The following is a 144,179-nucleotide window of genomic DNA, read 5'->3' on the forward strand; positions in this document are numbered from 1 at the left end:
TGAACACACGGAAGACAAACAGAGATGATGTCAAACAATACTTAATTATCTACAGCCAAGCAACTATATAGGCATTCACATCAGTCCCAGGTTGGACTCCAGTACCAGTGGCCGTCCATCTTCTACATGCTTACGCACATGTACACTCTTCACAGACACACTTCAAACACACTCCCAGATCCCTGTACTAATGAGGGGTGCAGCTCTCTGTAAGCACTGATCTATCACAGTACTTTGGGTCAGCTTAAGTGTAGTGCACACCTTACCCATGACTCCTCCAGCAACCTCCACAGTAGCGACCTGGCATAGAGCGATGTCTGGGGCTTGGACCACGAGGGAGAGTGAGAGCAAGAGAGATAAACGTGCTATGCTTCCATGTTTCATACTGTTCTGAGTTGAGCAAATGACCAGTGCTGATGCTGGATAATTTAAATGAGCCAATGGCAAGGTATGAACTTAATGGGTGGCCAGGCGACTGGGTGACTGTCAAGTAACTGGATGATTGTTAGGAGAGGGAAGGGGAAGAGGCAGACAATGAAGAGAGCACCACTGTGGCCATTCCCCTCAACAACAAGTATACTGTTTCGGATCTACCAGGGACAAGAGGTGATGGTTACATCTCTGGCACACACAGGCTGTGCCCTTGGAAGAAGGGAAGGGGTAAGAAGAGGAAGGCTATAGTAATTTGAGGACTCATTGGTTAGGAGCAGATAGGAGGTTTGATGAAAGAGTTTGAGACTCCCAGATGGTATGTTGCCTCCCAGGTGCCAGAGTCAGGGATGTCTCTGATCGAGTTCATAGCAGTCTGGAGGGGAAGGGTGAGCAGCAGATGTTGTGGTCCTCGTGGGGACCAATGACATAGATAGGAGTAGGGATGAGGTCCTGAAAAGCGAATGATAGGGAGTTAGGAAAGAAGTTAAAAATGCAGGACCACAAGGGTGGATATCTCAGGAATGGTCCCTATGCCATATGCCAGAGAGGATAGGAACAGGAAATTGTGGCAGATGAATGCGTGGCTGAAGAGTTGGTGCAGGGCACAGGGGTTCTGATTTCTGGATTATTGGGATCTCTACTGGGGAAGGTCTGACCTGTAAAAAAAAAGGACAGGCTGCACTTGAACTGGGAAAGGGACCAATATCCTGGTTTGTTAAAGCTGTTGGGAGGGTTTCAACTTGTTTTCCAGGGGGTAGGAACCAGAATGTGAGTGCAGAGATTATGGTAGAAGGACAAACCATGAAGCTAGGTGTTCTGAGTTGGTGAAAAAGGACAGGCAGGGACAAAACATAAAGGGAGCCAGTTAGGAAGGATTGGAATTTGTTATTTTCAATGCTAGGAGTATTAGGAATAAAGGGGATAAACCTAGATGGATCATTACGTGGAACTACGATGTTGTGGCCGTACCTGAAACTTGGCTGGAAGATGCGCAGGATTGGCTGATGCAGGTACTGGAGTTTAAGATGGGAGGTAGATAGAAAGGGGAGTGTCTACTAAGTCAGTGTGGATGGAAGTCAGAAATAGGAAAGGAGCTATTACTGTGCTGGGAGTAGTCTGTAGACCCCCAAATAGCCCTTAAGGCAGTGAGGAGCAAATAAGCAAGTTCTTATGGTGTAGGAAATACTGGGTTGGAATTATGGGTAATTTCAACTTCCCTGATATTGGCTGGCACCTCCTGACTGCAAGAGGGACAGATGGGGTTGAATTTGTCAGGCGTGTCCAAGAAGGATTTTTAACACAGTATGTGGACTGGTCATATTGGATCTAGTTCTGGGGAATGAACCTGGTCATGTGGTGGACCTCTTGGTGGGGAAGCATTTTGGTGAGAGTGACCACAATTCCATGAGCTTCAGCAGAACTATGGAAAAGGATAAAAACAGTCAAACTGGGCAAGTGCTTAATTGGGAAAGGGCTAATTATGAAGGGATGAGGCAGGAACTAGCAAGAGTAAATTGGAAACATGTTCAAGGGTGAAAGCACAGAAGTAATGTGGAGGAAGTTTAGGGACCACTTGTGCTGGGTTCAGGATAGGTTAGTCCCACTGGGACAAAGAAAAGATGGTAGAAGGGAACCGTGCTTCACGAAAAAGGTGAGATGACTATCAAATTCAGTACAGAGGTCTGGTCACCTCATTATAGGAAGGATGTGGAAGCTATGGAGAGGGTGCTGAGAAGATTTACCAGGATGTTGCCTGTACTGGAAAACAAGTCTTGTGAGGCAAGGACAGCAAAGCTGGCACTTTTTTCTTTGGAGTCTAGAAGGATAATAGGTATAGATAGGGTGGACAGCCAGTATCTGTTTCCCAAGGCAGGAATAGAAAACACTAGAGGATATATATTCAAAGTTAAGGGAGGGAAGTTTACGGGAGACATTAGGGGTAATTTTAAATAATGAGTTGTGGGTGCCTGGATGCCTTGCCTGGGAAGGTGGAGGCTGAAACATTAGGGGCTTTTAAGAGAATCTTAGACAGGCACATAGATGAAAGAAAAATAGAGGGTTACAGGGTAGGGTGGATTTAATACTTTTATTTTTAAAAAAAGGAATATATGGGTTAACACAACATCAAGGGCCGAAGGGCCTATATTGTGCTGTAGTGTTCTATGTTCCATGATTGGCCAGTGATGCGACTTCCAAATAAGTTTCAGACAGGGAGGGCTCGTTATGCTCCACAATCCAAATGTTCCAGACAGGGAGGACACTTGTTCCTCCATGATCCACTACAACAGGTAGACAGTAAAAAATCCCCATTGCAAAGATGCCAAGAACAAAAGGGCAAATATTTAAGGTGAGTGATAGAAGATTTCAAGGGGATTGAAGAAAGTATCTTTTTCATCCAGAGGGTAATTGGCATCTGTTAATTCATGCCAGGGTCAGTGCCAAGGGGGGCATCAATGGACATTGCCCCCAAATGAGTTGCTGTTCCCCCCCCATACGGTTGCGGCCATCACCGGCAATCAGACCTGCCCCCATCCCCTCTCATGTCACTAGCGATGCATTAGGGGCTGGGTGGAGAATCACTAGTGTGCATGAAGCATCAGTGGTGTCTAGTGATGCTTGATGCAATAAAGGGAGCACCCTCGTTGCCTACATCGGAGGGGAGGATGGTGTTAACGACAGGTAGGTCCCTGCATCCAATAGTACGCCCCCACCCAGTCGGCAGATAGGTCTGGCTAGCTCTTCTGCCTTCCCCCCCCCCCACCACTGTTGAATGAGCCACCCCTAACCCACTAATGCACTCACTCTAACAGACATTCTGGTACCAACCCTGATCCTTGTCTATATGGGTAATGGAGGCAGGCATCTTCACAAAATTGAGGCAATCTCTGGATCACTAAGGCATAGAAGGCTACAGATCAGGTTTAAGTTTTTGTCATAGTATACATAGTACAGTGAGAAGGGTTTTTCTGTGAGAAGACTAATGGGTTATAGATCTTCAACATTCATACTCTATAATAGTATTCTTAACACAGCTGTATTGGATTTCAATGAAAAGGAAGGTTGATCAGCATTAAGCAAGAGCAGGTTGATAGCACTCTTATGGGTTCATTCAGGAACCTGATAGATGGGGAAGAAAATGTCTTTGTTTTTTTTATGCATACATTTTCACTCTTAATCCCATTCTCCGATGGGAGGAGGGAGGAAAGAGTGGCAGGTGTTCTTCAGTATGTTTGCTGCCTTTCCAAGACCTGGGGAAATGTTGATGGAGGGGAGTTTTGCATTTAAAAAAAAATTAAATTTAGACATACAACACAGTAAGAAGCGCATGGGCCTGTGCCTCCCAATTAACCTGCAATGCTTTAAAGGCTGGGTGGAAACCGGAGTAAACCTACGCAGACACGGGGAAAGAGTAAACTCCTGTGGTGTGGATTGTGGAGGGTCATGTGACTTCTCCAGTGAGCCTGAGATTGGAAGTGACCTCACCTGCCAATCAAGGGTTAGATCTGCCCACCTATGAGGCGGATGTGTGATTGGTCCTCTAGATCTGCCCACAGGTGAGGTTGATGCATTATTAGTCTGAGTAGGCCACGTGAACTGGCCCTGCATTAAAAAACCACACGTGGAGTCCGATCATCCTCTTTTGCTGCCACCGCCACCTCGAGACCATCACTGAAGTCCAGGCTGCCGGCCACGGGTGGGCATCGGAGGGCTAACTGCAATGGGCCAGTTCGATAAATGTACCAAAGATGGAGGGTGGATGCCTCCAGGGACCCATCTCTGACCCAGAACTGAGTGATCTCGGTGTAGAGTTTGCACATTCTCTCCTTGACTGCATAGGTTTCTGTTGTGTGTTCAGGATACCTCCCACGTCATGATGCTGGAAACTAGGTTCATTTGAAACGTTTGTTAGTTGTAATTAATTTAACATTTATTGGTGTGTTGTGCTATGGGTATTGCATGTTTAACCCTTGCATTCCCGATCAGGAGTCGAGAATATTTAGCAATGACTTATTTGCTCCCAATGTGGTTATTTATGATTTGTTGTTGTGTACACAAGTCTGTGAGTGTGTTCCCATTTTGTGAATTCCCCTGTGTGTAAAGAGCACTGCTTGTTCATAATGTGTCCAGCCTTGATTCTCTTTGAACCTGCAGTACACAATAATCCCTTACAGACAGCAACAGATTCAAACCCGGGTCGCTGGCACTGTAAAAGCATGTCAATCACTACAATAAACATTAAGTTTTGAAATTGGGATTAGTAGAGACAGGTATTTGACAAAGCCATTGACTCCATGTGATGTGGCTCAATGATTCTACGAGAAATGAATGGAGGGTTTTCCATCCATCACGTATATTGCAATCACAGAATTGCTACCCAGTTTAATCCCACACTTGGTTCAGAGCCTTGAAGATCACTGTTCTTCAAGTTCTGCGTTCAGGGTGTTTGTCTCCATTGCTCTTTCTGTCTGAGTTTAAGATCCTTATCTCACTCTAGATCGAGATTCTTTTCATCACTCCTCCCTCTAATCCTGCTATTATTTATTTTAAGCCCCTTCCTTTGGTTTTTAACTCCTCTACTAAGAAAACTATGCCCTTCCCATTTACTCTTGTTCCTTTCAGTTAATTTTACACAATCTTTTGAGCCTGCTGGACACCTCCTTGAATCACTGAGACAGAGACATGTTTTGTTGTGACAAACAGAGATATCCTGTTAAGTGAGATTAAATTCATCCAGAAATTGAGACATGAGATGCAAACAAGAGGAGAGGGGAGGAGCCCAAGGGAAGGAGATACAGAAATATCAGGTTGACAGACACATGCACATCTTGTTGAGAAAGTGCACACACAAAATACATTCTTTCTCAAAATGAAATAATCTCAACAGATTTTTATCTCAAACTACAATGCTTATCTTGCAGAGTTGTGCAAAGTGAGAATAAGGCAGGATAATTGATGACTGACAATGCTATGATGAAAGAACTGATGAGTGTTCTATAAATGTACCAAAGGTGGAGCGTGGATGCCTCCTGGGACCCAGCTCTGACCCAGAACTGAGTGATCTCGGTGTAGAGTTTGCACATTCTCTCCTTGACTGCATAGGTTTCTGTTGTGTGTTCAGGATACCTCCCACATCCCAAAGTCAGGATTGGAGGTGAGTTGGCCACTCTAAGCATCTCTTAGTGTGGGTCAATGACAAAGGGGATCGGGGGGAGTGGATGGGCACGTGTAAAAGAGAAGTAAATTGCAGGGATGTAGGGAAAAGGGTCGAATGGGACAAGTCATGATGAACATATATACGATTTATATATGCGCCAAAATTCTTACTTGCTACAGCTGAACAGGTACTTGTAAAGAAACCCATAATAGAAATTTAATTTAATTAAATTAAAAAAGAGACGATAAATAAATATGATAGATATAAGTATTCACATTAATGCAAAAATAAAGTGATTTGCAATAGTGAACAGTCCTTTTGTGGGGTCAGAGCAGTCTATGATTAGTGAACCAAAAGGAAGTTCAAGTGTCTGATAACTGTTGGAAGTAAACTGTTTTCAGTTGTGACCATGGTCATAGGGGCATTACTCCTCGGGATGCCTAAATGAACCTGATCACCCAAAGGACCCACAGCATGGAACCAGGCCCTTCAGCCTAACTCATCAATGCCATCCAAAGTCTCTTCCGGAACTGCTCCCACTTGGCCCATGTCCCTTGTGATGGAATATTTGGGGATGTTTTTGGGAGATAAATTGGTAAAATTAGAGTAGGTTACATACATACACTTTAAAACAGATTTTATTTGAAATACTGAAGAATTCATATTCAATGACTTTATAGAAACTATGAAAATGCTATGCACACTTCACAAGTAGGTGCTAATTGAAATAATGTCATGAAATGAATAGGCCATTGTCTTGGGAGAGCCAGGTTTTCTGTGTTGGACTTTTTTTTGCAAGGCTTTTGACCTCTCTGCAAAGTCCTCACTCAGAGGTCATTGAGAGATTTGTTTCCTAAAACAGATGGACTAGAAGATTGACTCCTATTGTTTGCTGGAGAAGGAGGGGGTTTTGCAAGTGAGAGAGAGGACATATGGCTGGCAGTTTGAATCTCAGATGGAGAGAGAGACACACAGCCAAAACAAGCCAAGAGAAGCTGGTTGGAACTGAAACAGATGGCTGGAAATGCTATCTGTCTGATGTTTCTCTTGGAATAAGTGGAACAGAAAGGAACTCAGTGGTAGCCTGAAAGAAGGAGGTTATCAACTAGAGAACCCTGATGGGGCAAGTTTCATCAGCAAGACATTGAGGTGACTATTGGTTGTACCTCAGTTGTGGAAATTCTGGAACAACAAATCTCTCTCTGCAAACCTACAAGAACCTTCTTGAGCGATAAACATTTACCTTTCAAGCACCAAAGCCTGGTGAACTTTATACATGTGAAATTCTGTGCACAGTATAAGAATTGCCTTCAACCAGAGAAGGAAGAATTGAGAAGTGAGATTGAACTGTGAACTAAAGAACCTTTCTTAAATTTACACACACATTACATACACATGTACTTAGAATTAGAAGGGGGTTAAGTTGGGTTAGTTAAGTGAATAGTGATAAGTTAAAGTTTGATTCTGTTTTCATTTTTAAAGACAACTTTTCTTTAAGTAACTACTTGTCAAGGTGAATATTTATTGCTGCTGGGTCTTGGGGTCCTTTGGGCTCATAACACTCTGAGCCTGGAGAACAATGTCAGGCTGCAGTTCATAGATTTCAGCTTGGCATTTAATATGATCAATCCCCAGTGTCTGGTGAAGAAGCTACCCTTGCTGGGACTCAAAACCTTCTCTGTAACTGGATTCAGGACTTCTTAATGGGAAGACTGCAGTCCAGGTTGGTAGCAGAATATTGAGCAGTGTCATACTGAGCACTTGTGCACCACAGGGCAATGTGCTCAGCCCACTCCTGTTCACCCTACTGACCCACGATTGTATCACCAGATCCAGCTCCAACAGCATCATCAAGTTTGAAGTAGTGGTCAGAAACTGGAATAAGTCGCACTACAGAAAAGACAAACAACTCAAGACTCAACATGGACAAGATGAAGGAGATGATTATGGACTTCTGCAGGATTAAGAAGGACAACATTCCATGACATATCAATAATTCTGTAGTGGAGAGCACCAAGTTCCTTGAAATTCACTGAACTCGTGACCTTTCATGATCACACATCTCCTCTTGTCAGGAAGGCACAACAGCGACTCCACTTCCTGAGAAGACTGACGCGGGCAAGGCTACTAGCCACTATCATGTCAACTTTCTACAGGAGCTCTACCGAGAACGCTCTGGACAGCTGCATCACAGTGTGAAATGGTTGCTGAAGAGAAATGGATCGGAGGTCAATCCACAGGACCACAAGAGTGGTAGGGAGGATCACTGGAGCCTTGCTCATCCCCACACCCCCGCCCCATTGACAAGATCTACTGAGATTGTTGTCTGAAGAGGCTGTACACACACAGCATCTTTCAGCTGCTCCCATCAGGGAAGAGATACAGGAGGATGAGAGCCAGCACCTCCAGGCTGGCACCGAGACCTCTTTCCTGATGGCAGCAGTGAAAACAGAGCGTGAGCTGGTGGTGTGGATCCTTGACGATTGCTGCTGTGTTCCCTGCAGATGTTCTCAAAAGTGGGGATGGTTTTGCCTGTGATATCCTGGGCTGTGTCTACTATATTGTGTCGCAGGGGTTTACGCTCAGAGATATTGGCGGACCCATACCAGGCTGTGATGCAGCCGGTCAGCACACTTTCCACCACACATCTGTAGAAATTTGCCAGGGTTTCGGGTGCCAAACCTCCACAAACTCCTAAGGAAATCAGGATGCTGATGTGTTTTTTCATGACACCATTGGTGCATTGGGTTCTTATTTCACCCTTCATGATTTTATATCCTTTTCTGTTCCAGGGAGGAACCCCTCAACCCCAGCACTCAACCCCTCCATTTTCAGCAAAGCCTTTGGAAATCTTTTCTGCAAGTTGATCAGTCTGCTTCTTTGACAAAAGTAAAAATCATTATCAAACCATTTAAAGATTTAAGAAAGAGTTGAAAATATGGACAGGTTATGGTCTGGGCGCAGGTCTGTGGAACTGGATGAAATAGTTCACCACAGCCTGTTGCAATGTTCTATAGAAACAGGATTTTAAAAGGTTTACTCGTGAGTGGTAAATTGCAGGATTGAATGTTCTCGTGAGGACGTCGAGATTGCTGATCTGCGCGATTTTTGAAACACGGGGTAACGATTGGAGAGCACAAAGGGAACTGCAGCCACAAACTGGCCCCGTGCCAAGTCGAGCAGAGGAACCCGCCTCCTCCACCTTGCCTGGGGACTCGGCGAGTTCACGGGACGGGGCTTCTCCCGACCAGCGTTCACGCTGAACACAAAACCCGGGGGGGGGGGGGGGGGGGTGGAATGAAGCCAAGTTCACAGGTTTGCGCTTGGAAGAAACGCGCGCGTTTGTAACCCATCAGTCCGCGTTCGGCGGGGTTTGGGGAGGATTTGGACCCGGAGCACGTCGCGTCTCTCCGGCGATGCGGAGTTGCTCCGAACCGCTGGCTCGTCCGGTCCGCAGGGGCGCATGGATCGTCAGGGCTCTGTCCGATTATTTCGGCTCGGAGGGCGCTCAAGAGGACAACGAGATCGTGGTGTTGGCCACGGGGACCGACCAGTACCTGCAGGAGATTTTCCAACACCTGAGCTATGAGGGAGACGGCCTGGTCTCGGCCGAGGACTTCCGACGGCTGTGCTCCGTGCTGGACCTGGTGCAGGACGAGGAGGACGAGCCGCTGTTGGCCGCTCTGCCCGAGGCGGTCACCTTCCGCCAATTCCACGCTCGCCTCTGCGGTTCTGTGCACCAGCGAGCCGGCTGCAACCCGGGGAGGATGCCGGTGGGGAAGGAGACGGAGCACATCGAGAGGCAAATCCGTCTGAGATGTCCCAGGCGGAGGAGGAGGAAGGAATGCGTCTCCTTCGACCTCTCGATGGAGAGTCAGGCGCACGGGACGTCTTGCCCCTGCCCCCAGGGCGTCGGGAGACCCGGCTCCCTGGAACTGGAGAACGCCAGCCTACGGGAGCTGGTGGAAGATCTCCGGGGAGCTCTGCAGAGCAGCGATGCCCGCTGCCTGGCTCTGCAGGTCGCCCTCCAGAAGGTGGTCACCTGGCCGGGACAAGTGCCCCCGGGACGGGCGAAGCGGAGCGCGGGGCGGAGTGACCCTGGATTCGGGAGCGTGTGGAGGGAGCTGCAGCTGATCCGGGAGTCCAGGGATGGCCAGATCCGGGAAGCCATCCGCTTCAGTCAGCAGCTGGAGGGGGAGCTGATGCAGGCGCACCGTCTGCTGGACCAACGGGGTCGGCTGGTGGACGCCCTCCGAGCCCGCAGCGCCCAGCTCCGGGGGAAGGCGGAGCGAGCCAGCGCACAGCTCCGGGTGGCCGTGGGGCAGGTGAAGGAGCTGGAAGCCGGAGCCAAGCAGATTCCCAGGCTGCAGAACAGAATCCTGGAGCTGGAGCAAGAACTGGAGCGGACCAGGTCAGTGGGAGGGATGCCCCATCACACAGGGCAGAGAATCAGGCCGTTCGGCCCAACCTCGCTATCCTGGTCTATCTCATCTCGTCTTACGGTCGAGAAGCGGACGGGTTTCTTGCTGTGCACATTGTACATGTGCAGCGACGTCCCGACTTGCTGCAGCCAAGCAGGTACTTTGTAAAAGTTTTTAAAAAAGCAACTACTAAAAGCAACTTGACCCACAAAATGCTGGAGAAGCTCAGCGGGTCAGTGTCCTCTATCGAGCAAAGGTAAAGATACAGAGCCGACGTTTCGGGCTTGAGCCCTTCAAGGGATCAGAGACTGCCGGCATGCATGCTAAAAGCAACGACAGCCGCATGCTTAATTGAATGAATTGTGCCGTTCGGCCCATCGAGGCCATCCCAGCTCATCAACAACATCCCTGACCTGTTTCCTTGCAACTTGAAATGTCATTGCAAACCCAGGGGAGAGGTTTTGATGATTATATTGCCAGTGAAATTCTCGGTAAAAGTTTTTAATGTTCTACATAGTTTTGGACTTCGGCCCGCCAGCAGGAAGTTCCAACTTCGCTGCGGGAGTCCTGCTGCGGAGCAGTTTGATTGGCAGTGGTAAGGACCAATCGGAAATTCAGGACGATAGGAACGGTCTTCGGATTGGTTTATTGATTAGAGAGACCGTCCTCTCCTGGAGATTTGTGGTCAGCTTTCGTCAAGGGTATTATTCCTTCTGAAATGGGTAATCTTGGGTCATGGCTAAAATTCCCGGCTAATGTTTTAGTGGTGTTAAATCGAGCAATAAAATACATTTAAGAGGAGTGGCAGAATAGAATAAATTGTGATCACGATATAAAAACCACCTTGAAATTGGAAATGATTGAATAGAACTAGTGAAACAACTTTGATTCTCTCATGCACAGATGCACTAAATCGCAATCAATCTACATTGTGATTCATCTTTGAACAAAGCAGCTGATAAAACGATTTTGCATTTGACATCACCCCATAAACAGTTATCGTATGTATCTTTCAAGTGAGTGAAGTGGTTTCAACTTGGTTGTGTTTTCCAACAGTTTTTTTTGTGGCCATCGGCTGTCGACTAAAATCCTGCTTGTAACCCATAATTAGTGGGCAGAATTGATCTGTGAATGTTGGTATGATAAGGCAGCTGATGGAACAGATGGGTGGCTCACTTGACCAAATCCTGACTAATTAGTTTGAGTGATGTTCGAGGTCTAAAGTAGCCTTCTTTTAAACTGTAGCACCTGGGTAGCCTTCCTGGGACCCTGGTGTGATTACTGGGGCAATGGATCAGGTCAGCCAGTCCTACCACAGACACTCATGGTTGTGGATAATTAAAGAGCCAAGAGGAGGCTGTCGTACTAAAGATCTAGGCTCCAGCAACACCAACCTCTAACGAACCTGCTCCTGCATAGATGCACCACCTGACAGCATGCAAAATTATCCAGGGACATCTGTGCACCAAAATCAGGACAAATGTCATTGGCCTGCAGTTAATCAGCCTACTCTCAATCAGCAAAGTGATGGTATGTGTTGGCAACAGTGCTATTAAGCACTAATACATGCTTCTTGTTCCTAAGAGTCCTCTCTAATAGTTTGCCCACCACTGATAGAAGAATCGCAGGTCTATAATTCCCAGGATTCTTCTTCTTTTTAAACAAGGGGATCACATTTGCTATTCTCCAATCAATAGGTACCTTTCCTGTGGCCTGGGAGGTTATAAAAATCATCGTCATCGTCCCAATAATCTCTTCCCTTGCTTCCTGTAGTAATCTAGGGATATCTTGTCCTGTCCCGGGGACATCAAGCCTAATGTTTTTAAGAAGATCCAGAACTTTCTTTTTCTTAACTCAACATGCTCCAGTACATAAATTTGTTCTATACTGGCCTCCTATTGACCAAGGTACCACCATCTGGTGAACACTGAATCAAAGTATTGATTTAGGACCTCTTCTGCCTCCAGACACATGTTGCCTCCTGTACAGTGGCCTACAAGTAAAAGTGGAGTAACTTCCTTTACTCAGTTAATGGTGGATCTTTGGAATTCTCCAAAGGGCCAAGGTGTCTCCATCTCTGATTTCACTCAAAACTGAGATCACCAGGTACAAGAAGAATTAAGACACACGGGGAAAGGGCAGGAGAAAGGTGTTGAGGGAAATCAGACAGAAATTTCTTGAATAGAGGAACAGGGTCAAAGGGCCAAATGGGAAACTCCTCTCAGTTGCTTTGCAGGATATAATTCTGCCACTGCTTACAACCTATCGTATCTTTGGAGTGGCTGAGATTGGCTCTGAATGTGTTCCATTCAGTACAATGAAAAAGTTGCACAAAACATTGGAGAGTGTCTTTGGGGTGAATGCTAGAGTTGCAGCGTAATAATGAATAAAACAGACCCTTTGGCCCATTGTATCCATGCCAACCATCAAACTGATCCATACTCATCCCATGGATCATAATTATTTCCCGATGGAGAATTGACCACTCAACCAGTTGATTCGTACGAGCTGTGAGAGTACCTGCCTCCAGACAATGAAGTTCCAGACTGCAACCACCCTCAGGGTGAAGCATATCTTCCTCAGCTCACCTCAAAAAGCCTTACTCCTCCCCTTAACCTTGTGTCCTCTGGTCATAGAGATTTTTGCCAGGGGAAGGACCTATCTGCCCCTTGTTGACCTAAGTGATGTAATGAAAAAAAAACAATATTAAGCGAAGACCTCACATTTTCTATCCTCAAGCCAATATTGAGGAGACACAATACTGACAACATCCTTTCTCTTCTAACTCAGATTATCAGGAGGTGAAAGCAAAGCGGCTTTGGCTCTACAGAACCATTCACAGTTCAATCAGAAGCAGTCCACCTGGAATCCCTGCCAGCAGCAAGCATGGAGTTGTGACAAAGCAGAACTGGCCCAGGACACCAGGAGAGAGCAGATGAGGCTTTCTCCCTACAATGGAGGTAATTTCAGCATTGAGTAAGATTACCTACCTAAAAAACTAACCAAAAACAACATTAAGCAAATTTTTTGGTGCACAAAATGATTAAATTAATCACTCAAGCAGAGGCAACACATGTGGACCTTTGAATTGAATTTATGGCAAGTGAAAAGATCTGTCTCCTGGGACTATCAAAATTAGTCTTGACTCTTATTGACTTCTTCCCATGGGCAGTGAAAATGACGAACGACCAAAGGAACTGCTCACACTAGCCATCTGAGACATTCTTTTGTACAAAACAGTATCTATTTATTTATTTTGATAGATAAAATACTTTTCCTGCATATATATGTTTGTCTGTGCGTGTGTGTGTGTGTGCGCATGTTTTGCACACTGTTCCGTTGAGTTGTACTTGTACAATCAGATGAAAATAAGCTTGACTTGAGATCCATGAGAACATTACCAGGAATGGTAGGCTTGAATTATGAGCAGAGGTTGGATAGGTTAGGACTTTTGTCTCTGGAGTGTTTGAACCTAAGGGGGAACCTTCTAGAGGTTTGTAAAAACATGAGGAGCAAAGATAAGGTAAATAGTCAGAGCCTTTTTGGAAGGGCGAAGGAATGAAAAAGTAGAGGGAATAGATTTAAGGTGAAAATTAAAAGGGACCTGGGTGGACATATATGCAATGAGCTGCCCAAGGAAGTGGTGGAGGTGGGTACAATTACAATGTTCAAAAGACATTTAGTCAGGTTCATAGATAGGAAGGGTTATAGGGATGTGGACTGAATGCAGGCAAATGGGACTATTTAGTTGGCATAGACAAGTTGGGCTGAAAGCCCTGTTTCTAAGCTGTAGAACTCTATAACTTACCATGAAATGCTAATAACAGTTCAGTCTCAGCTTTAATGATAAATGGAGGCAGGTACAGTATATCAGGTCTTGCATTTCTGGCAGGACATGGTTCTACTGCTTGTCCAGCTACTCCTGTTTTGGACAATTGTTTACATGCGTGGCCAACATGAGATTTAATGTTCTCATTAGTGATTAGAGTCTTTCCTTCAAACAAAGTCTTCTCAGGGTCATGTAATATTTGGTCACAAATCTATATACAACAAATAATTTTTATTGTCAATGCTGATCATTATTAATGTTGACATTGCCGAAATAACTCCAGTATGGGTCTAAGTCAGATTGGACTCCAGAAAAGTATTCACACGCCCCAGCTCTTCCCACAGATGAAGGACGATTACTGAGGGCAGTGGAGGGTCATGTTGGTTCTGATGAAGAGGGAGGCTCAGAGGACCAGCCACATCAGATGCTGACTGTGAATGGAGAGGGCTGCAACGGTGGAACGTGAGTGAGATTCTCAACCCTAAAACTCCAAGTGCCCTGATTTTCCTTCTCTGTACTCCTTAAATGTGGACAACATAATTTGTGTTCTTGCTTTGACTTTGAATCCCTCCTCAGCTCCTTGATGTATCTTATCCAGTCCTTTGGAGAGTCAGATTGAAGTTCAAGGTTCAGTGAAAATTTCTGGCAGAGGAAAAAATCCTTGTGCTGGTTGACATCATAGAATCTTGTATGCCTGCGGTGATCAGAGGTTGCGATTGAGTTAAGTAAGTTTCTTCAGATAAAGATATTCCTTGAGGCTTGACACACCCAGAACATAATAGACTGTTGGGTGATCCTGCTGTATGTTAACTCCTACCCTAGTAAGGAATTTAATGGTTGATTGTCACATGTACCAATGCTCTGAGCGGCGTGCCTCAAGGATCGGTGCTAGGTCCCATGTTGTTCATAATTTATATTAATGATTTGGATGATGGGGTGGTTAACTGGTAAGTAAATAAGCAGATGATACGAAAATAGGGGAGTTTTCAGGGATTACAGAGGGATTTGGTTTGTCTGGAAAATTGGGCTGAAAGATGGCAGAAGGAATTTAATGTAGAGAAGTGTGAGGTGCTTCATTTCAGAAAAAAAATAATCAGAATCGGACATATGTAGTAAAGGGGAGAACATTGGGGAATGCACAAGAACAAAGAGATCTTGGAGTTATGGTGCAGGGTTCCTTGAAGGTGGATTCCCATGTTGACAAGATGGTTAAGAAGGCATTTGGTATGCTAGCCTTCATAAATCATAGCATAGAGTATAGGAGCTGGGAAGTGTTGGTGAGGCCATGTTTGGAATATTGTGTTCAGTTCTGGTCTCCAAATTATAGGAAGGATATAGATAAGGTGGAGAGGGTGCAGAGAAGATTTACCAGGATGTTGCCTGGCTTAAATTACCTAGAGAATAGAGAAAGATTGAAAAGGTTAGGACTTTATTCATTGAAACGTAGATGGTTGAGAAGGGATTTGATAAAGGTGTTTAAGATTATGAAGGGAAATAGATAGACTAGATGCAAGTAGACTCTTCCCCTTGAGAGCAGGGGAGGTTGAAACAAGAGGACACAAGTTGAGGGTAAGGGTGCAAAATTTTAGGAGAAATATTAGAGGATGGTTCTTCACTCAATGGTGGCTGAATGGAATAATCTTCCAGAGGAAATAGTTGAGGCTGAGTCAATTCTTTTATTTAAGAGGAGGCTGGATATATACATGGATAGGAGGGGGTTGGAGGGTTATGGGCGGAGAATAGGTGGGGGGATCTAGTGGAGTTGTTTGAGCGAATCGGCATGGACTTGAAGGGCTGAAATGACTTGTTTCCATGCCATAAATTGTTATATGGTTATAAAAAGCTCTGTTTTGCATGCTATCTAGGCAATTCAATGCACATAGCAGGTGGTACAAAATGAAAATAAACGAACAAATGAACTACAATAAGTAAGTCAAATAGGGTAGGAAAATGGAGAAAGGATGTTAGAAATATTGCAAATGTGAATGCATCCCCTGGTCTCCTGAAGATATTTTACTCACAAAATGCATCTCCTGTTAAGAGGATATGTTGTACATCACTCAGAACCATTGCTGCAGGATAATGTGTCAGATATGTCATACAGCACCACACCACTCCATTCAGTGACTCTCTTAAATTCTTGTGCATCCCAGAGTCACTGCAGGCACCCAAGCTTCAGAAGCATCCTTACTTTGTTGAAAAACACTGTTAGTCAAGTCAATTCACTGTTTACAATGCTAATTAATTCCTTGGGCATCTTTTCCAATTCTGTCACTCACAACACAATTGCGAGACAGGATCATTAAATCCAAAGAAACTCTCTTGACTCATGAGGTAAGTACCTCGGACTTATAGTCAGCAGATTATCAATATACACAATAAAAATGAGTCTTCTCAGTGTATTTGTCGACCCCAATGAAATGCTGGCAGGAGACCAAGAAGGAATAAAATCCTTCAGTGATTAGGTGAACATTAAAGACCCCACAGCATTTTTCAAAGCGCTGAAATGTTTTCCTTGGTCTCCGCGTAACGTTACTTAATCAAAATCATAGGATCATGCTGTGTGTTGCGCCACCTTGTTATTATAGCGTAACATTTCAATAAGGCTGAGCTTTGAGTCATCGTCATGTCATGAGGATGTCAAAGAAATATAAATAGATTCCCTATTTAAGCCTAATCTTCACTTTGTTTTCAAGTATTTGTGAAATATCATCGTTAAACCCTGACTACCTTCCCAAACGCAAGCTGTGTGGGAACCAGGCAGATTCTGCAGGATTGGCTTCTTTACTCAGGATTAACGATATGTTCATCTCACTTTCAATAGGAGTCCCAGCAGCACGTTGCGGAGGTTGCTCTCTGATAACTGCAGCTGTCGTCACAAAGGGAGCGGTGCCATGGTGTCCAGTGTGAGAGAAAAGGAACTCACAGCACAACTAAAGAACAAGGAGAAGGAAGTGGCAGAGTTCCAGGTTGAGGTAGAACAGGTATGATCATTGTTCAAGGAATCCTGATAGAGAAGAGACCATTGCTGATCAATCAAATGGACTCAAGTTTTCCTTCTCTTTCATCTGCACATGAACAAAGTTATTGTCCACCAAACTTAATTTTGAATTATTACTAACCTCTTCCCAAATACTTATCAAATGAGACAAAACCAGTGATTTACAACTATTGATAGATTTACTCATCCACTTGTAGATAAAATGATCTCTTCTTACCCCTCCAATTCGCATCAATTCATGTTGTCCACCAAACTTAAGAAAGTGGCAGGAGTAAGAAATTCAGCCTCTTGCTTGCTCTGTCATTCAATGTGATCTTAGTTGATCTATACCAGGCCTCATTTCCTCTCAGTGCCAGTTTCCTGTGACCTTCAAATCCAGAATAATTCAAGAATGTATCCACTTCTTGAAATAACATCCCTCCCCCAATATTTATGCTCCTCAACTCTGAGGTAGAAACTTTACAATTCATTGCTCACTGTGAGATGAAGTTCAAGGCACCTCATTTCTCAACGACTGTCCCTATTCTTGTAATTGTGTTCCCTTTCTCACGGTTATCCCACAAGTGGAAACATTTACCTTACCCTGCATCCCAAGGATTTAAAAGGGATCATTTCAAGGACTGCATTGATACTCAGGAAACATTAGAAAATAATTTTTCCTAAAGCCAAGTTGTTTCAATACACCTGACGGAAGAATGTTAGTTGAAAAAGTCGAAGCATTTTCAGTAATTTGGAGTAATTCTTTCTTAAATTTCAGTTTGAGAGTAGATTACACAGTAGGGTGGTCACAAATAAGATTATAAAGAGATATCCATGCCAGCAAAATTGCCTATCTGAGACAGTCCCATTTGCCTCTACTCAGCCCATATTCCTGTAAAACAATTCCATTCTGTGCCCCTATCTAATGTCATAAAGAATTCCATTAAAGTTTCATCTGGTAATGTTTTATCTGGGATGGTGCTGGGCAAGGACATAAAGGCATTTATTCATAATGTTTTGTTCAATAGTAATTTCAACAATTAATGACAGACTCAGAGCAATGGGCATTATCCGAAAAGCAAAGTAAGTGAATAACGAAGACCAGAAAATCACAAGCCCTGAGTGGATTGAAACACGAATGGAGTTTGTTCTGAGGCAATTGGGCTCACGTACTGCAAGATGCAAGATTCCTTCATTGTCATGTAATAAAAACAGTGCAGAAGGTTTGTTGAGAATCGAGCTGCTAGGGATCATTGTTTGGACTGGGGTAGGCTTCTTGTGGCAAGGATTCAGTACTGATTCAGTAGAGATTTGCTGCTCTAACAGCAGACAAGCAAATGGAGCACCACAGGGCTGGAGAATCCACGGATATATAGTTTGCATAATACTAATCTCGCCATCACTGTGCCACTGAAATTCCAGGCATTTACAGTAAATCTCTGTATGGTGGGCTGTGGTGCAGCAAACAAACACAAAACTCGAGGAGATTGTACTAATCAGCTTAAAGGTGACCCATGGTCTGTGTAACCTCTACTTCCATGTGCCTGACTGATTTTGGAAAGGGCCACTCGAGTCTTAACACAGGCTAATGATTGACAGCTGGCAGGTGGGGCCATTCTCCCAGGTTGCCTACCTGCAGATACAGTGGTTGCCCCCTGCAGTAGGCTGGTAGGAGTACAGCTATAGTAGTGGTTGTATCACCTTACTATGATACAATCTGGCATCCAGGTTTTCAATAGGCCAACATCTGATTTACTCATTAGTCCAGAATGTCAGTCAGGATCCAGAGTGCAGTGGTGAGAGTCATGAAGTCACACCAGCCAAAGAGCAATACAGCAGGGAACAGGGCATTGGCTGAGCTGAAGAGTTGACAAGACCTGGGGCAAGATGCCAGGCTGGATATAATTACAAGTAGGATACTTCAGATTCTTGTGTCTTGCAAGCTGAAGGGTTCTAGTCCATTAAACCTGCCATCTTAATTGTCCACACTTCTGCACTGGGCCATTTAGGATTCGGATTCTGCTGACAATCAAGAATCTGTATTGTGATTAGAATATAAATCAGTCAATGTGATTATTGATTTTTTTTTAATGTGATGAAGTCTATGGTCATGACCTCAATTTATCTCTCTGTCATTGTAAGGATTGATTCAGGACTCACCTTTGAGACCACCCTGAACTGCTCTCTTATCCCCCCTCCCACAAGCTGCCTCTCTAATTTTCCACAAGCCTCTTCTTCTCTATCCCCTTAATTTCTCTCTCAATCCCAGTATCCCTATCACTCTCCCTCCTCTCAGATAAAAAATCAAGCATGTGGGTAGCAGATCAACATTCAAGTCCCGCACCATTGAACTGAGGACAAAATTCTGGGCCACAGAACATTACAACACAGAACCAGGCCCTTTGTCCCTTCTAGTCTGTGCCAAAGAAATCATTTGAAGAAATGTCACAGGGTCAGAGGTTGCACTGGTTGGATGGTGGTAATATCTTGGGTCAACCCAAAAAGTTCAGCATTAATGCTTTGATATATTTCTCCCTGGAATCCTGTCCAATATTTAGTTCATCACCTGTCCCATCGATGCAGACCATGGCATAATTTGCACACTGCTTTTTGTAAGACTGATCCAGGCAAATCTTTTCCGTCATAATCACAGTTACACTGTTTTGGCTGTCAGTGCTTTATGATCTGGTGAAAAATGCTACATAAATGCAATTTTTTTTCCCTAGTGCCCATTCTCTGAACCCACCCTCAAAGCTTGTTTGAGCATAATTGCATTTTAGCACTGATTGCCCAGTTTTTTTTTTGGAAGGTATATTCCAAATGATGTCTCTCTCCTCTTTAACCTCAGTCTCATTCTTATGTTTAAATCCTTCATAATCCTGCCTTTTACTGACCCCTCCTCATGTCTCACCTGCTCCGTACGCCCATAAATGGCCATGATTTCATTGTCCAAGGCCTCAAGCTATGGAATTCCATCTATAAATCACTGCACCCCCTTCCCTTATTATACAACCCAAGTCATTTGGCAATCATCCCACTCCCAGCACTAGTCTGACAATTGCTTTAATATTACCTATAAGCTATTACACTATTGTGATGTTTAAGAAAGAATTTGGGCAGACACATGCATAGGATGGTTTTAGAGAGAGATGGGCCAAACACTTGCAGGTGGGATTAATGTGGGTAGGACATTTTTGGTCAACGTGAGCAAGTTGAACCAAAGGGCCTATTTGATATTGTCTTGCTTGAACAGGATTCAACACATCTCGCTGCGGTGCATGGTTTTGCATGCCTGATTTCCTCTCTTTATTTGCTCAATTCATGTCAACAGCATTAGCTAGTAATTTTGTTAAATTCTGAATTAAATCTCAGGCTTTGAAATGTTCGCATTTATATTATCCCCTTGCCATAAAGCGCAGATGTCCTATGCTCTGAGGAGTATTGTATCCGAGAGGCTGCTAGCTGTGGTTTGGAAGTCTGCCTGCCACAAGAACACAAGAGAGGAGGAGTAGGTTGCCTGGGCCTTCAAACCTTGAATCTGATCATGGCAGATCTACCCCATAGCCCTCAATTCCTCCATTTTTCAAAATCTCCAATGATCTCGGCTCCCCAGCCTTCTGGTTCAGAGGGGCATGTGTGCTCAGATTCCTGAAAACACCAAATCCTGCAGTGCTGGAAACTGGAACAGACAAACCAAGCTGCTGGAGAAATCAGTGGGTCAGTCAACATTTCAGGTGAAGGTGAAGGGTCTCAATCCGCAGCGCGTAATTTGTATGGCATTCCTGAACTTAGCTCCTGGAAGACAATATAGCAAAGATAAAGATACGTAACTAAAGTTTGTGCTTGAGCCCTTCATTGAGGTATGAGCAAAATGTAAGCAGACACCCGAACAAAATGGGGGGGGGGGGAGGAGGGGGGGATTGCTGGGAAGGATGAGAGAGGAGCACAGGCCCAAAGGGAGGAGGTAATAGGTGGATAAGGGAGAGAGGGCACATCAGGAAGCAGGGGGAGGAGGGATGGTTCTGTGAATGGAGAGGGAAGGGTGTGGAGAGCTGGAGGAAAGAAGTCAGAGGGATGGCGAAGAAAGGAGAACGGGGAGTGGGCAAGCAGAAACCAGAGAAGTTGGTGTTAATGCCATCCAGACAGAATATTAAGTGTTGCCCCTCAATTTACAGGTGGCATTGGGTTGACAAGTCAAGGCCATGGACAGACATATCAGTGCGGGAATGGGGCACTCTCCAACTGGATGGCATTAACATCAACTTCGGTTTCTGCAAGCCCATTGCCTGAACTCCCTCCCTTCCACATCCCTCTGTCTTTCCTCCAGATCTCCACCCCCATCCCTCTCCATTCATAGATCCATCCCCTCCCCTCCTGTTTGCTGCTGTGCCCTCCCTCCCATATCCACCTATTGCCTCCTGCCTGTGGGACTGTGCTCTTCCCCCTGCCCCTCCTCCCATATTTTGTTCAGACCTTAATGAAGGGCTCAGGCCCGAAACGTTGGCTATGTACCTTTATCTTTTCTATATAAAGTGCACTGCTCAACCTAGCAGATAATACCTTGCAATCAAGTAATGATTCCAAAGAAATCTGAATTAATCTAAAATGCTGTTGACTTTTCCCTGTCTAACTATTTCACAACCCCATCATCAAGTATGTCGCTACTAAAGAAAATGCAACCCATTTGTCTTAAAAATAGGAGGTTAACCAAAGAAGCACTGTGCACAAAGTACTTCAGGAGATCCTTGGTGTATCTCTACACTAATCGCATTGCCTCATTGGGCCCCACATCCGATAGATTACAGCATATATTGTACAGATTTTCTTTGTTTGCTTCTTTCTATAAATTCCAGCAGCAAGTCCCTGCTTCTGCAGTCTCTGTGGGGAACTTCGGGTGGCTCTGGTCCTGGTCTGATCTGCACGCCTTCTTTTGCAGTTGGCCTGTTCCATGACCAAGGAGCTTCAGCTGAAAGGGGAGGAGGTGGAGATGCTGCGGATGGAAGTGCAGATGGTTGAAGCCGATCGTGTGAGACTCTCGCTGGTGGAGGACAAGCTGACTGATGTCCTACAGCTTTTGCAACAGCTGCGATTGTTGGTAATTATCTCTGACCTTCCAAGAATATCTCCTGTTAACTTGATCTAATGCACGTCTGTCAGATTAGATTAACTCCTTTGTGGTGGGGGTGGGGGGGGGGGAGGTTCGTCTGCTGAGGGACATTTCAGCTCATTTGTGCCAGCAGATTGTGTGTCTAACCTTTGTTGTAATATAAGATCATGCTCATCTCTGTCTGACTAGTAATTCTGTTTTGAACCTAATACCAGTTCAATTACTTTGCATTATTATTAATTACACATCCTTAAAAGAGGAGTCTGTAAGATGGGGGAAGAGAATGGATTACGAAGTGTGTGTGCATCTCCCATGATTGTGAATGGAAGTGGACCCAATGAATAAGCTGGCTCATATTTTTCAGCCTACAACACTGACCCAGTCACAATCGAGGATCAGGACTTGAGAGCCATAAGCATACAAACAGGCCCATGACCCTAAATTCTCCATGCTGGTCAAGTTGTCCATCTGAGCTAGTACCACTTGCACATATTTGGGCCATATCCCTCTCGCCCTTTTCTGTCCGTTAACCTGTCCAAGTAGTTAAACATTCATTCAAAGTTCAGATTTATTGTCAGAGTACATGACATCACAAATAACCCATAGATTCTTTCTCCTAATGAGCAGAATTTCTACTTACTATTATTGTAACCTTCTCTAAGGCTTCTTTTTATCAGATCTTTCTTCATATGCACCATTCTCTGTATAAGTAGGGTGCCTCTCTGGTCCCTTTTAAATTTAGACATGACCCCCTCAACTTAAACCTATGCCTTCTAGTTTTGGACTCCCCTAATCTGCGAACTTTTACCTTATCTTACCCCCTTGTGATTTTATATTCTAAGAGTGGTCTCACCAACTCCTGTACTCAATGTTCCGAACAATGAAGGCAACCTTTGCCGAGTACCTTCTTCACCGCCCGGCCTAATTATGTCGACTCTGTTGACATGCTGGATGGATGCAGTTAGGCTTTTGGTTTGAGTTCATTGCATACTCATTCATACAATAGAATGCCAAGTTTGATCAGTATAGGTGTTAGTAGGGGTCTGCTGCTTATAAACCCCTCCAATGGAAGATACTTAACAATTTCAGAGATCATATAAAGCTGGAAGCTTTTGTGTTTGCCTTTCTGTTGCATTCATCTCAAGACCACACCCATTCACCCTCTTCATATGCAAGGTCCCATTTAGGTCTTGCCATAACTTTGTTGTTGCTGGCAACTCAATGAGGAGCAGATAAAAGTGGGTAATACATTTCCTGTTGGCCACACTAGTTTCAAGATTCAAATTATCATCATCTAATAAAGATAGTGAAGTATTACACGGAATTTGTTTTCATCTTCAGTTAAGGCAGACATATTCGCCGCCGGCAGACATATTCGCCGCCGGCAGACATATTCGCCGCCGGCAGACATATTCGCCGCCGGCAGACATATTCGCCGCCGGCAGACATATTCGCCGCCGGCAGACATATTCGCCGCCGGCAGACATATTCGCCGCCGGCAGACATATTCGCCGCCGGCAGACATATTCGCCGCCGGCAGACATATTCGCCGCCGGCAGACATATTCGCCGCCGGCAGACATATTCGCCGCCGGCAGACATATTCGCCGCCGGCAGACATTGCCTGAAGCTCCTCTTACGGTCAGAGAAAGAGAAGCAAAAGAGAGTTTTACAGTCTGTCACCTGAAATTAAATTAATTTTAAAAAATGTAGACATACAGCACCATAACAGGCGCTTTCGGCCTACAAATCCATGCTGCTCAATTACACCCAGTTGACCTGCAACCTTTTTGAATGGTGGGACGGAACCGGAGCATCCGGAGGAAACCCACACAGTCACGGAGAACGTACAAACTTCTTGCAGTCAGTGCGGGATTTGAACCCTGGTCCTGATTGCTGTTCTAACGTTGTACTATAACCACAACGCTTATCGTACTGCCGTAGTATGGTGAAGTACCTTGATTTCTTTCTGCTCCAACCCTAATCTTTCTCATTGATATTTTACATTTCAACTCATGGGTTATCTTTATTTTCCTCACAGAATGTATCCAGACGAGCTTTGGGGAAAATCTTATTGAACACTTTGGATGCCTGTCATGGTGTTGAAGATGGTGAGGAGGTCACAACAGCGAGTCATTTCTCAATAGAGAAATTGCTGATTTATTTTCTGTTGTAGTTAAACATCCTTTACTTTCTGCTTTACAGAAACAATGGGTTCCTTGGACACGCTGAATGTTCTCCACAAAGAGTTGGCGTCATGTGAATTACTGGACAAAAGTTCATCTCAAAGTGAGAGACAACAGGTTGTGAAAAACTCCCTTGTGATAACATGTTAGATCATGGATGAGGATGGACCTTCAACCTTTTAATTCTTGTACAAATGTCCTCGACATTAATAGCCAGGAACTGGTGAAGATGTAAGCAGTCAAAAGGTTAACTATTGGACATCAGGAGCTTGTACCTTACTGGAATGCCATCTATAACCAGAGGTAATGTCCATTCTATGTTACCATGGGCACTGCCCAATGCATTTAGCTCCCTGGGGATGAGTGTGCAAAGCCTTTCCCCATCCTGGACAAAACTAAAGGCCACCTAATGAAGAAGGAAAGGACTTTTGAATTCTTGGGACATCCAAGAGAACTTTGTGGCTAATGGTGACTGTTGGACCTGAAATGTTTAGAAATGAGATAATAATATTCTGCACAGAAAAATGTTAGAGTTACCAATTAACCTTTTTTTAAATTATGGTGATTAAGGAGTGAAGGTAAACTAAGGGATTCAAGGTTCACTGGCTTCTGCCTCTTGTCCACCTAACCAGATTGATTCTGTTTTCATTTACTGCTTTATTCTAAAGGTGAAACCTCTGACAGTTCAATGTTCTTAACCATTGTGAATTAACTGAAGTATCGGTATTGATTACAATATCAAATCTTGGTTTTGACCACATCAATTAGACCATAAGATATAGGAGCAGAAGTAGGCCATTCTTCTCATCGAGTCCATTCCACCTTTCCATCATAAGCTGATCCACTCCCTTGCCCCACTCCCTTGCCTCCTCCCCATAACCTTTGATATCCTGAATATTCAGATGGCTATCAGTCTCTTCCTTAAATTCACCCATGGCAGCAAATTCCAGAGGATCATACCTCTTTAGCTAAAGAAATCCCTTCGCATCTCTGTTTTTAATGGGCGTCCTTCAATCTGAAGTTGTGCCCTTTTGTCCTTGACGCCCCTAAGATGGGAAAAAAAAACATTAATGTTCTCCATTTGGTGCCTTAGGAAATGCATTAAAAGTGAATTGCTATCTATATCTAGTCATACACACAAAATATCTCCCTGCTATATTTCTGGCCTTGTGTTTTACATGACAGATTTAATTTCTGCAGATGAATCTACATTTTCAATATCTGTTTTTCTATATGTCCACGGTACTGATTCACAATCTAATATTGTTAAACAATGCACAAAAAATCTCGATTCCTCAAAAACTCAATTGCACTGGTGGGGAAGCCCAATATTTATTACTGATGCCATTCTGGAATATGATGCATGTTCTTTTGATCAAAGGATTGGTTTACACAACAAAGAATAAAAGATGAAGAAAAATGCGCAAGAATGTGTTACTTTTGATCACTGGTGCCCAATGCTTTCAATGGATATTTGATCCCATGGACAAGGCTGTGAAGTGTAACTGGGCCTAGGAAGAGTGAACCCACACCAAAGTTAATTGAGGGGGAACCGATGGCTTTCTGTCTTGCTTATAGTTTTTTCCTTCATGAATCCTCAGCCCAGTACCTACCTCTCAGCTGTCATTTCGAGTTACAATAAGCAGAAACCACATGGTGGCGAATCGTGGGGTTCACCTCTGGGGCCAAAGGGTGGGGAAGTAACTTGGGCAATGTTGAAAATATTGAATTGGAGCCAGAGGAAGAAAGGGCTGGCAGAACTGGATGGACTGCATGGCCACACCTCTGGGATGATATTGAATGCAAATTAATTGCCTGAATGATGTGACTCTATTTCCTCACATGAAAGGTCCATTCCAGCACAGACTGGTTGGGCCAAATGGCCTCTTCTTGTACTATAGCTTCACTGCATTTATTTTATTCTGGCTTTCACTGTAAAATTGGTGGGAGGATTCAGAGTCTGTTAAGACATGAGGTTCGGTCTTGATAAAGTCCCAACCTGAAACGCAAATGACCGTTTCTGTCCATGGATGCTGTCTGACCCATTGAGTCCCATCAGCTTCTCTTGGCTGAGGCCCTGCAATGTTCCTACTCACCTTTCCACTCTCCTAGTGGCTCAGTGAATTGCACCAAGACAACTTTGAGTGTCACAATCAATGAAACATTTGGAGGTGGATATAAGACTATCCACAGTATCAACCAGAATCCGACTGGGATAGAAATGAGGGATGAATTCTCAGCCTTCCGACCCAGAAGCTTACATTCTGCTACTAAACCAAAGGTTCATTCATGTGCCTCTGCAGTGGTTGAGTTCCAGTCAGGAGGTTAATTATGAATTATTGGTTAATAATTGATAATTATGATTCTCCAGTTATCCCTGTTAGAGCAGAAAGGACCACGGAGATTAGTGTTTCAGAAACATATCGGCTAAAATAGGAGCCACAAACACACAGAGCCCAGTCTACAAGGCAAGCTCACAGCTGGTTTAAAATTGGACATCACACTACGAAGATCAGTGGTTCTCAACCTTTTTTCTTTCCACTCACATACCACCTTAAGTAATCCCCTACTAACCACACTGCACCTATGACATAGGATTTGAGCTGAAATTAAATGGCTCATTTTGAAAGAATAGACTTTTGATGGAGAATACCAGCAGAAATCTGCAGCAGAGGGGATTTGGGAGTCCATGTCCTGAGAAAGCTTACACAGAGTGATGCATTGTTAGTCCCTATTTCAAGGGGAATGGAAGATGAGGGGAAATCTTACTGCAATGTGCAAGTTACAAGTGAGATCAATGTCTACAACTGCATTCAGTTTTCAGCCCCCATTCTAAGGACAGCTATAATGTTATGGGAATGTTCACAAGGATGATCCCAGATATGAACAGATTGTCCTGTGAGGAATACAATAAATAGGGGTTAGAACTCATTGAATAGAGAAAAAAATTAAGGGACCTGCTCACATAAAATTCAAACATATGTGATTCTTTGGGGCTAAATAGGGTCAATTATGTATCATCTCAAAGGAGAATCCAGGACTAAAGACCATGGTCTCAGAATGAGCTTAAGTTCAAGTTTGTCATGTTGCTGAGCTGCCGTGAGAAAGATGGTTTAGCGTGCAATTCAGCAAGTCAGCCCGTATACACAGCAATAAAAACAAGAGAGTACAGATTGACAGAGAAAGATCATTTAGAACAGAGCAAAGGCAACGTGTTTTACAAGCGTGGAGTTATTCAGGCTTCTGTTAATGGCAGGAAAGAAACTGCCCTCGAATCTGGTGGTGCGTGAACTCTCACTCATGAATCTTCTTTCCCACAGAGGTGGTGGGGGAGATGAGAGAGTGGCTGGAGTGGGAAAAACATTTGGCAATTTCTGGAGCAGCAGGAAGTGTCGATGGAGCAGGCGGATTATTTGTGATGGTCTGAGCTCCATTCACAATTCTCTGCAGTTTCTTTGCAGATTTGGGCGGTGCTGTTCGTTCAGAAGGCAACACACTACAGCAGACATCCTATACCATAGGTGCTCTGCGATTAGTAAGGGAATACTTAAGGTGGTATGTGAAGAAAAGGTTGCAAAGCACTGTCCTGGAGAAAGCCAGGCAGCTTGGCAGTTTTGTCCACACAAAGAAGATTAAGCTGAGAAGGCCTTGTTCATTATCCAACGTTCGAAACATTACGTTTCTCTGATGAAAGGACTTGGACCTGAAATGTTTGTTTTGTTTCTCTTCCCATGGCTGTGACCTGACCTGTTGAGGATTTCCAGCATTTTCTGTTTTAAAGTTAGAATTCTCAGTTCTGTAAGGGTCCCAACAACTTTTAAAATGGGGTTCAGATACTTATCACCAAGATTTATAGCCATAAATAGGAGATAATTTTACCCCATGAGCAGGCACAATTTCTACAGTATAGTAACTGATGCAGGAAATTCTTCCAGTCAGTGATTCTGATACCCCTTCCTGGAAGCCTACCTGCTTGGGATTCAGATCTGCCACAGGCTTGGGATTAATCTGATTTGGTTAATCTATTGAATGTGTAAAAAGACACAATATTTTTAAAAAGGGAGACGCTGCTGTAATGGAGCTGTGCGGACCCAGGAGAGCAGTCCATTGAATACCCATAGCCAATAGATGAGATTCTGCGTCTTCTTGAAAGTACCTGGAGAGATCTAGCTGCACTAGGTGTCGATGTTCAAAAGAGGATGAAGGTTTGGCAAAAAGAATTTCAATAAATTTAAAATGCTGCATTTAAGCAAATGTCTGTCAGATAGGATTGCTAAGAACCAAGAACACACCTCTGCAAGCAAACCATGATCATTGCATGGAGGCAGGCAACAATTCTGGTCAGGAACTCAACCTGATGAATGTTGTTTCTTTACTCTATGCCTTCTTATTGCAATTTGTCTGTGGACAGCTTTTACACAGGACTGACAGAGATAAAGTCTGAGAAGCTCTGACAGCTGTGAGCCAACAATAAAGGCAGTACTGATCACATCTGACAGTTGCCAAAGGCGACAAATCCTCGAAAGCTTGCGGGAGAGTATAAGGTTTAATCGGGTTCCTTCCATCAACCTGCTAAAACTTATTAAGCTTTGATGGCCTGCTTTAGCTTTTTACTGGGACATCATGATAATCTGCTCCACACTGGGCCTCGCGACAAGTATTGGTTGCGTGGAGCGGGCCTCAGGTCTTTCTCAGCAGCTTAAATATACACCAGAGTGCTCGCCCTGCTTGAGGTGGTGCTGGAGTGAGGCCGCACACCAGGAGAGCAGCCAGTGTGGAATCTGGATTTTTAAAAAAATCAATGTTGGGGATTTGTTCAAGGGTCGTCCCTGACACTCTCACTCTCCAGGTTGCTTCACAGGGGAGGCTGACCTGTAACCTGAGCAATCCGAAGTGCTCCATAATCTTGGCTACAGGTGAAGTTGCCTGGTTACACTGCTAGTTATGTATTCCATTTATCACAAACAATTAAAGTGGATGGGATTGGCATAGACAAAGTCTTCTCTACATCACACCACTTAATGGAAAACTAACAATATAACAACTTTTAATGTTTCACAAACTAAAATAGTTACTGGGAATAGTTCTGGTCCACTCATACAGATAGAAAGGATGAAATGGGCTCCCATTTATCTAGAATACATGAAAATAAGCCAATGCTCTTCCCTTGTTGACAAGGGGCATGTTATACATTCCAAGTGCTTTTGTGAAATGGGAGTGACCAAATTGTTTCTGCAAAATGGTGTAACAGATGAGCAAAAATATATGTTATGAGTCACATTCTAACAATATGGAGTTTCTGTTTCTGTGTTGACTTGCCTGGATAGCACGCAAAACAAAGATTTTTACTCTATCTCAGTGCACATAACAATAAAACACTTCAAATCACTCAATTGTCAAGCTTAGTGCGATTAGCATAGCGGTTAACACAACATTATTTCAGCCCTAGTGACCCAGGTTTTGAATCCCGCGCTGTCCGTAAGGAGTTTGTACGTTCTCAATGTATCTGCGTTGGGTGCTCTGGTTTCCTCCCACCATTCAAAACGTTGGGGATTGTAGGTTAATTTGTGTGTTATTGGGTGACATGGGCTTTAATGGCTAGAATCGGCTTCTACCATGCTGTAAATAACATTTTAAAAAATGTAAAAATTTCTCTGATGAAGGGTCTTCAACCTGAAGTATTAGCTCTGTTTCTCATCCCACAGACGAGTCCCAACCTGCTGAGTATTTCCATTGTCTCCAGTATGTTCGGTTGTTGTTTTGGAGTTTTTGTTCCTTCAACAGAGATTTGAGCTCAGATTAAGTTGGTCATTTTGAAAGAGTGACTTTCGATGGAGAATATCAGCAGAAATTGGCAGCAGAAGGAATTTTGGAGACCATCTGCTGAGGAAGTTGCACAGAGTGCAGCAGGTAAAAGGGAAAGGTGATCTATTTCAAGGGGAATGGTCTATTAGGGAAGTCTTACTGAAATGTGCAAGTTACAATTGAGATCAATGCATAGAACTGCATTCAGTTTTCAGCCCCCGTTCTATAGACAGTTAATAATGCCATGGAATGTTCACAAGGATGCTCCCAGATATGAACAGATCGTCCTGTGAGGAATACATAAATAGTTTAGAACTCATTGAAATTAAGAAAAAATAAGGGGCCATCTTATGAAATCTATACAAGATTCAAACATGTATGATTCTTTGGGGTGAAATGGGGTAAATTATGTGTTGCCTCATAGGAGAATCCAGACAAAAGACCATGGCCTCAGAATAAAGTTGAAGTTCAGGTTTGATATCATGTGTACTGAGCTGCAGTGTGAAAGTCGGTTTAGCATGCAAGTCAGCCCATATACAGTACAGTAGTAAAAACCGAGCGTGCAGATTGACAGAGAAAGATCAGTTAGAACACTGCAAAGGCCACATATTTTAAAAGTGTGGAGTCATTCAGGCTTCTGTTAATGGCCAGAAAGAAACCGTCCTTGAATCTGCTGGTGCGTGAACTCGCACTCATGGGCCAGAATGGGTAGACCATTTGGCGTTTTTCTGAAGCAGCAGGAAGTGTAGACTGGGTCGATGAAGCAGACGGGTCTTTTGTGATGGTCTGAACTGCATTCACAATTCTCTGCAGTTCCTTGCGGACTTGGGCAGTTCCCGTGCGAATATACATCCTGAAAGAGAATTTCCATTTAAAATTGAAATGAGAATTTCTCTTCATGAGGGGAGAGAGTTTTTAGAACTCCTTTGCCACAGAGGGCTGTGTACAGAATCGTTCTGTTAATTTAAAATTGAATTATTTTTCTAAGCGGTCAGGGAATGAAGGGGTCTGGGGAAAGTGGACGAGGAGTATTGAACAACCATTGCAGAACAGGATGGAGCAGATGAATGACCTGTCCCAACAAGAACATTTTGGAGATTAATTATACAGCTATCATGAAGGAGTGTTGTTGCCTTCTGAATGGACCACACACCCAAATCTGCAAACTCCACCACTTGGATGATATTTTCAGAAGCTTCAATTAACCAGCTGTAGCATCTTCACCAAGTCACACAGAATCCTGACTCGGAAAAATATCATTACTGGGTTTAAATCCTGGTGCATATTTAAACAGTAACTGTATTTAATTGCATTTTCTGTCTTTTTTTAAACAAAAAGTCAATTGTTTACTATTACAGATTTTTTCCCGCAACTTCTTGTTTCGCTGCAGCAAGCAAGAATTTTGGTGCATGTGTACATCGTACAATGTGTACGACAATAAACGTTACCATTAACTTCCCATCAACAGAACCAATGGAGCACCTGTAACAGAATTCAGGGAGGCAGCTCACAACCTGTTTCCAAGGCTCGACAAAGAAATGGGTGAGGTAGCAAAAGCCCAAAAATGTTGGAGGAACTCAACAAGTTTTGCAGTGTCCATAGGAGGTAAAGATATTAGAATCAGAATTCATTGTCACAGAATTTGTTGGTTTCTGGCAGCGTCACAGTGTAAATATTGCTCTAAAATTACATTTCAAAGTAAATAAATTATCGCAAAAATAGGAGAAAGTGAGGTAGCGTCTGTGGTTCATTGTTCATTCAGAAATCTGGTGGCAAAGGGGAAGGAGCTGTCCTTGCATGACAGGGTGTGTGTCTTCAGGCTCCTGTACTTCCTTCCCGATAGTAGCAGTGTGAAGTGAGCATGGTGAGGGTCCTTGAGGATAGAGGCTGCTTTCTTAAGCCGCCACCTCTTGCAGATATCTTCAATGAAGTGGACACTGATGCCCATGGTGGGGCAGGCTGAGTTCACAACTTTCTTATAGTTTTTTCTTGTCCTGTGTATTGGTACCTCCATACAAGACAGTGATGCAACCTGTAAGGTAAAACATCATGAGATGGGAATGTGTAAGGAGTTACCCTGTGCAGGGCTGTAACAAGAAGGGGAGGTGTCCTTGTACTCCTGTTAGGTAAAACATCATGAGATGGGAATGTATAGGGCTGTAACAAGATGTGAATGCATCCTTGTACTTACAAGATAAGAGAGACATTGATGGATTGAGAGGCAGGAAGCTAGCAGGGAAAGGATAGCAACAGTTTTAGTCATTGGACAAGTAATGATATGATGATGTTCTAAGCACGTATCCAAGGGTATAAAAAATCACCATTTTGCTGATAACGGCAGAATGCATTCTCCGACTAACATTGTTAGTTGCAAGTGTTACAATCCGGTAATAAAGAACAAAGAACCCTGATTTCGACTCAGTCTGGTGTTTGTCTCACTCATTCATGGACAAAGCAGACCTAACAGTTCACAACTTTCTTATAGTTTTTTCTTGTCCTGTGTATTGGTACCTCCATACAAGACAGTGATGCAACCAGTCTGAATGCCCTCGATGGTACATCTGTAGAAGTTTGCACGAGTCTTCGGTACTGTACAAAAACTCCTCATTAAGTATCGCTGCTGGTGAGCTTTTAAATTTAAACTTAGATATAAAGGCCACTTCAACCCACGAGTCTGTGCCACCCAATTTTTACACCCAATTAACCTTCACCCCCAGTACATTTTGAACGGTGGGAGGAAATGGGAGCCCTCAGGGAAAACCCAAGCAGATACTGGGAGAGCATACAAACTCCTTACAGACAGTGTGGGATTTGAACCCAAGTCCCGATCGACAGCACTGTAAAAGCGTTGAGCTAACTGCCAACCTTCTTCGTGATTCTTTGTGATCCTTAGAGATATTGACACCCAGGAATTTGAAGTTCTTAACCCTTTTCACTGCTGACTCCTCGATGAGGACGGGTTCATATTTCAACCAACGTTTCAGGCCTGAGCCCTTCTTCATGGTGAAGAATGGGTAAACTGCTGTCCATCCCAGAAATGTTCTTATCCCATAAAATAATAATAAAAACAAAAATCTTGCTTTTCACTGACACACAAACAGCAATCAATTTGTTTTTTGAATATTGTAAGGTAAAACATCATGAGATGGGAATGTGTAAGGAGTTACCCTGTACAGGGCTGTAACAAGATGTGAATGCATCCTTGTACTTACAAGATAAGAGAGACATTGATGGATTGAGAGGCAGGAAGCTAGCAGGGAAAGGATAGCAACAGTTTTAGTCATTGGACAAGTAATGATATGATGATGTTCTAAGCACGTATCCAAGGGTATAAAAAATCACCATTTTGCTGATAACGGCAGAATGCATTCTCCAACTAACATGGTTAGTTGCAAGTGTTACAATCCGGTAATAAAGAACAAAGAACCCTGATTTCGACTCAGTCTGGTGTTTGTCTCACTCATTCATGAACAAAGCAGACCTAACAATACATAGGATGCCAGCAGCAAGATGGACTAATGCAAAGGTGGTTAATTCATTTAAGAAATACTGCCCTGAGGTTCTGTATAGGACCTTTCCATCAACAATTATTTGCTTGTTTTTCCCTTTGGAAATCTGATCATATCATGTCGAATATGTCACCTTCAGATCTCCTTGGTTTTAATTGGATTTCCCCGTTCAGGTGGTTACTTATAACCAATAATCCCAACTAAATGATTAGGTTAGAAGAAGGATAAGTCAAAAGAGCGAAGAGGAAAGGTCTTGACAGCAGTGTTTTGTGTGTGCATTGATGTGTTGGAACATCGGCTGCTGCAGCAAGATCCTTTTGGAGCTTTAACACAAAAATTGGAAGGAATCCCAACCACTCACTGTGGAAGAACTTCATTTTTGTCTTCATCTGAACAGCTCCGACCTTCTATTGCACTGGAAGTGACCGCAGCTTCAGAAATGGGGAGTGGAGCGAGCGCAGAGGACAAGGAGCTTACCAAGAAGTCAAAAGAACTGGAAAGGAAACTCCAAGAAGATGCAGAGAAAGAAGCCAGAACTGTGAAATTATTGCTTCTTGGTAAGTTCAAATTCAAGTTTATGTGTCAAATGTACCAAGATAAGGTTTAAAAAATTTAGTGATACAAAGTGGTTTTTTTTTTATGGGTAGTTTAGCTAGGCAGGGAGTATGGTTAGTTTGACTCTGTTACATCACCAGCGATCAGTACCAGGGTTCAAATTCCACACTGACTGTAAGGAGATTGTATATTCTCTCCGTGTCTGCATGGATTTCCCCGGGAACTCTGGTTTCTTCCCAGCATTCAAAATGTACCAGGGTTGTCGGTTAATTGGGTGTAATTGGCTCATGGTGAATGACTAAATTTTAAAATTTAGACATCTCTTACTTAATGAAGTGTAGAGATGCAGAGTGCAGAGATGGCACAGAGCAAATGATTTTATAGTCGTGAGGTACGTTCAGGCATCTGATAACAGTAGGAGGGAAGATGTACATGATCTCACACTCATGAACCTTCTCAATGGGAAGGGGGAAAATCACTCAGCTGAGATATAAACTGAAATGTTTTATTTAAAAGGTGCTTTCAACTTACTTACATTTTACATGGATTATACAAGGCTAAGTTAGTTTACTGATTTTAATTTTAGTGAAGTTGAGATTGGAATCTAAAGGAAGAGTTGCTAAATCAAGTCTTTGGAGAATGGGAGAGAAAATTACCTCAGCCAAGAATTTGTTGTTTGTTTGGTTAATCTATTGAATGTGTAAAAAGACACAATATTTTTTAAAATGGAGACGCTGCTGTAATGGAGCTGTGCGGACCCAGGAGAGCAGAGAGCAGAAACACAGCACTGCTCTGCAGGGACCTACTGCCCGGTGCTAATGCTGACAGCTCTGTACAAGCTGCTAAAGATATTTTTTTTAAATCCTGAAACCCCGGAGGTCTGTGCCCATGATGGCAGTGTCTGTCCTCAGCTGTGTACCATGAGGGGTTGCAGAATCTGAGGGACCTATGGACTGGTGCAGGGTACCAGAAACAGGGAGAACACCCCTCATTGTGAGGGAGAAACTTAGGAGATGATCCTGCAGGACAGTGACCGCGGCAGCGGACCAGCAAGGTCACAGGAGCTGAAAGACCCATTTAGGCTGCAGGCAGTTGGCGACTTGCAGTTGAAGGGCTCAAAGTGCTGATGACTGGTTCGTGGGAACTATGTGTTGGAATCAGGATTCGAGAGAAAGAAGGGCTGCTGAGGGGTCTCAGGCACTGAAGGCTTCCAGATGTTTGGATCTGGAGCTCGGGTTGCTGGTGGTTTGAACTGGAATCTGTGCAGTTGCAGAGGCTGCGGGAGCGCTGAAGGCCAATCTATGGACACTCAGTGTCTCTGAAGGGCCTCTCTTTTGGTTCTATTGTTAAAGGCAGTGGGCAATGCCTTAGGGCAAACAAAAATTGGACGTTATTATGTATATTACATTTTTAATGAATTATTATGTGATGATGAAAAGGACTGACCTTTGATATTGAATGAACTAATCAGTGGAAATGGGTAAAATTAAAACCCGATAGTGTTCTGAAAAAAAGACCTTACATTTATACAAGGAAAAAAACACACAAATGCTGGAGAAACTCAGCTGATGATCTATTGTCCTTTCAGAGTTTCTGTTTTACTGCATAATAAGGCAGCAGATTTATTACTGACAGCCTTGTGCCCCAAGTTCAGTAACCTCCAGTGGTTCTTTAACGCAGGAGATTGTCAAACGTCGAAATCTGCCCTCTGACCACATCCTCTTGAGTGTTGACCACTATTCTCAGAAGCTAACTGAGGCAGCAGAACAAATCGTACCTTTGACATTGAAAACTAACAGAACGAAGAAATCATTTACGTAAGGGAGACGGGCACCCCTTTCAAGGCCAACGTTTACTTCTAATTTCTACTTGTCCTCAACAAGGCAATCTGAGAATGCATATGCGAACCATTGTAGTTCATGGTGTGAAGGGGCTCCCAACATTGCTGGTGCAGAGAGAATTCTAGGGTTTGGACTGTGATGTAGAAGGAATGGTGATTAAAAATAATAATAAATAATAAGATCTCAGCGGGTCAGGCAGCATCCATTGTGGAAAATGGATAGTGGACATTTTGGGTCGGTGCCCTGCTTCTGGACCATCCATAGATGATGCCTGAACTGCTGAGTTCCTCCAGCATTTTGTTTGTTTCTAGATTCCAACATCTGCTGTCTCCACTAAGCAGTCATATATTTGCAAGGCAGGAGGTTGTGTGACTTGAAGTGCCTGCAGGAGGTGGTGTTCCCTTATTTTTATTGGTTTTATTTTTCTATACTATGGAGCCCAAGGCTCTCAGAGGCTGGGCAAGGAACTGCAGTATTATATGTATCACTTAATTTCAAGGGTGGTCAGATTTTTCTGCAGATTTTTGAATCTCATTCTTTCCCTCAAGCTAAATGTTTAACAAACCAGACTCATTGCACCCTCCACCAGGATTACCTTTTTAACCTTGCGGGAAGACTTTTGGGAATCACAACCAGTGGTGATAATGGGGTTGCTACTGAGCTTTCGACGACTGAGACATGGTGAATTGATTGAATCGTTTATTGTTACGTGTTCTGAGATATAGTGGAAAAACCTTGTGTCGTGTGCTCTCCAGGCAAGTCATCCCCTACCCAATACAGCTGGTAATGCCAACAAAACTGAAGCGCATGGTTTAAATTCACATCAAGAAAAGTGCAGAGTGTAGTGTAAATGAGAAAAGGAGAGATAAACAGTGCAAGGCACCACTGTATACTAATAGGTGGTTCATTCAAGAGGCTGATAACAGAAAGAATTGTTCTTAACAGTGCACAAACAGAATTCTGAATAAACTCAGCAGGTCATGGAGCCTCCATAGGAAGTCAAAGGCAGCTGACATTTTTGGTCTGAGCCCTTCGTTTGGAGTGTTGAAAACCAGGCAGATGCCTGAATAATATGGTGGGGGGGGGGAGAGGGGGATGGGGGAGGAGTACAAGCTAACATACATTAGGTGGATACAGGTGGAAGGGTAGAGGAGAAAGAGCTGAGAAGTGATAGGGAAAAAGGATGTTTGGATTTGGGTTCTTGATGGGAATTGCTGGCCTTCAATTTGTCCTGTAAATCCAATTTAAAAACTCATTTAACCAGCAAGGGGAACTTGCATGAGTCAATTAAGCATGCTGATTCTATTTGCATGCCGTCCCTTTCAGGTATGAATGACGGCGCACCATCTGGTTGACTGGTGCTGCTTGGGGCAAGAAATCTGCTGTACTCATTTGGTCTGCTTCTTGTGACTCCAAGCCCATAAGGCAGTTCACTCTTAATTGTTCTCTGAAATGGTCCAACAAGCCAGTTGGACCAAAATGGCCACTGTAATAATCAGCGTATGAGCATTGACAGGAATATTGGCCACAACAAGGATCTTGTTGAGAACCAATAAAATCCCCCTTTCTTGGAGGACTGGAAAGGGTGCAGACAAGATTTGGGACTGGGGAGATTGAGTTACAATGAGAGGGGAGATGTATTAAAAATGTAAAGGCAATGCGCTAACCACTAAACCAACTGTGCCGCCCACAATATTCTGGGTCTTCTCTCTCTGGAGTGCAGGAGGCTGAGGGTAGAACTTACAGATGTATCTAAAATAATTAGGGTTCACTTGCATCCCAGTAAATCGGCCATTCAGTGTCCCGGGATAGGAACGGGGATTTGGCCTTTCACATTAGACCACTCCTAACCGGGACACTGAATGCTGTCACACTTGCAAGGGTCTATCCCCGGCGTTTGGTCTGTTCTACCTTTAATTGGAAGTGCCCGCAATGTTGATGCCTGTTTCACACTTGCCTGGATCTCAACGCCGGCATCTTCAGGTGCCGGGGATTGTACTAGGGGTCGAGGCCAACAATCCCCGGTGTGAGATGATGTCATCTGGAGCCAGCGTTGAGCAGATTTTCCTTTCACACTTGCCACTTTAAAGGCCGATTGGGGTTTGATTCCTGGGATTGCTGGCAAGTGTGAAAGGGGCTTAAGATAAATTGTTTCTTGTTTTTCTTGAAGGTAGAGGAATCTAAAATTAGAGGGCATACCTTTAAGGTGGAAGGGGAAAGATTTAAAAGGAACCCAAGGGGTCTTTTTCCACACAATGAGCAGAGAGTATATGGGACAAATTGGAATACATTTTAAAGCTGAAAGTGGTACAAAGCAAAGGAAATCATTAATAATGCAATCGGGCAATACACACAAGTGCTGGGAAAGAAATGGGTGACAAATGTTTCAGGCCCAGGCCCTTTGTCAAGATATGAGAACTTCTTCAGGGTAAATAGGCATCACTCGAAGAGACAACGTGGTGGAGCGCTCAGGCCCGAAACGTTGCTTACCCTTCAATTCCTATCGATGCCTGCTGACTCACTCCAGCACTTTTGTGTATTGCATGGCAATCACTGCTGACTTACCTGTTTTTAACTTAATTACTGCAACCATGTTCATTCAACAGGCACAATGAAAGGAAAACATATCTATAAGATTGCTTTACAATGAAAAAGAGAAATGGCCTTCAAAAAAAATTGGAAATATTTATGAATTGATTTGCCATCCTTCATTGGTCATTGGTCTCTTGTTTTTTAAAAAAAATATAGTGATAAGTCTATAAGCCAAAGGAAAGTTGTGACATTTCAGTTATTGGTAAAGCATGGTGATATATAATTCAGTAAATTGACTTGGGGCAAACAAAAAAGGAACAGATGGAGAACAGCACAACAGAAAATTCTCAAGCATGTTATGGACAGAGGCTTTCTTACAACATTTAAGAGACAAATGTTGTGGGAAGGAGAAAGGAAATGGGAGCCTGGGGAAATACAGGACATCTGTGTGGGAGCAGGTGAATAGCCAGGTGTTCTATCTCCTGTTTTCACAGTGGGACACTTAGGTAGGGGCAGCTGCCTGCAAGCTCTGATTCACTTTGCTATTTACATGGCTTTTAATGAGTTTGTACTCCTATTCTTTATCCAACAGGGATGATGTATTACATCAGACCACACACAAATCCCCCCAATCCTCCTCCTTTTCAATGATTGCTTCAGTAAACTACCTGTCAAGCATCTCCAACACATACATCAGCATTTGCTTTATGAAGTCTGCAGTTTCCAGAGAAAGATTAAATTTAAGCAACTTTGCTTCTAACTTCAGGGAGTTCTACCATAAGGATGGGCACTGGACATTCAGCAGACAATAATTCCATGGAGTTTCTAAGCTTTGACTGCAAAGGAGATTTTAAATTTTTTTTTTGATTTTCCAAGATTTTTATGTCCAAATAAACAATACATTTTCCCCAATCAATAGTGTACATCATGCAGAGTTTGTTTTATCCCCTAACCCTCTCCCCACCCTCCCATACACTAATACAAAAAAAAATAAAAGATTATATAAATTAAACAAATACAAAGATCCAAATATCATTAAAGTCAAAAACCTTTTAGGGAACTTGAGAAGAACCCAAAGAAACCAAAATTAAAAGGAGAAGGAACAAAATGCAAGAGCCTGTTGCCTGCGCCATGGTATTCACTTTATTTAAAAGGGTGAGAATTACATCTGTGTACCAATGCAGATAGGGCTGCCACACCCTAACAAATGTGCCATATTTCCTCCTCAAATTGTCCGTGATTTTCTCCAGGGGAATACAACTCTGAATTCCCATATTCCATCGTGTAATATTTAGTAGGGAGTTGGAATTCCACATGACCGTTATACATTTCCTGGCTACCAACAAGGTGGCCTTTACAAAGAGAATTTGGTATCTGGACAGTTTAAAACTGTTCATAATGTTTCCCAGAAGGTATAATTCCAGATCCTGTGGAAAATCCACCTTTGTAATTTTTTTTTTCAGATTGACCCCAGGTTTTCCCAGAAGGATCTCACCTTTGTACGCAGCCAGTTTAAATGGATAAAGGTTCCAATCTCCACATCACACCTAAAGCACATTTCCAAAATTTCTGAATTAGATTTATGTAATTTTTGTGGCATGAGGTACGGTTGATGAAGGAAATTGTATTGAACCAAACTGTACCACCAGGTATTGATAATTGCTACCATGCTGTCCAGACACAGATCTGACAAGCACCGCTCGTGGATTGTTGTGGCCAAGTCCAACTCCCACCTTTCTCTCAACCTGTGTAAGCCTGGCTTTGTACCCTCACTATGGAGTAGGAGATACATCATAGAGATAAACTTGAATGCATTCCCCTTTCGAATTAGAATCTCCATGTCACTACACATGGGCAGGGCCATAGATGGTCCCAAATTATCCCTTAAAAAAGATCTAAGCTGAATATAGCAGAAGAAAATTTTATTAGGAAAATCATTTTTATTCCTCATCTGTTCAAATGACATGAGCTGCCCTTTCTCATAACAATCCTGGAAAGGAAAAATATTAAAGATTGTGGGAGAAAATAAAGGGAGTGGACTGTACTCTTTGGAGTATAGAATGAAGAGGGGGGATCTTCACAGAGGCATTTCGAATACTGAAAGGCCTGGACAGAGTAGATGTGGCAAGGATGTTTCTCATGGTAGGGGAGTCTAGGACAAGAGGTCGTAACTTCAGGATAAAAGGGCAGCAATTTAAACCAGAGATGCATAGAAGTTTCTTTAGTCAGAGGATCGTGAGTCTGTGGAACTTACTGCCACACGCGGCAGTGGATGTGAGGTTGATGGGTATATTTAAGGCAGAAATTGACAGATTTTTGAGTAGTCAAAGAATCAAGGGTTACGGGGAGAAAGCCGGGGAGTGGGCCTGAGTGGGATGATGAATCAGCTCATGATTAGAATGGTGGAGCAAATGGACCGACTTCTCCTCCCATATCTTGTGATATTGCATTGTTTTTTTTAACCAATCATTTTCCTTCTATGCTCTGATTCTTTTCTTGATAAAATATATTTTTATTGTGTTAACATATAAATCTTACATTCAAAGTCGTGATAAAACTACCTGTAATAACAGGTCATATATATATCTATATATAGATAGATAGATAGAAAAAAACTACATGACTTGATCTAAACAAAGGATCAGTTTTGTGTAATTTAATATGATCTATCACAATCATATTTAACCCATATTTAACATTAATCTTAATTTGTAAAAACCCTAAAACTAAGTCTAATTTGTTAGATGTCTCTGATTGTTAACCCCTCCACCTCTGTGGCCAGGTTCTCTCCATCTGTACTGTCCACATCTGCCATGAGTTTAATTAAATACCTCCATCTATTTCTACATCACCTCCTCTCTCCCAACAATTTCAACAACAGCTTTTTCAATTTATTCAAATTACAGAATTCCCTCACCCCTGGAATCATCTCAATATATTTCTTTTGCACCCTTTCTGAAGTCTTCACATCTTTCCTAAAGTGTGGGGTCCAGAACTGGACGTCATCAAACTTGTAAAGACTTATCCTTGCTTTAGTGCTCCGTGACTTGATTTATAAACTGTACGATCGGCTTCTTCTTAAGAATAAATTAATCTTGCAATGGTTAAAAGGTTTCTGTCTCATTGCTTTGAGGTAGGAACAACAGATGGTGCCAACTAGAAGGCCATGCACATTTTCAGAGGTCATTTGAGTGGTCTAGAGCCAGAAGGAAGCCTCTCTGCCATAGAAACCAGCAGGGTCACCCACCATGGACGTATGTAAATAAGACCATGTGGCCTCAGAAGACTGCAGGTGCACAACTCCTGGACTCCTTTGGCTGATCTCAGCTGAAGCAGATTGTGCAGGATGAGACATCTGAGGGAATTTAGGAATTAGCAGTGGGAGGCGTAATGGGCGAGACCATGGCAACATTTCAACTTTTCAGATTAGTTCCTTATCCATGAAAGGGATTACTGCTAGGAATGAAGATCTTAACCTGCCAGCTCTGAGCTGGAGTAAACATTTAATCAGCAAATACCATAGATAAGTCAAATAGGAGGGGTTTGTGTGGGCAGTTTGTTGTCAGCTTTTCTTTAAATCAGCTTCTTTTATAAGTACGTCCTGACTGAGACCACCCAGATAATCCCTGCTCAACTTGCCAAAAGTAGAACAAGTGTATCCTGCGGCCAGACCCCCTGGGATGGCACTGCCCCTCCCTCAATGGTCCCAACACTCACTTCGTACTGTTTCCCACGAGAAATTACTTCATTATTTTAATGACAAACTCCACACCTCAGCCAAGGTACTGGGATCGGACTAGTTGCAATAGACAATTGAATCCGAAAAGTTGCTGCTGCAGTTTAGAATTGAGAACAAAATATGTAGATTACTCATTTATCAGAAATTAATTTTAAAAACAACCACAACAAACATGACATAGACTTGCTGGTATCACCAAGTCATGGTCCTGTTCAAATATTGATCATAAAGTCAAGGATATTACAGCAACCATTGAATTGATAAAGCCTGCACTGGGTCATCAGATTCTGGTAACACGATTACAGCATTTGCAAACCAAGCCCAATGCAATCTGCACAAATTAAAATTCCTTACAGTACGTTAAGGAGTTTGGAATGACAGTGGGTGTCAGGAATGTCTGGCTTGACTTGTACTGTTGGAAAATTCCCCTGTTAAAATATTAACGTCATTTGAAAGCCATGAACTTTATATTAAAACACAGCTGGGAGGAAAAATAATAAGGGTGTTCAGAGAATTTTTATATCAGAGTGAATCTCTCATTCTAATCTCTCTCCATTCCTGAATTTATACCTTCATGGGACGTCGATGTTGCTTGACTATGCCAGCATTTATTGCCCATCCCTAATTGCCCCGATAATAAGTGGCAGTTAAGAGTGAGTGTTTCCAGTTACACCTGCCAATGCTGGTAGGAAGGGTAGATGGCAAAGTTTTTAAAAAAAATTGCAATAACAGAGATCTGAACACCCTGGAAACGAGAGTTTCATCATTGAACCAGATGGGTTTTCAATGTCATTCCCATTCTTTGGTTCTTATCCTTACTGGAACTAGCACTTGTTTTTCTTTAAATTCCAGATTTATTTAATCATTTGAATTTAAATTCCCCAGATACTGCAAAATGATTTGAACCCATGTGTTTGACTCAATCATTCAAGCACTCATTACTTGCCTAGCAACTTAACCATCACACAATGTCTATAATTGAAAAGTTATTTGCCAGTGTAAAGTTCCTTAGGATCTGGTGGAAAGTACTGAAAGCATGCCAGTCTTTCTTATACATTGAATATTTGAAAGGAGACCATTCAGCCCAACTTGACGGCATGCTGGCCTTGCAATTTTTGAGAACTACTGTGGATCTGGGGTGGGATGTCAGGCTCAAGAGGGAACAATTGATCTCAGACTGAAAGCCCAAAGCTTCTGTTGGTATTTATGCCAAATGAACACTGCAGACAGTGGCCCAAGATTTATTCACCGCGACAGCAATCATTTGAGAAATTGTTTCCCCTTTATAACACACATTTAAGAGATATTTAGACAGGTACACAAATTGGAAAGGCTTAGAGGGTTAAATGCAAGCAAATGGGACTAGCTTGGTTGGCATGGACACCTCGTGCATAAGGATCTGTTTCCATGTGGTAGAGCTCTATGAGCTTGTGACGTCAGGGCTCTTGGTCATGGTTCGAGGTGAAGCAAGGCCCATCTTTGCACAAGAAGTAAGAAGCATTTATTTTCTCATGAAACCATAGGGGCTTCAATCTAATAAACAGAGAGATGGAACAAGTGTAAAGGCAGTGTTCATCAAAGAACAAGAATGGAGACCAGACTGCTGGCAACCTTCAATAAACACCGGACTGCAAATTTTTTCAAAAGGTTTGCATCCTGAAAAATAAAATTGGGGATTATGATAGACAACTTCAAGTTGAACACAAAGATCATTTCAGATTTGCTGTATCATGTAAGAAGTTGGAAAAAAATTAAATTAACTTTTATTGAATTTAGCCTGTTTAATCACATAATGTTGCTGGCACACTGCGTTAGTTCAAGTAACCTAAAAATATTTTGCCACTGATTTTTGTTTGTACTCAGCATCTGATGCCTTTCGTGCCAGTGACCAACAATAGTCAACCAGTATTGATGGATTGCAGTTTGCCCTGATACCACTTTGATCGCAATGTTCCAGGGTAATCTTTCACTGCATTCGTCACTGACTGAACCAAGATTAGCAGGGATGAAGTCCAAGTGTGAATACAGAAAATGAATTTTCAATGACTCGTTGCACTTCATAGTTTTGTCTGCTTGAAGTAGACTTAAAATGTGACAGGAAATCACAAAAATAGGTTATATCTATAAAGTGGTTCATGATAGGAAAATTTAAAGACAATTTTTGTGATCAGCCCAAAGTCCATAAAATACACCCAAAGGTGCTGAGGAGGCAAATCTTTATTGTCCATTGTAATTAGTGGGTTTCTTTCTCTTTCATTTTATACTTGAATGATCAAGGTGACAGAAGACAACGATTTTATAGAGTGGTTCATCTCAACCAACAGCCCATCAGCAACTGGCTGATGTGGAGAGGTGCATATACTGCAGAGAAGAGCATTTGCAGAGTCATTTTAACCACAGAATTTAACAAGTTTTCACAACTCAAACCCTCACAATAGTTGGTATTTGGTCTAATGTAGTGTAGAAATCTTATCTTAGGAAAGCCATACCATTCTAGCACTTGATCTCTTACGGAAACAAGAGTTTCAGGGAAGAGGCAGGAAAGTGGACAGGAGACCAACATTAACTCTTATGTGATTTTACTGAATGTTTGAGGGGTCATTTGGCCTTGCATCTCCTACTGCTATTTTCCTTGACCATTGCTTCTCAATCTTTCAGGTGCTGGTGAATCAGGAAAAAGCACAATCGTCAAACAAATGAAGTAAGTTCAACCTCTCTCATTTTAAAAGAATTTAAATTTTTACTCATTTCACTGACAGAAGCCCACTGTTAATAAAACAGAATTTCAGTGTTAAAACTAGAAACATACAAAGACAGTTTTTTGCTGATGGCCTCAGTCAAGAGCAATTTACACAGCTCACACATTGGAATGTAACAGCATCTATGGATCAAACTGTGAGTGCACATTTCTTCCCACTTGTACAATTTTCAGCTTACAAATTCACGCTTCCAGACAGTTCTGCAGTTCCATCCTTGCTGAGATTTAACTGTTAAAATACAGAGAAAGTGGAACTTTTCTCATCTGAAGGATCATTCCTGTTAATATAAACCTTTTCTGTTTATTCAAACTTTCTGCTTGCTCACACACACACACACACACACACACACACACACACACACACACACACACACACACACACACACACACACACACACACACACACACACACACACACACACACACCCCTCCCTTTCATAGATTCCCTTTACCCCACATATCCCTATAACCAGCCACTTTCACGACAGCGCCCTGATTCTCCACACAAGTTTGGTATTGTAGGTACTTCAGTACGCCTTCAGGATGCAGCACCCAAAGGAAACCCTATAGAGTTACAGAGAACATGCAAACTCCACACAGACAGCAGCTGAATTTGTCCCAGGTTGCTGGGACTATGCAGCAGTTGCATTACCTGCCCTAATCCTAAGATGTTCCAATCTTGAAAAGGAGACAGCCTGCTTTCTTCTAAATATTGGTTGATGTTGTTAAATTCTAGTCCATGTTGATTTTCTTATTTTCTTTATTTCAAGCCACTTGACGTGCCGATGCATTCTAACAGCCCCTTAGACTCAACTGTACCAGGCTTTAAGGGTAGTGAATGAAACACTTTAAGCTGGAAATTAAAATGGATCTGTTTTTGAACGTGGTTTATAATTTTAATATAGTAATTTTAATATAGTAATTTTAATATAGCGATAATTTAACGTGTCACCAACAATGGTCGCCGTTCGGCTGTGTTCATTCACTTTCATTATTGCTTGTTTTAGTATTGCTCTTCTAGACTCTGATCAGGAAGGCTGTGGCTGCTCTGTAATATTTTAATTGTGTGGTATAAAAGTGCACCCTTGCAAACAATATGAGCAGAAAAAAGAAATGCGGTGAAGGTGACGAATGTAATTAAAACAAAAGGAAAGATATGAATTGAATAGTGACCTTCAGAAACCAGAGTATCGCTGGAGCATCCAAATTACTTAAATCTTCCAATAATATTCTACGAATGGGTCCCACAACTTTTCAAATTGAAACTTCCTATCGATTTAATTTTCTCCAAGCTTAAATAGATTCATCTTTCCATTTCATTAAAACTGCTCATCTGGCTATCAACGTGCTAAAAGGTAAAACTTGCTCTTGAGCAGCAGACACAAGTATACGCGGTTCACGAGCAAAACCAAACAAGGCAATTAAAGGACATGGTTCAAGTTTGATCTTAACATTGTTTTTACCTTGATTAGAGACAGGGGCCAGAATAGATTCTATTTTAATTTCTTTTTTTTTCCCTTTTCATTCCTTTTGCTTAGATTAACTGACTATATTTGGGTTTAATTCCTCGTCCTCGATCATACTATCACATTAGATAGATTCTTCTTTTCTTTGGCTTGGCTTCGCGGACGAAGATTTATGGAGGGGGTAAAAAGTCCACGTCAGCTGCAGGCTCGTTTGTGGCTGACCAGTCCGATGCGGGACAGGCAGACACGATTGCAGCGGTTGCAAGGGAAAATTGGTTGGTTGGGGTTGGGTGTTGGGTTTTTCCTCCTTTGCCTTTTGTCAGTGAGGTGGGCTCTGCGGTCTTCTTCAAAGGAGGCTGCTGCCCGCCAAACTGTGAGGCGCCAAGATGCACGGTTTGAGGCGTTATCAGCCCACTGGCGGTGGTCAATGTGGCAGGCACCAAGAGATTTCTTTAGGCAGTCCTTGTACCTTTTCTTTGGTGCACCTCTGTCACGGTGGCCAGTGGAGAGCTCGCCATATAATACGATCTTGGGAAGGCGATGGTCCTCCATTCTGGAGACGTGACCCATCCAGCGCAGCTGGATCTTCAGCAGCGTGGACTCGATGCTGTCGACCTCTGCCATCTCGAGTACCTCGACGTTAGGGGTGTGAGCGCTCCAATGGATGTTGAGGATGGAGCGGAGACAACGCTGGTGGAAGCGTTCTAGGAGCCGTAGGTGGTGCCGGTAGAGGACCCATGATTCGGAGCCGAACAGGAGTGTGGGTATGACAACGGCTCTGTATACGCTTATCTTTGTGAGGTTTTTCAGTTGGTTGTTTTTCCAGACTCTTTTGTGTAGTCTTCCAAAGGCGCTATTTGCCTTGGCGAGTCTGTTGTCTATCTCATTGTCGATCCTTGCATCTGATGAAATGGTGCAGCCGAGATAGGTAAACTGGTTGACCGTTTTGAGTTTTGTGTGCCCGATGGAGATGTGGGGGGGCTGGTAGTCATGGTGGGGAGCTGGCTGATGGAGGACCTCAGTTTTCTTCAGGCTGACTTCCAGGCCAAACATTTTGGCAGTTTCCGCAAAGCAGGACGTCAAGCGCTGAAGAGCTGGCTCTGAATGGGCAACTAAAGCGGCATCATCTGCAAAGAGTAGTTCACGGACAAGTTTCTCTTGTGTCTTGGTGTGAGCTTGCAGGCGCCTCAGATTGAAGAGACTGCCATCCGTGCGGTACCGGATGTAAACAGCGTCTTCATTGTCCTCACCCCAAGTCCAAAGCCCGCTGCGCAGCTCAGACGGCAAAGTCCTCCTCAGCGACAAGATCTCCATCCTCAACCGATGGTCAGAACACTTCCAATCTCTTTTCAGTACCAACCGCTCAGTCCAAGATTCCGCCCTGCTCCAGCTCCCTCAACAGCCCCTAAGGCTAGAGCTGGATGAGGTTCCCACCCTGGATGAGACATATAAGGCAATCGAACAACTGAAAAGTGGCAAAGCAGCAGGTATGGATGGAATCCCCCCAGAAGTCTGGAAGGCTGGCGGCAAAACTCTGCATGCCAAACTGCATGAGTTTTTCAAGCTTTGTTGGGACCAAGGTAAACTGCCTCAGGATCTTCGTGATGCCACCATCATCACCCTGTACAAAAACAAAGGCGAGAAATCAGACTGCTCAAACTACAGGGGAATCACGTTGCTCTCCATTGCAGGCAAAATCTTCGCTAGGATTCTACTAAATAGAATAATACCTAGTGTCGCTGAGAATATTCTCCCAGAATCACAGTGCGGCTTTCGCGCAAACAGAGGAACCACTGACATGGTCTTTGCCCTCAGACAGCTCCAAGAAAAGTGTAGAGAACAAAACAAAGGACTCTACATCACCTTTGTTGACCTCACCAAAGCCTTCGACACCGTGAGCAGGAAAGGGCTTTGGCAAATACTAGAGCGTATCGGATGTCCCCCAAAGTTCCTCAACATGATTATCCAACTGCACGAAAGCCAACAAGGTCGGGTCAGATACAGCAATGAGCTCTCTGAACCCTTCTCCATTAACAATGGCGTGAAGCAAGGCTGTGTTCTCGCACCAACCCTCTTTTCAATCTTCTTCAGCATGATGCTGAACCAAGCCATGAAAGACCCCAACAATGAAGACGCTGTTAGATAGATACTACTTTGTGTAATGACCAAGGTTTCTTACATTGTAACTCATTCAGTTTCTATCCAGAATTATTTAAAAAAAATAATCTTTAATCAATAATTATGTATGGATTTGAATTACATTTATATTAATTTGAAATAGGTATATGATATTTTTTGTTATATTGGTAGACTTTGTATGTAGGATTAATGTCTAAAACACAATAAAATATTTTATAAAGAAAGAGATGTAATAAATGTAAATGGCTCACATTGGAAAAGAAACCAAATTATTAAGCTGCACGAAGATGGTGCATCATTTGCTAAAATAGCACAAGACAAAGGTATGTTTGAACTCTAATCAAGAATAAAGATAAAATTGAATGGCAATAGCATCTTATGTGACTAAAATGATTTGTTAGATGTAGAAGTTCTGCAATGGAAAATCTGGAATGCCTTTTAATGAGCGGAATTGAAGATTGAAAAGAATTCCATTAAGTCAAATGACAATTCAAGCTAAAGCAACAAGCCTCTATTGGACATTAAAAGAAAATGGAAGTGAAAGGGAAACTTTGTTGTGATTGGTTTCACAACTTCAAAAAACACATGGGGCTCCATACTGTTCGAATTACCAGCGAATCTGCAAGTGCTGACAGAGGTGCAGCTTTCTGACTGAACCAATAGAAGTGGTTGGCCAAGGAGGCTACAAAGATGAGCAAGTAAAGAGATGCCAATAAAGCTCTTTGTCATTTTTCAGTTTTATATTATCCCTTTGAAATATTTTTTGCATGTTTGCGTAAGAGTTCTAGGTAAAATAATAAATAATTATAGCATTGGAACGTATTACATTAAAGTACATTGTAATAATGCTTTGAATAGTGTGGTTTTCCATAACACTGAACTTCTTTGGAATGTATTAACTGTGTAATACAAGGTACATTGTTTCATGAACATGAGAGTCGCAGATTGTTAGTGTGAGCAGTTCCTTTGGCCCTCTCAAAGAAAAGACAGCTGCTTTGTTTTGACAGCACCTTCTAAGATGGGCCTTGCAAGACGAGAGCAATGACTACACAAAGATGGTGCCTTCCTCTCAGCAGCCCAGGTCACAGACCATTTTGATGTGTGTTTATTGTTTGAATGGCAGAGTAGTTCAATGTTCTTAGAGAAAGCAGTTTGCAATTAAACTCTGTCAAGAGTCCGGGAAGTTCCACTGGAGGATCCCCGCACCAAAGGAGATTCTCACCAATGGGTAAAGGCACCATAATCGCAGATGATCTACAAAGCGGCAATTTCACCGCTGAAAAATACCTGCAGGTTGAGCCCCCGATGATTCAGTGTGCTGGTGCACAGAAATAATTCAAGCAGAAATTTAGGCGAAGAATATAAAACCTGAAGTGAATAATTAACAACCAAGTAATGTACTCAATGCATTGGTTTTTCTTGTAGAATCATCCATCAAGATGGCTATTCAAAGGAAGAATGTTTAGCATTCATATCGATCATCAATGGTAACATTCTTCAGTCCATTCTTGCGATCATTCGAGCCATGTCCATCATTGGGATTGATTATGGAAACTCAGCAAATGTGGTGAGCAAACATGCTGGTTTAAAAATATTGACAGTGAGACCTTCAAAAAGAGTCTGATTTTTTAAATTATGCTTTGATACCAACAGTGGAATGGATTTCATGACATACTGCAATTAGAAAAAGCACACTCCATTATTGTTACAACATGTTGAAGGGCAATCACAACATCATCATTATATTCTCAGGAAAAAATGACTTTTCTATGTCTCTGTAAGACAGAGAGTGAAGCTGTGTGTGTGTGTTTTCATGTGTGTGCTTAGGAGAGTGAACATGTGCAAGGTGTGTGAGTGGGAGTGTGTGTGTGTATGTAGGTGGGTGTATGGGGGGGGTTGTGCGTGTAGCTAAGGAGGGGACAAGGCTTTCATGAAGCTACTTTTCCTGGATGCACAGTTGCTCCACCTCACTCCCATGGTTCAGCCAAACTCAGCACCCAGGGGGAAGTATTGTAGGCTGTCTCATTCTTTGGGAGGGATTGCAGGTCAGTGGAAATATGATGTAAGTGTAGGGGAAGTTGCTGCAGGATTGCAGAGCTGTGAAATTCAAGCTGAGCATAATCAGTAGGACGACACTGAGGTTCAAGCATCATTTGCCGTTGTCCAGGCAGTGAAGACAACAAACAGCCACTAAGGTTCCTGAAGTAGGTCTTTAATCCTGATCCTTCTGTCCCTGCTTTCCCTCAGACATGCTGATGCTTTTCCCAGTTCTGACAAAGGATGTTCAAACTGAAAGGCCAGCTCTATTCCTCTCTCCACAGATGCTGCCTGACCAATTGAGTTACTTCCAGTATCTTCTGTTTTCATTTCAGATTTTCAGCATTTTGATATTCACTTCTATCAACTTATGGATTATGGTATAAAATTAAGTATAAATTATCTCCACACACATTCCAGGTTGAATTTCTTTTATAAATAGTCTTTGTTGTTTTAGAACAAGTTGGCAACAGGTGTCAGTCAGGTACATACAAGTTCATCCTCAGATTTTATAAATAAGCCAATATAGCAAGATATGTGTATTGTATTAAAAGGACAACGCTGGAGAAACTCAGCAGGTCAAACAGAGTACTTTATGTAGCAAAGATAAAGATACATAACCAATGCTTCAGATTTGAGCCCTTCATCAAGGTATGAGCAAAATGTAGGCAGGCGCTTGAACCAAATGGTGGAGGGGAGGAACAGGAGGTAATAGGTTGATAAGGGAAGGAGGGCACAACATAAAACAAGGGTGAGGGGAGATGGCTCTGTGAATGGAGAGGGAAGTGGGTGGTGAGCTGTAGGGAAGGGAGGGAGAACGAGGAGTGGAGAAGTTGATGCTAATGCCATCCAGTTGGAGAGTGTCCAGATGGCATATCACGTGTTGCTCTGGCATTGTGTTTTACTTCAATCACTGTGTCTGCAGACGCTTGTATTTTACTCTTTGCAGATTGGACTTTGCTTTATGAAATTTACTTATATTTTCAATGGAACCAATGTCAATACAACTCTACTATTTCTCGTGTCCAACGCTTGCAGCTGCGAGTGAATTTCTACCCGACCACCTTTTAATGATTTCAACCTCTTTATTGTCATCACACAACCCAAATGCACCTCATCTTGGAAGGGTTGTGACAATTTACACCCCTAATTTTGTTCTCATTTGTGTTTCCAGGATGCTGGGAGGCAGCTGTTTAATCTTGCAGATTCCGTCGAGGAGGGAACCATGCCCAAGGAGTTGGTGGATGTCATAAAGAAACTGTGGGCTGACACTGGTGTTCAGGCCTGTTTCGAGAGGGCAGCAGAATATCAGCTGAATGATTCAGCCTCCTAGTATGTTGAACCCTGTCGTTTCCAAAAGGCCCAGCCACATTGTCAGATGAAAATGATTATATTAGATTTGGGGGAATAATCTATTTGTTTAAATTGTTTACTGACTCCAGCGCAACCTAGATACTAACCATATCTAGACTCTTTCAATCAATGAATATAAATAAAAATCACTCTTTTCATGAATGACAATCTTCTCCCCCATAATTTTAATATTTTATACCTTACATGCCCACCCCCACTATTTCTTTTAAGACAACGTCTTAGAATTGCGGAGTTGTACAGCCCCAAAACTGGCCCTTTGGCCCATGATGCCCATGCCACCTACCTTCACACATCACTTCCTTAGACTTCTTAAAGGTAGTAGAGGACCTACCTCCACCATGCACTCTCCATGCACTCTCTGCGGGAAACAATTCCACCCCAATCCCCTTTCAACCTCCCTATGTCTCACCTTAAAATTATAACCAAACAAAACTATAAAACTTGACATCTCCACTGTTGGAAAAAGATTTTGACTATCTTCTTTGTCTGTCCCATTCATAATTTTTTATGATTTGACCGGGTCACCTCTCAGCTTCCTCCACTCCATGAGAACATTCCCCCAGCCTGTCTGGTCTCTCTCTACAAATTAATTTTTAATTCAAATTAAAAAAAAGTTTAGATGTAATGGGTCCAATTACACCTAAAAAATCTACCATCTCCGTACGTTTTGAAGGGTGGGAGAGAAACTGGAGTGCCCAGAGGAATCCCACGCAGACACAGGGAGAATGTACACAAACTCCTCATAGTCAACTTACCTGCTCCATCCCAGGCAACGTTATGAATCTCCTCCGCATCCTCTCCGGTCGGTGCAATCACATCCAATCAGAAGCGTTTTACATGCATGTTGGGGATCCATACTCGTGAATAGTGGATGGAGTATTTTCCCTCATGACCATTACTCCCTAACCCAGCGAGTTCCTCCAGCTTCTCTTTGCTTGCTCAAGATTTAGGTATCTGCAGTTTTTTGTGTCTTCCTTTTTCTGTTACTGAAGCTCCCTCCCTCCAAACATTCACACCCACATCAATACATGATCAGCATATTACCAATACCAGAGTTGGGGCAGATGGAGGCTCTATTGGTAGGAAGCAACAAGACATGTCAGGCTAAAAATGTTGGGTGTTATCTGGGCAATTCTTTTCAGTCTGAGCTTTCCATTTAATGTCAGGAAGAATTTATTTGATAATTCTAATAAGTTTCATTGTTGAGTAGAATGGTCAGGGTGTGAATATCAACACCTCTGGTCATGCTGGTAATTAGTGTAATTTGATCCACATCAGTACAGCACATTTAAACAAGTGAACCAAAATATATAGCAACATAAGTGAAGGTAGGAATGATAATGCTTAGTTGGGAAAGGAGCTGATAGCTGATATAAGTGTGGAAATTATGTGATTTTCTTTTTTATACCATAATATAGCTCAAGATGTTAAAATATTGAACGAGTAACTGGATCAATAGAACTACCTTACTTCAGACAGGTACTTGTGCAAGTAAATCATCAAAATCTGTAGACACTATGGTTGAAGTAAGAACACAAAATGCTGGAGAAACTCAGCTGGTTAAACAGAGTCCTTTATGTGGCAACGTTAAAAATATTGAACCGACGTTTCAGGCAGGCCTCCAATCAAAAGAGTTGGTGGGGGAAGGAGGGTGTGGAAAAGGCAGGAGATGATCAGTGGAGCAAGGAAGGAAGGGGCAGCAGCAATGAGTGGGAGGGGGGATGGCTGGGTGGGTGAGGGGGAAGGGAGGGAGAACTGGAAAGACAGGAAATGGGGAGGGGGAAGGAAAGGCGAGAAGGCTTTTCCTCCACCACTATCAACTCAGCCCTCAACCGCATCTCCTCCATTTCCCACTCATCTGCCCTGGCCCCCTCTGACCCCCAGACACAACAAACACAGAATCCCCCTCGTCCTCACCTACCACCCACCAGCCTCCCCATCCAACACATTATCCACCAGAATTTCTGGCACTTAGAACAGGATCCCACCAACAGACACATTTTTCCCTTCTCCTCCCCTCTCGGCCTTCTGCAGGGACCACTCACTCTGCGAGTATCTCATGCATTCATCCCTCCCCACGCTTCTCACCCCCAGCTCCTTCCTGTGTGACCACAGGAGGTGCAACACTTGCACCCACACCACAGTCTGGGGCCCCAAACAGGACTTATTTACTGCATCCAGTGCTCCCTTTGTGGCCTTCTCTATGTCGAAGAGACTGGTCGCAGATTGGGAGATTGCCTCACTGAGCACCTCCTCTCCATCTGCAACAACAGTGACCTCCCAGTAGCCAACTATTTCAATTCTGAGTCACACTCCCACACCCACATGTCTGTCCATGACCTTAAGTACTATCCCACCCTGACCACCCAAAAATTGGAGGAACAACACCTTATTTTCTGTCTGGGCATTTTCTAGTCAGTTGGCATTAATGTTGACATTTCTGCTTTCTACCAAACCTGCTTGTCTTTCCTTTCCCTCTCCCCTTTTCCTGTCTTTCCAGTTCTCCCTCCCTTCCCCTCACCCACCCAGTCATCTCCCTCCCCCTCACTGTTACTGTCCCCTCCCTCCACCTATCATCTCCTGCCTTTGCCACCCCCTACCCCCCCCCTTACACCCCCCCAACTCTTTTGTTCGGATGCCTACCAGCATTTTCTCATACTTTGAAGAAGGCATCAAGCCAAAAACATTGGTTCTGTATATTTACCTTTATCGCATAAAGGAAACTGTTTGACCTACTGAGTTTCTCCAGAATTTTGTGTTTTTACAGGTACTTGTGGAAAATGTGTCCCCAAACAATGTGGCACAATTTAGACTGTGGAGAAGAACAATGTTCATTCAGTGACATTCAAGCTTTGTCATACTAGAATTCTTGGCCTTTTAGTGATTGGAAAAGCTCTGAAGCCAAAATAAACCCAAACTTTTCTTTTGTTAAAGGCCTGCTATCTATTTTCTAATGTTCCTTATTCTTTTCTCACCCCTCAAATATATTCAATTTATTCTATAACAAATTGAAAATATCCTGTTCAACTGTTTCATCTCTACTTGAATTCACAACTGTCTGAATTTTTCTGTTTAATATTCCATTTTCTATTTAAAAATTTCTCACTTGGACCGTGTGTCCTTCTTTGTTAATTTTTTACAGGCTGCTTTTAATTTGGCCAAATGTGTCATAATTTTACATTTCTTCCTTGGATTATGAATTTTCAAAACCCTATACACAAGACACAACAAGTTGTCTATGGCTATTGCTGCACTGAGATTTCATTTAAACCATTTGTTTACCTTTCATTTTTCAACAAATCTTTATTTCATTGATTCAAATGCCAGAAACTTTAGAATGACACTTGCTGGGAAATAGCCATCAATTTCCTGTGGAGTTTCATTTTTCACCTAATGTCGGTGATTTTATGTTTGCAATAAATTAATAGAATCCATTCTGTAGCAATAAAAACATTCAGCTTTGAACTTTTAATCATCCCCAAAAAAATCTCAAAGTACCTCACAGTTAATTTTACATTACAAATGCAATCATTGCTTTTGCCAAATAACTGGTGAAAGGTTCCGCACCGAGCGAAAGGACCAGATAATCGGTCTCTTTACTTTTAGAGATTGAAATATGAATCTTGGCTAGGATTGATTGCCTCAGCATCTTGTTTACGTTATGCTGGCAGAACAGATGGGTGCCTAGTTTAATTCATCACACAAAATAACATAAGAACATCAGAAATAGGAACAGGAGTATCTGGCCCATTGAGCCTGCTCGGCCATTCAACAAGATCTTGGCTGATCTAGCCATGGACTCATCTCCATTTATCTTCCTTTCTCAATAACCCTTCATTCCCCTAATATGCAAGAATCAACCCATCTATGTCTTAAAATATTTAATGAGGCAGCTTCTATGGTTTCGTTGGGCAGAAAATTGCATAAGTTCACTGCTCTCCGGGAAAAGCAGTACCCCTTCGTTTCTGTCCTAAATCTACTCTCTTAAATCTTGAGGACTTCTCCCTTATTTTTCATCTCACCTACATGGAAACAATATTTCACCTTCTATATTAGCTATTATTTTCATATTATTTCATAATTTTATGTTTCTACATGATCCCCTCTCATTCTTCTAAATTCTAGTGAGTATAGTCTCAGGTGACCCCTCATCTTTGGAATCAACCTGGTTTACCTTCTCTGCACTGCCTCCAAGGCCAGTATGTCCATCCTCAATTAAGGAGACCAGAACTGCATGCATTACTCCAGGTGCAGCCTCACCAGGCTCCTGCACAACCTCTCTGCTTTTAAATTCAATCCCTTGAACATTCCTCTTGATTATCTGTGGCACCTGGGCAAAGCTACCTTTCCTTTGTGATTCATTCACAAAAGTCTCTACCCAACAGCATGTTCCAATCTTTCACCATTTACGTAATCACCTGATCCATTACTATTTTCTTCCAAAATGGATGACCTCAGCATTGTACCCCATCTGCCAGACACTTGCGAACTCCTTTAACCAAAAGGCAGCAATCCTTGCAATGCAGCACCGCAGATGAGCTTTTGCTGGCTACTCTTCCGTGAGATGCCAACCAGACACTATTGATTCAGGGGTAAAGAGTGATGCTAAGTGCATCTCCAAAACAGAAACAAGCCAACATGATTGAAGTTTCTGTTGCCTTTGCCCTGTTTGCAACACAGTAATGAGTTGGACAAAAAGGCCCATAGATCCTTAACACTGACTCCTCCTCCCCTATTTAAACATGAAGCCTATCCAAACACAGTGTCAGCCTTCGACTTTGCATGAGTATTAATGGAATATTTAGCATTCACAGGTATTAATACAAAATATGATTTTATTTTCATCAGCTATTTGAATAATCTGGACAGAATCACTGCTCCTGGCTTTATTCCAAATGAACAAGATGTCTTGAGGTCTCGAGTAAAGACCACGGGTATTATTGAAGAACAGTTCTCTTGCCAGGACCTACTCTTCAGGTGAGGGCTTGTGATTTAGTCCACAGCTCCTGCAATGAATGTCCTTGTTGCTGACCTACCAACAGTAGCAGAATTCACAATGTATCGCACAAATATATAAAGATTCTGGCCACCATACTGCTTCATATGTGGACAGGGATGTTTTGTGGTGAGATTAATCTAGCAACACTCTAATTCATGTTACGTCACCTAAAATGTGAAAATTGAAAAGGCCTACACATTTTATAAACCATTTGTTTGATGGTTGTAGAGCGTGTCGAAAGAACCAAAGACTTGTTGATCCACACCAAGGCTTTTATTAACTAAAAGACTGGAGTATATCGTAAGTAGGTCGACCAGTCCAGAATGACCTGGTCTGGCTAGGAGCAACCCTTTAAGACCTGCCAGTAGGTGGTGCTACGCTCTCAGTCAATCACAGTCATCTTACACGACCATCTGTACCATATACACATTGGTGATAGAATCTGTACTATCATAATGGTATTGATCTTGAAAGCTAGAATCATTAATTTCATTCTTTTCAAAGTGAAGATATATTTGCATCAGGGCATATAATTTCCAGGAAACTGTCCCACATGGCATGATTTTTTTCTGTGAATGAAAACAAGGCCTTTAGCTGACTAAGTTGACATCAACCATTGAGCAATCAATTGCACTAATTCTATATCAATCCCATCAAATCCCCTCAGACTCTATCACCCACCTACAAACTAGGAGCAATTTACAGAGGACAAATAACCTGGCAATCTGAATGCCTAGGCATTTGTGTTGTGGCACGCAGAGGAAATCTAGGCAGTCGCAGGTATGTTTCACACATTCTGCACCAGAATTCAGGGCTAAACCCATGTCAATCGAGCTTTTAGACAGCAGCTCAACTAGTTGAATCACTGTGTCGTTCATAATTACAGTAAATAAACAGCTGTTTCTTTTAAGCAGGAAGATTTAGACATACAGCATGGTAACAGGCCCTTTCAGCCCATGAGTCCATTCCGCTCAATTATACCCAAGGATGCTGAAACGACCAGCTGAGTTCCTCCAGCATTTCGGTGTGTTTTTACTTTAAGCTACAAACCTACTTTTTGAATGGTGGGAGGAAACTGGAGCCCCCGGGGAAAACTCCTTACAGACAGCACTGTATTCAAACCCCAGTCCCGATCACTGACGCTGTAACAGCGTTGTGCTAGCCACTACGCCAAACGTGCTGTCCTCCAGATAGTTTACAGATGGCCAAAAGAAAATGAACGAAAGGAACTTGGTGGGTTGAGCAGCATCAGTGGGGAGAAAAAGAATGGTCTACATTTCAGGTTATCACTTTTCATCAAAGTGGTCCAAGTTGGGCAGCATTCCTCTTTCCTTGTTTTGTGAAACACAGAAGTAGATAACGTTGCTAATTTCTGCTCCTATCTCAGAATGTTTGACGTTGGAGGGCAGAGGTCGGAGAGAAAGAAGTGGATCCACTGTTTTGAGGGAGTTACCTGCATTATTTTCTGTGGGGCTCTCAGTGCTTATGACATGGTGTTGGTCGAAGATGATGAAATGGTATGTGACACTGAACCTACTCTGTCAAAACAAATAATCATGTAATTTTTAAAAAAACATCTCTTGAAGGACATAACTGAACACATCCTGCGAGAGGAACCCAGCAGGTCAAGCAGCATCAGTTGGCTGAAAGCAAATGTCATCATTTCAGGCCAAAATCCTGTGTATCAGCTCGAAAGGTCAACCATTCTTTTTCTCCCCCTGCGGCTGCTCTGCACCAAGTTCCTCCAGCAAAGTGTGCTTAGCCTCAGATTCCAGCATTTAGGGTCTCCTGTGTCTCTTTGAAGGTCATAATTGATCTAAATCCTCACAAGTTGAGCAAAGGTTAGACCTGATGCTGACACAACATGGCCAATGGATTTCTTCCATCCTGGAAAATATTAACAAATCTAATCCTTCAAACAAATGGTAAAGGTCTTTACAAGAAACCTAATTCTACTTTGGAGACATAGAAAACAGGCAGAGGCCATTTTGCCCATTGGGCTAATGTTAGCCGAGAAAGAGCTATCCAACTTGCATTTGATCCCTTCCAACACTGGGTCCATAGCCATGAAAGCCACAGCTCTTCAAGTTTTGTTTGAATGTGTGTAGGATTTCTGCCTCTGCCCATCATTCCCCATTTCTCTTCTACATCTTCGACTTGCTGCTGTAATTCGGTGCCTGCTGCTCCTTTTGAGCCTTTTGCTAAGGGAAGAAGTCCTTCCTGTTTACTGTATTTAGATCCCACATGATTTTATACACCTCAGTAATGTCTGCCCTCTGCCTCGTTCATGCCATAGAAAATATACTGGTCTATCCAATCTTTCCCTCAAGCTAAATGTGCTTGAAGATCTTCTTTGCACTCATTTTTTTATACATTTAGAAGTGTATAATCTAAGATAAAGATTCAGAGTATTTACCACAGGGTGCTAATGCAGCAGGATGTCAATCTATGTGCATGTTTTATCTTGGCTCATTAACACACTTCAGTTTGTGACTGAAGCATGCAGGATTTAATTCAGTGTGACGTCTGTACGTGATTATGTCGGGTACATTCAGTGCGATAGCTGAATTGTTGTGTTTGGGTCACATTTGGAAGAACATTGCTTGCGTGACTGGAATGTACAAGGGTTCATTCAGCGGTGTCCCCTATGGTGTGCAGAATGCCAAGGACAGATCATCTCCTGTGTTCACTTGGATTGCACAAAGGCAATTTAACACAAGTAAACTCAAATTGATGAGGCGACCACTTAATAGCAAATCTTGTGCGTGTTGTAATGTGTTGTCAGTCTTCTACCGTCTACAGTACTCTGACTTTGTAATATTATTAGATTGCACAAAACACTGATCACATAGTATCTCACAAATTAATATTCAATTGAAAGCTTCACTACCACAGCACACATAATTCTAATTAACTACACATGGAAGGCTGTGCCTCAATGTGACCTGCAGAGCATGGAATGAGCATCTCCAACCATTTTGGGGTGTTTCATGACCTTTATTAGAAAAGCCTGCTCAAACAAACATTCGGAGTTTTCACTCTCCCGTTAATCTGCTGTTGTGGAATCTCATCAGCCTGTTAATCAGAGTTTGCGAGTCATACTGCCTCAGAACAAGCCTTCCAATGCTCTTGTCCTCACTGGTCATTAAGTAGCTGCCAAATCCTACTTTCCAGCACTTCTATAGTTCTGGTCACCTCATTACAGGAAGGATGTGGAAGCTATGAAGAGGGTGCAGAGGAGATTCACCAGGATGTGGCCAGGATTGGAAAATAAGTCAATGAGGCAAGGTTAGCAGACCTAGGGCTTTTCTCCTCAGGGCAAAAAAGGATGAGAGGTGACCTAATAGAGGACTACAAGATTGAGAGGCATAGATAAGGTAGACAGCCCACAAGGGCAGAAGTAGCAAACACCAGATGACATCTGGAGTAATTTTTAACACAGAGAGTTGTGATGCCTGGAATGCCTTGCCAGGGGTGGTAGTGGAGGCTGGAACATTAGGGGTAATTAAGAGGCTCTTAGACAGGCACATGGATGGAAGAAAAATAGAGGGTTGGGACGGTTTCATTTTGGGGGGGGGGGGGGTAGGTATATATAGGTCGGCACAACATCATGGGCTGAAAGGCCTGCACAGTACAGTTATATTCTATGTTCTATATCATGGTGTTTCATGTGTTCATCTAAATATTTCAGCTTTATTCCTCAGCTATATCCTGCAGTTGTTTGGTGTCTGAAATTGAAAAAATACAGATTTGCCTTTACCTGCTTTGTCCCTCTATCCTCTTCTCCCAGCACTGAAGCTCAGTTCAGTCTTAGTTGTATCAGGTTCTTGAGCATTGCCACACAGCAGCAGCTCATCTTTTCATGGCACGTAGGCATCCTAGCCTTGACAAAGGGCTGAGGCTCAAACTATTGGTTATGTATCTTTACCTCCTATGGACGCTGCCAGACCTGTTGAGTTCTTCCAGCATTTCTGTGCTTTTACTACAATCACAGCATCTGCAGACTTTTGTGTTTCAACCCAAGTTCCTTCATAGGAACATTATCAAGCAAAACGGATAAGCCCATTACTGCACAGAACAGTACAGCTTTATTCCATATCGTTCTAGTCACCACATTATCAGGATCTATACCTGTGAGGCTGCAGTTCGAATTTTTCTGCATCTCTACATTGTATAAGACAATAAACTCTCATCACATTTCTCTGGAGGGGATGCAGAGGAGATTCATAAAAATGTGGCTGGGACTGGACAACTGTAGCAATGGGAAATGATTTGGAACAAGAAAGAACGAATGAGAATTGATTGCCAAGTACAATGTACAGATGCAATGAAAATCTTACTTGCAGCAGTTCCCAGTTATATCGACAATGGTGAAAATATAATTAACACACAAGACACCATGAAGAGAATAAAAAGGTAAACAATATAAAAGGAAAAGAAAAGAAATAAATGACTACATATTCACTGTTGGCCAACAATGCTAAAACAGAGTTGTGTCAGTATTGGGGAGAGATCATTAGTAGTGTTGCTTCTTCAAGAAACTAGAGGTGCTGAACAGACTTTTGAGCCTTCCGCCTGAAGGTAGCAGTGAGAGGACGTGTGGCTGTGGTATTGGGGGTCGTTATGCTGTTGGCTTATTTCTTGAGAAGGCCTGAGGCTGAGTTAACCAAGAAGCATAAAATTATGAATCGGCAGGATATGAAATATTAACTGTTTCATTATCCAGAGATAGCTGGGCTTATTCATGAACTGTTTCTAGCATTTTCTGTTTTTCTTTCAAGATCCGCTTCCCATAGCTGAAGGGTCATAATACAAAGGGCTTAGGTGTCAAGTGATTGGTAGAGCTGAAGAGGATGTTTGTCATCTGGAATTCACTGCCTAACACAATCCCTCACAATAGTAGGAGAGTGTTTGGATGCTTTTCATGAAGAGCCTTCAGCTGCCAGGTTGATTATTCATCTAAATCTCTCTCACCCTGCCTCGTTATTTTAAATGTTGCTGACGACATCCGTTCGGTTGCCTTTATCCCTTTTTGAGGCGAGCAACTAATTTTGCCTGGTAACTCTCTAAGAAGTCTCGAAAAGACAGGTTGTTGCTATGCGGCAATACTCAGAGACCTGATCCTTTTCCAGCTCACAGTCAGTTACCAAAAACAAACCATAGGTTGTCTCTAGTCATCTCCAGTTGGAGGTTTCAGAGTCATTTCAAGTGGAGCAGAATTAACACGTCAATCAGAATTTAATTCAACAGATTGACAGCAGAGAACAGAACTTCAGGGAAGGTCGAGCGATCAAAAGGGAGTTGCAAATACAACACCCCCTCCTCCCACCAACATCTTGCTGTGACACAGTTCTCACTTCTCCAGTCCTTGCAGGTCTAAATAATACTAAATAAGCCTTCTGCTTTGTAATCTCCTTCACGCTTGCAAATTTTCTTAACTCTTAATAAACCATGTTTTAATTTGCATGCAGAACTTATTTTCTAATTTATTTCTGAATAAAAATACCATTAGTTTTATAAATAGCAGCACATCAGGAAATTATAAATCACGGGTCAAGCCTCAGCCACCATTGTGTCCATTTTGTGCATTTCACTTTATGAAGATGAAAAAAAAGATGGAAGTGCTCCCTGAGCCTGCTGTAACAGCTGCGCTGCTACTGATGTGCACCCAGGAGAGCAGTGAGTGGAGACACAGAGTTCCTCCGCAGGGGTCCTACCACTGTATGTTGTCACCTACAGCTCCATACAGGCTTTAAACAGCCTATTAGAGGAGCCTGCATTTTTTTTAAACGTCGTGTAATCATGTAGGTATGTGCCCAAGATGGAGACAACAGTGCTGGGCAGGGTACCACAATGGGTTGCAGACTCCAGAGAATCAGCATCAGAAATAAGCACTGCACCCCTCCCCCCACCCTGTAGAAAAGAAGAAGTCCGGTAGATGACCCTATAGAGAAGATGACCAAGGCAGCAGACCAGCAAGAAGCTCAGCGGCTGAAACACACACAAAGGTTGTGGGCTGCTGGCAATTTGCGATTGAAGGATCTTCAATCTGCGGGCTATTGGAGACTAGCTCATGGGAATCAGATATCAGGAGGGCACTAAAGGCAAGATGGGCTCTTGAAGAGCCTTGGAGTGCTGAAGGCTTCCCGATCATATCAGAGGCATGGATGTGGCATTCAGGTTGCCAATGGTTTGAACTGGAGACTATGTGGCTGCAGAGACTGTGGGAGCGCTGGAGGTGAATCCATGGACACTCTTTTGCTCCTTTTGTTAGGGGAGCCAGGCAATGCTCATGGTGACTCTTTGTTTGCCTTACAGCAGACAAAAATGTAAGTATATATTATTTTTGTGTTATTATATGACAATTAAAGGAACCTTGAATATTCAAGATGCAAGGTCATGAGAGTGTGGAGTAATTAATTGGAATGTCATGAAGGATGAGAGATGTTGACTGTGGAGTGTCTGGTGAATCTCCGAATGTTCTCCTCAGACACAGGTTAAGAAAAAGTTAATAAAGGAATTTAGGATAATGAAGGTTTTGATAGAGTAAATTGAGAAGCTGTGACCCGGTTCGCCTGCAGATCGGTGCAGCTCGCTACAAGGGCGCAATTTATTGAGGTTTTACATTTAACAGGTTAAAGGATGATGGGATTCAATGAGAGATGAAAGAGGAACAGTTTACGTTTTGGAATTTGAACTTTCTTCCCACAACTCCTTTCTCATCACTCTTCATCTCACACAATCAGCTATTCTTTGTTTCTTCAGTTTATATTTTTAACTTCCTGTACAGTGAATGTACACATTCCTATGAAAGCCTGGCCACCTGGGTTAGGTGTATTTGGAGAAAACATTTGGGGTGGAGTTGCCTGTGTTATATCAACCAGGGGGCTCAGTACTTTATTTAGGTCACTTTTATTTCCTTTTTATTACCTCTGTTGTGACCAATATTGAGTCATCCAAAAGAAGACCAATAACATCTCAATGTGTGATATATTTACAGCAAGAGGGGATGGGATGAGTGTGGAAATTACAAACCCTCTGCCTCAGGTTGATTATGTGTTGGCTACAACTGAGTCATGCTTTAATTTTGGTCCCAAGTTGGCCTCCATTTTCACCTAAGGAAGATACTTCTCAACTCTCTAATGAGCAGTGGAAAGGCAGGAAAAACTGGTATCAGGATGATGGATGAAAGGTGGCACAGTTGGCATAGCAGTTGGCACAACGCCTATCCAGCACCAGCAATCAGGATGGGACCAAGGTTTGAATCCCGCACTCTCTGTAAGGAGTTAATATGTTCTCACTATGTTTGTGTGGGATTTCTCTGAGGGCTCTGGTTTCCTCCTACCATTCAAAACATACCGGGGGTGCAAATTGGACTGCATAGACTTGTGGGCCAAAATGGTCTGTTACCGTGTTGTATGTCTAAATTTAAAATTATACTGTTTCAGCATCTGATTATTCTCCTTCCACCAGAACCGAATGCATGAGAGTCTCCATCTTTTCAATAGCATTTGCAACCACCGATACTTTGCAGCCACCTCCATCGTGCTCTTTTTGAACAAGAAGGATCTGTTCGAAGAAAAAATCAAAAAAGTTCATTTGAGCATCTGCTTCCCTGACTATGATGGTACTTTAAATTTTTTCATTCCATATTTCTAGGCAGGAAATTTGATATGGAATTGTAGAGTAATTTGAAATGAGTAACATTTATTAATCAGTCCCAGTCCAGTTCATGGTTGAACACAGTGGTTCTCAATTTTTTCCTTTCCATTTACATGCCACCTTAAGTATTCCCTTACTAACTACAGAACACTCATGGCATTCCTGTGCCATAGGTGTTCTGTGGTAAGGGATTACTGAAGGTGGTATGTGAGTGAAAAAACAAGTTTGAAAACTACTGGTTTAACAGAATGAAACAGGAAAGTCTGTCGACTGTGTGATTGTAGTTAATAGACAGAAATGCTGGAGAAACTCAGTTGGTGCCGCAGTGACCATAGGAGGTAAAGGTATAGAACTGACGTTTCAGGCCTGAAGCCTGTGAAAAGGTATGAGCAAAAAGCAGGCAGGCACCTGAATAAAAAAGTGGGGGTGGGAAGAGGGGGCAGGGAGAGGAGCATAGGCCAACAGCCAAGAGGCCATAATTGGACATAGGTAGGAGGACAGGAGAGGAAAGGTGAGAATTGATGGGGAGCTAGAGAAAAGGAGATAGAGTGAAAGGAAAAGAGACAGGAGGTGGGGAACTGGAGGAAATAGGAAAAGGGAAAGAGAGGGGTGGGGGAGGGAGGCCTATCGTAAACCAGAGAAGTCAATGTTAATTCCATCTGGTGCCTAGACAGAATATTGGGTGTTGTTCCTCCAATTTGTTGGTGGTCTCCATCTAGCAGTGCATGAGACCATGGATATTGGCAATGGAATTGAAATGGATTGGCACTGGGAGATCCCGGCTATTACAGCTGTCAGGGTGAAGATACCTTGAGACAGATCTTACTCATCATTAGCTGGCAATTTTGTCAGGAAGCTTTGCTGGATTGGAATGCTCAGGTTGGTTTGTTCCTTACTTCTGTACCTCTGCGTTGAAACACAAAGTCACAAGTGAGTGCAGTTATCACCACTGAATCCAGTGGAAAACATCTTGAAGAGGGGTAAGGTTCACCCTTTGCTTTACATCAGCTGGTGTTAGTTTCATGGATTAAAAACAATCGCCGCTACGTATTTACTTTATGATTTCAAAGAATTGTTGATCATTTAAGAAATTTCCATGTAGTCATTTTATTTTTCTTTAATATAATGATCTAAATCTATTTGAATATGTTTTTAAATTTCTCTCTAATGTCAAAAGACATCAGGGCAATTCTGCAAGTGAAGCCTCGTATCTGCCACCTGAGGCACAGATCTCGGTCGGTTTGTGTATTGCAGACTTTAAGGTCTATCTAAGGGCAAGTGGAGCCATGGGAGAAACACAGTGGTGTTGGGATGGAGGAAGACAGGCAGTGGGTCAGATTCATTGCTTTCACCTTCAAGTTCTCTCCATCATTTCTGAGTTAAAATTAAATGCTCTTCTTTGTGGTCAGGCTAAATGATCATTGCTCTGACTCAATAACAGCCTGTCCTTGACTGTCATCTTACAGTCACTGTTGTTCATTGCATGCTGAATAACCTCCTTTATTGTCCTCCAACTCTAGGTCCCAATACATATGACGATGCAGCCAATTACATCAAGAGCCAATTCCTAGACCTGAACATGCGAAAAGACGTCAAAGAAATTTATGCACACATGACATGTGCCACTGACACACAAAATGTCAAGTTTGTGTTTGATGCTGTGAAAGACATCATCATTAAAGAAAATCTTAAAGACTGTGGACTTTTCTGAACATTTCAGCTTTAACCCATTGTCACGTATGTTGATACCATTGCCATTTATACATTATTATGTTCAATTGCTTTCCTATTTAGTTTTCAGCTTAAAAGTAGATTGTTCACACACAGTATTTTGTACGTGATCCTAGATGCTGACGAAGTTGAGTTACGTGTCCTGCCTCTTTTACTCACGGAATGTCGACTTGCCGTGTAAAAAGACACTGACCCTGAAAAATGCCGCCTTTGTTCATTTCAGTGTAAACGAACAAGGCTAGCTTAATGGCGGGACTTATGGAAATATGGCAGAACTTCCGTGAAAAAAAAATGTGATCATCAAGATCCCCTTTGTGCAAATGCACATCTGAAACACAATTCATTTAGCTGTGATCTATCCACAGTTGCATTGCATCAGTCTGGCCCATACTTAAAGGGGCTGGATAATTTTAGGACAGAATAAGTTTTGAGACATTTTACTGCCACGAGGTCCAGAGTATCATCAAACAGAACATTTCCAAGCTCTGAGGATCCAGATGAAAATGTTCATCTTGAAAGAGGGTGGAGTTGGCTGTTTGGAGATCTATTTCAGATCAACGATCATAGATTCTGCCCATTTCATTCATCTGCGAGAAAAGACCCCATAGTGCCACAAAACCATTTGTTCTTAATATTACTTCAGTGTCTTAATGTCTAATCTGATATCTCATTTATTATAAACACTGAGTGAAGAACATTTTAAAACCATTCTTAAATTCACCATTCAATTATTTACACCTACTTTTTGGGCTTAACTATAATTGAAAGTAATATTCTAAAGGTAAAGGTTCCCTTATTATCATGTAATACTACATTTACAGAACTTCACATATGTTACATTCTAACTTTTGTCTCCACTTAGTGTCTCCACTTTGTCCAGTTCCCCTCACAGAAACCCACAGCACCTAGTGTTCCCAGGTCTCCCCTCCTATTACTGACCAGTCCTAAGCCTGTTTAGCTTCTGAGATCAGACCATCTTGGAACACCAGGTCCCGCAGAGCCTGAATTTAGTTACACTCATTTAACTATTTGATGTGTCATCATCAACTTTTCTCTTGCAACGTGAATGGCTTACATCTCAGATATTTAATAGTGTAGATCATTCCAGTTAATAAATGTTTAAATAATTTGCTTTCTTGGTATTCAGAATTAGATGGTGTGCTCAAACTGCAGTCCAATTTGAGCATTGTGCAAACATGTTTGAATCGACAAAACTTATCAGCTGGAAGAACTCAGTGGATCAATGAGCATCAGGGAGAGAGAAAGAATTGTCAATGTTGTGGCTCGACCTGCTGAGTTCCTCCACATTGGTTTTTGCTCCCCAGTCTCTCGTGTGTCATATGTTTGAATCAACCTTGTTATCAACAGGAATTGGGCAGAGGAGCCAAAAATAACAGTTGCATTTACTTTATGATGATGGCTGCTTTCTTGAGATAGATAGTAAAGAATCTACATCACCTTGATTACAACCTCTTCTCACTGCTATCTTCAATGAGAAGGTACAGGAGTCTCAAGGCCATGTCTAAGATTTTTTCTCTCTCTGCTATCAGGCTCTTGAACCTCCCTGTACCACCCTAACTGTAGCACTGGAGATCTGATGGCACTATTGAAACAGCACTCTTTTGGCTCTACTGCATCTGTGAACATTTATTTATCCTTTTAAATTTTGACATACAGCACAATAACAGGCCCTTTCAGCCCACGAGCCCGTGCCGCCCAATTACACCCAACTGACCTACAACCCCCTGTACGTTTTGAACGGTGGGAGAAAACTCACACGGACATGGGGAGTGTTCAAACTCCTTCTAGACAGTGCTAGATTCAAACCCTGGTCACTGGCACTGTAACAGCATGGCGCTAACCGTGCCACTCTTAAAAAATTTTTTCTCTTACTAATGTATACTTATTGTTTCATGGTGTGTTTTACATACTGTTATGGCTGCAACCAGCAAGAATCTGACCGTTGCACTTATTTATATGACAATGCACTGATTATCATTGTTTACCTCCAGCCATAATTGTTTTCCATTTTGTGATTTGAAGACAACAGAAAGTTTTAAAAAAATAATGGTTCCATGTCATGACGCTGTAGTAATGTCCTGCAAATATTGTTGTTTTATAATATAAAGTGAGATTTTAATGGTGTACAAACCATAATTAATGTCCAGAAAAAATCTTCGGCATTACCCAATTAATTTTAGAGTTGGAACAAGAGGGCATGAGTTAAAGGTAAGAGGGCAAAACTTTAGGAGAAATATTAGAAGATGCTTCTTCACTCAGAGAGTGGTGGCAGAACGGAATGTTCTTCCGAATGAGATAATTGCGGCAGGGTCCCTTCTGTCATTTAAGAAAAGGTTGGATGTGTACATGGAGGTGAGGGGATATTGGTGGAGAGCGAGAGGATTGAGCGAGTGGAGTTGTTCAAGTGAACCGATGCGGACTCGAAAGTCCGACATGGCCTGTTTCTGCTCTGTAAATGGTAAATTCTTCACAAAATTTAAAATATTTGTTTTCCAAAATTATTTAATCTTTGAGGCAAAAAACATTATTATTTGTTTAATTTATAAAATTTAACGTGAAATTGGGCTTTTGCTTTCTGTGAGAATTCTTTACCAGCTCCCAGACATCATTTATCCTAGAATTCCACATTGCAGCAAAATCCCAGTCTTTGGAACAAATGTTGATTTGGGTTCTCATCTGCTTTCCCTCTACAGATGCCTGCTGGACCTCCAGAACATTCATTGTATTTTCAGTTTTAATGTGGATATCCAGCATCTACAGTATTTTATTTTGGTGTTCCATACACACGTACCTTCAACTCAAAAACTCCAAATTTTCACATTTCCTGATGCCATCGTTAATATTGTTTTCATCTGAACAATTCAATTCAATAAGCCAACATTTTGAGGATCCCTGTTCACAACATATCAATGGCAGGAAAGTGTTTACTGGCAATTCCTTTTATAAAATAAAATATGTCTGATTTATTGCAGCAACTTTAAAAATAAATTTTGAGTTCTATAGGCTCATTCTAATTGCTTGCTAATTTTTGTATTTCATCCATTTTGTTTTGCTGCATTGGTGTTACAAAGTCATCATTATAAATGTTAAAAATAATGACTATAACATTTTAGTTTTGTGGATCAACTTGTTCGGCATCTCGTCCGACTCACCCCTATTCATCATGTTAAGTGTAAAAGTAAATCATTTAAATGCAAATACTTTGTTACTCACAATGAATAGCATTTAATGTATCACAGAAGACTATGAAATTATTAATTGAAATAGCGGTATGCTTTCTTTCTGAAGTAGAATTTCTTTCTTTCTTTTATTTAATAAATCTTTTTTTAATTATATGGTTCCCTAAAGTGTAATAGAATGAGAATGACCATATATGAGGTGATAATACTGGCTGAGGTTTGGGAATAAATTGACATAATGTCAGTCTAAATCATAATGGGGTGATTTAGATCCATGTGTATAAAATGAGGGAGTCCAGCATCAAGTTCAATGCCAGGATGTGCATGGAAGCAGTCAGTGGATCTGTTGCCTCAACTCCATTTCAATCCTGATCTCTAATGCTGGGCATGGAGTTTGTACATTTTAAGTCTCTGAATGGGTTTCCCCTGTGGGTACTCTACTTTCCTCCTACCTTATAATAAACGGTGAAGATTGACAGGTTAAGTAACTTGAGGTGAGGGGGTAGTCTGGACCTAATGGGAAAAGTTTTTAAAAAATGGGTTCAGTATAAAGTGCTTGAAAGTTTAGTGGGCCAAAGAGCCCATTTCTGTGCTAGACATCTCTGCAGCAACGTGGCAGAACTGATAGTTACCAAAATTGAAAAGAAAGCTATTAACAAAAATATTTTATGTGGGAAACACTAATGGGATCCTTACACCATACAAAAGTAAATTGCACTGTCTATTTAGTTACCCACTTAAGCCAAGCCAATCAAAATTTAGGCATGATAGAGTTAAGTCTAGAAAAAAACTAAATGAAATGTGAAAACAAGATGTTCTTACACAAGGAACAAGGGCATACTTCATCCAAGGTTACTTACATTTTCTTATATTGATTTTCTTTGTAATACAAAAGCCAGCTATTAAAATCATTAATCAGGTTTTATTATTTAATCAAGCACACTATACATCAGGAAATTAGAATTAAATGTAAACAAAATTATGAAGAAATTTGCAGATGATAATCTTGTATATGCCTGCAGGAATGCATCCAGAGCAGAAAGATGACAAATGTAATTCAATTCTAAGAAAATGTATCTGTGGGTGGCAAAGGAATACAATGGAAATGATGCAATGCAGTAAAGTGAACTAAAACAGGCTGCAGAACATGTGCCCATACAGAGGTAGAATAAGGTGGCTGGGAATACATAAAGCACAAATACAATTTTGGTGCGAGTCAGGACTGGAAAATTTACCTTCAAGAAAATGGAGATCAAAAAAAATTATGGGAATTTAAAATGGGGTGAAGAAATTATTTCCCCAAGTATTGGGGTCATTAATTAGGGTGCAACAAAGGATTAGAAAAAGGGGGGGAAAAAAACATGGTTTTGAAAAAAGATCTTGATTCAGCTGGAAATGGAAATCATCTCCACAGGTATTTTGGACGGCCTTGTCAATAGTTTGGATGGATTGCTGAGCTCCAAATATCTGAGAATTTGATGTATTTAAGCATCTTACTTTTGCTTTAAGTGGTGGTAAATGTTGACATGCAGCACAGCGACAGGCCCTTTTGGCCCAAGAGTCCGTGCCACCTAATTACACTACTCAGTTTTTTGAAAGGTGGGAGGAAATTGGAGGTCCCGGAGGAAACCCACACAGACATGGGGAGAACATACAACCTCTACAGATGTGTTAACATTCAAGTAGCATCACAAACAATAAAATTGAGTAGATTAAAATTCTCTTTGGGGGAAAAACTCAATATGTAGCTATCAGGTTGCATCTTTTACTGTTGATAAGTGTGTTATTATTCAGCCATTAGCTATTCTTGCTTTGTGGCTCAGAGTTCACGTCTGTGTGTCATTATTCAGCCATCAGCTATTCTTGCTTTGTGTGCTCAGAGTTGATGTTATTTTGTGTCTGTGTTGGTTCATTGGCTCCAGAAAGGAGATATAAAGGCCTTTTTTTCCATTTATTTCCATACTGAGAGTCCAAGTGACAACCTCTCGCTCCAAATAGCTTATATTTTTATTTTTAAAATAGCCACTATGTTAACAAATAGAGTTTGTGCAAACAAGATTCATCGTCTAATTCACAAGAATCATTTTCAGCTGAAGCTTCCATTAATGAACCTGTTGAATATTGCTTTATTCAAAAGAAAAAAAAAATCAGTGCAGTTTGGCACAACTTTACAAGTTGCTGAGACATCACCTCAAAAGGGCAGTCAGAATATTTTTGAATTATTCTTAGAATCATTGGAAAATATCAGCTCATTGTTAAAGAACATTATCAAAGAACCACAAACTACCCATGATTGTTGTTGAGGTATTATCAAGATCAAATGGACACATGAAAGAATTTGTAGCAAACAATCCCTTCCCCTCAATTCTCAAAGGACAAACACAAAGCTGAAGAACATTTCTGCAATCAGACATCATGAACTGGCTACTCATTTTCCCATTCTCCTTGCAAGCTCACTCATGGAGAATTGTGAAAGCTTTGGGGGGTGGGGGTGGGGGGGAGTTGATATTTAACATACATTAAGGAGTCAAGATTGCAAAATTTATATTTAAGCTCTTGTTTAGCCTGCATTCCACACAGAAAAGTGTCTTGCTGAAAGAACTGCAAAGAATCCTATAATAACCAGATAAAGGAAGATATGAAAATGACTGCCACTTGAATTAACTCAATAAGGATGAATAGAATTTTTGATTGGCATGGCATTTTACAACAAAGACTTGCACACTGTCAGTGTACCCACCCATTGTGATGAAGGATCAAGTGTAATTTGTCACTTTTTTTGTTCTATTGCTATTGGAGATTTGATGTAAAAATCTTTTAGATGTATTAAAAATTACACTGGAGTATAGTTTGAAATGAAATGTTAAGAGTGATTTGAAGAGAAAGCAAGCACTTGATCATCAATATTTGGGGAGCAGGAAGAATACAGATAAGAACCTGCTTCTGCTGCTACACCAGAATGGAGAAGTTGGTCCTTTTATGCTCTTGAATCTTCAGTGCTGGGCCTGAAAGCCAGCACATCCACTTGCTCACTTAACACTATTAGAGCTCAGTTAAAATGATCATCAGAATTTTCCATTATTTCACAATCAAGAACTAGCAACCACCCTCATTTTTCCAAGTTACTGTTGCAAACAGCTGAATGGAGCCCAGGAACTAGCAAGGCATGAATGGGATGAAATTAAATAGGATACTACCTAGTAGCGATATAGCAGAACCTTCTACAGAAATAGAACACTTGTGTTATAGTATTTCTTACGCACAAGAGGCCAGATGCAGCAACCTTTACAACACTTTGGTTCGAGTGATTGCATTTTGATAGGGATTCAACTCTTCTACTGTGGAATCAGAATTTATGGTCATGAAATTCAGTGTTTTACCGCAGCATCGTAAGTGTAAACATTCATATAACTATCTCATGACATTGATATAAATAAAAAAATATAGTGCACAAAAAGTAAGGCAGTGTCTGGTTCATTGATTATTCAGGAATCTGCATCATCAAGCTGTCCTCGTCTTCTGGCTCCTGTATCTCCCCCCCCCCCCCCCGATGGTAGCAGAGTGAAGAAGGCATGGCCTGGGTTGTGGAGGGTCTTGGAGGATAGAGGTCGACTCATGTAGATGTCCTTGATGGAGTGAATTCTAGTGTCCATGATGTCACAGGACATGTTAATAACCTCTGGAGTTTATTCTTGTTCTGAGAGTTGGTACCTCCATACCAAACTGTGATGCAATCATCTAGAATGCTCTCCACAGTATACCTGTAGAAGTTTACAAGAATCTTCGGTGACATACCAAATCTCCTCGGTAATCTCACTAAGTATAGCCGATGGCGAGCTTTCTTTGTGATTGGATCAACATGAAGGCTCCAAGGCAGATCCTCTGAGATGTTGACACCCAGGAATTTGAAGTTCCTGACCCTCTCCACAACTGAGCCCTCTGAGGACTGGGTATGTTCCCCTGACTTCCTTCTGTACTTGCCAAAAAAACTGAAACCAACTCATAATTAGTCAAGTACAAATCTCCAGTTTTCAATAAATTCTTAATTTTTTCACTGTACATTTTGTGAAATTGTATCTGAGAATTCTGGCTGAGTGTATTTCTCCATCACCTACATCTGAAAAAACACCTGAAGCAGCCACATGGAGACCTTTAAATGACTCAGCTTCTGGGAACTACATCTCTTATTCCAGACCTGTCAAGCCCACTATTGAACTTGGCTTCATTGCTCCCAATTTTTAGCAACTCATCCAGATGCAATGATAATGTGAAACCAAAGACTTCACAATTATTAAGGCCTTGGTTCTTCAATCCCCATCACCACCACCTGGTCATGACATGAACATTGATGTGGGTAAATATTCTCCACAGATTACATCTCAGAAATACAAATAAAAATCTATAGTTACATCATACTTAGTTATGAACCAACTTTTACCCAGCATGTTCTGTGCACAAATTAGCCACTTTTTTCCTTTCAAACCAATTTAAAATTCATCCCAATGCTCCATAAACCATATATCACAGGCAAGATACACAAATCCTGGAAATCATTTACAGCAAGTTACTGTATGCCAGTTAGTCATCTACTTTGTACATATTCCTTTCAGATTTTAATCACACCTCCAATCTTGGTCTCCTTGTAATTGGAATCTGTGAAGATCAAGGAATCAGAAAGGAGCCCAGGAACCAGACTCTAATGGCGCAGTAATCAACAGATGTTGGAAATCTGGAACAAGAACTGGCAGTACAGAAACCCTCTGCATATCAGGAAGGATCTCTTGGGAAATATTGTTATGCCACTTGCAATCTCTGTAGACTACTAGGGTAGGAGTGACAGCTCATGAGAAATGATGCTCAGAAATTCACGGCACTTAGAGCATAATGTACCACTGGAAATCCATCTCAATAATAATAGACTTTCCAATACGATCTCAAGATATCGGGCAAGACTCACCTGATTGTATCAATTACTCTCCTGTTTGACTTAGCTTTGGCTGTTTTTGATGTGACAGTGGACCGTGGAGAGTGATGGCTAATTCTCGGAGTATGGATTACTGTTATACTTTTGTCAGTTGCTGTCATTGTCATCTGCATCCCTGAACACAGCAAAGGTCCTCCTTGTTGTAGTGGCAAGGTGGTGGGAAGCATTTTCAGGAAGTCTTTCACATTGGGCTCAGCTCAGTAACAATCGGCCAGGCTTCATGTCTCCCTGAAAGGCACCTTTTTAATTGGAGAAAGGTCATTTCACCATATACAGGTGACCCCTGTTTTAGGGAGGGGGTGGATGTGGGCTGTTGCAAGAGAAGGGTGTTCTACAAATTTCCACAACCTGAAGCACATCATGTAAACACAAGCCAGGAAACAAGAGATGAGAAAAACATTGTACAGCATTTACTTTTTCCTCCTCCATACATATTCCATGATGAATTTTATTTTGCATATCATTTTTTTGGCAGTGATTTTGAAGTTCTGCAAGGGTGAATTTCCATTACCCAAATGGCTACAACAAGGAAGTTACCTGTATTTGAAACCATTTGTGGGATCAAAATTCTAACTTTAAGAACAGCAGAATGGGGAGATCTATAAGCAATACTTTTGAAATACTCCCATGAAACTGTCCTAAAAACTTTACTTTCTATCTCAAATGTAGGAATGATGAGATATTAAATGGAAAATATTTTCACTCAGATCAAAGAGGAAAAAAAAAGTAGAAAATGGAGTGACTGATTATGCAAAACAAAATTAATGCACAGCTTCTTGTGAATAAAATTATGATCACCAATGATAGGTCTCAGTACAAGACCCAATTTTTGTCAACAATTTCTTATAAATTTACAGCGCAATTAGCACCAAACTATTACAGCGCCAGCGTCCCAGGTTTGAACCCACTGCTGTCGATAAGGAGTTTGTACATTCTTCCCTTGTCTGCGTTGGTCTCCCCAGATCACTCCCCAATAATTGCAAATTGCAACTAAATAAATTAATAATCAAAGAAACATGAATCTTCAAAACATGAATCGAATGTCTGATTCCAAACTATCTCAATAAAATTACCATTAAAGCTACTTGTTATATTTCAGTGCACAAGTTTTGAAGACTAATCTTTGGAAAATAGAATGCTCAAGCATGACTCACAGTGGAATGTAATTACAAGCTGTGAAATACATGTTGAACAAGAGCAAGATTGAAGAAACCAGGTACAAATAACAAACTGGATTTCTGTAGTGCCAAGGGCAAATAACCTGTCAATTAGAAAAAGGAACTTCCATACGATTCTCCAAAAAAATTTATTTCCTGCTATTTATGATTTTATTAGTTGTGGTGTACATGGCAGTGGTGCATTATAAAAATAATCGTAATTGTTACATCATGCCACTTAACAGATCATAACTAAAATCTTTCTTTTTGATACTGGCTGTTTCTATTATAATCCTGGAATGAACAGGAGGAAATTAGGCTTTTAAAATCAAATTCCAGACCACAATCCCTGCATTTGCAAAAATCTCAACAAAAAGCAGGAAGATACAGCAGCATAAATGGGCATTTCATCAAATTGGACAATTCATTCAAAACGCTTGGCTTGATTTTAAAATGGCTGGATATTAACCCTGATGCATTTTATTATTTGGCAATTTTGAACAATGAATCGCACTCAAATTCTCAGCAGCATTGCTCATTTCTAAACAAATACTGAATTGCACCACCATTTTTGTTAATCATACCATTTTACAAATGGACAAATATATTTACACTAACAATGGCAGACAAAAAGTGCATTCTGGAAAAATGGGGTCACTTTCTGGGCAGATACACCAGTTCTACCAAGACACACAAACTTGAATTACACACATGTATAAAGGACCTTTCGAACCAGAATATAACTATGGCAAAACAGATTTAAACAATTCACGATGATAAAATGTTTAAATACATATCTGGCAACAAATCAAAATGCCACCCAGAGAAAGCTTTCCAATAGTCATAGATTTCAATAACACTTGGTTAAAACAGCTTAATTTTAAAGGAATGTGCAAAAGACAGAAAGTACAATGAACCCCACTTTTTTTTTGAACACCAGGTATGAATCAGAACAGATTTCAGCCAAAAATGCTATTTTAAAAACAGTCCTTAACACAATTAATATCAAATTAATATCTTGCATGCAGTTTTGACTCATGACAGCAGTAATATCGCTTCAAGTTCCTTTCCTGTTTGGCAGACAGCATTACCAGAGAATAAGATAGCCATCTTGCAGACTTCTTTATAGTAACGAAAACCTTACAAAAATAATAATTTTGTTCAATTCAAATCAAAATAGAATAGAGAAAAGCTTTCTATTCAATAGGGCATTATTTAAAAAAAAATTAAGTTTGTGTTTATATATTTAGTAATTTCCAGCTCCCTTTTCAACTACTTTCAATGCAAACATATTAAAGAGTATAAATAAACAAATTTGCCTGTCAGTAGCAAGTCTGCTGTTGGCTCTCACCTAGGTATGCTGTCAAATGGCTGTTTCAGTACAATCCACATTCCTTTAAATTATTTTTGATGATGACATCTGTCACCGCATCAAAGACAAACTGCACATTTTTCGTGTCTGTGGCACAGGTGAAGTGGGTATAGATCTCCTTGGTTTCTTTCCGTCTGTTCAGATCTTCAAAGTGGCACTGAATAAATGCTGCAGCTTCTTTATAAGTGTTGGATCCTGATTAAAGGTAAAGAGGATGGTTTATTTTACATCAGGTTGGTAAACCGCCAAGCTAGCAAATGGAAAATTCTCATTTTTGATGGAGAAATGTGACTAACAGGGTTTAGTTTTGTTAACAATTTGCAGAACAACAGGATCATAATATGTAAAAGGAGAGAGAAATTGCTAGGAGGTCTGGTCTTGCATGTTAAATAAAATCGTACAGGTGTTACTGCCTTAACATGCTTTTTGTTGCATGTAGTCAGGTCAGTAACTTCCTGTCATCTGCCACTGTACAACAGTTAGGTCAGTGGTTCTCAACTCTCCCCCCCCCCCCCCCCCCCACTACCAAACCACCTTGAGTAATCCCTTACTAAGCACAGAGTACTTACGGCATCCCATGCCATAGGTCTCTGTGGTTTGTAAGATATTACTTAAAGTAGTATGCAAGTGGAAAAAAGGTTGAGAACCACAGGTTTAGGTAGACGAATACATAAAACTCAGAAGTACACTGTCAAGAGATACGAATAAAAGCATACACAGCTCTAATTTTGATTATTTTTTTCTAAATCAGACAGGCTTTGACTACCTGAATATCCCGGATAACATATTGTTAAAGGACTTCTCTTAATTTTCTCTTCAAATAGATCCTTTTTGTTGAGGAACAGAATAATAGATGTGTCTGTAAACCATTTGTTGTTGCAGATGCTATCAAAAAGCTTCATACTCTCGTGCATTCGGTTCTGTGGGGTGAAAGTAATAGAGCTTGTGCATTAACAACAAGATCATTTTAACCATTTTCTTAGTTAAACTCACTAAACAAAATAATTGAATAACTATTGGATAATGCTAGTTCCTAAAAATATCATACTAAAACCAGATCTAGTACACGTTTTCTTAAAAGTTTTTTAAATTTTGCTGCAGTGGGAATGTTTCTTTTCTTCAGACACAAACACTGGTTCTGTGACATGAAGGAGTTGTACAGATGGGATCCATTTGTAGAAAGTAAACAGAGGAATAAAGGTTTTGCACTGGTACAGAGGACGCAATATCTGATCTAAGGATAAATAAAACTGGGGAAAAAAACTAAGAAAATGAGATACCAAGGATGGAAAGAAAATAGTTATCGAGCATAGTCTAAAATTATCATTAATTCAACACAGAGGAAATTCTGTGAAAGAGTAAAACTGCGTAGAAATTGTGACAGATTATGTTATTTTATATTGTTTATATAGGTACACGATCCTTTATCCGGACATCTAAAATCCGGCAAGTGGGGTCCAGCAGTTGCGGGAGGTGGCTGAGGGAGACTGCCAGGCGGCGGAGGTGGTTGGGGGGAGGTGGCAGAGGGACTGGCGGTCGGGAGAGGTGGCCGCATAATTCGGGTGGATTTCCGAATTCCATAAAAATCCGAAATTCGGAACACACTGTTCCCCAAGGGTTCCGGATAAAGGATCGTGGTGTACCTGTAGATATATTTTAAAGGAGATAAATTGTGGCAGGTTTTTAAAATCAGAGAGCTCTGCTCAAGCCAGATAGTCCAGGCTCTGGGTGCCTTTGGGAAAAAAAAATTGAAGAATCCCTACAAGGACTTCACAAGTAGGTGTTAATTGGACATTCTGTGGAGTAATGGATTATTGTTTTGGAAAGCAACAGATAAACAAACTCGGAAGATTGGGTCATGTGGTTTTGAGAGAGAGAGAGAGAGAGAGAGAGAGAGAGAGAGAGAGAGAGAGAGAGAATGAATTCAGTTTTACAGTTCAGCAGAGACTGGAACGTCAAGCATGTGGAAAAACCCCATTTTGAAGATGGGTTATGAGTTCTTAGTTCAACCTGCTCAAAGTCCTTGTGGTCCATACAAGAGGAGATGGCTGGCTGTATAATGTTTCATTTGAAATAAGAAAACAGAAAAGGAGCTCTGTGGTGACCTGAAAGAAAGAGGTTATCATCTGGAAAACCCTGATGGTGCAAGATACTGAAGTGGCTGATCAGAAGGAATCAGTTGTGGGTGTCCAATGAGCAACAAATCTCTCTCTGAAAACCGACAAGCCCCTTCCTAAGTGGTAACCATTTACCTTTAAAGCATCAAAGCCTGGTGAAATTCATGAATGTTAAATTCTGTGCACAGTTTAAGAATTGCCTGCAATCAGTGAACTTGGAGTGAGAAGTGAGATTGGACTGTGAATTAAAGAACTTTTCTGAACTTACACAAATTACATACACATGCGGTTAGAATTAGAAGGGGGCTAAATTAGGTTAGTTAATACCAAGTTAAAATTTGATCTGGTTTTCAGGTTTAAAGATAATTAAAAGCAACTTTTGTTTAAGTAACCATTTGTCTTTGGTGAATTTCTATTGCTGCTCGGTTTTGGGGTTCTCTGGGCTCATAAAAATTAAAGAATACATAATAAAGCATTGAAGGAAGCAGACATGGTAAGAATCAGTGAAACACTGGTACAGAAAAATCAATAATGGTGAAAATATAGTAGGCCACACTGTATACGAGTGAGAGAGAGACAAGGACAGAATACTATAAAATGAATCACTCAATAGTGAAGGGAGAAAAGAATATGCAAAATATGAAGAGTGAAAAAAGGTAGGGAATTCAATGACTCTGTCCTAACATTAAATGACCTAAAGGAGGTAGGTAGAGATTAAGTAAACTGTTACAATATGCACTGGGCTCCTTGCTAGGTAATTCTGCAAAAAGACCAGAGATATATCATTGGATCACGTAGTGGAAAGTTAATTAAAGCAGGTAAGTGGAAAAGCGTATGGAGAATTACCTTGAGCCAACAAGCTTCTACATGTCAGCAGGAAAGGGTTCAAGTGTGATTAAAAAAAACTAAACCGATTAAGCAAAATTCATTTCAAAATCTGCGATTCGAATTTGACAAGATGAAATGGCTAACTACAGCACAAAAAAAAAATCACAAAATTAAATATTTAAAATGGTGTTCAAGAAAACAAATATTCCAAGCACGTAGGCAATTCTGTGGATGAATAAAGACATGGGAATAATTGAGGGCAAGAAACAATACACTAATGTAGAAAGAAGACAAGTCAAAGGAATTAGGAGAAAAGTTAAATGCAATCAAGTAGCAAAGGAGGAACTATGAAACTGAATGATCAAGAAGCGAAAAACGAAATGGCAAAATCTTTAGATTCATAAATTGAAAAGCTCAGCAGAATTCGAGGGACAGGCTGGACAATAGCAGAGGTGACAAAGGCAAGATGGTGAGATATTCAATCATTTTTTGCTTCAGGGAGACAAAACAGAAAAATATCACATTGGAAAAAGTATTAAAAAAATTTAAATGAGCATCAACACCTTTACCACAAAGTAGGGCTTCTGATGGATTGTATCATTGCATTTTGAAAGAAATAAAAACTTGTTGAGGCTTTCCCAACCATATTTAATGATCCTTTAGAAAAAAAATTGCTGGAAGAATGGCAAATAGCTAACCATACCTACTTAAAAATGGGGACAGAATATGTTCAGTGGGACACAAAATAATGGAATCCCTACTAAAGCAGGGAAGAACATTCAGAAATGAAAAGTATGACATTCCGCAAGGGTTTCAAAAGGGAACATGCATAACCCATACCTATTTTTGGAATCACTACTATTTATAAATTGGCAGATTTAGATTTTTCAACAGAAATTTACTGTAGATACCAAACTGGAGGAATATTTAAAATACAGAAGCAGTAAAAACAGAAATATTGGAGGGACTCAGCAGGTCTCACAGCATCCATAGGAGACAAAGGTAGACAGAAGCAGTCTATAATACATCACAAGAGGACATTAATAAAGCTGCCAGATAGGACAAGGTTAAACCCTGGTAAATGCAAGATTTTGGTTGGAGGAGTAAACAGGTCTCATTACTTAAAGCAATGAGTAGATATTAAATTTAGACATACAGCTCAGTAACAGGCCCTTTTGGCCCACGAGCCCATGCCACCCAATTAACCTACAACCTGGTAAGTTTTGAATGGTGGGAGAAAATGGAGCACCCAGAGGAAACCCACAGAGACATAGGGAGAACATACAAACTCAGACATGGTCGGATTCAAGTCCAGGTCACTGGCACGGTAATATCGTTGTTCTAAGCACTACATTAACCATTGCATCTGTTCCCAAGGGGAGGTCTTCCAGTCCAGATCATCCGATGTCCTCCTTCAAAATATGTGGCTTCCCCTCAACCACCATCAACTTAACTCTTACCTGCATCTCTTCTATTTCCCACACATCTACCCTGGACCCCTCCGCCCCTAAACGTTAAAAAAAAAACCTGAATTTCCCTTGTCCTCATCTACCACCCCGCACAATTTCCGTCACCTACAACATGATACCGCTACCAGATGAATCTTCCGCTCTCCTCCCTTTCTGCTTTCTGTAGGGTCCACTGACTCCCTTGTCCATTCATCCCTTTCCACTACTTTCCCCCTTGGCACCTTCCCTTGTGACCATATGAAGTGCTAGACTTTTGCCCACACCTCGTCCTTCATCATCATTTGGGGCCCCAAACAACTGAAGCAACACTTCACTTGTGAATCTGCAGAAGTCATCTACCATATTTAGTGCTCCCGTTGTGGCCTTTTCTACATTGGACTCAGACTAGGAGATCGCTTCGCTGAGCATTCTACGCCTCGGTTTGCAGCAATAACAGACATCTCCCAGAAGCCGACTATTTCAATTTTGTGCTCTACTCCTGCTCCAACATTGCATTTTTACTTCAGTCATTTAGTTTACAGAGTAAAGCCTGCAGACAAACTGTACCATCCAACTATGAAAAAAATTATTGAATTATTAATTGTCAAATAAGTGATTGTAAATTGAATTATGAATAGAGATACCAAGTGCAGAAGGTATAGACAAAATTTGTGAGAATATCAGAAATTAGAGGATTTGGTAACTGGTCTCATCAAGAAAAGGCCATGGTCTTTTTATAATGATAAAGTGTACGGTCAGAATGATAGCACTTGTGAGAAAGGTCAAATTTTAATGTAGGCCTTGAATGGCATCCCCACTTTTCAGAACCATTCTTTCAAGTGTGAGGCGATGAATTTTGGAAGGGTAAACCAAGGTAGGCCATACACAGTAAATGGTAGGGCACTGAGGAGTGCGGAGGAGCAGAGATCTGGGAATTCAAGATACATTGTTCCCTAAAGGTGGCGTCACAGGTCGACAAGGTTGCAAGATAGATTTTGGCATCTTAGCCTTTATAAATCAAAGTATTGAGCATAGGAATTTGGATGTTATGTTGAAGTTGTTTAAGACATTGGTGAGGCTGAATTCAGAATATTGTGTGCAGTTCTGGTCACCTAACTACAGGAAGGATATCAATAAGATTGAAAGAGTGCAGAGATTTACTAGGATGTTGCCGGGTCTTCAGGAGTCGAGTTACAGGGAAAGATTAAACAGGTTAGGACAGTAGTATTAGAGTGAATATTAATTTAGAAGTATTAAAGTAAGTTAAAACACAAAATGGAAGCCTGATGCTTGAAAGATTGAGGGTCCACCGTGTGTGTTACAGAGTGGTACGACCTTCAGGAGGCACCAACAGGCAGTGCAGATAAGGGATAAAGGATGTGTGATTTTGCTGAATGTGGAGTAAATGCAACTCAAGAGTTCTGAAACAATATATTATTCAATCTTGATATGGGGGGGGGGGGGTGGAAAACAAGGGGCATTACTTACCTTATAGGTAGAATAATAATATAATCTTTTGGTCCATATTGCTTACTGGAGTGTATAAAAGTTGATACATCCCTTTGTTCGACCCAAGGAGACTGCTTTCGAGGCTGAAAGCAGGAAGGGTTCTTCCAGGTTAACTTGGCGTCTAATAAAGAGTTAACTGAACTAGTTCTGTGCGCTATGCTTGATTGCACCAGGAGCAACAGAAACCCACTACAACAAGGTCTTTATTCCTCGGAGCAAAGAAGAATGATTTTACAAGACTATGAGAAGTATAGACAGAGTGGATGCGAGTAGGTTTTTTTCCCACTTAAGATTGGGAGAGATAAATACGAGAGGTCATCATTTTAAGTTGAAAGGGGAAAGGTTTAGGGGGGAACATTAGGGGAAAGTTCTTTACTCAGAGTGGTGGGGTGGAGTAAGTTGCCACCTGGTGTGGCGAATGCAGGCTTGATCTTGAGTTTTAATAAATTAGATAGATGCATGGATGGGAGAGGTCTGGAGGGTTATGGAAGGGAACTAGCAAAATAATGGTCAGCACAGACTAGAAGGGCCGAATAACCTGTTTTCTGCGCTGTGGTCCAGAAATAAACCCCCAATGCTTGGCTCACTCTCTTTATGCACTTAATGTCTTGGAATGCAACCTTTCATGATTGCTATATTTGCCAAGATCCTTCGTCACTATCCCAAGGGTCTTGCTCTTTCAAAATAATTTCCATGAATTCCAAATGGAATTCAAAAGAAATACAATTACCCACAGACTGGTGACAATATGGAACTTGCTATACCACAGAAGCCAATAGATCCTGTATCTGCAAGAGGTAATGGACAAGCATGAATGATGTGAGAATCGAGAATTACATGATAGATTTTGTTGAGAAATGATGGGAGGAGGATCAAAGCATAAACAGTGGTTTGGATTAGATCAAACATTTACAAGGTGGACAACAGGCGACACATGATCTCCTAAATAAAGGAAATTCAACTCATTAGCCCATGAATAAATTAATTACATTTCTCCTTCCTCCCACCCACCCAGTGTTTGACATTTTCTTCTATTAAATATGGACACAACTTCAAAGTCCAGTCATAATGAATTCCACAGTTGATCAAAGATCTGAAATCTCAAAAATGCATCCCTTATGCAGATTTATACAAAACTAATATGGGAGTTCCATACAATAAAATATTTGAATTCAAATTAAAAATGCATACATTTTCAATGCAATATATACAGGGGTGGCCAACCTTTAAATTTAGATATACAGCATGTTAACAGGTCATTTCGGCCATGAGTCCATGCCGGGGTTGAAGGTTAATTGGGTGGCACGGATTTGTGGGCTTAAATGGCCTGTTATGTGCTGTATGTCTAAATTAAAAATTTTTAAATAAAAAGGTTGGCTACCCCTGCAATATAATACAATCTATGGGACCAGTTGACCCTTCTAGACTGCACCAAAACATCATTCCTCTAGTCCAGAGGTGGCCAACCTTTTAATTTTAGATTTTTAATTTAGACATACAGCATGAAAACAGGCCATTTCAGGTCACGTGTATGTACCAGGAGTGTAGGTTAAGTGGGCGCCATGGACATAGGCCGAAATGGCCTGTTACTGTGCTGTATGTCTAAATTAAAAATGTAAAATTAAAAGGTTGGCTACCTCTGCTCTAGTCCCACCCATTCCAGACCACTCTATCCAACTTATTATCAAAACTTAAGAGGGAGCTTGCATTTACCAGGTCAGATTGCACCTCGTACCAAACTCCCACCACTGAGTGAAGAAGTTCCCTCTAAACCTTTCACCCTAAAGCCATATCCTCTTGTATTTATCTCTTCAAATCTAAGTGGAATGAGCCTACTCACATTTACTCCGCTTATTCCCCTCATAATTTTGTAAATCTCTATTATATCTCCCCTCCTTCTTTTACACTCTAAGGAATAAAGTCCCAACCCGTTTAATCTTTCCCTGTAACTCAACTCCTGAAGACCCATCAACATCCTAGTAAATCTTCTCTGCACTCTTTCAATCTTACTGATATCCTTCCTGTAGTTTGGCGACCAGAACTGCAAATATATATATATTTTTTTTACAACATTTTCGCATAATTTTAAAAAATATTTTAAAATACACAACTTTCAGTAAAAACACAGACCACAATAATAGTACAACCTATTCCACTCATATTTTGTGTTCTTTCCGTAACAACTGAAATTTACCAATTCCATTCACCATCTTGTATTGCCTTCTGTTGCATCCCTTAACGTCCAATATATTATTTTGACCATTGAAATACATTAAATGTTATTAACCTTCCTCCTGTCAAGTCAGGATTCAATTTCTTCTCCATTTTAATGAAATAATTAATCTTTAAAATATTCCTTACTTCTGACAAATTGTTATTGGTTGGATCTTGTTATGCTTGTAAGAGTTAAAGCCTTTCACTCAGCACATGATATAATGTAAAATGATAAGATTTAAAATTTCCCAATTCCTCTTAGAATCCAGACCAGAATTTTATCCTCTCCCTATTCTTCCTCTACCCCACCCCCTTCCATCCACTACCCAAGTCCATGTCCCATTTGCCTGTATATCATGCTTCTCTGTTTCCAGAAAGTCATCTTTCCTCTTGATACAAGAGGTCATTTATTGGTTAGGAACTCAGCTGGCCAAGGTCTTTTGGAATACCAATCATTAAAAAAAAAATCAGATTTCTTTTATCAGAAGAATGGTTTTAATTGTACTATATATTCTTATTTCTCAATAGTTATTTCAGTCATTTAAAAATTAAATGACAGTAATCTTGTAAACTAAACTGAAATTCCATAACACTCAATCTGAGCATCTACACAAATGCAACAGTTTGAAAAATCCTGTAAAGACACAACCTTGGCCTACTTTGCTGGTAAATACAGATAGATACAAATTAGAAAATTACGCACCATTTCCTCATCTTCAGCAAGCACAAGATCGTAATCACTCAAAGCCACACAGAATATTATTGCAGTAACACCTTCAAAGCAGTGAATCCACTTTTTCCGTTCTGATCGTTGCCCTCCTACGTCAAACATCCTTAGACATTGAAAACATTAAAGTTTTCATTAAATGCAACAACTAATTAAAACTGCTAAACATTTAATAGCCTCCAAAAAATCTTAAGAGTCAGCGCATTGGTTGAATCTGTACATTTTAGGCAACAGCTTTTGCTGCATGCTTGTAACATCAACATGCAAGCTTTTACAGATCATTACCAATCTGTGCAATGTAGACAAGGCTAAATATGCTAGAAAACATTGATCTTTCAACAAACAATATTTATATAAAATAAAGGATTACAAGTATTTATTCCTACACTCAATGCATACTTCGCATATAAATTTTTATTGCTAGCCTAATCTTAGATGCTAGAAATAACAAAATGCTGTTGGTACTTGGAGAGAGGAAGCACTATGAAGAGAGGAAACAGTTAATGTTTCAAGTCAATGGCCTTTTTCACCGAAACCCAATTCCACTTTCCAAAAATACTGCCTGCTGAGTTATTTCCAGGTTTTTCTGATTTTTGTGCAAGGTTGAATGCTTTAAACAAATGGCAATGCATTTAAGGTTATTTGGAAAAGAAGCAAACTTGGTTATTTGCTTCAGGTTTGGAATGCACTGCCAAACGTAGAAGGAAGCAAATTTAATTGTAACTCTTAACGTGGAACTAGAATCGGATCCTGAAAGGGAACTGAAGTTGTAAGACCAGCTGGAATGCTTTGAATGACACAATGGACTGCATGCTCTCCTTCCATGCAGTAGCCAACCTTTGGACCCAGAGGGGTGGGGGGTGCATAGCAAGCAATAAAGTGCAGGACTTTTTAAAGAAAGGTCAGAGGAATAGGATAAGCAACTTTGTTCTCAAACAGATGGAAAGGACCCTAACATTTGTTTATGTTGTAATACAGGCTAAATATCTTTTGACAAAGTATTCCAATCATTTTACTGGTCAAAAGGATCTTTTAAAATTGCTTCAATTATGCATTTGTGCAAATTACATTTTCAGAAAGGAAATGTCATCAAGTTGCTATTTGTTTCCACTTTTTAATTTTGATGGTATTTTTTTGTTCACTCTACAAATTCCTAGTCTCATAAGGCTTTAATTTTCAGGTCTACAAAGGTGTCTCGATTTAAATACAAATTATTTTTCCCCCCCAGAAGGTATTTTGTCTACAATTTTTCACGATCTGATGTAGACCCATTTACCACTGTATCATTAACTACAAAAGACAAACTAAATGGGCAATGGTCCTCTGTCAATTTTGGAGTGGGTTGTTGTTTATCTACTTCATGAGTCAAAAATGGTTGTATATAATGCACACTGAACCTGGGAATGGCCTATTCTCAAGGACCAAATCCAAAAGATAGCTTTTGTTCTTGTGTGCTCTCCTGTGAGTGTCTTTACTTAACTGCTTTAACACACCCTGAATGTTCCGGAGAGAGAGCGAGAGAGCCCTAGAGACCTATAAATCAATAAATATTTTGAAAAATGTATATATATATGGGGGACAAGGTGTTCTGAATTTCGGAAAGCCCACCCAAATTGTGCTGCCGTATCCACCCTCACCCCCTTCTAGTTGCCCGGCCATCTCCCCCAACCACACTCCCTCACCCACCTCCCCCAACCGCCGGATGTCTCCCCTGACCAGCGGTCCCTCGGCCCCCTGGCAGTCTCCCCTGGCTGCCGGCCCCCACTTGCTGGATTTTAGACATCCGGATAAATGATCGTGTACCTGTATCTCTCTCTCTATATATATATATATATATATATATGTGTGTACATCGAGAGGGAGGTACATCGAGATATATATATATATCTATATATATCATATATATCTATATTTATCTCTCTCTCTCTCTATACACACATACATATACACACACACACATACACCAATTTATATTGATATGCAGAAATAACAAGATTAACAGCCTAGTAGGACTGAAAGAACATTTTTTGTTGATAAAAAGATAACAATCATAGATTAAAGAACAATATTACTCACTTAAAATACAGATCCTTGAAGGTAAAGTGTGTCTCCACTATACCTGTAGTTTTTACTCTGGTCCTTAGAACATCTTGTTGAGTCGGGATGTAATTTGGTAAGGCTATTCGATCCAAATCATTCAAGTAACTGAAAAAAAAAGTAATGAAGAAAATATAAAACAAATTTTCACTCTTGCTTCTACACTTCTAAACAAATGTGGCTCTCCAATTTGATCAGCTTCAATTTAAGAATAAATACTGATGAAATCTTTTGGGAATTGAAACAGGATACAACAATCCAAATTAATCCACAAAGCTGTCCATATTTTACACAGAGGCATTTGCAGACTCGAGGAAATTCACCTAAATCAATTGAAAAAGGAAATAGTTTAGAGACCTAGCAGGGCTACTGGAATTCAAAATGCAAAAAAATATTTAGGGCTGATTGTATCAATTCAACAGATTCAAAAGATTCAAGGTCCTTTTAGTCAAACTTTGCCAGATCATGAATGTCAATAAAGATCCATTTTTACACAGGAACTACTGTGTAAAAAAAGCTGGCGATTTAATTGTTCACCTTACTTGAACTGCCACAGATAAGAAGCCATAGTTATACAACTTAAATGATCACATTATTTTGCAATCAATTGTTTTTCCTCAATATTGGGAAGATTTTAAAAAGACCATGTTTGAGCCAAGGACATACAAATATGTTTCAGAACAGCAGCAGTCCCAAATAACACTTCTTGCCGCCCTACCTCTTTTGAAACTGGCAACAGCAAAATATTAAATGTTATTCCACTGAGATTAATTTACCTGTGAGATAAAAATAGATGTATTTATCTTGTAGTCAGAGCTGGTCATGAATGAAATGCTTCAAGATAAATTTAATCTTCAGAACAACCGATATTCCCAGCTATAGAGTGAAAACGGCCTTCAGTGATCAATATTACAGTGAAATAAGTACCACCTCATTAATATATCCAAAGCAAACTGTTAATTAGGTAACATGACAATTTAGGCTCTGATTAACCAAATATAATTAAACACGGCAATTTGGAAGTATGATATCATGGTCTTCTTTCAACAGTGCAATGGGAATGGGACAGGAGGGTAAAAACAAGTGGTTCCAGACACCCTCACCTGCAGAGACCATGATCATCATCTAATCCAAGGAGAATTCATATTCTGAATAAAACCGAGCAAGTACGTTTTCTACTTTCCACCCGACGGGAGTTAGCTATTAGGCACAATACATTTTTTGGCATTGAATCAAGAATTTTGATAATTCTCCAGCTTCAGTGAGAAACATTTCAAGATTTCTTGAAGATAATCTGGATAAAGTGAATGTGATGAATACCCGAAGGTGACACAATAGGAATCTGTTTGCATCTTTAATACGTTCACTACGATGTATAGTTGTAGAGAATATACTTACTATGACGCAGAATCATTCAACTGATATTCCCTCGATCTACCAAAACAAGCCTGAACACCGCTATCTTCCCATAATCGCTTCATAACTCCTGCAAGCTCTGTTGACATGATCCCTTCCTCTGTGGTCCCTGCTAGGAGAAACAATTGGCGAGCATCATCCTACACAAAAAACAAAAATGCTTTTAAGGTGACAAGAAATGAGTCAAGCACTCATGGAACTGTTTAAGATTTGAAAAAGGCCTTTGTAATCAAAAATGGTTAGTGACAAAATAACAATAATGAAATGATCTTTTCTGGCCAGCTGCATCACCGTGTGGTACGGCTGCTGCAGAGCACTGGACGGGGGGGACCACAAGAGCAGCAAAGAAGATCACTGGGGTCTCTATCCCCACTCGTCGATGTGATCTACCGGGATTGTTGGTTGAAGAGGGCTTACAAAATCATTGAGGACCCCTACCACCCCACAAATAGCATCTTCCAGCTTCTCCCATCAGGAAAGAGATACGGAAGTATTAAAGCCAGAACCAGTAGGCTGAAAAACAGCTTGACTGAAGAACTGCTTTATACAATCCCTCAGAGAATCTATTAGTTTAACAATATTTATGTACTACATTTAATCACTTGTAAATATGTGAGCTACGTCTATGTGTTTGTACATTTTACATCAAGGATTGGAGAACACTGTATACTTTACAATTGTAATTTTCAGTGGCATGATTAAAAGATCCAAATCCCTTCGAGCCACAGTATTTGAATCTATTAGTCATCCTCTGCATTTGCTCACATAGCTGTAACCTTGTCCATTCAACTTTTCTTCAGTTGCACCATACAATTTTTAAAATTTAGACATATAGCACGGTAACAGGCTATTTTGGCCCACGAACCAGTGCTGCCCAATTACACTCAATTAACCTACAACCCCCAGGTACGTTTCAAACATCAGGAGGAAACTCACGTGGACACGGGGAGAACATACAAACTCCTTACGGACAGCACGGGATTCGAACCAGACTCCCGAACGCTAGTGCAGTAACAGCATTGTTCCAATGGCTACACTGACCATGCAATATTAGGTAACAAATCGTTGGCTCAAAAAGTTAAAAGGAGAAAATTGAATGATCTTTTCGATATCAGCAAAAAAATTATTTATTTGTTCCTAAAATTATAGATGGTACTAGACAACAGAGTATTTGAAAGCATAGCCAACTTTTTTTTTTATACTGATGTAGGCTAAAGTTCCTTTGTAATGTTCCAATAATAATTCAATTTTTTTCCTCCCCAAGGTACAGATTCACTCCTGGGAAAGATTTCAAAAGATGCTGTTCACTAGCATCATACCCAAGATCCCATTATTTATGCAGCAAGTGTCAGGAATTGACTCGACCCTGGAAATATTATGACAACTTGAATCTGCCTTCACTTGCTACCCATACCTGTCCACCCAACTGGAGTCATTGAAGTTGAGAAAATGATTTTCCCCAAGAATGTAATCAAAAATTACAACCATTGAGTTAAAAATCAAATGGACAAACTTACAGCTCTGGATGGGTCCCCAAAATCAACCTTCAACCGTCCCATGGCCCTGATGATTGCAATGATCGACTGAATTGTGTTACTGTAAACTACTGCTTTATATTGTTTACACTCCTCTTCAGAGTATCCATCTTCATGAATGATTCTGCAACAGAGAAATTGATGTGACAAGGGTAACTCATGTTCCATTACATCACTGACTAATTTAGGACAGAAACAAACTCCATACTAATGTCATATTGAAACCACATCAGAAAGGAAAAAATCTTATTTGAAGAAGTTCAAAATATTTAACTATCAGTTTTCTCAATCTCAGAATTAATTAGTCATGGTGACAAAATACAATGTTAAGGTTTGCTTCTTGTTGGATATTGTAGCCATGTGCTACTCGAAAGAAGTCACACGCACGTAGTCTAGTCGGGTTAAGCTCAGACCCGACTTTTACACTTGCACCATTCCCGCCGTGGCCCCCCTTGGCCTGACGTCACAATATGCATAACAACACCCTTCTCCCCCACCCACTCCCTGTCTGTTGGCTGCACAGCAAGGCTATCGCCATTTTGGGGTCGCTGGCCTTTAAGCTGCTCTTGCTGTTCACCCTCCGGTTCACTTGTCAGGGCCAGTGCTGCTGCGAGGGCTGCTGGCCTTTGATCGCACTTGCTTCCTGGAGTGCTGGCTCAATTGCCGCAGCGGCAGGATGCCACATGACCCTCCCTTCCCAGAACAGGCGGTATCATTCTTGCTATTGTCCTTGGAGGCAAAGTCTCTGCAGCCTTCGGTGGCCTGCCTCTTCGGCATGGTGCTGGTGTCTCGACCAGGCTCACCGTGTCCAGGTGTGGAGGCTTCAGCCTGTCTGTGGTGAAGTCCTCCGTCTTATCTCCGACCCAGCTCAAACGTGGCCCCATTGTTGCCAATGACCCAGAACAGACCTTCTTATGGCCTTTGAAGTGGTGGGCGACGTGGACCCCCTGCGAATGAAAACATACTCACAGTCCTGCTGGTCTTTGGGTACATTGGTCCTTGCGTGTCCATGTCTGGAAGGTGAAATCGGGGCCAGGTTGATGACTCTTTCCCTTAGCCTGCTGAAGAATGCTGCAGAGTCATCCTGCTGTCTACCTGGGAATGGTACAAATTCACCTGGGACCTCCAGTGGAGTTCTGTAGACAAGTACAGCCAAAGAGGTGTTGAGGTATCCTCGGGGACCGTGTGGATGCCAAACAGCGTGCATGGTAGTTCATCTACCCAGTTGAGTCCTTGGAATCTGGTCATGAGCACGGTTTTGAGGTGCCTGTGGAAGCACTCCACCAATCCATGGGACTGTGAGTTGAAAGCTGTTGTGTGATGCAGCTGGGCACACCACAGGCTGGCAGGGTCTGATCATAGACTGGAGGTGAATTGGGCCCCTCTGTCCGATGGGATGTTGGACAGTAACCCGAAAAGAGAGGAGGACCCTGGCGCACGAGATTGTGGCCGTGTCTGCTAGTGGAACTGCTTCTGGCCACCTGGTGAAGCAGTCGACAATCGTGAACAGATAGTGGAAACCCTAGGATACCGGCAAGGAACCTACTATGTCCACATGGATGTGGTCGAACATTTGTTCTGCGGGCTCGAAGTGCTGAGGTGGGGTCTTGGTGTGCTGCTGTACCTTGGTTGTTTGGCACTGCATGCACGCCTTAGTCCACCCACTGACCTGTTTCCAAAATCCATGCCACATACATTTGCTGGCCACCAGCCGGACCGTGGTCCTGAGGAATGGGTGAGGCAGTCTGTAGATGGAGTCGAAAACCCGTCATCTCCAAGCCACCGGATGATGGGTTTGACCTGACCAGTGGCCACTTTGCACAGGAGGGTGGTGTTTGCCTGTGCTGACTGGGACATCATGGGGCTGCAGTCCTGTATTGGAGCACCTCCTCATCTTTCTGCTGCACCTCCGCCAGTGCCATGAAGTCCACTCCCCTTGATAGCGCGTGGATACTTCGACTGGACAGTGCATTGACCACCACATTGTCCTTGCCTGAGACATGCCTTATAGCTGTGGTGTACTCCGAGATGAAAGACAGATGTTGTTGGCAGGCTGACCAGGGGTCTGAGATCCTAGCCAAGATGAAAGTCAGGGGCTTGTGATCTGTGAAAGCCATGAAAGACCCGCCCTCTAGGAAGTACCTAAAGTGGCGGTTGGCTAAGTACAGCACCAGTTGCTCTCCATCAAAAGCACTGTACTTCAGTTCTGGAGGCCACAGATGTTTGCTGAAGAAAGCCAGTGGCTGCCAACTTCCTTAGATCTTGTGCTCCAGAACTCTGCTGATCGCTGTTCCTGAGGCATCCACCATCATGGCCGTTGGAGCGTCTGATCTGGGATGTGCCAGGAGAGTGGTGTCCACCAGGGCTTCCTTGCCTTCAGAAGACTTCCGTTGACTCCTCGTCCCAGGTGATGGCCATTGCCTTGCCTGCCATCTGGGCAAACAAGGGCCGCATGATCCAGGCAGGTGTGATAGAAATTGGTCATCCCCATGAACTCCTGTAGTCCCTTGGTCGTCCTGGGTCTGGGGAACTTCCAGATGGCCTCCACTTTACTGGGTAGCAGTGTGGCTCCTTTCCTAGTTATCTTGTGGCCCAGGAAGTTGATGGCTCCAATCCAAACTAGCATTTGGCTGGATTGATTGCCAGGCTGAACTTGCTCAGTTGGGCGTAGAGGTTGTAGATGTGTGCCATGTGCTCCTGTTGGTTCCTGTTCGCTACCAGGACGTCATCCAGGAATGCGAAGGTGCCGTCCAGGTCTCTGCCCTCTGTGTCCATGAGTCACTGGAAGATCTGCGCAGTGTTCTTTAGGACGAACGGCATTCAGAGGAATTTGAAGAGGCCGAACGGGGTGATGATGGCAGCCTGGGAGTTATCATCAGGGTGTACTGGGATCTGATGATATCCCCACACGAGGTTCACCTTGGAGAAGATCCTTTTCCCGTGTAGGTTAGCCACAAAATCCTGGATGTGCAGCATGGGGTACCAATCCGGTGCTATGGCCTCGTTGTGCCGGTGGTAGTTGCTGCATGGTCTCCAGCCCCAAGTTGCTTTGGGTACCACGTGCAGGGTAGAAGCCCAACTACTGTATGATGCCAAGCTCCTCCAGCTTCCTGAATTCCTCCTTCGCCAGCTGGAGCTTTTCCGGAGGAAAGAGTCTTGTCCTTGCATGGAGCAGTGGGCCCTGGGTCAGGATGTGGTGCTGTACTCAATGTCAGGACATCACCGTCGTGAATTGGAGCAAGAGCACTGCAGGGAACTCAGCCAGGACCCTGGTATACTCGTTGTCTGATCTTTGTAGAGTCCAGGTGGAATGCTGGGAGCCTGGTGACTTGGTGGGGGGGGGAAAGAGAAAAGGTTTGAAAAGTCTTGGCGTGAACTAATCTCCTTCCCTGGAGGTCCACTACCAGGCTGTGAGCACTCAGGAAGCCCGCCCCGAGGAACAGTTTATCCACTGTGGCCAGCGTGAACACCCACTAGAAGAGACTGCCTCCAAACTGCAATTGGATCTTGCGGGTAACGTAGGTCCAAATCGTGCTGTTGTTGGCAGCCCTCAGCATGGGGCCCACTGTCTGTTTCTGATGTCCTGTCCTGATGGGGGCAGGATGCTGACCTCTGCTCCTGTGCCCACGAGGAAACATCATCCAGACTGGCAGTCCCAAACGTACTGGAGGCTGTCTTGGTGGCCACCCGTCAAGGCCATTAATGACAGCTTTACCCAGCGTTTCCCGAAACGTTCATGGAGGCCTGCACCCTATCTCTGGTGGTAGAAGCACCACTGGTCATCTGGATCATCTCCTATGCTGCTATTCTCTCAGTGCCTCTGCACGGGTCTGGCTGCAGGTTTAGTGACGAGCCCCACGGACGCAGAGCATTCTTTCTTCTGCTTCCACAGAAAGTCCACTTATGCTGTGACATTTGGGGGGTGGGTCGCTGAAATCCACGTCAGCCAGGAGCAGTTGGATGTCCTTGGGCAGTTGCTGCAGAAATGCCCGCTCAAACATGATGCAGGGCTCATGTTTACCCAGGAGGGCCAGCATCTTGTTCATGAGGGCTGAAGGGAGCCTGTCCCCTAGCTCTTCCAGATGGATCAGACATGCCCCTCTCTCATGGCGTCAGAGTCCGAAGGTCTTGATCAGCAAATCCTTGAAGGCGGTGTACGCGTCTTCCGATGGGGGACTCCCTGATGAAATTGGCCACCCGGCATGCTGTGTCCTGGTCCAGGGGACTCACCACGAGATGGTACCAGATGAATTCTGCTGAGATGAGCCAGATCTGGAACTGTGCCTCAGCCTGGTCAAAGAACACGCGCGGTCGATTAGTCCAGAAGGTTGGCAGCTTGAGAGCGACTGCGTTGACTGCTGCCTGTTCGCTCATTGCTGGGTTTATATGCTGTCTAAACTGTTGGGGTCACCAATTGTAGGCGTGTGCACTACTTGAAGGAAGTCACACACACAGCGCAGTCAGGTTAAGCTCTGACTTTTATTAAGGCTCAAGCTCTACTTTTATTCTTGCACGGTTCCCGCTGTGGCCACCCCCTTGACTGACGTCACAACATGCATGACAAAAGCAGGTTTCCTCCACGCAGGTACTTTCCTGCATAACAATGCCCTTCTTCACTATGTGCTGTCCCTGTCTGTTGGCTACGCAGCAAGGCCAGCACCATTTTGGGGCATCTCGTCTTTAAGCTGCCCTTGCCGTTCACCTGCTGGTTCATTTGATGGGGCTAGTGCAGCTGCGCAGGCTGGTGGCATTTGGTTGTGCTCACTGCCTGAAGCGCTGGCTTGATCGCCGCAGCTGCAGGCCACCACATTATGATGACATGAATAATTTGCAAAGGAAATTTTCTGCCTAGTCTAGTGGTTGTAATCATGTTTGCATGGCCACTAGCAAGGCCTTGATTATAATTCCTGTTTGATTAGACTTGGCTGCCAGCAGGAGCTGACACAGTGCAAGACATAGTATGCAAGACATAGTATGCAAGATTTGTAATGGAGGCTTGCAGCTTCATGGTGCTGTTCACATCAACTTTAAAGTAAAGAACCTTTTCCTTCATCCATGTGTTGTCTAAGAACTCACTCATACAAATACAAGATGAAACAATGGTGACTCAACATTTTGGAACTCCCACCCAATATACGAAGTACATATAGTTCTAATGCATATAGCATTGATAAAACTCTCAATTCTGCATCCCATTCCCATACTTGCATGGCCTCGTATCCTATCCCACCAAGACCATCCATAAATTTGAGGAACAACACCTGATTTCCCATCTGAGTACCTTCCAGCCAGATGGCATTAACATCGACCTCCAGTTTCTGCTAACCTACTCTCCTTTCTCCCCTTCCCCATCTCTCTACCCTATTACAGGCTCCTGTTTTAGTAAAATTGGATTATCACTGTGTAAGACAGGAGGAACTGAATGGTCAGTTAACATTCAACATCAGCACCCACAAGTCACAGCCCAGTGACAATTCGATACATTGGAAGAACTGAGGGAAGGTTGCCACAGTCTGTTCCAGATTCGATACATTTGTAAAGACATTGAGATTGTGCCAAGGGAGAACCACGCTGACGGCTAAAGAGAAAACAGCCTCTTGAAGCAGTTCTTGTGGCCAGCCTTTCTGTGGAATTCAGAGCAAAGCATGCCGTTAATGATTGGCACTTTTCAGTGGACTGACCTATGCCAGGAAGGTCTTTTCAAAAGCAAAATACTTCATTTTGAGGGTGACTTGTTAGGCACGGTTCGTAACAACCCCGTTTCCTCTCATTTCGCCTAGCCATCCTTCCTCCCCCATTACCTCCTGCCTTTGGAACCATGCTCCACCCCCCCCCAATCCCTCCCACCCTCATTTTATTTGGACACCTATCGAAATTTTTCCATACCTTGATGAAGGGCTCAAGCCCGAAATCTCAGTTATGCATCTTTATTTTCACCATGTTTGACCAGCTGAGTTTGTTCAGCATTGTGTTTTTACTTCAACCACGATATCTGCAGACTTTCATGTTTTACCTCCCAATGGGTCTCCCATTTGATCTTGGTAAATAGTGACAACATTTGAGAGCCAATCAAAACTTCAAACAAGTGCATGCATTAATGCACTGCATGCAAGAGAACCTCTCACTCTTTAAAGCAAATGTAATAATTCTTACCAAAATTGCTATTATAAATCCCAAGAAATGTAAATTAAGAATACAAGATTCACAAATCTATTCCTCACTTGAAAATATATCACTCATCAAAACAAGGGAATATAATCAAATACAAAGCATCTTGAAATGGCATGAGATTAGCAAAAAGTGCTCACAAATCCACATTTATCCCAAAGCTGTATTAAAGTGACAATTTATATTTAATCAAAGACGTCATTTTTAAACTTGTCAAGTGTCAACATTTGCATCCAGGACCAAAGGTTCATCTAAAACGATTTCAGACTCACTTCATTTGTTTCACAATGGTACTTTTTCCAGATTCTCCAGCACCTACAAAGAAAAAGAGTAACCACCGTCACACTTGACATTTCACAACTTTTGATTGCAATCTTTGTGTACTGCAATCAAGCTCGACCATTCAATATTGTCAATGCTACACACAAAAATGTTTAAAAAGATACATCTAACCAAACTGCAAAAACTTTGTGGTCAAGAATCAATAATTTTGTTTATTAATTTCTGGGGACCAGATTTTAAGTATGCAAGAACATTACTAGAGATAATGTTTGGAAATAATACTTAAATTTCATGCTATCCCATCGAGATTCTCATCAAGATACATTTCTCACATGCTGTGTAATGTACTTTGGGCAGCTTCCTGATAATAGACATTTAAAGGAGTCGTTGTCTAATTGAGTGGTGCAAGCCTTCCTGTTATTTCAAGTTGTACCATTTACAGCCTATTTCAGTTATTACTAACCACAATGGCAACTGTGCTAGAATAGTAAGTCTAGGTTATGAATGCAGCACAGAAACTCCAAGAGATCTCAGTCTTACTGCAGTTGACAGTGTGACATTAGTTCTGTTAAGTAATCAAAGACTTTAATGTGCCAGTTGGTCTGACATAACCATTTCCAAGATTTTCAAACCAATGGGAGGTGGAGAACTGGAGCAGCAAGAAGAAAACTGGTTTTCCATTTTGCAAGAAAGTGCTGGTATGAAATATGCTGGCCCCTATCGGAAGTAAAATTAACAAATACTTGCAACTTTTCTAATAAACAAGGTCATCCTAAAACATGCAAGTCTATAAATGCATCGGTAAATCATTCTGATTACAGACAGTGCAGCAAACCAGATGTCTTTTCCTGGATTTAAAAAAGGTCCAGCTCCTACACTGGGGCCCCACAGAACCTTGGATAGGAATTTCAGTCAAAGATTTATTCGCTACAAGTTGTATATTCTTGCTAGTCATCTGATTTCATAATTTATCAAAAATTAACCCAAAATGTTCATTTTGTTTCTCTCCACTGATGGCTGAATATATTTTCAGCATCTGCTTTTCATTTGACAGTAAAATTTGCAGTGAAATCAAAATTAATGGGGGATCATTTAACAAATTTTGTAAAGATAATTTATTGAACAATATTTCAAGTTCTATCATAATAAGAACATTATTTGTAACCTGCTGCAAAAACTTCTTAAGTTTCAACTGTGCCCTTTATAAATACAGAGGAACCTGAACTATATTCTTGATCTTACATTACATGTGCAGCCATACCAAATGTAGCAATCACGTTAATATTTTGAAACCTGTTCATAATTGAAGTGCAAATTATAATTGGGCTATAAACCAAAATGTGACATATACAGAGCAAACATGATCAAACACACTGAAGTTCAACTTGCTGACCTTCTGATCCAGTTTGAAACAAATGAAATTCAAAAAAATTGAGAAATAAAGATTTTAATTACGTACCTATGGTAGAACGGTGGTAACTATAACTAACAAAAACTGACAAATGAAAATGAGGAGGGTGCAGTTTGTTACCAATACTTATTTCAGAAAGACAGCCATGTCAGTGGAAATTTTAAAGACCTCTTTTGTATAGATGTAACAAAAACAAATTCTTCGTAGAAAAATAGGTGATTTTGCATTCTGCAACCTTATTATTAAAGCTTATACAACAACCCACAGGAAGCAATTATGGAACATGCGTACAACTAAGAAACAGTATTTTAAATTTGTGAATAAATAATGAGTTATCCCTCCTTAATAGGATAGATTTTTCCCTAGATTTAAACAATTTAAGTACAGGAAAGGAGGTTGTTCAAATTAGTGCATACTCATTATTGTGCGGCCTCAAGATCACCTCTCAGCCACAGGAAACAAGTTGCAAAGCCCTGCATTCTTATTTTGCAAAGCCCTGCATTGCTTTTTTTGTGCTTCCAGTGACACCAAATCTTTACTGTACAGGTAGTCCTCAACTTACAACCTATGCTAGTTACGTCCACCTGCACACACGACCAATTTTTAAAAAATACTCTACATATGCTGAGATTCTTCACTAAAGGTTCATTTGTTGACATGCAAATCAGATACAACAAATCTAAGTTATGACCAATCCTTAGGTCCCAATTAAGGTCATAAATGGGTGACTACCTATTCTGAATACTTAGACAAATCAGAAACCTATTTCTTGGGTAACAACAGCACATTGTGCTTTAATGATTTCTGATCCACTTTACCCTTTCCAAACTACAACCAAAGATTATCCACTGACATCACTCCATGCTACATTTTTTGCTTTCCAGCAGTTTCAGAGTTTATACACGTTAATTAAGGAATGGCAATATACAGCCAAATCAATGTGGTATGCAAATAGGATTTAAGAGGTCACGAGATCAGCTATTCTCAAACCTTTTTTGGCTATGGTCGAGTGAAGCAATCAAGTTTAGTTGGTTTCTTCTTTACTTTGACTTTAGTAAGGCTTTTGACAAGGTTCCCCATAAGAGGTTAGTAAGGAAGGTGGTAGCATTAGGTATTAATGATGAAGCAGTGAAATGGATTCAGCAATGGTTGAATGGGAAATGCCAGAGAGTAGAGGTGGAAAACAGTTTGTCGAATTGGAGGCCGATGATGAGTGGAGTGCCTCAGGGATCAGTACTGGAGGGGAATACAAAATTGGCAACGGCCCCATTAACAATGAATTTATACACTGCAGCTATATACAACATGCTAGTGGTGGAAGTAACGAATCCTTATGATGGTGAATGGGGTGTCAAAATGAAATGAACTGATTTGTCCTGCATGGTGGCATTAAGCTTCTTGGATGCTGTTGGAGCTGTATTTTCCAAGCAATGGAATACATTCCATTGTTGTCTTGGCACGTCTTGCAACTAATGAAAAGAGGTGAAGCACAAAAGTCTGCAGACAATGTGATTGTAGTAAAAACAGAAATGCTGGAGGAACTGACATTTTGGGCCTAACCCCTTCTTCATGGTATGGCTCAGGCTCAAAACATTGATCATAAATCTTTACCTTCTATGGATGCTGCAAAACTTGCTGATTTCCTCAGCAGTTCTAAGATTTTAATGAAAAAGGGCTTCAGGTGGCAGGTCAGGTCAGTTCCAACACCATATACTACCTTTGACCCATTTATGTAATTGGTCCATAACAATACATTCTGAAGATGGGCATGCCCAGTGACTAGTGATAATACACGTTTGTTAACACTCAATGACTGGCATACAAACTCACGAAAAGATCAATGATGATCGGCAGGCCTAGCAAATTGCCCTGAGGATATCTTGCAGCAATGTCATGGGAGTTTGAACAATACTTGAACAATGCAACAACTACATGCTTTGTGCAAGACTCTAACCACTTCCTGGAAGACAGAGGAGTAAATCTATCTTGCATGTCCAATAAAACAACAGTGCGAAGTTCCCCACAGGAGGTTAGTGACAAAGTTCCCCACAGGAGGTTAGGAAAAAAGGTGGAGGCATTAGGTATAAATGAGGAGGTAGTGAAATGGATTCAGCAATGGTTGGATGGGAGGTGCCAGAGAGTAGTGGTAGAAAATTGTTTGTCCAATTGGAGGCCGGTGACTAGTGGAGTTCCTCAGGGATCAGTCCTGGGTCCACTATTGTTTGTTAAATATATATTAATGATCTGGAAGTAGGGGTGGAGAATGGATAAGCAAGTTTGCGGATGATACAAAGATTGGTGGTGTTGTGGACAGTGAGGAAGATTACCGTAGATTAAAAGGTGATTTAGGAAGGCTGGAGGTGTGGGCTGAGAAATGGCTGATGGAATTTAATCCAGATAAGTGTGAGGTGTTACATTTTGGAAAGGCCAATCTAAATAGGTCATATGCATTAAATGGTCGGCTATTGAGATGTGCAGAGCAACAAAGGGATTTAGGAGTTGTGGTAAATAGTACCCTCAAGGCTGATACTCAGGTCGATGGTGTGGTGAAAAAGGCATTTGGAATGTTGGCCTTCATAAATCAGAGTATTGAAGAGTAGGGAGGTTATGATGAAATTGTACAAGGCATTGGTGAGGCCAAATTTGGAGTACTGTGTACAGTTTTGGTCACCAAATTATAGGAAAGATACAAACAAAATAGAGAGAGTACAGAGAAGGTTCACGAGAATGTTGACAGGATTTCAGGGTCTGAGTTACAGGGAAAGGTTGCGCAGACTGGGGCTTTTTTCTCTGGAGCATAGAAGATTGAGAGGGGACTTGATCGAGGTGTTTAAGATTTTAAAAGGGACAGACAGAGTCAACGTGGATAGGTTTTTTCAATTAAGAGTGGGGGAGATTCAAACTAGAGGGCATGGTTTAAGATTGAAGGGGGAAAATTATAAGGGGAACATGAGGGGAAATTTCTTTACGCAAAGAGTGGTAGGGATGTGGAATGAGCTTCCGGCAGACGTGGTTGAGGCGGGATCATTGGTTACATTTAAGGAAAGACTGGATCGTTACATGGAGAGGAGAGGACTGGAGGGGTGTGGACCGGGTGCTGGTCAGTGGGACTAGGAGGGTGGGGATTTGTTACGGCATGGACTAGTAGGGCCGAACTGGCCTGTTCTGTGCTGTAAGTGGTTATATGAAAAAAATCAGGACTAGTTAAATTGCTCAGAGCTTAGCCTATAAGGCCTGGTAAAAGTTTAACAGAATTTCTCTGCTTTTCACTCTCTCCACTTGCTTGGTTTACTCTTTTGCTTGGCTTTATTAATTAGCATTAAATATTCCAGTTTACTTTTTATAAAACATTCAGAGTTGCTTCTTTTTAACTAGCTTGAAGCAAAATTTATTGCCTCAGAATTTAAAATCACGTAGACTATAATTTGAACTGCAAATGCACACAGCTACAATCGTGGAACAAGGGAGCAAAAAAAAAAATCAAGCTTTCTACTAAACATGGTCCCAGAATTACATAGGTCTGAAAAGGCTCAAAAGAGCCTTGTATTGAAATAGAGCCATTACATAGCAACAAAAAAAAAGTCAGGTAGATGTTAAAAAGCTGGGTAAAAGACATTGGCTCCAACAAGAATCTTGAAAGAGTGATTTTTGGAAGGAGTCTCAGGCTTCTGACACATGAAAGCACAGCTGCATCCAGCCACAATAAGAATACTGTAGAATTGATATTTCAGGGAGTATGAAGAGATTATAAACAGGAAGAGCTGAAGTTCTGATGATATTTAAAAGGATGAGCACATTGAAAAATCAATGTATTTCTCAAATGGAGATTCAGATCAACCCACAAGCAAAGGAAGTGATAAGTGAATGGGGCTTTGTATAATTTGAAGCGCAAGTAGCAGAGATTTACCTTCAGGGAAAATGAAGGAAAGGAAATGAATTAGGAACACAATTAGCCAGGCAGCTTCTAAGAGATGGAATTAGGCAGTCTTAATGATGGCTTTCAAATAATCCTTCGGTAACATATTAAAGAACGTTCTGGTTCAGCTTAGCTGATATCAAAAAGAGCAATGAAGTGTGTAGCCAGGAAGTAGAGTTTGGAGCAGAAACAATTTCAGTAGAACACTTTCAAGCACTAACAATTTGGAATAACAAAACTGGAAAGGGTTTGGTGCAAGAAAAAAAGTGCTAGGGAATCTCAGCAGGTCACAGAGTGTCTATAGTAAGGAAAGGGATATAACCAATGTTTCAGGCCTGCACCCTTAGCAGGTTTGAGAGAAGCAATGGCAAGGAATGAGCAAGTATTGCTAGAGTACACATAGAAACTGAGGTTCTTCGAGTGCTTCTAATAAGCAGTTGTAAATGGGAAATGGAAGCAAGTAAATAGAAAAAGGAATAAAAGCAAAAATGCCAGGATTGCCAGAAAGCATTTTCAAAAACGTATGGGAATTGTAGTAGGCTAATTGGGTGGCACGGACTCAGGAGTTGGAAGGCCCTGTTGCCATGCTGTATGTTTAAATTTCAGAATCAAGCTAATTTGATATTCTAATAAAACAGCCTTTTAAGTACATTTCAAGTGCTTTGTGTAAAATTGAAATTAGACAAAATTATTCCACAAAGTTCAAGCTATGTCAGCATCCATTTGCAGGACAAAAGGTGGTCTCTCAAGAAAGCAGCCTCTATCAAGGGCCCTCACCACCCAGACCATGTCCTTTTCTCACAGCTACCATCAGGAAGTAGGTACAGGAGCCTGAAGACGCAGACCCAATGTTATAAAACAGCTGGCTTCCCAATAAATTTCTGAAAGGAAAATGAATCTGTTGACATTACCTCACCTTTTTTTCTGCACTAATTATTCTGAAATATTGTATATATGGAACTGCAATTTATAGCAATTTTCCACCTGTTTGCACCATACTGCTGCAACAAAAAAAATATCAAATTTCATGGCAATAAACCTGAATCTTTTTTTAAATTCATATTTTAAAAATTATAAACACTAACATTAATGCAAATACCACTGAGAACTACTAATTCAAATGGTTTAATAATCTTTTCTGTCAGCAAAAATTTTTTCTGTCAAAATTTGTCTGAAGGGACTACAAGACCATAATGCATGAAATGTGAACATGTGACAGAAAATAATATTGCAGGTGATAAGACTGTTATTGTTAAGAACTTCAGCACAGCTGCAAAGAAAGGCAATGATAGATTTGAAATTCAAAATGTTTCCCTTGTGGCGGCGCACTCTCTCATGGCGAACCAGCCCCACGTGGTGGGGCAGCCAAGGGAAGATGACGCCATCAGGAGTTTTTCCTGACTCAAGCCTCCTGCGCAGCATGCACCTTAGTGACTGAGCCAGCGCTGCCCTTAAAGGCCGCGCGCTAAATTCAAATAAAACAGTCGTTAATGACCCTCAGCGTGGTGGCTGTGCTTTCTTCAGCTACACCCTTTTATTAAATAAATCTAAGTTTCCTCTTGATGATGTGAAGATATCACAACACTTTCTGAGAAAGTCAGAGTACTAAGAGCTGGAGGGAATGTTCACATACCCCCATTGCAAGCAGAAAGGCAAGCTTAACAATTAGCCTGAGAAGTCCAGTGCAAGAGAAATGTTCATTAAATCCACAGTGGATGGATAATCTGTTGAATTAATACACATCTGTTCACCATCTGCACAACAGGAACAGAAATTTCAACTCACAACATCTAAATCATGAACTAGCACTGTATAAATGGGAACACCCAGCATTCCAATCTTCACACTGCAAAATGCTCCAATCACCAGATATTGGAAAAGCTGACAAACTTATCTGATTTCCACCTTCTGCAAAAGCCAAATATGCTAGAAGTATTCAGGTCCGACAACCCATAAAGGACAAAGTTCACATTCCATGTTAATGACCTACCATTGGTCAACTCTGCTTCTCTCTCCACAGATACTGTCTGATCCTGCTGATTATTAAGAGCATTTTCTGTTTACATTTCAATCAAATTGCTGGATAACAAAAGAAACAATTTTATTAAAAAATCCTACACACATTTTTTCCCTCAACTCTGTCCAAACTGAATTGCATTGATGCTTCAAGATCAAAATAAGATCTCAGCAGAATAGCCCAACTTGGAAGGGAAACTTATCAGTGGGAGAGGAAGTTAACACAGATGAGTCAGTTATTCAGCCGACTAGTTGTGGGAAAATTAAGACTTGCAATGTCCCAAACTTACTTCTAGATTTCCCTTCCTCATGTGTGACTGATTAAATAGACGATACTTATGGCCAACATCCCAGAAATAACTTTTTTGGTGTGGGGTGCACCAAGATAAAAGACAAAAATGCACATGTACGTTTACATTAGGATGTTCATTTTCTCTCTCACGTGATTATTGTTCTCAGTTCTGTTCAAAAATAGGAAGTACAATCTCAAAATGATGCAAGGAGTAAATGGGAGCCTCAAATGTAATCCAAAACAGTTATAAACGCAAGAAAGAAAGCATGTTGAAATTGATGCTTCATAAAGAAACCATCTTTCTTCTTTGATATGTGATGTATATTCAAAGGTATAAACATCATTTATCAACTGTTTTCATTGCAAAATGAAGCCACATGAACAATTTCTCTCAGCAGCACGAATAAGAGAATTTAATCTTTTGGCAAGGATATTTCAACAGGCAGATCATATGAATTGAGCATTTCAAATGTACTTGTTTAGCCAGCATTCATTGTAGCCTATAGTTTTCTATTTCATGGGTTTTTTAAAAATGTCACAACTTTGAACCATTTTCTTTTGGATGACACATCTTGCCATCTTAACAAGGAGCTTGACAAAGGGGTCAGGCCTGAAACATTCATTATACATCTCTGCTCTCCTATGGATGCTGCAGATCCTGTTGAATTTCTCCAGGTGTTGGTCATATTATTCATTTTCCCTGGCCATTTTAAAATAGTGGGACAAGATCTGAAAGGCCAGAATAACACTCACTGAAATGTCATTAATTTGCAAACAATTTACATTGATTAACCATTCAAAAGAACAATAGGCTGTAAACATACACTTTTAATTCAAAAATATTTAAGACTAATAGTCATTAAGACTATGTGGAAGCAAAGGGATATATAGTTAATAAATAAATGCGACGATTACGATATTATTGCATAGACTACACTGTCACTTCGTGCTTCACTCATTTGATCTATGCATGGCAGCAGCCAACACCATAAAGGACCCCATCACCCTGGTCACCTTTTCTCACTGCTACCTTCAGGAAGAAGATACAGAAGCCAGCACCAATTCTCGAACAAATTCTTTCCAAAGACCATCAGGCTTTTGAACCGCCCCTCATTACACTAATCATGGATGCATAGAAATCACAAAACTACTGTCTGCATTATTGTAGATTTGCTTTTATTTTCATGCACTAGGATAACTGAACATTTATCGACCATCTTTTGTATTTATTGTCTCTTTTTAATTTATTTATGTATTCTATTGTTGTCTTTTGTTTGTTAAGCACCTGCTCAGCTGGCGCAAGAATTTCAGTGCACATTGGTATCATACAATGCATCTGACAATAAACTAGTTGTCGAGCTCCAATTCTTTCCTGTAATCCCAACACACACACACTATTCCATTCTACAGCAAAATTTAGATGGGATATTTTTTTTAAATTTTCAGCCGATGAGTTAAAATATAAAATTCAAAAAGTCATAATAATTCAATAAATACCCAGAAGTAAATCCAATTAATGGTTCAGGTAAAACCCCATCTATTCTCTACTTTCTCCAACCAAAAAATGCTCAACCAATGCACATATCCAGTATTTTCAATAAACTTTCAAGTCAACCTAGCATTAAGAGTTGAATTTCATTAAAAAACATTTGATCTATTTAGTCAACTTTGAGAATATTTTATCTGCATTTATTTAATCAGTTGTTAACAATGTCATCAGATTTAGTTTTTAAAAAAGCGCAAACTATTAAATTATGAAAAGCACACATCAAAAATCAGGAAGGCAAACCCTATGAAATAAAGCCATCTCAACACTTTACTCTCAGTTTAACAAGGATACAAAAAGCTACGTTAGAAGTAACTTTAAACACTACGGCAACAGATTGGAGTACTGAGAGTTGCACAAATCCAAATACTGACAGAAGCTACTGTACAACATTTGTTGCCCTGGGACATTTTTTTTCATTCACTTTGATGCTGGCCCTGGAACCCATCTTAATCCTCTCCCAACAAATATTCATTATTGACTGTTGATTATGATATCATTACATCTACCTCCAGGCCATTTATGCTGAGAGACTTTTGGTTTTCAGATACTGAAATATAAACCAGGAGTTATAATCTCCTGAATCTCAGCAGCCAAACTGATTTCCATTTCCTCATTCCCAATTCCCATCCCTCACCTCCTGAAGGATCACACGTTGGTGATGCATTCCTTGGCAAAATAGTGTTGAACTTTGAGGACTACATTTTTGGAAAAACTTACAAATAGGAATTTGGTCAGAACCTGACCAAACAAAATAATCCAACCATCACAATATAAACCAAAATGTTGTTTTAGAGAGGTTTATAAATTTTCTTAGGAGTTAAATGCCTCTTTTTAAATAATGTACCCAGTGTTTTTTTTTAAAAAATAATGGCTCAAATATGCAAATAAAAAAACAAGCCGACTTGTCTGCTTCAATATTTTTAATAACTAATTATTCAAACTCCCAAGACACAGTTTGCTCTGCAGGATCTTCCTCGTAAATGCCTCAAGCTGCAAGTTTCTACACTGCAACTTATGACCTGATCCAGTTTAAAAATTTCATTCATAGTTTTATACTGAATTGTTATGCTTTGCCACTTCAAAGCATACATTTCATCCTCCAGTCTCAAATGAAGTCCAATTGCAAATTCCATCTCATCGGTCCAAACCCCTGCATTCATCGTTGGTTTATCTCTTCCAATATTCATTACTGGTCAATGTCCTCTACACATTAAACCAACATCAGTGTATAAACAAATCAATTCTTCTCAGAAACATCCAATGTCAAAATATTTCATTCCAACTTTAACATCCTCCCTTTCACGCATTTTTTTTTGTCCCACATTTTATTCATGCAAAGTCACAAACTAAATTTTCTAAAATGTTAGCTATGGCTTACTGGGTTGTTCTGTTAACTATCAGAAAGTGATAACTTCATTACAAATCCAGGCCGACACCTCAGCATATCCACAGTGGCTGTACTAAAGAGAGGTGACAAAGATACAAAGGGATCCAGGGAAACAAGTTTTTTTCCAGCCTTTTAACAAACCATTAACAAAATCAAGGAATCCAACCTCTGGATACACCCATCCGCTTCCCTCACCATAGAGAGAGCCAGCCATTCATTTCCCTGCAATCTTATGTTGTTTTACTTTTGAGTGTTGTTCAATTGGCCTTTAAAGTATCACAGACATTCTTGCCAGTAATCCCAAATGCTGGGGCTTTTAAACTGATGATCTCCATCACATTTCTACTCTGACTTCTTTGCTCCTCAAATTTCCAACACCAATCTTTGGCTTCAGGAAGTTGAAATCATTTAAAAATGGCCGCCCCCCCCCCAGCGTGGGAGGGGGGGGGGCAGCCGCCCCCAGCGTGGGAGGGGGGGGGCAGCCGCCCCCAGCGTGGGAGGGGGGGGGCAGCCGCCCCCAGCGTGGGAGGGGGGGGGGGCAGCCGCCCCCAGCGTGGGTGGGGGGGGGCAGCCGCCCCCAGCGTGGGTGGGGGGGGGGCAGCCGCCCCCAGCGTGGGTGGGGGGGGGGCAGCCGCCCCCAGCGTGGGTGGGGGGGGGGCAGCCGCCCCCAGCGTGGGTGGGGGGGGGGGGCAGCCGCCGGGCTCCTTCTGTGCAGTCAGGCCCTGAAATTAACCCCCTCGTCCCAGGAGTCCGAAGACACAGCGCCTCCTGGAGTCCAGGCTGACACACGACAGGGGAGAAAACAGGCGCAACCCCATGGCGTCTGCAGCACTGCTGCTTCCCCCCCCCCACCCCTCCCCCCCTCACAGCCCCCCCCCCCCTCATGCCTCGGCCTCTCCAGCCCCTGCTCCTCACCGAGCAGCAGCAGCTTGACCTCCCGGGACGACTTTTCACCGTCTTCGCGCAGGTTGCGGTCGATCATCCTGCTCCTCGCCATCGCCGCCTTGTCCTCGGCACTCATGGTGCAGCCCATCGCGGCGGCCGGGGTGGGGGGGGGGGGGGGGGGGGGGAACCAGGACCAGGACCAGGACCCGGGCTTCGTTGGGCTCCGCCGGTGGCTGCTTCGTTCCTTCGCCCAACTCCGCTTCACCGGCTGAACGCGTGGGTTTTCCTCACGGGGAGTCGGGAGAAAGGAGTGGAGGGGGGGGGACGGGATGGGGGGTGGGGGGGTCCTCACCCTGCACGAAGCTCCCTGTCCGTCCGAGGGCCACCGGCGCCCGAACCGTTAGCGGTTCAAACCCCACCGCTCTCCACCAGCCCTGACAGTTAGCGTTTGAAAGCGGAAACCCTGCCCTTTTCTGACCTCACATCCTGTCCATTTCCGGCCATCGCGCGTTGCCTCACGGGAATTGTAGTCTCTCTTCGGAGCGCGGATGGGAAACACCTCGGCCATAGTGTAGATCTTTCAGTGGCCGCCCATTCCCATTCCCATGCCCCATCATCTCATCCCTATTCCCAATCATTCCCCATTCCCAATCCCTATTCCCATTCCCATGCCCCATCACATCCCCATTTCCCATCATCCCATTCCCATTGCCAATCTTCATTCCCCATCACATCCCCAATTCCTATTCCCATGCTGCATCATCTCATCCCCATTCCCTATTTCCAATCCTCATTCCCCATTCCCAATCCTTATTCCCATTCCCATGCCCCATCATCTCCCATCCTCATTGTCTATTCCCAATCATTCCCCATTCCCAATCCCTATTCCCATTCCCATGCCCCATCACATCCCCATTTCCCATCATCCCATTCCCATTGCCAATCTTCATTCCCCATCACATCCCCAATTCCTATTCCCATGCTGCATCATCTCATCCCCATTCCCTATTTCCAATCCTCATTCCCCATTCCCAATCCTTATTCCCATTCCCATGCCCCATCATCTCCCATCCTCATTGTCTATTCCCAATCATTCCCCATTCCCAATCCCTATTCCCATTCCCATGCCCCATCACATCCCCATTTCCCATCATCCCATTCCAATTGCCAATCTTCATTCCCCATCACATTCCCAATTCCTGTTCCCATGCCACATCATCTCATCCCCATTCCCTATTCCCAATCCTCATTCCCCATCCCATTCCCAATCCTTATTCCCATTCCCATGCCCCATCATCTCCCATCCTCATTGTCTATTCCCAATCATTCCCCATTCCCAATCCTCATTCTTCATTCCCAATCCCTATTCCCATTCCCATGCCCCATCACCTCATCCCCATTCCCAATATTCATTCCCTATTCCCATTTCCCATCACATCCCCATTCCCCATCATCCCATTCCCCATCCCATTCCCTATTCCCATTCCCATGTCCCATCCCCATTCCGAATCCTAATTCCCACCCCCCATCATCCCATCCCCATTCCCCATCATCCCATTCCCCATCCCATTCCCTATTCCCATTCCCATGTCCCATCCCCATTCCGAATCCTAATTCCCACCCCCCATCATCCCATCCCCATTCCCAATCCTCATTCCCCATCCCATTTCCATTTCCCATCCCAAATCCCCATTTCCCATCCCATTCCTTTGCTGGCATGTCAGCTCCAGGGGGCATTCGTGGGCATTGCCACCCCAAAAAGAGGTATTATGACCCCCCCCCCATCTGCAGCACTAGCGTCACTTGTGATGTGTCACTAGCATTTAGTGTCACCAGTCACCAGCAATAGAAGCAGCGCATTTGTCTGTTACGTCGGAGGGAGGTGGAAGGGAGATGGTGGTGGCAGTGCACAGAGGAGGTTCACGGTAGCAGGTAGGCACCCCCCACCCCTACCCTGGTTTCATGCACTGCCAGATGAGATCTCCAGAAGATGGCATTAACATTGATTTCTCGGACTTTTGTTTAAAAATCCCCTCCCCCTTCACATCTCCCCCCTCCACCCCTGCTACCTGCACCCAGCAATGTCTTTCTCTCTCCCCCTCTTTTCCCTGTCTCCTTTCACATAGATATAATCAATTCTCACCTCTCCCCTTATCCAATTACCAGTAATAACTTTTGTTGGTCTGGATTACTCACCCTGCTAGCTCTTCCTGTTTTCTGAAATTTCCTGCTTTTTGATCATTCTGGCTTTTCTTGAAGAAGGGCTCTGGCCTGAAATCTCAGCAATATATCTTTGACTTCTATGGATGCTGAAAGACTGGCTGAATTCCTCTAGTATTTCAGTGTGGTTTTACTCTTCTTTGGCTTGGCTTCGCAGACGAAGATTTATGGAGGGGTATGTCCACGTCTGCTGCAGGCTCGTTGGTGACTGACAAGTCCGATGCGGGACAGGCAGGCACGGTTGCAGCGGTTGCAAGGGAAAATTGGTGGGTTGGGGTTGGGTGTTGGGTTTTTCCTCCTTTGTCTTTTGTCAGTGAGGTGGGCTCTGCGGTCTTCAAAGGAGGTTGCTGCCCGCCGAACTGTGAGGCGCCAAGATGCACGGTTGGAGGCGATATCACCCCACTGGCGGTGGTCAATGTGGCAGGCACCAAGAGATTTCTTTAAGCAGTCCTTGTACCTCTTCTTTGGTGCACCTCTCTCTCGGTGGCCAGTGGAGAGCTCACCATAGAACATGATCTTGGGAAGCCGATGGCCCTCCATTCTGGAGACGTGACCCACCCAGCGCAGTTGGGTCTTCACAACAATCACAGCATCTGCAGACTTTTGTGTTTCATGTATTCACCCCTGCTATCTAATATTGTTTACCCTCCAAATCATATTCCTTCTACCTTCCTACCCTCACTTTTTCCCTATCACTTCCTTCGTTTTCCTTTCAACCACTCTCCACTCCCTCTCCCCTCCTCTCACCTGCATTCCCTTTTCTCTTGCCACTGTCAATACAAAGAAAACTATTTCTTATTTAAAGACAGGACACAGCCCAAGACATCAGGGTCAAAACCCTTCCACCATCAAGAATATCTACAGGGAATGTTGCTCTTGGAGAACAGCAGCAATCACCAATGATCCATATCACTCAGCACACACTCTGTACTTGCTGCTGCCATCAGGAAAGAGGTCTAGGTCCCACAGACCACACTTAGAGCATTGTGTTCCTTTCTGTTCACCTCATTATTGGAAGGATGTGGAAGCTACGGACAGGGTGGAGAGGAGATTTACCAGGATGTTGCCTGGATTGGAAAATAAGTCTTATGAGGCAAGGTTAACAGATCTGGAGCTTTTCTCTTTGGAGCAAAGAAGGAAGAGAGGGGAATTAATGGAGATCTACAAGATTTAGAGAGACATAGATAAGGTGGACAGCCAGCACTTTTTTTTCCCCCAGAACAGGAATACCTTGCCAGGGCTGGTGGTGGAGGCTGAAACATTAGAGGCATTTAAGAGACATTTAGACAGACACATGGATGAAAGAAAAATAGAGGATTATGAGATAGGAAGGCTTTAGTTTTTTTTAGGAATTATATAGGTCAGCACAACATCGAGGATGGAATGGCCTGTACTGTGCTGTAATGTTCTATAAGACTTGCAGCACCACTTTCAGGGACCAGCTGCCACCCCTCCATCATCAGATTCCTCAACAATAAATTCAATTAGGGACTTATTTAAGGACTCTTACTTTTGCACTTTATTGAATTTTTTTCACCTCTCTGTATTACACAGTTTGTTGACTGACCACCTTAAAAATTCACTCCTTCCATCACTGCTGTCGTGTGAAACTCATACCAAAATTCAGGTAGGACATCTTATTTCCATTTATTTCAGAATTCCTGAATCTATAGTATTTTAATTTTATTTATGTCACCTAGAATGCAAGTGATCTTTTTATTTTTAAAAATTCTTTGATGGGATCTAGGTATCGCTTATAAGTCCATCATTATTTTCTCTCTCTACTTGCTCATGAGAGGTGGTTGTGAGTCAATACCTTGAGCCACTGCAGTGCACTGGTAAAGGTGTTTCCACAGTCCTGTTGCTCAGGGTATTCCAAAAATGGTTAATACATTGTAAGAATATCTCCAGTGTCAGAGCCAATGGGTGGGAAAGATGGTTTACATTCGGTTCAGAAGACCATGGGTCTGGAAGGGTCAGTAATCATATGAAAGCTGGACCTTCATTTCCTATTCACTCTTAGGATACTTCAAAATATCTACAGCCAGTGAGAAGTGGTTATTATTGTAATGTCAGATTGTTTGTAGGATAAAGACCTGAGGATTCAAACTGGACAACTTTAGCTGTTAACCTCCATGAGATCTTTCCTGATTGCAGCCTGTAGTAAGTTGCATTGGCAGCTGGAACATTTGAGTGGACACATTGGGTGGGTCAAGATCCCCCTGCCTGCTGTGGGCCAGAATTGCCCAGAGATCTATAATGTATTAAAAAAAACACTTGACCCAATCTGTAGAGTCCCCAGGCCTGGAGATAGAACTTATGGAAAATTAGAGGCAGGAGGTCAGTACATAAATATTACATTGGAGTATGGGTCATGGGGGAAAAGCTATGAATTCATCAGACTTGGCATTAGGGTTCAGAATGCAACAGCAGAGAGGGGAAAGTGGAGGAAGTAGTTTGCCATTGAGGTTTTTTTGACAAGCAGGAATAAAATCCCTTCAACAAAGTGCCAAGCTCGTCATGTGCACTTCATAAGCCTGTAGCCTTGAGATTAGAGGTGAATGCATGCCCTTTGCAATTCTTTTCTCGATCCAGAAAGAATAAACTCATTGTTTTCGTTTCTGTCCGAATTTTTCCCTAATCTCTTCTCAAAGCATTTAGTTGCAGCATGGTTTTTATTGTTGCAAGTTAACCCTTCTGGACTGAAGAATTGAAGGTCACTTGGTACGGGTTGTAGAATTAAACCAAATCCTAACCACAGCCATTTTTTATAGCATTGGGACTGGACACAATAGCAAGCAGCACTAGAGGCTTTCATGGTCTATTCCACACCCCCCTCCCCCACCACCCTGTCCAAATGACTGTGATTAATTATTTTTCTCTCCTGACTACCAGCTCAGATGAAATCAGTAAGTGTAGCCTCAGCCAGGAGAGGAACTTGGGTCCACTCTGGTCGACGTGACTAAGTTTCACTTGGGTGCAAATTAAAACCATTCTGTAAAATGGATTATTTTTCTGCATTTTATTTGGTAGCACTTCAACAAAATTTCAGGAAGTTCAGTAAACTATAACCCATTGCTGCTCATGCTCTGTTTTGTTGATGTATATAACAGGTAATGTATTGCATTATGAGGGAACAATTATACAAGGAATGACAAACTTTTCTGCAGTGTTTTCATTATCCTGGACCGGCCCAAAACTCTCTACAGCTCATGGAATAAATATCCCCTCCGTTTGTAATACAGAAAGCAAGACAGCCTATTTCTTTTTTATGTAAACACTAGACTGGATTGCTGATCTATATTGAGTAAAATAATTGTGATTTACACCATTCCTTTCAGAATGTGCAGTATGTTCTTTAAAAATCCTCATGCCTATATGCGCCTTTTGACTACAGTGTGTGTCATTCTATTATCTTATCTTAGTCACGTGTTGTATCAACACTTTCCACTGTTTACTTTTAAGTGTGCTTTTATCATGGAAAATGTGTATGTAATCTACTGTACGATTGGACTGCTACCTCTCCAGAATTCTTTCAAATGCCTTTCTGCCATGGATTTATAGTTTTTATGAGCATTTAAATTTCAAAGGTTCCAAATGAGGCTTTAACCTGTATTAAAATATATTATTTTACAAAATTATAATTGAATTTAACTATTGAATTATTTTTTTTGTGCCTTCTAATTCTTTTGTTAAATGTTTTTACTTGAGTGGGGATGTCATTTGTTTACAGTAGCTTTTGTTCTTCGACCAGTTTGTAATTATTTGCATGTGCCCCCCCAAACTATTCCTCAGTTAATTAATAATTTTTAGGGATTTCTTAGAAATAGAGATTCCCTAAGAATCTCTATTTTCAGTTAATAAATAGTGAGAGGTAAAGAAGGACATTGGTCTTGCTGAGTTGAGAAAGAAGAGGTATTTAGGAGAAGTAGGAAATTGAAAGAAACCCTGGCAAAATTTTACAGAGGTGTGGTAGAAAGTGTGCTGACCAGCTGCATCATGGTCTGGTATGGAAACACCAATATTCCTGAGCTTTAAAGCCTTGCAAAAGGAAGTGGACACAGACCAGGATATCACAGGCAAAACCCTCCCCACTATTGAGCACATCTACAGGAGAGCAGCACCAATCATCAAAGACCCACACCAGCCAGCACACGCTCTGTTCTCGCTACTGCCGTCACAAAAGAGGTATTGGTGCCACAAGACTCACACCACCAGGTTCAGGAACTGCTGCTCCCCCTCCACCATCAAACTCCTCATGGACAAACTCAATCAGGGACTCATTTAAGGACTTAGTTGTGCACTTCTTTGATTTTCTTATTGTTCTCTCTGTATTGCACAGTTTGTTTACATTTCTTTGTTTGTTTACATACTTTACTCTTAGTACAGTTTATATTTTTCACTACCATTTAGTGGTGATTCTGCCATGCCTGCAGGAAAAAGGAATCTCAGGGTTGTATGTGATGCCATCTATGTACTCTGACAATAAATCTGAAACCAGATGGTAATTACAGGCTGCTAAATGCATTGGTGGTCTAATTATGTATGTTAACATTTAAAGCGTGCAATAGATTTTTTAAAAGAACTGAATTTTAAAATGTGGATTGAATTCTATCCACAATTTGCTGCTGTCATTGGGCACCTGACTACATTAATTCATACCTTGATGAAGGGCTCAAGCCCAAAACATTGGTTATGTATCTTAATCTTTGCCATATAAAGGACACTGTTTGACTGGCTGAGTTTCTCCAACATTGTGTTTTTACTTCAACCACAGTGTCTGCAGACTTTCATGTTTTACTTTTGCTGCTGTCTGACCTTGCTTGCCTTGACTTCCAGTGTGTAATCAAAGATCAACTCACATATACAAATATTATTTGAAGGGATGCAGAGTATTGCCCAAATATTGTTGTGCAGGTTATCAGTTCAAATCAGTTGTTACTGGAACAACAGCTGGAGAATGCACAAAGCACCAGCTAAATATCCTTATACAGTACTTCTGGAAAATACTATAAACAGAACCATCATTTCTGTCAATGGAAAGAGGCCATTTGGCCCCTTGTCCATACTAGCTGCTGCTCGAGCGATACAATAAGTTAAATTTTCAACAGTTGGAGGTCAAATGATTAGAATAACTTGTTAAAAAATAGCCTTATTATCTATGTGGGTTCAGATGCCAATTCAGCAACTTGAATCCTTATTGCAGTCTGCATCTGTTCTATCTTTCGACTGAGAGAGGCTAATCTTGCTTCTCTGATTGAAATGATAGATCCCAAGGAATTCTCCTGATGATAAGACCAACATCTATCCTTCCAAACACCAGAAACAGATAACCAAGACTATTGATGTGTATCAGCCTTGCCCTGATGGAATTGATCACCTAATTTTAAGTGAATACTATTGTAAAATATGCAATTGGAAGCTAACTGAGAAAGATGCAAATCCGGGCATATTCTTTCCTACAAAAAAAGCAGAAAATGGTGGTGACAATCAACAGGTCACGCAGCATCGGTAGAATGAGAAACAGATTTAGTGTTTCAAGTTGATGACTTTTCTGAAGTTATCACCTCCAACATTGACCCTAATTTTTGTTGCACAGGTGTTGTTTGACCAGCTATTTATAATATGTTCTGTTTTTGATTTCAGTTTTCTAGCATCTGAAGATTTTAAAAAAATTTTAAATTATATTTTCTTTCTTAATTGTAAGGTGAAGCCATTTTATTCAGTGCTATTTCTAAATGTGATCAAGTTGGAAAGGACTGGAAATTCATTCTACTTCCAACAGTATTTTATTTCTGCGGACACCGTGGTTGAAGTGAAAACAATGCTGGAGAAACTCAGCAGGTCAAACAGTGTCTGCAATAGCAAAGATAAAGATACAGAACCGACGTTTCGGGCTTGAGCCCTTCATCAGGGGCTACTCCTATCATTTTATTCCTATCTCTTTTTAAAAAAATTTTCCTCAGATATACATTGTGAACTCTCAGCAATTATTCAGTTTTGTAACAGGCAAGATTGCTTGTCTGAATTCTCACACTGTTTTCCCACAGTTCTTGTGTGTTCATCAAGGTACAATCTCTGCTTCTTCAATGAAATCTTGTGTGTCTGTTTTCTCTGGCCGATTCCGGTCCAGCTTCAGAGTCAACTTTGGTTCAGGCACAACTCCAAAAATATGAACATATAATCCTGTCTGGCTGTTCTGAGCAGCATTGCAGGGTCCCTGAAGACCAAAACATGCCTTTAAGATGAAATATTGAACCCTACTAAAACAAAAATTCAATGCATTACATTGAAGGAGAGGTGTGGAGATGAGTCTCTAGAAGTTGTCAGGTCAATATAACTGAGGGATACTGCATTTGTAAAGCACTGCATCTGCAGTATTTCCAATTTTTCGGCAATACTTAAAACAAAAAAAGGCTAGAACTACCCGGCAGCCCAGGCTGAACCTGAGAAAAGAGGAAAGAGTTGCCAATTCATGTTGAAAATCCTTCCTCTGAATGGTCTCATAAGTATAATAAATGTAGTCGAGTTGCAGATGTTTTCAAAAGAAAGCAATTTGTTTCATAATCGAAGGAAAGCAGATGCATTGACTAATGGTGCTGTTTAACTAATTTTAATAAATGATTCATGGTTGCAGATTAGATTATATCTTCTGATAAGAGTGTATATTTTTCCACCATCCCTCTTTGGCTTGGCTTCGCGGATGAAGATTTATGGAGGGGTAAATGTCCACGTCAGCTGCAGGCTCGCTGGTGACTGACAAGTCCGATGCGGGACAGGCGGGCACGGTTGCAGCGGTTGCAAGGGCAAATTGGTTGGTTGGGATTGGGTGTTGGGTTTTTCCTCCTTTGTCTTTTGTCAGTGAGGTGGGCTCTGCGGTCTTCTTCAAAGGAGGTTGCTGCCCGCCGAACTGTGAGGCGCCAAGATGCACGGTTGGAGGCGAGATCAGCCCACTGGCGGTGGTCAATGGGGCAGGCACCAAGAGATTCCACCATCCAAGGACTGTGAAAATCTCACATCAATTTATTCAGCTGATAATAATAGTCTGTCAATGCTGGGGTTACACTTGATATCGTTAAACATTCTTGTTTGTGAGAAATATATGGGGCGAAATGCAAGTATTAGTTAACATTTCTGACAAATCAGTTACTTAAATATAACCCTGTTTATTGTTTATTCACAATTTGCAAAACAAAAACAGTAAAAAAAGGAATGCATAGAAAACCAAAGATTTCTTCACATGTTCTGCCCAACCTACATCATCAATACACATTAACAGATTATCTCATTCAAGTTGAATGCACTTGGTTGTATGTAAAATTGTATTTCTCTAACTCGAAAATCATTGATTGAAGAAACATTAATATATAGCCTGGCGGCACAATTAGCACAGTGGATGATGCGACTCTGTTAAAGCACCAGCGACTGGGGTTTGTATCCTGTGCTATCTGAAAGGAGTTTGTATGTTCTCCCCGTGTCTGCATGGGATTCCTCTGGCTGCTCCACCCTTCCCACCCTTCAAAAATGAACTGGGGGCTGTAGGTCAATTGGGTGTAATTGGACGGCACAGGCTCATGGGCCAAAATGGCCTGTTACAGTGCTGTGTGTCTAAATTTTTAAAAATTATAGTTAATTCTGTCCTTGAAATAGAACATAGAGCAATATTGCGCAGTACAAGTCTTTTGTCCCATCATCATGTGCCAACCTTTCCAACCTCTTATGTGCCTATTCAAGAGCCTTTTAAATGTTGCTATTGTAATAGCTCCAACCACTACCCCTGGCAATGCATTCCAGGCACCCACCACCCTCTGCGTAAAAAATGCCTCACCCCTGTCATCTCCCCTAAACTTTCCTTCACTCACATGAAACAGATGTCCTCTGGTATTGGTCATTGTCACCTCAGGAAAAGGGTGCTGGCTGTCCACCTCTCATGCCCCTGTGCCTCTCGTAATCTTATACACTCTTGTAAGTTGCCTCTCATCCTCTGTCATTTTAAAGGGAAAAGTCCTAGCTTGGTCAACCTTTCAATGGTTCGAACAAACAATTGGTCTCTTGCAGTCGAGCACAAGTTGCTTCAACATCAGTTTTCCAATTAAACCATCCTGCAACTGTATTTTATTTCATTTCATGTTAACGCAATTGCCAATATAACATTGATTTTCATGTTCAACTGGAAATTATAATTTTATTTGCAAAATCATCAACATAATTCATCCATTATTAAATTTGTATTCATGCAATATTTTCTTGAGAAATGTCATATATGTGACAGCTTGATAATTTATTTTATCCGAGATATGTAAACTAAATGTAGAGGTCAATCTTGGTTACACTACATTACTGGATATTGTTCATATAAAGGTGCAGTTGCAATATATTCAACTTCTTTTAGAAATAAATATTGATATCTAATTAGTAAATTAATGTAGCATTTTTCCTTGTTCAAGCATATGTACATGCACATACACACATGTCGCAGGGTATTGAAGGCAAAGGTCTTGGTCAATGCATGCAAGAACACTGTCCTGCAGTGTTTTCATTTTCTTGAGTGTCAAATCTCCCTTCAGCTCTCTTGCAGAGAACATGATAATTGAGAAATGTGCTTGATAAAGCATGTGAAATGTTTCCAGCGGTAGTGGGAAATCCTGCAATTTTACTGTGATGAAATGAAGGTCCATTGTTTTATATCTTATTCTGATTCATTATCTGTGGAATTTCGCATCTCTCTCAAATTTACTTTGCTTTCTTGAAGATTTCAAAACCAACTTTGCAAAGAATCAGAGGTTGCCTTGTGATTTCTTCTCTTTACCTTACCCTATTAAGGTGGTTCATATTATGGGTGCTGTGTAACCTACTGGGGATGATGAAGAGAAAAAGGGGTTCAGAAATGTAAGAACGCAAAAATAGAAACAAGTGTCGCCCATTTAATTAAATCACTGCTTCCACCTTTACTTCAGTGCCAATTTCCTGCATATACCATAATTTCTTTACTATTTAACTCTGTCAATCTCTGTCTTGAATGTACTCAGCATCCAATCTACCGTGGTCCTTTAGGGTAGAAAATTCCAATGAATCGTCACACTTTTGGGTGAAAAAATTTCTTCTCATCTCAGTCTTGAATGGCTAACCTCTTATTTTGAATTCTTCAAATGACATGGGTGTAATCACGATAAGTATGGCTGCTAAATTTAATCCTGACATGTCAATAGGAATTCCTGATCTGGATGCCCCACCAGAAGAAATGTCAACTCACCTCCCCCCTCTTAAGAATTTTGTATGTTTCCATAAGATTACATCTCATTCTTCTGAATTTAGGAGACTATGAGGCCAACTCAATGCCTCTTCATATGACTTGGAAAAATGAGGGTATCAGTTAAAGCTAGCTGGAAATTTATGGTGGTAATCAAGAAGCCTGCAGATGCCAGAAAGCTGAAGCAACATGTAAGAGCTTTGGTCTGAAATATCAACTCTCTCTTGCTTCCTATGCATACTGCCTGACCGGCTTAGTTCCTCCATCACCTTGTGTTTTGCTCTCAAAATATAAAACCAAAAAGTAAAAGTTTTTAACACTTACTTATAAAAGAGATCAAAGTAAACACTGGTCCTACAAAAAGAAAATGTGGGCAATTAATAATGGAAAATAAGGAGGTAGATGATGAATTAAACATGTATTTTTTTATCTGTCTACACTGTAGACACTATACAGTGTCCTCCCAGAATCACAGTGCACCTTTCGCGCAAACAGAGGAACTACTGACATGGTCTTTGCCCTCAGACAGCTCCAAGAAAAGTGCAGAGAACAAAAGGGCTTTGGCAAATACTAGAGCGCCTCGAATGTCCCCCAAAGTTCCTCAACATGGTTATCCAACTGCACGAAAACCAACAAGGTCGGGTCAGATACAGCAATGAGCTCCCTGAACCCTCCTCCATTAATAATGGCGTGACGCAAGGCTGCGTTCTCGCACCAACCCTCTTTTCAATCTTCTTCAGCATGATGCTGAAACAAGCCATGAAAGACCTCAACAATGAAGACGCTGTTTACATCCGGTACCGCACGGATGGCAGTCTCTTCAATCTGAGGCGCCTGCAAGCTCACACCAAGACACAAGAGCAACTTGTCCGTGAACTACTCTTTGCAGACGATGCCGCTTTAGTTGCCCATTCAGAGCCAGCTCTTCAGCATTTGATGTCCTGTTTTGCGGAAACTGCCAAAATGTTTGGCCTGGAAGTCAGCATGAAGAAAACTGAGGTCCTCCATCAGCCAGCTCCCCACCATGACTACCAGTCCCCCCACATCTCCATCGTGCACACAAAGCTCAAAACAGTCAACCAGTTTACCTATCTTGGCTGCATCATTTCATCGGATGCAAGGATCGACAACGAGATAGACAACAGACTCGCCAAGGCAAATAGCGCCTTTGGAAGACTACACAAAAGAGTCTGGAAAAACAACCAACTGAAAACCCTCACAAAGATTAACATATACAGAGCCGTTGTCATACCCACACTCCTGTTCGGTTCCGAATCATGGGTCCTCTACCGGCATCACCTACGGCTCCTAGAAAGCTTCCACCAGCGTTGTCTCCGCTCCATCCTCAACTTTCATTGGAGCGACTTCATCTCCAACATCGAAGTTCTCGAGATGGCAGAGGCTGACAGCATTGAATCCACGCTGCTGAAGATCCAACTGCGCTGGGTAGGTCACGTCTCCAAAATGGAGGACCATCGCCTTCCCAAGATCGTGTTATATGGCGAGCTCTCCACTGGCCACCGACACAGAGGTGCACCAAAGAAGAGGTAAAGGACTGCCTAAAGAAATCTCTTGTTGGCTGCCACATTGACCACCGCCAGTGGGCTGATGTCGCCTCAAACCGTGCATCTTGGCGCCTCACAGTTCAGCGGGCAGAAACCTCCTTTGAAGAAGACCTCAGAGCCCACCTCACTGACAAAAGACAAAGGAGGAAAAACCCAACACCCAACCCCAACCAACCAATTTTCCCTTGCAACCGCTGCAACCGTGTCTGCCTGTCCCGCATCGGACTTGTCAGCCACAAACGAGCCTGCAGCTGACGTGGACATTACCCCTCCTTAAATCTTCGTCCGCGAAGCCAAGCCAAAGATAGAAAGAAAGAAGATACTGTAGAGCAGGGATGGCTAAACCTTTTTTGGTTGTGGGCCAGATGCAAAAAAAAGTCACAGACCAAACAATATTAAGCCTGGCAGTTTTCAACCACCATCGGCTTCTTTAATAGGCTGTTTAAAGCCTGTACAGGGCTGGCGGCAGTCAATCTGGGCAGTTGATCCCATGGGGGAATGCTGAGACTTCTATCGGGCCCCTTAAAAATGGGCAACAGACTGCAGTAGGGCCGATGGCCATAGTTTGGCCACCTTTGCCATAAAGCTTGCAAGAAACATCCCATTGTAGCTGTTATTCAGGAATTTAAAATGGAGGAAGGAACTCGGTCAAGCCACTTGACAAATGCTGCTGAGCACATTGTAGGAACTGTGGTTCATTCCAGACCCTTAAAAGGTGTGACTAGAGCAACATTGATGTATTCATTTTAATTTTACAAAAAAAATCCCGAAATTCTCAGAAGGTTCCACTAAATTGCAAAAGAACAAGAGGAACTCCTTTATTCAAAAGAAGAGACATAAATGGCGGCATGGTTAGTGTAACGGTTAGCGACCAGGATCGGAATTCTAATCCGACGCTGTCTGTAAGGAATTTGTACATTCTCCCCATGTCTGCGTGGATTTTTCCTGATGGATCCCAGTTTCCTCCCACAGTTCAAAACCTATTGGGAGTTTAGATCAATTTGGTGGCATGGGCTCAAGGGCTGAAAAGATCTTTTACCCTGCTGTATTTCTATATTTAAATTTAGAAGGAGGAAACTACAGGGTAATTACTTCACATCTGTCATCAGGAAACTGTTAGAAGCTGTCGTTAGAGGCATTATAGCAGTATACAAGGTAAAGTCAACATTGTTTTGTCAAAAGGGGATCATGTTTAACCAATTTATTGGAGCTCTTCGAAGAAGTAACATATGCTGAGGATAAAGTACGTTGGATAAGCTATACTTAGCTTTCCAGAAGGCATTTGATAAGACAATGTGTCAAAGTTTATTTCAGAAAATAAAAGCTCATGTTGGAGAAGATAACGTTTTGACGTGGTTAGAAGAGTGGCGAGCTAACAGGAAACAGAGGTCTTTTTTCTGTTTGGGAATGTGATGAATGATGTGCTATAGGGACAGTGCTGAGGTCTCAACATTGTGCAAATGACTTGGAGGTGAGCACCAAGAGTATGGCTTCTAAATTTAACTCAGACGTAGAGATAGGGATGAAATTAAACAATGAAGTGGATGGAAGGAAGCTATGAAGAGATGGAGATGTTAAGTGAATGGGATAATGTAAAATTGGCTATTTTGGCGGGGAAAAATAGAGCATATTTATCTTCTTGATAACAGTGCTGACATGTTCTGGAAAATTGTATCCAGTATTGGTTTCATTGGATTGGAAGTAGTGTGGACTAAGTTTACTGAACTTCCTTCCCATGTAATCCAGTCTGATCTGTATCAACCTGATCCCAAAATTACAGCATCGCCAGATGTATAGCTGCAAGAAGATCAATGTTAAAGCTTTCAAAAGAATCCATAAAGGAATCTATTTTACAATGCTTCCAGCTTTAAGTTACAGGAGTTAACAGGTTGAAGCGAGCAGATACCATAGCTTCAGGGCTGTCCTTCAGGGCTTGGCATCTATGAATAGCTTTTTATAACAAGAAAGTCCTGGACTAGTTTATGAGAATGACCAGGACATTGAAAAACTAATTGACCCCAAATGTAAACTGTATTTGAACCACTACCATAGCTCAAAGGAAAATAAACTGGTGCATGTAGAACTGAATCCACTCCAGAACCAAGGTAACCTAAACCTCAATGGGTGGTTAAGTTATAATATGCAGCTAATGCTTGTATGCACTTGGAGAAGTTTACGAGAGAATGGGCATTAATCTCAAAATCTATGAATCAAGAGATCTCTGCCAGCCTGTCTGCTCTGTGCAACTCTGCATTGAAGAGTAAGGGTTCATGGCAGGACCCTAGAAATTTGGACCACCTTCCATATCACAGTGATGAGCTGTTTCTTTTCCTTTCATGAATGGTGGAGCTTTCAATCTTGGAACATCTTCTGTTTGCAGTTAATTAGCAACACTTGCAAATCTGTAGGGGTCATTTACTGCATCTGGTTTTCCCTATGCAGATTCCTCGATGTAGGGGAGACTCGATGAAGACTTCCAGATTGTTTCATTGAGCACCTTCACACTGTTGCAAGGGATCCCTGGTGTCCAAAAAAAAATTAATTCCATGCACCATTGCCACATTGACATGTCTGTTCATGGTCTCAGATACTGTCAGATTAAGACCACCCTTAAATTAGAGGAACAACACCTTATATTCTGTCTTAGCAGTCTCCAACTAGACGATATCAATATTTGCTTCTCCAATTTCCAATAAACCCCTGCCCCAGACTTTTTTTTCCGACTCCTCTGTCTCCTTTCCTCCAGCTCCCCCAGCCCTTCCCTTCTTTCTCCTATCAGAGAACTATGCTTCCTGGCCCTTTGCCCTCTCCCCTATCACTTTTCAGCTTCTACCTGTATCAATCTATTACCTGTTAGCCTGTGCTCCTCCTGCTTCCTCCCTCCTCTCCTCTCCCCCTCCCCTTGCCTTTGTATTCAAGTGTCCTCATTTTTCCATATTTCCAACGCCCAAAATATTGGTTATCTTTTACTTCCTATGGTTGGTGCATGATCTCTTCAGCACTTTTCTGTATGGCAGAGGGTGAACAGACATAAGGTTCAGGCTTTAGCTTTAGAAGAGTGAATGCAGATAAATAGAAAAGAAAGATTTCATTTATGTTTTGTGTCACGTTGATGCAAGGTCCTGTGGCTAAAATCTAACACAAATCCCAAATCTCAGTTTACATCAAAATGTCAGCTTTCAAGATAGCATAGATTCCTTTCTACAAATAAATGGGAAGATGAAAATAATTAATTTTTTTTCACCTAAATTTCAATCAGAAGACCTCATTGCAATCTCCTTAACTGTTTTCTGTGCACGGAACCAGAGTCATGGATCCACCTCAAGCCTTTTTCAAGACATTTTCTGAAATTGATGATTTGAATACTAACAATATGTCATCGTCATGGGTACCCTTAATCTTCAAGGATGATGGCCTTCATTCCATTGATCCACAGAGCAAAGACGCTTGTGCGTTATAACACAGTGGTTCTCAACCTTTTTCTATTCACTCACATACCACTTTTAGTAAGGGGTTGCTTAAGGTGGGATGTGAGTGGGAAGGTAAGCTTGAGAATCATTGCTCTAGACCCATTGTTACTGAAATATTTGGCTTGAGAAAAATTGTCATTGGCCCATTTCCTTTGGAGTTCTGAAACCGTGCACATAACAAGTCAATTAGGTACGATTAAAACAGTGCTTTTCAAACTTTTTCTTTCCACCAACATACCATCTTAAGCAATCCCTTACTAATCACAGCATTGATGGCATTAGGATTACTTGAAGTAGTATGTTAGTAGAAAGAAAAAGGTTGAGAACCACTGGTTTAACGTGTACTTGATGCTGCACTCCAAGAAGCTCATGAAATTTCACAAGTTAATCAACTAGTTCCAATGGCATGAAAACCACGACATTTGGAGCTGATGGATTTATTGCAGCCTTCGTCCACCTTCACAACCATTGAGTTCAGAGTAACTTCATCTGGCTAGAAACATAGAAAATAGGTGTAGGAGTAGGCCATTTGGCCCTTCAAGCCAACACTGCCATTCATTATGATAATGGCTGATCAGTACCCGGTTCCTGCCTTCTCCCATACCCCCTAGTCCCCTTAGCCACAAGGGCCAAATCTAACCTACACTTAAATATTGACAGGGAACCGGCCTCAACTACTTCCTGTGACAAAGAATTCCACACATTTACCACTCTCTGAGAGAAGAAATCTTTCCTCACCTCAGTCCTAAAAAAATTCCCCCTTATCCTTAAACTATGGTCCCTGATTTTGGTTTTTCCCAGCATTTGAAACAACTCTCCTGCATCTAGTCTGTCTAAATCCTTAAGAAGTTTATGTTTCTATAAGACCCCCCCTTCAATCTTCTAAATTCCAGAGAATACATGTCTAGTCTATCCAACCTTTCTTCATATGTGAGTCCCTCCATCCCAAGTATCAGCCTAGTGAACCTTCTCTGCACCCCCCCCCCCCCGCCCCAAGCAAGGATATCCTTCCTCAGATAAGGCGACCAAAACTGCACACAGTACTCCAGGTGTGGTCTCACCGAGGCCCTGTACAGCTGCAGCAGGATCTCCCTACTCCTAGGCTCAAATCCTCTTGCTTTGAATGCCAACCTACCATTCGCCCTCCTCACCGCCTGTTGCACCTGCACGCCCACTTTCAACGATTGATGCACAGCAACACCCAAGTTTCTCTGCATCTCTCCTTTTCCTAAACAGATACCATTTAGACAATAGTCTTTCCTGTTCTTACCTCCAAAGTGGCCCACTCGCATAACTTGTCCAAATCATCCTGCACTCTTCTAGCATCCTCCACACAGCTAACCCTGCCACCCAACTTCGTATTGTCTGCAAATGTCGAGATATTGCTATCTATTCCCACATCTAAGTCATTGATGTATATCGTAAACAACTGTGGCCCCAGCACTGAGCTCTGCAATACCCCACTAGTCCACTGGCTGCCATTCTGAAAGAACCCATTTATTCCTACTCTTTGCTTCCTGTCCCTCAACCAATTCTCTATCCACCTTAATACCATACCACCTATACTGTGCTCTTTAAGTTTATATGCTAGTCTTCTGTGCAGAACCTTATCAAATGCCTTACTAAAGTCCAGATATACCACATCCACTGGTTCTCCCCTATCCACTCTACTGGTTACATCCACAAGAAACTATTAGATTCGTCAGACGTGATTTCCCCTTCACAAAACCTTGCTGACTCTGTGCGATGATACCACTACTTTCCAAATGTACTGCAATTGCATCTTTAATAACCGATTCTAGCACCTTCCCTACTACCAATGTCAAGCTAACTGGTCGGTAGTTTCCCGATTTCTCTCTCCCTCCCTTTTTCCAATCCTCAGGAACTAATCCAGTATCCAAAGAGGTTGAAGCATTATCTCCAACGCATTCACTATTTCCTGGACTACTTCCTTCAGCTTCTCGGATGCAGACTATCTGGCCCCAGGGATTCATCTGCCTCTAATCCCTGCAATTTAACTAATACAACTTCTCGACTTACAATTATTTCCTTTAGTCCCTCCGTCACAATAGATCCCCGATCCTCAATAATTTCCTGTAGATTAGTTATGTCTTCCTTGGTGAAGACAGAACTAAAATAGTCATTCAAACAGTCTGCCATATCCTTGTTCCCCATGATCAACTCACCTGTTTCTGTCTGCAACAGACCCACATTTGTCTTAACTAACCTCTTTCTCTTAACGTATCTATAAAAGCTTTTACAGTCATTTTTTATGTTCCCTGCCAGCTTCCTCTCATAATCCCTTTTACCTTTCCTAATGAATCCTTTTGTCCTCCTCTGCAGAACTCTGAATTTCTACCAATCATCAAGTATATTATTCTTTTTGGCTAATTTTTAAGATCCTTCTTTGGATTTGACACTCTCTCAGATCTCCCTTGTTAGCCATGGATGCGCTACCTTCCTCGATTTATTCTTCATACAAACTGGGATGTACGTTTTCTGCACTTGCTCCAAGCTATCCTTAAATATTGCCATTGTATTTGTATAAGTGAAATAGTGAATGCGTTGGTGATAATGCTTCAACCTCTTTGGATACTGGATTAGATCCTGAGGATTGGAGGGTGGCCAACGTAACTCCACTCTTTAAAAAGGGAGGGAGAGAGAAATCGGGAAACTACTGACCAGTTAGCTTGACATTGGTAGTAGGGAAGGTGCTAGAATCGATTATTAAAGATGCAATTGCAGTACATTTGGAAAGTAGTGGTATCATCGCACAGAGTCAGCAAGGTTTTGTGAAGGGGAAATCACGTCTGACGAATCTAATAGTTTCTTGTGGATGTAACCAGTAGAGTGGATAGGGGAGAACCAGTGGATGTGGTACATCTGGACTTTAGTAAGGCATTTGATAAGGTTCCGCACAGAAGACTAGCATATAAACTTAAAGAGCACATTGTTAGTCCTTTAAGTACCATTTGCCAATCTATCTTAGCCAATTCACATCTCATACCATCAAACTCTTCAAGTTCAAAACCTTTGTATCCATATCAACTCTGTCACATTCCATCCTAATGAAGAATTCCACATATTGTGGTCATTCTTGCCCAAGGGGTTCTTCACAACAAGATTGCTAATTAACCCTTCTCCATTAATCAATACCCAGTTTAGAATGGCTCGTTCCCTCATTGGTTCCTCAACATGCTGATTTAGAAAACAATCCCACGTACATTCTAAGAAATCCTCTTCAACCTTACCCTTACCAATGCCTGTTCCACCATTGAGGACTTGGTTGGATTGTTTTTTGTCAGGGACTTCACCTTCGACCTTACTGCCATGGGTGAGCATACCAGGAGCAGAGCTCCAGACTGCATCACTGTCGAAATCTCAGAAGCACATAAGGTTCTCCACCATGGCAAGGTGACAATCAATGCAGAAGTATCAACACATAGCTGTTAGCTGAAGACAATACTTTTCAACTTGCCTGGCGTTTTTATATTTTGCATGTTGAATTTTGTTAAGAATTATAGACACCATTAAAATTTCTTGAGTTGGACTGTTGAGGAAGGATTAGTTCTGGTTTGAAACACAAAAATCTGCAGACGCTGTGATTGTAGTAAAACGCAAAAATGCTGGAGGAACTCAGCAAGTCTCACAGCATCCATAGGAGGTTAAGATACATAACCAATGTTTTGGGTCCTTTGTCAAGGTATGAGCAAAAAGAAAGCAAGTGCCTGAATAAAAAGGTTGGGAAGAAAGGGGAAGGGGAGGAGCACAGGCCAACACACATAAGGTGATAAATGGATAGGTAGGAGGGTAGGAGAGGAAAGGTGAGAATTGATTGTGGGGGTGGGGGGGATTGGGGTTGGCCCCATGAATGGAGAGATGGAGGAAAGGATACAGAGGGAAAAGGATAGGGGGAGAGACAGAGCTAGAGAAAAGGAGAAATAGGGACAGGGGAAGGGGAGAGATGAGAGGTGAGGGTGCTAAAAGAAACCGGTTAATGGCATCCAGTTGGAGGATGTCCAGATGGAATATGAGGTGTTGTTCCTTCGGTTTGTGGATGGGCTCAGTCTGGCAGTGCATGACACCATAGATAAACGTGTCAGCCTGGGAAAGGTGCAGGGAACTGATATGGGTTGCCACTGGGAGATCCCTGCTATTGCAGTGAATAGAGCCTAGATGTGGAACAAAATGTACTCCCAGTCTGCGTGCAATATTTCCAATGTAGAGGAAACCACAACGAAGCTTTCATAGTGAGATAGCATGGTTACAATCTAATGTACACATTCCAACTAATTAAAGGTTACCGATTCTCTGGGTGAAATTATACATTAAAAAATCTGCATACCTATGAACTAAGAATTCACACACACCAAAATGCTGGAGGAACTCAGCCGGTCTTTCAACGTCCACAGGAGACCAAGATATATTGCTGACATTTCGGGCTTGAGCCTTTCTTCAAGGGCTACTAAAAGACCAGCTGCGTTCCTCCAGCATTTTGGTGTGTTTTTACTACATTCACCATTTCTGCAGACTTTCATGTTTCACTAAGAATTCACGCGTCTAATGACAGTTTGTTCTGAGTCGTCACAATAGAATTGGCTTTGGTGGCCAGATCTATAGCTTCCTCCCTCACATGCCATTTTCAGCATTTACCATTATTTATAATGAGGTATAATTTTATCAGGCATCTGCTGGAATGAGTCAAAATTCAGCCGTTTTCGAAAAGCAACCGATTTCAAAGACCGGGCCTAACTGATACTGCATCACCAGCTGTCTCAACTTTGCCAACCTCCTCATTTCGGTAAACAACATTTATTCTTAGGCTAGTTATTAATTTTAAAATTGATTGATTTTTAAATTAAGGTTATCTTTAATGGAATAGAAATGGGATTAAGTCTAAATCAACCGTGATCTCATTGAATGGGCATAGAGACTTGCAGCTAAATGTCCTTCTTTGGTCTCGGAATAAGATAATTAATTTTCCTTAACCAGGTGACAGACTAAGTAAGCACAATCATTTCTTAAGAGGTCCGATTCCACTTGGAGAGCAGGCGATGGGGACATAACCATCAGGAGAGTGGAGATATAGATTGAAGTAGAGAGGAGTGATGTGAAAACAGGCTGGAGTTTGAGGGTGTTGCTGAGATTGATGGAATTGGGGTACCTGTGAGCAGACAGAAGTATTTTCCTCAGGTCTACTAGGTCAGTGCTGCAAGAATAAGTCCGTTGGAGGTGAGAGGTGTTGCATTAAAGCCAGTTAAATTGGGGCTGGACATACTTGGGGAACAGTAGGCATTTGGGGAATCAAGATTTCTTTATTGTCATGTAATTGTACAGAACATGTAATATTGCACGATATTTTCTTCTGCCTGCTGTAAGGCATACAAAGAGTTATCATTAGTATTGCCCAGGTCCCCTTACAGTAAGAGAGAAGGAAAAACAAAAGAGAATCCTTTTAGAGTCACTGTGTGCCCATGGATTGTCCTCCAGCACTTCCACAGCCTCTGCAGCCACACAGAGGATTCATCGTCAACCCGAGCTCCAATTCAGGTGCTGCCGTCTTGGGCACAAACCTCTGGCGGCTCTTTTAAAGCCTGTACTGAGCTGCTGGCATTAGGACAGGGTGGTTGAACCATTCAGAGCAGCGCTGTGTCTCTGCTATCCCGGGTCCGCACCAGTGGTAGCACTACCATCACAGCAGCTTCGGCAGTGTTGCTTTTTTTTAAGTTTGGAATGTTGTTGAACAGAGTGACTTAGGGGTGAAATAAATTGATGAAGTACTTTGACAAAGTGCCTTGGTGAAGGGCTCAAGCCCAAAAACACTGGTGATACACCTTGATCTTTGCTGTGTAAAGGACACTGTTTGACTTGCTGAGTTTCTCCAGCATCGTGTTTTTACCTCAACCACGGTGTCTGCAGACTTTCATGTTTTACAAAGTGACTTGGGGGTACAGGTACATAGTCCCATGAAAGTGGTGACATAGTGAGGCAGGGTGATGAAGAAGGCTTTTGGCATGCTTGCTTTTATCAGTCAAGGCACTGAGTACAGGAGCAAAAGACCATAACACAAATGAGCCTGCACTTGGAGAATTGTGCATTTTTGATCACCCAGCTACAGAAAAGATATTGTTGAGCTGGTAAGGATGAAAAAAAGACTCATGAGAATGTTGCCAGGATGGGTAGGAGAGGAGAGGCTGGCTAGGCTAGTATTTTTTATCCTGGAGTGTAAGTGGACCTAATATAGGCTTATAAAATCATGAAAGGGCAAAATAAGGCCATTAGTCAGAACCAATGGTGTTTTGGTGAGTTGCTTTAATGCTTTTTGTAGATGATGCCACAGAGTGCTGTAAATGAGGGAAACAAATGATAGACAGATGAGACCACTCAGAAGAGTGGGATAGTTTTAATTCTTATAATTTCATGCAAATTTAAATAACTGCCGCAAAAAAGGCAACTAAGCCAAACCAGTCCTTGCCAGCATTGACAAGTGATGTTGATAAGCTTGGGCCCGACAGATGGAATACAATGTGGCAAAAATTTGAGGTTGTCCACCTTGGTAAAAGAAATAGAGAGGGACAAAAAGTGTTCATGTTCAGAGGGATCTTCAGAGGTGACCTTCTACACAAGTCAGAAAGGTAAAGTAGTTCTCATTGGTGAGGGAGACTAGAACTGGTCGCCTAATTATAGGAAGGATATAAACAGAGTGGAGAGAGTGCAGAGAAGGTTTACCAGAATGTTGCCTGGGTTTAAGCATCTGGAGTATGGGGAGAGATTGGACAGATTGGGTCTTTATTCTTTGGAGCGTAGAAGGTTGAGAGGGGATTTGATAGAAGTATTTAAGATTATGAAAGGGATAGACAGAGTGGATGTGGATAGACTATTTCCGTTAAGAGGAGGAAAGATTAAAACAAGAGGACATGAGTTAAGAATTAAGGGGCAGAGGTTTAGAGGTAACATGAGGGGGAACTTCTTTACTCAGAGAGTGGTAGCTGTGTGGAATGATCTTCCGGGAGAAATAGTGGCGGCGGAGTCAATTGTATTATTTAAGAAAAGGTTGGACAGGTATATGGATGAGAGGAAGATGGAGGGTTATGGGCATTGTGCAGGGAGGTGGGATTAGAAAGGGGTGTTTGGTTCGGTGCGGACTAGAAGGGCCTAATGGCCTGTTTCCGTGCTGTAATTGTTGTTATTATTATTATCGCCTCAAGATCCAAGGTAGGAGATGAGGAGGAACTGCTTTTCCCAGAGGGCAGTGAATCTATGGAATTTGCTGCCCATTGAAGCAGTGGAGATGACCTCAGTAAATATATTTGACAGGTTGGATAGATTTTTACAGAGTAGGGGAATTAAGGGAGATGGGGGAAAAGGCAGGTGGGTGGAGATGAGTCGATCATCATCAGCCATGGACTCATTGAATGACAGAGCAGGCTCGACGGGCTGGATGGCCTTCTCCTGCTCCTCATGTTCTTGTGTAATGTGAAGATATAGGAAGTAATTGCGACACCAAATGGTCCATTAGCTTTTATTGCCACAGAGAATTAGTACAAGATTAGAAATGTTTTACAGCAAATACATAAAGCCCTGGTGAAATGACACCTGCAACATTGTATTCTGGACCAGTCTTCCGGTGGTTCTTCTATTTGTTATGTGAAATATTGCCTTACCTCCCACTTATTTTCTGAATTGAACTTAACTGCCCAATATACTTGTGTCGATCTGTAAAAGTCGACCCCCTATTTTTGGCCAAAAAATCTGGAATTTTCCATGTATCTCATTTAAAGGTCTCATCTCGGCCATGGCTGCCCACAGACTGAAGCTCCCAATGGGGTCACATACCCGGCCACCTGCCCAAAGGAACACCCAACACCTTGGTGGCAAAGTCTCACTTTGTTCCCTACTGCCCGCAGGCTGGAGCTCCCAACATCTTCAATGCGGATTTCCCACCCAGTCCCAGTTGCCCACAGACAGGACCCCTTGACGTCTCCCAATGATGTAGATACTTGCCACAGTCCAGACCTCCCCTGTACTGCTGTCCATGCAGGCTCCCCCGCCAGTTCCCACACCAACCTCAACCTCCACAAGGCTGACATCACTGCTGGATGCCACAGGCTCATTCCCTCCACACCCTCCCCCACAACTCCTTACCCTTCCCTATGCCCTCACATCTCTCCCTAGTCAACCCCCATCTCCTTCTTTGAGCTCCCTCTTTCTTCCCTCCATCCCCCACCCAACACTGTGTTTTTACTTCATTTACAGTGTCTATAGACTTTCGTGTCTTACTCATGGTTTTTGTTTCTTGGTAGGACGTGTACAGACGTGTATCAGCGTGTACAGAGCCGTTGTCATACCGATGCTCCTGTTCGGCTCCGAATCATGGGTCCTCTACCAGCATCACCTATGGCTCCTAGAACGCTTCCATCAGTGCTGTCTCCGCTCCATCCTCAACATTCATTGGAGTGACTTCATCACCAACATCGAAGTACTCGAGCTGGCAGAGTCCGCAAGCATCGAATCCACGCTGCCGAAGACCCAACTGCGTTGGGTGGGTCACGTCTCCAGAATGGAGGACCATCGCCTTCCCAAGATCGTGTTCTATGGCGAGCTCTCCACTGGCCACCGAGACAGAGGTACACCAAAGAAGAGGTACAAGGACTGCTTAAAGAAATCTCTTGGTGCCTGCCACATTGACCACCGCCAGTGGGCTGATATCGCCTCCAACCGTGCATCTTGGTGCCTCACAGTTTGGCGGGCAGCAACCTCCTTTGAAGAAGACCACAGAGCCCACCTCACTGACAAAAGACAAAGGAGGAAAAACCCAACACCCAACCCCAACCAACCAATTTTCCCCTGCAGCCGCTGCAACCGTGTCTGCCTGTCTCGCATCGGACTTGTCAGTCACCAATGAGCCTGCAGCAGATGTGGACACACCCTCCATAAATCTTCGTCCGCGAAGCCAAGTGAAAGAGAAAGAGGACTTGTGTTGACTTTAATTCATTGTGTTTTCGTTCTTTATTCGTTAAGACATCATTTGAACTTCTGCAACTGATATAGTCCTTGGATTCTAACATGAACTTCAGCCCCTCAAAAATAGTATCCATGTAATAGTCGACCTCATAAATTTAAGATTAAAAAATGGTCAAGAAAATTTGACTTATACAGAAGTATATACAGTAGTTGTCTATTTTGCTATTAGTTCCACATTCTTTAATCAAACAATTAAAGTCCAAAAAGCTGGATGCCAGAAATCCAGTCCACCCAGGCGTCCGGACTTCTCGAAAACTCATCTAAAATCCAGTCCACCCAAGAGTCTGGACCTCTTGAAAACACTCGGTTTTTGCTTGCGTGCATGTGTAAGCGCCACAGATGTACAGCAGCAACAAGCAACCAAGCGGAAATGTAAGAAATAAATATTTATTTGTTTTGTTGTACTTTGTATTTTATTTGAGGAAATGTTTCATGAAGAAACTATTAACATTTATCTGTTTATTCTCAGTAAATTTGAATTTTAAAAGTACTGCCCGAGAATCCGGAAAATCTGAAGTGACTCAATCCCCAAGCAGACTGGAGTTTAGGATTTTTACTGTATTAATTTATTATGAGTTTCCTTAATGACATCCTTTGAAAATCTAGACAAATTATATCTCTTTCTATGCTATTGTAACTCTCTCTATTGCCTCTGAACATGTAAGAAGATTGGTTGGGCAAGATATTCCCTTCTGAAATTCATCATTCTGGGTTCATTGTTATACCATTTAGTTTCTAGAAAATGTTCTTTTCGGAAAAATGTTTCGAATCATACGAATTTTCTATTTCATAGTTAAAATTACAGAAGGAAAAATGCCTCATTTATATTGACAATAATTTGCCAGGATTAAATATGAATAGGTACCCGCCAGTTTACAGTTGAAGATAACCAACAACCATGTAAAATCTGAATGGAAACTTGCCCTTTCCCTGTGCGCTGCATCATGTGGTGCTCTATGTTCATTCGTCAATTGCTGAGGCGTAGTTATCAGTGTCCTGCCATTCTTTAAATCCAGCAGTGGCATCTGCTGTCAGCACATTTATATCTCCCCAGCTCTTGTAGCAATCAAAGAGTTTCCCTCTGTGCCCTATCACATAAAGGAAGTAATTTGTGATTGTATCACAGGTGTGTCTCAGCTTGAAGAAACATTATTACCGGGTTGCTTATCAGTACAAATGGGATTTGTCGAACAGATTAAACAGACACCTCTATTTCCCAAATACGTTTACTTTCTTGCCAGATGGTTAAATGAAAAAAAATCAAAGCAACACTGGCTTAGGAATTCTAATGCATAACTCATCATTTTTGTGTCTTGTATTTAAATCTTTCCCTCTACCACGATCAACACAGCCCTTACCCGTATATCCTCCATTACTCCTGAATCTGCCCTAGTCCCTTCTGCTCCCATGTGCAACAAGGACAGGATTTCCCTTGTCCTCACCACCTCACCAGCCTTTGTATCCAACACTTCCTCCTCCACCATTTCTGCTACCTACTAGACACAGGGTTAGGGTTAGGGTTAGGGTTCCTTCTGTCTCCTTTTGCAGAGCCAAAATCAATTTTCACCTCTCCTCTTATCATATCCAATTAACACCTTTTTTTGGTCTGGACTCCTACCCCAGCCAGACTTCAGTCTTTATTCTGACGCCTTCCTGTTCTTTGCTTATTCCTTGAAGTAGGGCTCAGGCCCAAAATGTCGGTAATATATCATTTCCTCCCATGGACGGTGTGAGACCAGCTGAATTCCTGCAGTAATTCTGTGTGTTTTTAATGTATTTAAATCACAACTATTAAATTGGGTTGTGTTCTCTGCACAAAGCATGCTTCTTTGAATGGAATTTGAAGTACTTCATTTAACACCTGTTCCTTCCAACAAAGTGCATTGGGAAAACAGCATCAATCCCACAATTTCTCACTGTGAAGGTGCAGGACTTTCATTGTGGGAGGAGGCCTTCAGAAATCAATGACTGTATCTCCAAAATGGCTGAAATACCACAAACTTTTCTGGGCTATAGCCAGGAGCCCAAATGGGCAGCTTTTCCTTCAACATGCACAGTATATCATGTTATATACTTGCAGCAAGACAACAATTTCAGCAAGCAAGCTTTGTACTTAAACATTAATGTGCTTAATGACAGAACCTCAAAAGATTGTGTGGAAATTGAACTTCTTTCAGATGTTTTCTTAGGCATTTCTTCAGGGACAGGGAAGAGTTGTTTCTGCTCCAGGTTCGGATCATTTTGGTCAGTTCCATTCTCTAGTATGAAACTCAAGCCACACTTACCGGGACCAGATGCAAAGTTCAAAGTTCAGATTTATTGTCAGAGTACATACATGACATCACACATAACCTCGAGATTCCTTTTTCCTGTGGCCCAGGCAGAATTTCAACTTGTCAATAGTGCAAAAAAACGGTTTGCAAGAAAAGATATGTATACAAAAGAGAGAAATGTAAAGAAAGAAATGTAAACAAACTGTGTAAAACAGAAAATAAATATTCAATGATAAATACTGTGCAATAAAGGGTTTCTCTTGTTGACTTTCTACACTTGGGGGGGGGGGGGCTATTGCAAACACTGAATAATGACTGTGACCCAGGAAGTGGAGAGAGGAAGCCCTGCTCCTTAACTGTCCCACTGGCCTTTGAGATTGGGAATGTGGGAGGCAGAACTTGACCTTCTTCCAAAGCTGTCAGTGAGTTTTAAACTTTTTTGAAATGTAGGCAGTCATGATAGAAATAGAAAATAGGAGCCTGCAATTATGATCATGGCTGACTATGTAATTACAGGACCATATTGGTCCTTTCTCAACTGTAACCCTTGATTCCATTTACCAATAGGCCCACATCCAACTCCTTTTGAATATATTTCTATCAAACTGGCCTCAAGAATTTTCTGTGTTAGGGAGTTCCACAAGTTCACAATTCTCTGAGTGAAAACATTTCTACCCATCTCAGTCCTAAATGACTTGACCCTATCCTTGGACAGTGGCCACATCTCGGCTTTCCCAACATTGGGAACATTCTTCCTGCATCTGACCTGTCTGGTCCTGTCAGAATTTTATACGACTCAATTAGATCTCCTCTCATTCCTCTTAATCCCAATGAGTATGACCCTTGTCTATCCAGTCTTTCTTCTGCTACCTCAGGAGTCATTCTGATGTGCCTTTGATTCACCTCTTCAAGAGCAGGAATATCTTTCCTCAGGTCAGGAGAGCAAGAGTGCATGCCATGAACTGAGAGAATTCCTGGATTGGAGGTGGTCTCAGAAATAAGAAAAGGTGAAGTTCAGACAGGTTTCAACCATTTGCAAATAGGCCTGATATATTGAGATTTTCTAAGACACTTTTGTTGCAAGTGAAAACCAAATGAATTGTTTAGGCCAACTTCTCATGGGAACAGAAATATAATTAGTTGGGTAACTAAGCAAATATACAAGATAGTTAACATCATAACCAAACTAACTGGGTTTAAAATCCCTTCTTTGTTTATTACCTCCATCTGTTGAATGTTTTGAGTATTGCAGTCCAATAAATTTCTAAATCTAAATATCTGTATAATGTCTGACTTTTGAATGGTTTTGTAGCGGCAGACAAAACACACAACCAGACAGGTTGAGCTCAGTGAGCAGAAAACTGGTTTATTTACTGGCTGCTGGGCTGGACTTATACTCCCAGCCCAGTCCGGCTGAGAACCGCGCTGGGGGGCGCTGATGTCACTTGGGCGTCTCGTGGTCCCCCAGCGCGAGCTTCTGAGCCTGGTGCTGAGAAGAAGAGGAAACCCTCGACGGTGCCATTTTGGCTCCGCCGCGTGGATTACAAGCGGGGCCATTTTGCCTGCCTAATGGCATGATGCCACACAGCCCTCCCCCCCCCCCCCCCAGAACTGGTGCCAATGTCCTTTTCAGCTGGGCAGGCTTGCTTCTTGGGCTGGGCTACAATCACTGGTTCAGTCGAGGTGAGCTAGCTACAGCCTGTCCGCAGTAAACAGCTCCCGCCTGCCGCCGATGTCCAGCGTGAATGTAGACCCTGAATGCTGGACAACCCTGTACGGCCTCACGTAAGGTCTCTGCAGAGGTGCCGTGGGTGGGACCCACTGAATAAAAATGTACTCTGCAGAGTTCAGTTTGCTGGGGACGTAAGATGGCCATGTGCCATGTCTGGGCGGCGATGGGGGTGTGAAGGAGTCCAAGTGGGCCTGGTGGTGGGGAAGTAGCTTGTGCGGCGACCGCTGGGGGTTGTAAGCCACATTGATGAACTCACTGGGCAGTGCCAGCGGTGTGCCGTAGACCAGCTCAGCTGATTATGCCTGCAGATCCTCCTTGGGCGTGGAGCGGATGCCCAGTAGCACCCAAGGCAGTTCATCCACCCAGTCAGAACTGGTGAGTCGGGCCATAAGTGCCGACTTAAGGTGGCGGTGCAGACGCTTGACCACCCATTGGCCTGCAGGTGATAGGCTGTGGTGCGGTGTAGCTTTATCCCCAACCTGTTGGCGAGCCCTGCCCTGCCCCTTAAATGTCCCACTGGCTCAGAATGCAGAGGTGAACTGGACGCCCCGATCACTGGTGAGGTGATTCGGAACGCCAAACCAGGTGACTCAACCATGCAACAGCGCTCGGGAGCAGGAGTCTGTGGAGGCGTCCGGCATTGGGATCATCTCTGGCCAACGAGTGTTGCGGTCTACCACGTGAACAGATAACTGATGCCCCGGGAAACTGGTAAGGGCCCGACTATGTCCACATGAATGTGGCTGAACCATTGCCGGATGTGCCTGTGCACTGTGGACATCTGGCAATGGGTGCATGTTCTAGCCCAGCCCACGATCTGCTACCGCAGCCCATGCCAGACGAACTGCTCTGCCACAATAAAGACCGTGGACCTGATGGTCAGGTGCGAAAGGTTGTGGATGTGATGGAAAACTTGCCTGCACCACTGCTGGTGACCCACTGGCCGCGGGGTGCCCATGGAGACATCACACAGGATAGTGCCTTTTCCACTAGGAGTTGGGAGGACTCGGAACCACAGGCCCGTGATGGCAGTCCTGAAGCCTCGCGTCTCCTCATCGGACTTCTGGTCCTGGGCAAGCTGGTCAAAGTCGAGGCCGGGTGTCAGCGTGCAGGTGGCCAGTCATGAGAGTGCATCAGCGACCATGTTGTCCTTCCCAGCCTTGAACCGAATGTCGGTGGTAAACTCCGATATGAAGGAGAAGTGATGCTGCTGGCGGGCCAACCATGATTCTTTTGCCATCGTGAGCGCCTCAGTGAGGGGTTTATGGTCAGTGAAGGTAAAAGTCCTCCCCTCCAAGAAATAGTGGAAATGCCGCACCTCCAGGTACATGCCCAGTAACTCACGGTCAAAGGCGCTATAATTGCGCTCTGGTGGGTGGAGAAGCTGGCTGAAGAATGCCAGCGGCTTCCATTGTCCATTCACCTGCTGCTCCAGGATGGTGCCGACGTCTGTGGCAGAGGCATCGATGGAGAGCTCCATATTCAGGTCGGTGTGCGGGTGGGCGAGCATGGTAGCCTTCATGAGGGCGTTCTTGGTGGCCTCAAATGCACTGCAGGCCTCTGGGGTCCAGGTGAGCGTTTTGTGCTTGGCTGTGATGAGGGCGAATAGCGGCTGCATGATGCGCGCAGCTCCTGGGATGAATCAGTTATAGAAGTTGACCATACCCGCAAACTCCTGCAGCCCCTTGAGGTTGTCCGGGTGTGGGAACTCCTTGATAGCAGCGACCTTCGTAGCGGCAGGCATGGCTCCTTTGGCCGTGATGGTATGGCCCAGGAACTGAATGGACTCTTTTCTGAACTGGCACTTGGCTGGGTTGATGGTGAGGCCAAAGTCAGCCAGCCGGGAGAAGAGGGCGCGCAGGTGGGCCTTATGTTGCGCCTGATCCCTGCTGGCAACGAGGATGTCGTCCAAGTAAATGAAGACGAAGTCCAGGTCCCTGCCCACTTGAGTCCATGAAGCGCTGGAAGGTCTGAGCGGCATTCTTTAGCCCAAATGGCATGCAAAGTAATTTGAACAAGCCAAAGGAGTGATGATGGCCGTCTTGGGTATGTCCTCAGGATGCACTGGGATTTGGTGATATCCGCGCATCAGGTCAACCTTGGAGAAAACCCTCGCACTATGCAGTTTGGCCGTAAAGTCTTGGATATGAGGGATGGGATAACAGTCGGGAATTGTCGCCTCATTGAGCCATCGATAATCCCGCAGGGGTGCCAGCCGCTGGAGGCTTTCAGGACCAGGTGGAGCGGAGAAGCTCACGGGCTGTTGGAGCACCAAATGATCCCCAGCTCCAGCAGATGTGAAAACTCTTCCTTTGCCACTTGGAGCTTGTCAGGCGGGAGCCGGCGTGCCTTGGCGTGAACCGGTGGACCCTGGGTGGGGATGTGGTGGAACACCCCATGGCGTGGTGAGGTTGTGGAGAACTGTGGCCTGAGGAGGGCTGGGAACTCATCCAGGATTCGCTAGAAATCGTCTCTGGGCGTGCTGATCATGGCCATCTGCGGCTGCTCTGAGCAGGAGGTGTCGAGGCGAATGGCCTGGAAAGTCCAGACATCTACCAGGCGCCTACCTCGAATGTCCACCAGGAGGCCGTGGGCGAGGAGGAAGTCGGCCCCCAGGATGGCGGTTGGAAGGGACGAGATGCTGAACCTCCATGAGAACCTTCGCCGGCCGATCTGGAAGTCGACTGTCTTGTTTTCATACGTCTGGATCTCTGTTGTGTTGGCTGCACGGAGGGGAGGTCCTCGAGGTCGGTTCCCGGACTCGATGCCATGGCCAGGATGACACTGATCTGGGCCCCAGCATCGACAAGGAAGCACCAGCCGCTGACCGTCCCGCAGGTAGAGGAGGCTGTGTCCTTGGCCAGCCGCCACAGCCATTTACAGTGGGCGGCCTGCTTGTTCCCTGGAACGAGCAGGGCTGATGACACTTGCGAGCCTTGGCTCCCTACCACTGGTGGTAGAAGCAGAGGCCCGGAGTGGATCCCATGCCCCTGGTTATGCTCTTGGTGGCCCCTGCAGGGGCTGAGTGTTCTACTGCAGCGCTAGGGGCAGGCTTGGTGTGGTCATGCCCATGCCTCGTGACCTGTTAGACTGCCGAGGCCTCCGGGAAACGCTCGATCCATAGAACTTGGGCCTTCTGAGCAACCTTCCTCGGGTCGATAAAGCTCTCTTGAGCCAGTAACGACCGGATATCCTCGGGCAAATTGTTGAGGACAATTTGCTCAAAGAGTGGACAGTTAGTGTGATCACCCATGAGCACGAGCATCTCATTCATCAGCTCCACTGGGGACCTGTCCCTCAAGGCGTCGCGGTGCAGCATCCGAGCGGCACGCTGATGCCTAGGTAGTCCAAGGGATCTGGTGAACACTCACTGATGAAGAAACTCAGCAGGTCCAACAGTGTAACAAAGATAAATGTACATAACCAATCATAGAACATTACAGCAGGCCCCTTCGGCCCTTCTAGTTTGTGCTGAACCATTTATTTTTGCCTAGTCCTACTGATTGCACCCAGCCCTCTATACCTCTCCCATCCATGTACCTGTCCAAATTTCTCTTAAGTGTTACAACTGAGCCTGCATTCACCACCTCAGCTGGCAGCTCCCACCACTCTCTGTGTGAAGAAGTTACCCCTAAACTTTTCCCTTTCACTCTTAACCTCTAGTTTGTAACAAGGCTCATCGAGTTACCTCGATGAGACCGATATGTTGTTTATGTATCTTTATCTTTGCTACATAAAGTATGCCATTTGACCTGCTGAGTTTCTCCAGAATTGTGTTTTTACTTCAACCACAGTGTCTACAGACTTGTGTGTTTTACTTCTGAATTTGTCATGTTAAATTTTAATGAATGTTTTTCTTGGATCTTTATTTTGATAAGTAGAAACTTACTGAACTGCAGAGCCATTCGCAAAATAAAGATAGAAGTTCAGGAAAAGGAAATATCAGGTTTATCTGACCATTTCTCTCCTCTGTCTTCCGTCTCAGTTCTGAAGTGTGGGTGACAACTTCATCCACCAATCATGAAGTGTCCCAGTAGCCATGTTGCTTCTTCAGTGCATCCAGAGAATATATCTTGAGCTACTGGAGTGTACAGTGTATAGACCTTTTGGGTCTATAAAAATTGAGGCTAGTGGGAAAGCAGTGTTCCTCAGGGCGGTGGGGAGGTGGGGGGAGGGGGTAGCTGGTCTTCTTGAATGAAGTGAGAACAGTTACACCCAATTGACCTACACCCTTATGTTTGGAACAGTAGGAGGAAACCAAAGCACCCAGAGTATCAATCCTTCCATTGATCAGTGGCCTAATGCAATGTCTTTAAAATGCAGAAGTTAGGAAATCCTACTGCAATTACAAGGGGCTCTGGTGAGGCACATTTATCTATTTTTGGTCTCCTGAACTAAGAAAAAAGCTACACATAAAGACAGAGGCAAAGAGTCTCATTCCATGGATGAGAGCTTGCTGTACAAGGACCAATTGAATATACCATTTAAACATAAAATTCTCAATGGAATTGGCACAATGGTGTTGGGAAGATGTTTCTCCAACATTCAGACTCAGAATAAAGGGTAGGTTGTTTAGGATTGAAATGAGGAGAAATTTCTTCATTCAGAGAATGACGAATCTTTGGAATTCTTGACCTTAGGGTTCAGGCGTTGAATTCATTTAAAACAGAGATCAATAGATTTCTGGGTGTTAAGGAAATAGGGAAGATAAAAACGCAGATTAATTTTGAAAGTAAATGATGAGAATTTAAAAATGAAGCCATTTTCAGAGCAGGAAGCAGTGCAAGTGAGTGGGGGAAGTTGACAGATTAACATGATGGTGCATTTTGGATATGAACAAAGCAATTGAATGTGTAGAAGTTCATGGGAGGAGCAATGTGTGAGTGTTTTGTGTGATCAAATCAGATTTGATGGGTTGACAGAGAAATGAGTCCAGACACAGACTAAACAAACAAAAGATGACCTTTATTGCACACACGGGAAACGGGGAAGACACAAAACAACATTTGGTGCTAAAACAATGTAGGTATTCACATTGGATACAGTGATCACGATACCAAAGGCCACCTACTCTCTATAACACGCATGGAGTAATATTCAGTAACTAACCCACTCTTACTATAATTACATTTAAAAAAAAACACTCTCTAACTAACGTTTCTGATTCCCAGTAGCAACAGGGTACAGTTCAATGCTAAGTAATCCCACGTAATACTACAGAGCCGCTCTAAGTGTCGTGCACACCTTGCCAACGACTCCTCCAGTCCACAGTTTATGACCTGGGGTAGAGCAGTGTCTGTTCGTAGTTAGGAGCAAAAGAGGATGATCAGCTGCACGTTGTGGGCTTTTAAAGTGCAGTGAGCTGGGGAGTCCAGCCCAGGTAATCAGTTAGTGATTTAAAGGGGCCAATGGTGAGGTGTGCACGAATGGGTGGGCAGAGTCCAACCTTGATTGGCAGGTGATGTGACTTCTGACTAGATTCCAGATGGAGAGGTCATGTCAGAGTCGACGTCAGAAGAGATCTAATATGGAAGCGTTAGGGTCACCATGGTGGTGGTGGGGTGGGGGGGGGTTGGAGGCACAAACTGATGTTCAAGAATGCTCACCTGGGAGGGGGGAGTGGGTGCCAAACGTGCCATGGACCTCCTCCATCTGCTGCACTATCACACTTCCCCCTCCCTCTTATAGGACGTGGAGACAAAACCACGTGATTCATTTTGGTGACACCCCCTCTAATGACATCACCTATTGTGGTCAGCAGCTTCCAAGTGACGCTAGTGCTGTGGGTGGGTGGAGAGGGGCACAATAACATTTGGGGGCAAGGCCTGCAAATGCTTCCCCCCCACCCCCATGACACTGAGCCTGGGCTATGTGAGCCT

The 144,179-nt window shown here is 42.3% G+C and overlaps 3 protein-coding genes across 4 annotated transcripts; 2 read left to right on the forward strand and 1 right to left on the reverse strand.

The window, feature by feature from the left end:
* Positions 1–8,890: 8,890 nt before the first annotated feature.
* On the forward strand, positions 8,891–25,539 carry LOC138765177 (EF-hand and coiled-coil domain-containing protein 1-like). The gene is made up of 7 exons (XM_069942074.1): positions 8,891–9,998; positions 12,799–12,968; positions 14,182–14,299; positions 16,662–16,821; positions 21,754–21,912; positions 23,965–24,034; positions 24,129–25,539. The coding sequence occupies exons 1-7, from the start codon at positions 9,004–9,006 to the stop codon at positions 24,257–24,259; spliced, it is 1,803 nt and encodes a 600-aa protein (XP_069798175.1). The 5' UTR covers positions 8,891–9,003; the 3' UTR covers positions 24,260–25,539.
* An 8,323-nt stretch (positions 25,540–33,862) lies between these two features.
* On the forward strand, positions 33,863–66,256 carry LOC138765178 (guanine nucleotide-binding protein G(t) subunit alpha-2). The gene is made up of 8 exons (XM_069942075.1): positions 33,863–33,980; positions 44,749–44,791; positions 49,879–50,020; positions 51,665–51,822; positions 56,713–56,841; positions 58,251–58,380; positions 64,337–64,490; positions 66,046–66,256. The coding sequence occupies exons 1-8, from the start codon at positions 33,863–33,865 to the stop codon at positions 66,234–66,236; spliced, it is 1,065 nt and encodes a 354-aa protein (XP_069798176.1). The 3' UTR covers positions 66,237–66,256.
* A 9,471-nt stretch (positions 66,257–75,727) lies between these two features.
* On the reverse strand, positions 75,728–109,211 carry LOC138765179 (guanine nucleotide-binding protein G(i) subunit alpha-3-like). 2 transcript variants are annotated; one of them, XM_069942076.1, is made up of 8 exons: positions 108,797–109,211; positions 97,301–97,343; positions 90,843–90,984; positions 89,308–89,465; positions 87,889–88,017; positions 85,789–85,918; positions 77,736–77,889; positions 75,728–77,164 (listed from the first exon to the last, which is right to left on the reverse strand). In XM_069942076.1, exons 1-8 carry the CDS (start codon positions 108,912–108,914, stop codon positions 76,974–76,976), a joined length of 1,065 nt encoding a protein of 354 aa, XP_069798177.1. In that variant the 5' UTR covers positions 108,915–109,211; the 3' UTR covers positions 75,728–76,973. The 2 variants fall into 2 exon arrangements, with proteins under 2 accessions (XP_069798177.1, XP_069798178.1); XM_069942077.1 differs by having other exon boundaries at positions 109,119–109,159.
* Between the last annotated feature and the right edge of the window lie 34,968 nt (positions 109,212–144,179).

Source organism: Narcine bancroftii, chromosome 5, assembly GCF_036971445.1.
Source record: "Narcine bancroftii isolate sNarBan1 chromosome 5, sNarBan1.hap1, whole genome shotgun sequence".
NCBI lineage: Eukaryota > Metazoa > Chordata > Chondrichthyes > Torpediniformes > Narcinidae > Narcine > Narcine bancroftii.

Bases quoted from the DNA above. Each gene is read 5' to 3' on its own strand.
- LOC138765177 (XM_069942074.1), top strand. From the start codon at position 9,004: ATGCGGAGTTGCTCCGAACCGCTGGCTCGTCCGGTCCGCAGGGGCGCA. The intron at 9,999-12,798 runs GTCAGTGGGAGG...CTTCTAACTCAG, and splicing joins CAAGAACTGGAGCGGACCAG to ATTATCAGGAGGTGAAAGCA. The intron at 14,300-16,661 runs GTGAGTGAGATT...CACTTTCAATAG, and splicing joins GAGGGCTGCAACGGTGGAAC to GAGTCCCAGCAGCACGTTGC.
- LOC138765178 (XM_069942075.1), top strand. From the start codon at position 33,863: ATGGGGAGTGGAGCGAGCGCAGAGGACAAGGAGCTTACCAAGAAGTCA. The intron at 51,823-56,712 runs GTATGTTGAACC...TATTTTCATCAG, and splicing joins CTGAATGATTCAGCCTCCTA to CTATTTGAATAATCTGGACA. The intron at 58,381-64,336 runs GTATGTGACACT...TCCTTCCACCAG, and splicing joins TGGTCGAAGATGATGAAATG to AACCGAATGCATGAGAGTCT.
- LOC138765179 (XM_069942076.1), bottom strand. From the start codon at position 108,914: ATGGGCTGCACCATGAGTGCCGAGGACAAGGCGGCGATGGCGAGGAGC. The intron at 88,018-89,307 runs GTAAGTATATTC...TTTTTTTTTCAG, and splicing joins TTGAATGATTCTGCGTCATA to TTACTTGAATGATTTGGATC. The intron at 85,919-87,888 runs GTGAGTAATATT...TCAATGTCTAAG, and splicing joins TTCAAGGATCTGTATTTTAA to GATGTTTGACGTAGGAGGGC.